Source organism: Daphnia magna, linkage group LG1 (genome assembly GCF_020631705.1).
Source record: "Daphnia magna isolate NIES linkage group LG1, ASM2063170v1.1, whole genome shotgun sequence".
NCBI classification, from domain to species: domain Eukaryota; kingdom Metazoa; phylum Arthropoda; class Branchiopoda; order Diplostraca; family Daphniidae; genus Daphnia; species Daphnia magna.
Window position 1 is genome coordinate 9,829,864 of NC_059182.1, and position 103,194 is coordinate 9,933,057.

A 103,194-nucleotide genomic window follows, 5' to 3' on the forward strand; every position below is an offset into this window, starting at 1 on the left:
AACGGCTGGGGGGAGGCTGGTCACACCTCTTTTTACCGTCCCACCGTCCACCGACGGAAACACAGGTGCAGCACGGGGTAAGTCGAGTATTAGTCAACTCCGACGGACAACTCAAGAATTATGCGTGCGCATTATTGCGGTGACACGATTGGGAGGCTGATACCAAACTTCGGACCAAGTCAACTCATTTACTACGTATTTTCTAAAGGTTTTCGGTTCAACTATTTGTGCCGAAAGGCCTGGGAATATATAGAAATGCTGTCCAACACAACAAAGGGCTTCGCATGATAAAATGGCGGCTACTGGTTGCGCTTTATTCACAGCGCATGCTGTAACTCACGGTATTGCATCAGGCAGGAAAGCTCATCCAGGATGCAGTGAATTCAGAAAAGAAGCCCACGCCTTTACCTTGATTTAAAATGCAAATGCAATAGATTTGATTCGATTCCAAAATGGCGATACAGCGATAAAATAGATGTCGACGAACACCATTTAAAGAGTACTGCGTGCATATTCACGAGCGAATGGAAAATGACACATTACCGAATGAATGGCGACATTGAGCGATTCAACATGCGCGAGGACGGTTTAAAAAATACCGACAATTGGTTCTGTCACCAACTTTCCTGCACCGCTCCTGTGGTATGGTTAGAAATTTACTTTCAATGACTAGTGACTAACATTCTTCCGCCTCCCCCTTGTTGACTTCCCCTCCACAGCCATATAGCTGTTTGACGGTATATAGTTGAGATTCCGAGACCCAGATGCTGCAAATTCCCGAGCTGCTCCCGTCTAAGTTGCCTAGCCAACTTTGCTGCGCTTCAACAAACCCACGGAATATACATCAACGCCATTCTTCAACATTACAGAGACACTTTTAAAGCAATAGTGCACAGTTACGTCGGGATCTTGGTCGCATAAAAAACGTAACAAATAAACGAGCACTTTAGCGTCATTTAGAATCCTATAAAACACATTCGAATGTATATACACAAACAGGCTCAGCGTCGGTTAACCAGTTTTCGGATCATTGAAGCGACGAGAGTGTGTGTGATAATAAAAAGGGAAAACAAAAATCATTCCTTCTTCTCAACTGGTTACAGTTTTTTTGTTTTGTATTTTTTAACTAACAGGAACCCATATAGGATACCACTTCCACTTTGAAGTAAAGAGTTTCAACATTTTTTAACATGAAGGAGTTTTACATACAAAAATTAAAAAGATAATTAGGCATAGTAAAATAGTCAATCGTTCTGTAATGCTCTCTAATAAGCTGCAAGGATGACTGAAACAACTAACTATCAATGTCCATTTTTATCGCCACGTTTATTCAACGAGGACTAGAAGAACGTGATGTTGGTTAATTCTTAGTGACGAAGCAACACGCTGGCACAATCGTTTGTCAAAGACTATGCTTTTCTACAGAACACCTTGAACGGCAGCTGACGCTGGTTTAAACGCAGACGTCAATGCCTAGAATAAGCCAGCTGGCTCGTTATTGATACGGCAGACGCAATAGCAAACGACACATTAATGGAAATATAAAAAGGCCGGCTTCGTCGTATTTCTTCACCGTCGACTCATTCTAGACGCTCACGATTGTTAACTCCTGGTCCAATAGAAAAAAAAAAAAAACACGAATAAAAAGAACAATCTGACCTGTAAGGTCTAAATGTGTATTATAGTATTATAACCAGCAAGTACAAACAGCGTGGAGAGGAGTACCACTACCGCCACTTTTACCTTGGAGTAATATTTCGTAAGAAAACAGAAAACCAACAAGACGATATTGAAGTGTGTATAAACGGTTGCTGGTTGCGTTTGGGCCAGGGAGGTTAAGAATAGAGAGCAATAATAATGGAGTTGTATCAGGAATGGCTAAAGCTAGATAAACTAATATCAACATCTAGACACAAGTAAACGGATTAATGAGAGACACATAGTTTAAAAAATGGACTATAAGAAAAGAGACTATGCTTATGAAAAAGATGAAACAGCCGACCAGAATTCTCAGCGATAGCAAAACCACGCCCAACTAGCTAAAATGTCCCAGTCGTTCTTGTTCTGTTATTGTTTGGTTTTTTTTGTTTGTTTTGTTTTTCGCTTTTTCTTTTGCATCTTCAGTTGAGTCGGTTCACGTAGCACATAATGATTCTCCGTATTTCGATGTAACGAACGTCATGCAGATGACCCAAAAGAAAGTCCTTCACGTAACTTATTACTGAATTTTTGTTTTCGATTATCACAACAAACAAAGGAGATAAAACTGAAACTTGTCAAAGTGCCGCTTCTTCCCTCCTCTTTGCAAACCCATTTTTTTTCCTCCTCCCAACCTAGCAATGACTTTTCTTTGGCAAAGGTATCCGACTAACCGACTTTTTCTCTTTCTGCCAATCATGGACAAGGAAGGTTTCCAATTGCTATGGAACATTTTCTTTCCTTTTCTTTTTTTTTTCCTAATTAGCAGGATTGTGCGTCCACAACCGGAGAGGAGGTCTAAGGCTAGCGTAAAGTAAATGCAGTTTCGGTATAAACAAAAGAAAAAGAAAAAAGGGGTGAAAAAAAAAATCTAACTGGCGCGCTCATCAATCAAAAAACGAAAGTTTGGAGATGGACGAACTTGTGAACAAGGAACCAACGAAAATGTATCAGGTCAAAGGGACTTCAGACGGTATCGAGTCACGGGAAATCTAACGCCTTGCAGTTCCAAAAAAAAAAAAAAAAAAAAAAAAAAAAAAAAGAGGGAAAAACATTGAAAAGAAAGAAAAAAAGAAAACGAAGCATCTGTTGTCCAGCCACGAGCAAATACAAAAGCCACAGGAACATGAACTGTACATGTAAAAATTGGGATAACTTAAACGGCAGACAGCACATGGAGAAACTGAAAAATGAAACCAAACAACGAAGGGGTTCACAAGCCAAGAGTGCTATCGGGAAGGGAAAGAAAAGGAAGAAAAAAAGGAAAAAAAAATTAATTGTGATGTTTGATTTTAGAAAATTCGTGGTCGGAAGCGTTATTGCACAAATTTGGAAACGGAATCGATACAAGGAGAAATACAACTAGATACGGTCGTAAGTAAGAAGTTGTCAAGCACTTATCGTAAGATGCCGCCGAAAGCGACATGTTCAAATAAAACAAATACTGTGATATCAGAAACATAAACAAAGTCAGAATCCTTTTATTTCTTTTTTTATCCACCTATTTTTCTTTTTTTTTTCCGCACCGGTAGACAAAGACAGCTTTCTGTTTGTTTTTCTTCCCTTTTGTAGAGTTAATTTCCGTCCATTAATGAATTTCCTTAGGCCTTCTTGAGTAATTGTCCAGCACGTTGATTGGCGACACCTATCCTGTTCTCATTGGATTCGCCCTGAAAATGATAGTGAAATTAGTAGGATCAATTTTAAACCAAGTGTTAGGGAAGTGCCTCTAGCCTACAAGATTTATCATCGCTGTTCTACAACAGCAATTTTCTCCCAAAAGGGGGGAACGCGACCCGCAAATCTAAGGTTATCGCATGGCAGTTCAATGATTGCATTTTCGAATATTACGCAGTAAATGGCTACAATATCTCTAAATCGTAGCTGTTCCGATTGCAAAGTCTGCAAAAGCGGCAAAATAAGCAGAAAAAAAAAACAAATTGAATAAACAAAAAAAAACAAACAAAAACAAAACAAAACGGTCAAAACTAGGAAAGAACCGCGGGTCATTTCTAAGGATTTAATATATGTGTCTTAACGTCCGTACTGCACATGTTCGTTTCGTCAATCGGGAGCTTATTTCAGCAACTTGCCAGCATGCTGGCTCGCTTCCGTGACACGAACGACGTTCGAAGTTCCCTGCACAAGATTATCGCCATACAATTTTACCACAAATTTAAATCTGCCATCATATGTATATAGGATATTTAGATATACATATATATAGAACCGTATGGGATAAACATTTAGCGCTATACCATACTTTTTTTTTTTCGCCTTTCTTGCGAAATTAATTTTTACCTTGGCGTTAATACGATCCAATTGTCTGTTTTGGTTTTCGATTTCGGAGCCCATATCGATGGCCATGTTGCGCAAATTTCCAATCATGGTGCTGACTTGGGTCATATTTTCTTCCATTTCACCTTCTCGGGCGTCTTTGCTGATCCTGTTCAAAGATAAACACAACCAGACAGAACGGGCATCAAGGAAAAACACTCAATTAGCAACAACTGTCAAAAGTATGCTAAAGCAAGTCCTTTCAGCAAGTCTGCGCCTTACTTGGCAATGTAACCGCCTGCTGGACCAATTCCGTTGCGGTCATCCATGACCCTAGTTGGCTGATTGTTGACTATTTTACCATCGTCGTTGCCTTTCCACGTTCCCTCATCTTCCTTGAATTGCGACGATCTGGAAACGAGGCAAAGAAAATGCCAAATCATTATTATGACGCTCACACCCGTTCACATTTGAATTCACCAATGCAAAAACATCCTTGTTAAGTAAACCCCTCTCCCGACCCTACTGCCTACAAACGAGAAATAATGGAAGGAAAAAAACGTATTGGCTAAAGCTCTCACTTGTTGCAGGGAAGGACACACAGCCCGCAGCACTTCTCCATGCCTGCCAGATTACTCTCGGCTTCTTTCATATCCGCATTAATTTGGTCCATACCCTCTTCAATGCGGTCCAGTTGTTCTGTATTTGTGTGTTAATTATAAAGCTTGGATTAACATAACAGTAATGATATTATAGCCGATAAGACTCAAGACATGTAGCCATGAACACACAACAAAAAGCGAAATTGTTCCAGTGCAAGAACTAAAATGGTAAGCATGCTAAAATTGTCTCAATATTCTTGAGGAAAGCTTGTGATTTCCAATTTAAAATGAGGGATGCAAATGTTAAATGAACGCATACAGCTCTCTTAAAGTATCTTAACATAAATTTTTTAAAAGGCTGCACGAGAGATAACCCATGCGCGATGATTAACCAAGCAGTGTCAAGCGATAACAAGCAAAAACCAATCGAAAACGAAATGGCCTGCTAACAAGATTTGGCCCTTCCCAGTGGGATTTGTGCATTAAAACAAGGGCAAATTGTTTAATTTTGTTAGAAAACAGTAAAGGACAAACTGAGAATGAACAAAAATCTTACCGCCTTGTCCGTGCAAATTTTCAAGAGTTTTGGCACCAACATCTTGGCTCTACGGGGGGGAAAAAAAATGGCAAAACAAAACTCAAAAAGCTATAGAATAAAACAAAAATTACGAGCAGAACTGAAATTATATGAAACAAATGATAAATGAAAAAAAAAAAAAAGATACAACTATAAAAAAAAAAAAAAAGATACAACTATAAAAAAAAAAAAAATCGACAATACGGCAAAATACTACATCTAGTAATCGGTACATCCCCGTCGGTGGAAAGAAACCCAAATCAAGTTGAGCTATCGTGATCGATAAATAAGACCAAAATTCATATAACAAAAAAATAATAAATGTAGTCAAAAGTAAAAAAAATGGTCTAGAACGAATCATTTTCTGACGGCTAACGGAACCAAGCAATGGCGATCTAATGCATCACCGTTTCGTCCCATTCATGGACTCTGCTAAAGATAACAATTTATTGGTGATTATTGTGGTCTTTGAGACCATGCCTTTTTTTATCCCAACCCAACAGGCAACCACGAGCATTCATCGTAACCACGAGTGATAGTTCCGTAAAGGAACAAAAGGAAGTTACTAGCAATAAATCCGTCGACGGCATTCATATGAAACTAAATGCGCCCAGTGAAGCAGAAATTCGCAAAAATGCGACAACATGCACGACAACGCTAATTCAAGCTGAAATGATACAGCTAGATAACAAGAATCAAACTGAAGGTTTTCTTTGAACGGAGGCTAACTGATTTTCGATATTGACATTGCAATAAAGACGCCAAACTTTAGCAGAAAAAAAAAAACAGAAATATTATTGCGCAGACATGTCTATGTACCTCCTTGGTCATCCAACGCCACAAGTGTCCGAATGCCGGCCTCTTTGCTCTACAAATACAAAGAATCAATGGCGACTCGTTGGCGTGACATACCGAAACAACGACATTAGAAATGAAACAAACAGTGTCAAGCCATCGGTGTTAGCTAGTACCATTGAAAAGTTAAATGCGTTGCAAGTTTTGCTGCTTCCTCTCAAACTTTTCTTTGCATTGTTAAGTTTTATCAGTTTACTTGAGAATTCGCATGATTGATTCGGGCGCTAACGGGACACAAAGCAGTGCAGAGATTTATGTATTTCTGAAATGATAACAGCAATACCTCTACGCTCAATGTTTGGTTCAAGTTTTAACGATGTTCGCGCTGTGCGAATACCAAATCAGAACAATGCAGACCCTGCGCCAGTATGCAAAAATCAATAGAGAGCACTAGGCCGTATGATTTGAACGTCTGCACTTTGCCCTTCTCTTCTTCACGAGCGAAAATTTAGTTTGGATGGCGCAAAACGATGCACCGTGGCTCCAAACTTGGTACTTTCCATGCGTGGGAGGATAACACCACAGGTGTCACACGGCTCTATTCTACACACGTTTTCTCCCACTAGTCACTCGCGAGGACTTCCGTTCATTGAGTGCCACACATCCGACAAACCAGGGAAACATCACTACCAGGTATTAAAACTACCCCCCCAACTTAAATTTCTCAACTTACCTCTTCGCACAGCAGCATCATCCGACGAGTGCTCTCCAACGACTTGAAAAATAAACAAAAACATTCATTGATTAATTGATTTTGTAGGCTAGCAAATTGCATAAACAAGGCTGATCTACATAACAAAAGCAGGTTGACAGACGATGGGTTCACTTTTTTGCAAATTTAAAGGCAACGATAGTTTACTTAACTTATTACGAAATACGTCATAGTCAACTCTTGAGTTGAAAACCACTTGTGAGCTACAGAAAATACTATGAGGATCAGCCCGGATGGATGAAAAAGAAGTGCGATTTCGATTCCTGTGAAACGTTCAACGAAGATAAAACACGATAGCCTCTAGATATAACCTTGCTATAGGTCAACCTGGTGTAAACCTTGTCGGTGAAGACACGCAGCTACTCTAATATAGTGCAAACGAAATTCCAAGTGACGGAATTAGTCACTAAACAAAAAAACGACCGATCTTCTGGGGGAAATTGAAAAATATAGCCTAGCTTTATGTAGGCTCTCTGAACAAAAGCCGCGATGTTATTCAGACGACGGGGAAAATGCATTGAGCAGTGAAAGAACGAGGACGAAAGGCAGGCGTAGGCGTCTGTACGCTACTGAGGAATGATGATAAATTCATGAGCGTAGATTAATAAAATAGAAGGGCGTTGGCCTCGGTAGTTGGCCAACAGTATAAGGCCACATTAGGGACACTTACGTGCACGGAAAACACGATGACGAAGGTACATGGAAGGATTCGACCTCATTGCGTGTTCAAGGTACAGACAATAAGACATGACATGGCTAGGGAAAGGGAAAGGGAAAAGGCCAACTATTAAATAAAATAATAATAAAAAAAAAAAAAAAAAATTGGTAACGCCGGTTCATCGAAGGAAAATGGGTAGCCGAACAAGACTAGTGACAATGACGAAACAGACCGACAGGCCAACAAGGCTCGGCGACATTCTGACGTTCTCGCCCAAGCGCATCTTTTGTCTCGCGCCGTTATCGCTGCTTATATCGGCGCCTTTGAAATAAGGCTGAAGGTTATTCCAACCATGCGAACAAGGCAGAAAGAAGAAAGGTGTTCTAAAAATGGAAGCGGAGGCGGCTACGGAGACAACCATGGCACACACAAAAAAAAAGTCCCAAAAACAAAACAAAACCAAAAAGCTAAAAAACACAAAAAACCAAAACAAAAAAAAATCTAAATCCATATGTTCTTTTATCTACAGCGAATGGACACAGCCAATTACGGATTGGCACGGGACTAGATATGTGCCTGATGCCTAATCGTTAACACCACTCAGCCTCCGAATCATCTTCACATCATTGACTGGCCTTTTTTCTTCGTCAACAATTTGTCATTTCTCTTCAAGTACGCAGTCGAAAATGGGTGAGAGCATCACTGGGGATTGCATGTTGTGCAAAGAGGCTGATGGTCATCACCATCAACGTACTACAATCAACCAAAAGCAAAACAAAAGAATCCCCGGGGCACGAGGCTGGCATGCCATTAGTAGCCACAGCCCATCCCGATTTTCATTGGTCATGAGGCACGAGGCTTGCTAAGCCTACCTCATACGCTGTGTCACATACAAGGGGGATTGGGTGCGCGGAAACGAGGTGTGAGATAAAGGGGTATCCATAATCACCTCGACGGTGACATCCTCGATGTCTTGCTGGAGCTGATTGGCAAACTGGCGAACGGGTGGGTTAGTCGGTGGGTTCTTGGGATCGGTGGATCCTTTGACAATCGAAGAGCCTTTGCTCTTGTTACCTGGTGCCGCTTCGACTCCCATGGTCGTATTGCAGGTCGCAAAGGCTTGGTGAAATGCACGTGTTTTCTGCTCTCGGTTTTCTAAGTGCCAGGCGGTCAGATTCCGGCGGTCCCCGATTTCCAGTAGACTCGGCTCAAACAAAACACAGCGCTAACAATCGCTTTGTTCTTGAATGACACTTTGAATCGGATGATCAATCGACGGTAACCTTATCCACAGTGAAGTATCAGTTGGTGTTGGCGTGCGTATCAGTGCCGCAATAGCGATGATGATGGTGAACGGCGACGGAAAGCTAGAACACACGTAAAGTCACTGGAGTCATCGTTTCCCTTGGTTACGCGATCCATACCTGTGGTGACGAAAAGAGGCACTTCCACACGACTATACTTGCAGTCGTCTAGACAATTCCGTCGGGTAAGCGACCCGCAGTTTTCTCTCTTTTGTTGTGGCTTGAGTTTGACGTCCTAGTCGCTGGTTAGAGTCCAACGTCCCAAACCAGAATTGATTTGCCGACGCCCTACCTCCTCTTTCTACACAATTTCGAGAAAGTCAAACTATTTTTGCTTATCTGTTTCCTTTTTATTAGATGTAGACTTTTTTTTTTTCTTTTCTTTTCTTGTTTTATTCTGTCGTACGAAGAAATAGTCGAGCCAACAGAGAGGCAGCCGAAAAGCCAAACAAGCCAATGGCATACGATGAAAACGTCAGTTGTGGAGAAACGTGTGACGCAAAGCACGCGACCAGACTATCAACCACTGGCCAAAAGTCCAATGGCGAAACGTTCCAACCGTTCGTGCTGAGAGTCTGTCGGGGTTTGACCCGGCGTTGCCTCTTCGACCAAGGATAGCGGTAATAACTATCGAAAGACGAACGTCACACGCAAAGATAAAGTTGTGAGAATAACAGTTGAATAGACTGGCCAACGGTCGGGGAAATACATCAGCGCGTCACACGATAGCCGAGAATAGAAGTAGGGAAGAGGGAAGGCTATACAGAACGGCAACTTGAGCAAGGTTCATAGCATCAACAATACGATTGTTGGGGAAAACGGAGAGTCGCACGTAATGCAAACAAAAGGCCAAAGCTCGGTAAGCAGGTTCGATAAACTAGTTATTAGAGGTTCCGGCCAGCAGACAGGCTTTTTGGCCAATATCGGTGCTGGTGAGAAACAATCCGAATAGAAAGCGACAAAGAAAGACGACAAATTGGCGACTTCTATCTCCGTCCGACAGGCGACCCGCGGCTAAAAGTTCAACTAGTATGACCAGACGGAGAGATTTCAGTCAATAGAGTAGAGAAGACAAGACTTCCGTCTTCCATTGGTCGAACGATGGTTTCTTCAGGTGAATGTTTCTATTATCGTCGTCTGCCGGCTCTTCTTTTTCTTTCTTTTTCGATTCTTTTTCTTTTCTGCCCCGAGGATTAGAACCAAACAGCAACGGCCGAGTTTCTAAGATTGATCCATCCGGTTTCTTGCGTTGCAGTCGTTCCAAATGTCTGCGCTTGTGACTGGGATAGGGAAAGGTAAATGAAGAAGGCGCAATCACCAAAGAAGAAAGAGGGATGATTGAGGCTATCACTCAACAATTTCAATCGACAAAGAGAATGATGCCACCTGATCGAAGACAAGGATGCACCCGAGGATAGACTAATGAAGAAGACACCGGGAAAGTGTTTGGAACAAAGGCCGTGCACAAAAATGTGACTGAGCACGTATGTCACGGTCGTCGAACTACGTGACACTTTGGACAGCTCGTCAACGAGCGAGTCACAAGCGGATGAGGAGGATGAGGAGGATGAGGAGGATGAGGAGGAGGATGAGGAGGAGGATGAGGAGGATGAGGAGGAGGAGAAGAAGAAGAAGACTTTCTCTACTAACTCCCACTTCCTCTTTTACCTTTGGACGATCGATACGCCTACAATGGCAGTATTCAAAACAAACAAGCAGTGAAACAACCGACAACTTAACAACGTCAAGTCACGACGTCGACGGTCGATTAGAATATCACGTTGGTGAGTAAGAAGCGAAAGCGCTTAAGAAACGTAACAGCGCATCTTCGCCTCGCTTCGTTTTGGTCTTCTTGTCTTTTCGTTTCGTTTCTCTTGACAAATCCAAGGAGAGACCAAGACGATGCAGCCCGTCCGAAACGAAACTGTGCCTTCTCTGGAACTTAGTCGGCTAGTACTTTTTCTCCGGGACTAAGGATGAGCGGATCGATTCAGGACGGCGGAAACAGGCTGCTCCGTAGCGGCGCACCTGTCCGATGACACCGCTAGTCCCTTTCGGTCGCCCTTGCAGGTAAATTGGTTGGCACGGGTCCTTCCTTTTCCCGTTTTTCTCGATCAAATCCTACTTCCAAAAACTGTTTTTAAGTAATTTTCTGCGCCCAGGACAATCAGTGAGGCCAACCTGGACAGTTTTGTCCGACTGTCAACAGGCTCGTTGAATTGCTACAGAGTTAGTCAATCTACCGAGACGGAATGACGGAATGGAGAAGGCGCAAGGTGTAATCGTCAACTGATGCAGCGCGTTTGCATCGAGTTGGGCCCGTTCACGCGCACACCTAATCCACAAACGTTAGGACGACGTAAAGGCGTTAAAGGACTGGCAGAAACAATTCAGTCGTCCAGGCACGAGCCTTTGATGAAAACGCAGGCAAAAGCGACACACAACGCGCCCGCGCGCATCCTGTCTCACGCAGTTATCGAATTTCGAACTATAGTCTGGCGCACTTACGCGCTTTATTTTCTCCTACAATTCAACGCGAACTACGCCGAACGGACTAGGCCGGCCTTTCCTTGCAGCCACATTTCAACATTTCACTTAGGCAATATCGTTGCTTTGCAATGGGCTCTTGGCATCAATCTTGCCACTCTAGACGCTGGCAAACTTTTACCAGGTATGGCGAAAACTGACTTTTCCGCAACAGCCGTACTCCTACACGGTTAAATATAACCCACGCTTGTCTACGCGCTTGGCTAACGTATGGAATAGAATGTCAGCGCACATTCACTTAAGTATAAGCGATCAATTTATATACTGGATATGGCAGGCGGTATCGACTCCTACGCGCATTCTGACGTATGGTTGTGACTTTCAATATCGGTAGCGAAATTGGACGCGCGCTTGCCTCTTGAATGTTGGTGACATTCAATGTCCGAGTGGAATCGTTGCCCCTTCTTTTAGTTGCCGGCGATTCAGTGACTTGTTTCTTCTTACACATTATGGTGCAATTGGATAGGGGGCATCGGCTAAAGTGAAACCACCGTCGTCTAACCAAGGAAAAACCAACTGACACTTTACCTCATCGGTGACTTGGTTGGATTTCATCTGCAACTCCTGCAGTTCCGTTTTGGGAGCACCATTTTCCGCTGCAGTTGCCATTTTTTTAACACCTTTTACGGTTAGTCACCTGTAACGAAACACAAAATTGTGAAGAGATTAGAATTTAAAAGAAGCCGACAACAACAACAAAAAAGGTAAACCAGATTTATTCTTATTCCCGACGCTGTGCGCTTTAAGGCATTGAGGCTATAGAGGTGTCCGACTCGAATTTTTCTCATCCGGCAACGCGTTTGTAAGTACCGAACATGGCTGCCATCCTGGTATTTATTGCTCGAACGTCTCTTTACATTTAGTTCCTCCTTCCGCCACCTTCCCCACGGTAGCCAAGCAAGCCGTCTATACTACAGCCCCAACCTCTCCTCTTCCTCTGTCTCTGGTTGACGGAGGTCGCAAATGATATCGTAAATTCATCAAAGCGGTCTGAGTCGGAGCGTTTCAATCCACCGGTCGGAATGATCGGTGATGCGCATGGGACCACGCGAACCGCGAAAGCTGCACGCAAGGATGGTTGCGGTTTAGCAGATGCTCTATGGTGAGCATACAGCAGACAATGACACGAAAACGATCTCTTTCATCTATCTTTTTTCTTTTCGTCTTTACGCAAAAATTAATTAACTGCACTTTGAATCAATGTGAGTTGCAACAATGCTTCATTTTAACGTACTGAAAAGATCTTCCAAGTAGCCAAGCATAAGTTCTTTTTCCTTTTTCTTTTCTGGATACGTAAAATGCAAAACATCGACAATACCCTGGTGTTGACGCCAGCTAGTCCTCGTGAGCTAGCTCACAGGCAAAGAAACAAAAACGTCGGCAAGAAAGGCAATTTAGTGAGAAATACGATATTGTGTTAAGTGACTATATAACGATTTTTCTACCATCCCAAGTTACGGACGCTCCGATGTCAGTCAAAGGCCACCTAGCGATAGCAACTGGCGTTTACTTGAAAAATCACATGTTACGCTGTGTAATGGCGCCGTTATCGATCTACAGGGGTACAGGACACTCTGAACAGCAGAATCTTCCTTAATCAGCAGTTTTCTTTTTTACCTTCAAGAGCTTCGATGTCTGAAAACATGTAGTAACAGGACTTGTCTTCGCAGTCGAATTGTACGGTTCAGTCAACACCTTAGTTATTTTTAGACCTCAGGTTAATCCTATCTTTTATTAATGGATGATTCCCGAATGGGAAAGATGACGGAAAATTCACGCGGGAACATTGGGGGTGCTATGCAGAAGCGTGCAATGTAGACTATATTGATTTTCATTGATCCCCCCTCCAGTTGATCGTTCTTTGGCATCATTGTGAGGCGTCTAAGCGAAGGTCGTCCCGCATCCATCCCAAGTCGCATTCTCCCCCATGGTGGTCTTTCCACGCCTTTTATCTGGCCGACAAATACACAGGCGCAACGCCGAACAACATTAGATCCAGTGCGTACATCGACAGTACCGGCTTCCCATCCAGCACCCTTACAACAACGCAAACTGGCGGCTAGCTTGCCAAATAGGGTTGTGAAGATGACGATGCCAAGTCGATGGATTGCCCCGATTGCGGTACACTGACACGTGTACAAACTTGGCCAGTCCATCCACCCAATTCCGATTAAAGAATCAGAAATCAAGGGAAAAGAACAAAAGTGTCAAATTACAGTGTATGGAAAATATATACATATACAGTATACGTATAAAACGAGCATATCCTGCCGAAAGGGAAATGGGTCGCTACAAAAAAAGAATTGAAATGGGCAGTGACATCAGTAGAAGCATGACATTGCACCTATTTAGCATTTTAAATCGTGACAGATTTGAGTTTATCTTGTAACTTAGCTAACCTGCTACTTATTGCACTTCTGATTGCGAACTAAATAAATGTACGGGCGGAATTTTCGTTATTGTTCTCCGGAAACATCAATGCTTAAGCGCATTTCAAGGACCACTAAATAATGGCTGTCACCAGCCAGCATTGTGTCATCGGTCGGTGCGGTTAACAACCCCGTTAAAAACTAACATTCCTGACACTGCCTTTTTTTCTTTTTTATTCGAGACAATGGTCGATTTCAGATTTGAGCAAGGAGAGAAGACGGTGCGAACTGAACGAAAATCACGCCACCATCTTTTGTATATTGTCCCCCCCCCCCTCTTACAATTGCTGAATGACGTGGTAGAAGCCATTTTGCCTGTTTTGACTAGGAAACCCAACTCAACTCACTCGAAGGTTTTCCAGGAGATCAAATCCCCGTTCATTTCGGGATTCTGTTTCACATAACAAGAAAAACTTCACATCTTGGCCTATTTGGCATCCCATTGGGTTTCTATTCGTCCTTTGTTTGACTGCAATCCAAATGCAAACTATGCTAATACAAGCGTGGTCTTATCACGCAGATGGGTGGGCGGCGAAAGGCAAGCACTGGAACCTACGATGAAGCAGCGAAACAGAGCTATGCATGGACTTAACAAAGAGATTGCAAAGGCAAGAAGAACCGCTCTAGATGGAAGGGGGGGAGGGGGTAGCGTAAGAACTCCTTAGTACCATGCGGATCAATAGCTGGGGGGGAGTGGGCAAGCTCTCGTATTACTGCTTCGTGTTGAATGTGTGTACTAAACCCACCGTAAGATCTGCTCACTTCTTGTTAGTCAACATAAACAAAGGGCAGTAAATTGTTTTTCTGGACAACAAGATGGATTAACAAGGTAAAGAGATAAGGAAATCATGACGTTTCAAATTGTGTGCAATCTTTTCGCTAATCAACAGTGTGTTACCTGACTACAGATTTTTATCAATAGACCATCGCGTTAACGAAAAAACGGAAAACACTACGACCAGACCAAGCTATACCAAGAGACGAGTCTGGGCGACCAGATATCAAGTTTAAGAATGACAATTATGTGTTGTGTTGCTGAAGATGGAATAATTTTGTCCATCCTAGGAGTATTACAGGGGTACTTGAATGATTAGTATTAGTAAACGTAGGCCTGGTGGACTGGCGTTCGTATTGCTGGGGACAACGTCAATTTTATTGAGTATTATATTTTCGATGGGACAAATAGGTGACAGGACATCAACTAAAACTTAATCAACCGATTCAATTTTGAATAAATACTGATATTGCCAGTAAGCCCATAAAATTTACACAAGTTGTCCGCCAGACAATGAGAGGGAGAAATTCGCCCTGCCCAATCTCTTGAGACAGGGAAAATATTTGGAGTAGAAACGAAAAATCCGTACGGCCGTCAATAATCACTGGTCTATATCGATCTATAGCATATATGATTAAAATTTAGTGATGTCCCTCCGTTGGCGTCATTTATCTTTTCCAAACACTTTCGGCAAGCGAATAAGGTGCGATTGACAATATAGTTTGGTCAATCTTACCTCACACAGTTGAGATGCGGTCAACTGAGGACAGACTGTTTTTATGCTAAACTTCCCAAATACCAGCCGGGAAATATGTCTTTTTCGTTAGAGCTGTACTGACAAAAACGCCAAGTAATCCGTGCATAATGGGAAAAAGTATCGTCGTCTACATAAAAAAAGTAAAATAAAAATACGGCCTCCGGTGCGACTGATTGCTACTGCGAACCTACCAGTTTACCCGTTGGTAAGCCTCGCATACAATCGTAATACCACTGTCTGCAAAATTTTTTTGCATCGCCACAATATCAGATATAATATTTCAACTCCTGGGTAGCAGCCAGAACAAATTTTTGAAGAAGAAATTTTTAAAGAAGGATGTGAAAGCCTATGGGAGGCGAAAAAGGCTACACATTTGATGATGGAAAAAGAACTGCGCAGAAAAAAGTGTATCTTCGATACTCATTGCCCACTTCTCTGCGTCACGATGTGATCCCTCTCACACGTAATCATCCGAACCCATTTCTACTGTCACGTTCCCTTTGCCCAAGCTCGTTTATTCCATCCGTTATAGTTCGATGCTGAAATGGAGTAACATGGAGAATAATGAACGCTAGTTGAAAAAATTTGTTTTTCGATTCGAATTGCTTATCGTTTCATTCTTCTACATTCATAAATGAAACAGCAATTTGAAAGAAAACGTGACTTAACGGATGCCAAAATTCTTCGGAAAGGAAATAGAGCTAACTTTGAACAAATGACATGAAGAACCACGATATAAAATATTCTGGTCCATGATTCATGTAAAAAGTATTCCATCAATGGCAATCAATGTGTACACCTACAATTATGAAACAACAGAACAAGGCACCAACTAGATTTACTGTTCCACGATCCCATCAACTGGCCATATTGATTAACAAGTAAATAAAAAAACCTGAAAGTTTGCCATAAAAACCCAAAGATGGTCTACAGTATTTACAACTCAAGTCATTTTTCTAGTTTTTAAGAAATGTTTGTTTCCGTAGCTTCAGAATGAAACAAATCTAATTAAGAACTGTAAGTTATTTAAAACTAAATACAAGATAAGGCAGGATAACTCTCTTGTTTAAATGTTCCTGCATGAAACAGAACCATCAACAGTATATTAGTGTAAGTCAAAAGTCAATTAGAAAAAGAGATACCAAACAGCTAAAAATTTTTGACAGAGAACTGTTATGAACCCTCATCCCTACTGCTGCTCTCGCTGATAGGTTACTGCAATCTGGGTAGGGTCTAACTTTGGAAATGACAACCTATGCCAGTTGTCTAGTAAGAGTGCATCTTGGTTTGATAAAACTAGAGTCAGAGAGAGCTGGTAAATCAGAACTTCTGATGCTTAACAGTATTAAAGTTTTGCTTTACCTAAACAAAGACAATGCAGGCAGTTGTTGTTACTATGACTACAAAACGTTTCCCTGCACAAAAACAGATGAATGCTAACCGCGTAAAAAAGCAAAACTTACCTGAATTTTGAATGAAATCTAAGACGAAGGTTTTCGGTGTTTTCGTTTTCACACAACTAAATACGATGGATACTTTAGAAGTGGCTACGACCGACCAGTACGTCACCGCCCAAGCAGACGTAATAATGAAGCTCCAAGGAGGATAAGCATAGGAGTGAGGGAACTATCGATTGAGTATACAGCGCCCCATGTTGCTCTTGGCGGTTAACAATAACAGCAGAAAGATAGGAAGCGAAGCGCTTCTTGGTAGTCGCTCGCCCCGTCGCCCGACACAGAGTGCATTCACATAGGGGCATATTGCTCCTGGAATTTATCTCCTTGAAACAACCGGAACCGTGTGGGCCGTGTACTGGGTGTAGACGTGTATTATAGTATAAACAAGTACCAATGAAATGTGAAAAACGGAGGAGTTTTTTTTCAAGTATTAGTTTTTTTTTACTTACAACGTAGAATAGTTTGAATTGGCGTTGATTCGGGAGTGTAAAACTTTTTGGCAAGTTGTACGAAATTCTAGAATTATGACTGATTCTCGAATCAAAAATTGATTCTTTTGTGATTTTTGGACTAAATAATCATGATTTTCTTTTGCCAAAACCACGTAATTCTTACTGAAAACTGTGATTTTCTGATTCTTTCTGAAAATAAAAAAATCTTTGACAAGTGTACGAGCTTCTTGCGAGTTTTACACCCCCTTCGTTGATTTCTTATGTCACTACTCGAAACTGGACGCCTCTCCCGAAAATGTTCAAAAAATGACAAAGCATTTAAGTAGATTTTTTTTCCAGTGATGTGTTGAATTAATACCTAATTCAAATCGGTTGGTTTGAGAATTGCGTATTTTTCTGTATAAAGAAATTTGGTTAGTTAGGTACGGTACTTACGGACTTACGGTGAGAGAACTCCTTATTTATTTCTGAAGTTCTCAAATTTCCTATTTGCAACATTTTCCTCAAATTGCATAGATTATTTTAACTAACAACATTCACTGGATGATTCGAAGGTACAGTATATTACTTACCTATCAGCAGCTGCACTCACAAAGTCGATCGAAACTATCAGCGGAAATCGTAAGAATCTATATATTCACAACCAACCATGAAACATTTTTTGCGCTTTTTTGCTTTTTCATTTCAAGGAGAAATAGCTCTAGAAGATTCCGAACTATTTACAGTAACAAGTAAGGTGAATATCCATTCCTTTTGTCACTTGAAAAATGTGCCCGCCATTTAAAAAACTCAAAAGATGAGGAGATGGGGAGAATCCTTCCCATCCTTCCATACCAAGTATCCATCCGATTTGGGTTCAGTCATCTAATATCCGCAAGTGCGGTACTCCATTTCACCATGTTATTCTGCATTCGATGATCGTTCGCCGTTATTAGAACAAAAACAGTACGCATCATAATTGACGTATGCACACTTGACAGCCAGTAGGAAAATTCCTGAATGACTTAGAATGCCAGCAGAGAAACACCTGCTTTTGATTTCTCTGTGGCTTGCCACCATGTACCATTCGTTTAGTGGCTTTCGTGTTGGATGGCGAATTTAGTGGCGAAAAAGTACTTTGTTACCGTTCTACAAATCCCTGTGTAGTGAAGACAAGATGTCGAAGACTAAAGCTTTCTGTTCGTTCAAGCTTTCCAGAATGTCAAAATATTTATTAAGACGCCACTCCTGGCATACAGCATGACGTATACCTGACAGGGAAATACGTTATTTTATTTTAAATATTACATCAGGTTGCCGACGTCATCCTTACAGCAGATATTTTAAAAAATTTACTTTCGTTGCCAATGCTCTTAGAAATGTGCGATGACGAAGATTCTAAATTTTTGCACAAAGGTAAGTTAACGACCCAATTTAATAAATCCCCCAGCGACTTTGATGAGGACGTGGCATATGCTGATCTTATTATCTGTCCAGCGTTGGTGTCCATAGTTTCGGAGAACACTAGAGTGCACTATAAACCTAAATGTTGATACCTTTTCAACAGTCTAAACGATAAAGATGTAACGGTGAAGTAAACGGCACAAAACATTTATTTACGAAATTTTGAAACAAATTTTAGCTAGACTTCTCCAAGATATCTCTAGAAGTATGTCGTGTTCGAGCTTTGACCACCTCCTGTAAATGTTTTGGTAACAGGGAGATAAATGGGTCGCCATGACCGACGTATTTAGCAATAGATTCCACGCAGCACCTTTACAAAGTTTTCCATTATGCTATTTCTACCCATTTTCCATATATTTACTAACCTGAGAAGAGTTTTAGGAGTGACAGACATCGACAACATGTTTTCAGCATAAACCTGTAAACAAGGGCCGTGATTAGGTAATAAGTGAAAGGAGAAAATAGTTTTATCCTATAATACCGTGCCATCTGGCTGGTAGCTGTGAATATTACTTCGAACTCCACCTATCACGATCCAATCGCTGTCGACCTTAACACTTTGATGCCATAATCGTTTATCGGACACCTTTAATGGTATTTCGGTCCAGTTATTTCGGTCTATATCGTACATCCAACAATCTCCTAAGAGAATACACTCAATTACATAGGTTATTGTAAAGCATAGTGGCTATAATTAAACCTATTTTTAAAATACAGTTTCAGCTGAAAATTCGCAATGCTTGTGGTCCTTATCTGAACAGTTTTCTACGATTTTGGCCAAACAATGTTTCGCTCCGGCAAATCGTCGTACTGCCGGGTTGCCAGCTAAACGATTTCTATTCTTCTGATGGAAGAAACGGGGTTACATTGTTTTGTTTTAAGTATTCCTATCCCTAACTTTCTTTTACGTAATTTCTAAGAAGATAAGATTAGTTGACAGCCCCTGGTAAAAAAATGAACGCCACAGGACCACATACAGCGCAACATTTTTGGACAGATTAAGAACGAGGACGAAAAAACAAAAAAACAAAAAAAGAGTTATATGTATAAGACAATCTAGTAATAGAAAGATATGAAGTATAACTATACCCAATACTTCTCCTTCTGCTGAAAGACCACCGTATAAAATAGCTTTAGATGACCCTACATAAGTGAAAGAATGCCACGATCGACCACAAGGGAAGAGCTTGCCTGGATTTAAACTAAAAGGCAGCTATTAGGCAGATTCGATCACCAAGAAGCAAAATAGTACTATTTACTTTTCGCTCCACGACATGGACTTCAAGTCAAGAACGTAAAGATCATTCAATCGTGTTCCCTGAAGTCTACCACCGAAGATATACACACGGGATTGGCATCGAAATCCAGCAAGAGCTGCACGTGGACTTGGAGGTAGCCCACTAGTTTCTGGCCATTCCCATCTGTTGCTATTAATGTTGTATGCAACCAACTGATTATTCCATCCTCTTCCCATATACCATTGATGACTTCTATCAGGAATATAATCATACTGATCAGCATTGCGATCGTCGTCAGCAGGTGTACCAAAGCCACCAAAAAAGAAAACTCTAAAACACAAGTTTGGTATCAGTAGCAAAATATAGTCAATACAAAATTTCAATTTACTTGTTGTTGTAAGCCCATCCAAACAGTTTATCACGATGTAAAGGTTTGCATCTTGTTGCATCAGGTTCTAACCTTGTCCATATCCATGTGAACAGATTGAGCTGATAAATGTTATTACTATTTCCTTCAAGATCAGGGTCTCCAAAATATCCTTTAAAATGCCTAAATTAAAATATTACCAAAAATGTTGAAATGAAATTCTCTCACCTCCATAAATATACAAAAGGTCCCCAACTACAACACCACAAGCACCAGAATTAGCAGGTGGTATGTGCCCCTTTGTTGTCTTTATTGTCCTAAATTTCTTCAATGAATAAGGAGAATAATTTGTAATAAAAAAACATTATGATCACCATCTTGCTACCATAGGGTCATACAACAAGATTTCACTGGGGTCATGATATTCCTGATCTAAGGTTTCTTGGTTAGGATTTTGCTGTAAAAAGGAAAACAGCCATGATTTATGGCACACTACAAATGAGTTAAATTACTCACCGTGTAACCACCCCATACAAGTAACACTTGCCCATTGTACCCTTGAACTTCCAGAGCTACATGACCAACTCTCAGCAACTTACGATCCACAATATCATACATTTCTCTTTTCTGTATTTCACAGAAATCCAATGCTAGACTGGCACAAACTTCTTAAATTGCTTTAAACTGCCTATGCTTGATCAGGATCATCATAATCAATTAAAAAAATTACTGGATTATAGATTCTCAACAATACACAGTATTACTAAAATCGCATACATACTTACCACTATCCACGTTTCCATATCAGTAAAAAATCGACTAGAATAGATCTACCTAAATGTGAGTGAGAGGTTTATACAAACAACGCACTTATTATAGTATTTATACACAGCGATCGCATATCACCCCGTATTTCACGAGCTATTCGATTCTGCTATTCTATGTTCGTCGATTTACGTTTTAACATGCGTAGATGAAATGAAACGAATTGGTTTTTCAGCACACGGACGATCCGTTTTGACCTTCCCGTAAACAGATATAGCGAAGTACACAGAAGGAGACTGTTGTACCCAACAATACACAATTTAACCGTTTGTCTTCCTTTTTCGTCTGCTGGTAGGGAATCGTGGGAAACATTTGCAACTAGATATCGACAACTAGATATCGATCATCGCGACGCAACATAGTCTTAACCCATGAACGGATTCATATCCAAGTATGTTATTCCATAGAAACGGATGCCGCGAGTGGTGACCAACGGTCAACGGATCCGTTTCCCTTCACTGATGGACAAGTAATCGCGCCACCTTTCCTCCGTACATGTGAGTATAATAGTGCGAAGGCGCTCAGATTTGAATCCATTCGCGGAAGTATAAAGTCATGTTTCCTTTTTTCAGAGTATGAATGTTGAATTTCCGTTCACGGACTGTATTTCAATTTTCAGTGTAAAATTTGTATTACAAGTATTACAATGTTTACAGGATTTGTTTCCGTTTACGGATTGTTTACCTTATTTATACACGTGCATAATTCTTAATTTTCATTGACCACTTAAAACCAATTAATTAATATTCATTGAATTGTTGTTTTCTCCAACAGTTGGTTTTCTTTTGGATTAAAATGCCTTTATCGGAAGAGCTTAAGGCAATAAAACAGATTTGCAGTACAACAGTTTTACGTGTATTAATTAATATTTCAGTTTTGCATGATTAGCAACAAGAAATTTGAAGAACTGAATGACTGAGCTGATAATTACTGAAATACTACCATTTAGTGTTATTTATTTAACATTGAATTAGAAATTATTAATAATCAATAATAGTTAAGTGTTTTACGTTTATTTTTCAATGGAAAAAGACGAAATTTGAACTGGCGCCAAAAAACGATGGCCGCCGTCGTGCTCTTTCACGATTGGTTCATCCATATTTGCTGATTTCTAATCTAAAACTATGTTTAATGACGTTTTTATAAGTAAAATCGTGTTCCTCGTGATGAGAGGATCACGAAAAGTATACTGTTTATTAGTTTAAGTGAAGCAAATTATCCGAACAGTGTACGAAAAGTTGGTGTGTATCTACGTCATCCCCCCTCCTCCCCCAAAGTTGGCAAAATTGAATAATTTTCCCTGAGAGATTTCCTTGGGAAAGATTGAAGGCTATCCCGTGGTTATGGGCCCCAAAATGTTTATTGTTTCCCCAGGGGTTCCAGCCGGGTTTTGATTGGTTGTCAATTGGGGGGAATTATCGCGTGTAAACTGGGGAACTTTTCGTTTTTATTTATTTTTTATTCGATTCGCCGTATTAAACTACGTGTCTTGGCAAATTTTCAAGTCTGTTGGTGTTTTTCTTTATTTTATATATTTATTTTTCGGTCGAAATTCAAATTTTTGTGGTTCCCGCCGGTTTGTGATTGGCTGCAAAATTGGGGGGAATTATCGCGTGTAAACTGGGGAACTTTTCGTTTTCATTTATTTCTTATTCGATTCGCCGTATTAAACTACGTGTCTGAGCAAAATTTCAAATCTGTTGGTGTTTGTGTTCATTTTATAACTTTTATTTTGTGTTTGACTGTTTGTTTACAAATATCGTAGGCGGCTGTCGTTTGTCATTTGCTCTGGATGCTGTCATGCAGAGAAATGTGACTTTTGGATTTCGGATAAATTTTTCTACTAATTCCACTATGATTTTATTTTCCTAGGTAAAATTCTATCATGGACTTCCTTTCGCTGGTTGCCTCAACTTGGCAACACACCAATGGTTCCGCCAACGCAGCCCCACATAAATCTCGAAGGCCGACACCCAGTGGCGTTTTTGTATCCAAACGAAAGGTGTCATCATTATGAATTTTATGGCAATCGATAGCTCTCACCAAGAGCTTTCGATTTCAGTAAAAAGAAAATAAAATATTAATATGGAAAGAAATCCTATCATGATGAAAAAATTTCTGTTTTATCGGCTAGACCGAGTTATGCTTTACAGCGAAAAAACGGAAATTTTTTCGTTGACCTCCACAAAAAACAGCCAATCGGTTTACTACTCAAGTAGATCCTTTTTAAGCGATAATTTAACAGAAATTGATACGTCTTGATGAGGGCTATCCATTTCTGTAAAATTTGTCTATTCCATATTTATATTTCTTCGGATAACGTTAAGTTATTAATACATATTATACGTAGTATATAGGATATATAGGATGTAAATATATAGGGAGATATATAATATATAGAACGTAATATATAGGAATAATACGTATTATATATTTTATAGTAATAATACATAGTAACACGTAAACTGTTTACGGATTAAATGTTAAATATGGTTGGCTAGATGGTGAAGTATTGAATCGTTAAAAGACCGGAAAAGAATCGATTCTTTGGATGGCCTATCCTTTAGCATTGGCGTATTTATCGTCTGCACGTTAAGACGCCGTCTCAGAGACCTTGTTGTCTCAGAGACGTTTCGGCTCTGCTGATAGTAGAACTCCAAGACAGTAGAACTCCAAAAACAGTAGAACTCCAAGACATTAGAACCCCACTTTTAAAAATATTTTAAAAAATTATTGGTAGATCCCACAGTAGAACTCGATGTACAATAGAGCAGTAAAACATCCTGCGTTGCGCGTTTTCCACAAATGCGAAAATCTCATCTGTGTCCAAGTTGGTCTGCTGCGGCTGCAGCTTCTTATGGAGAAACCATCTTCTTCGTGTTAAAAAATAAGTTTTCATTTATTTATTCCAACTTGGACACAAATGAGATTTTCGCATTTGTGGAGAACGTGCAACGTAGGATGTTTTACTGCTCTATAGAACTCCAAAGACATTAGATCCCCACTTTTTAAAAAATATTAAAAATTTTTTGATAAATCCGACAGTAGAACTCCATGTACGATAGAACTCGAAAGATATTAGAACCCCACAAAAAAAAATTAAAAATAACAAATAGCATGAGACAATAGAGCAAGTGACTGACGCGTACCCCCATTGTTTTACGAACGCACCTTGGTGTTTTAAGATTAGCTTTTGCGGCTAGAAGCCATGTTTGTTTCGAGATAAACATGACCGCCAGCCGCAATTTCTCTCTCAAAATAGTAAGGTGCGTTCGTAAAACAGTAGGGGGTACGCGTCATTCACTTGCTCTATAGAACTCTTCTGTCCGACAATAGCACTCCAATGCCCGACAACAGAACTCCAGCGATTGTTATAAAATATCAAATGCCCGACAGTAGAACTCTAACAACCGACATTAGAACTCTTTATGGTAAATTTTTTTTTCCCGGACGATAGAACTCCAATCATTTAAATATTGCATTATTTACCCGACAGTAGTACCCCGCCACCCGACAGTAGAACCCCATTATCCGACAGTAGAACCTCACAACCCGACTATAGAACGGTATGGCGACAGTAGAACTCCAAGACAGTAGAACTCCAAAAACAGTAGAACTCCAAGACATTAGAACCCCACTTTAAAAATATTTTTAAAAATTGTTGGTAAATCCGACAGTAGAACTCCATGTACAGTATCCTGCACAAAAATCCGAACACCGATTTAATTTTTTAAAGCCACCTATTGGCGGGGTAGCGGGTTTTTGTTTTTTTGTAAAGGGGGAGGGTAGACGGGGTGATGGACACGACAGGGCAGGGTTGGGTAAGTCTAGACCTAAAAAAATGCCTTAAGGTATTACGCTTTAAGGCAAGTTACAGGTCAGGACATTTTTGCAACCCCCAGGGTGGTGTGTTTTTTTTTACGACAGTTGGAAATTTAGGGCTTGGGCTTGGTAATGTTGCTTACCGAAACAATTTAGCTTATGTTCCAGCTGCCTGCGAATATTTACGTCGTTGTCAATGGCGTAGGTGTAGCGTTTCTGAATGTGATGCTGGAGATCGATGTTCGATTCCAGATGAGGTGATGAAATATTGTGGTTTGCTTACGAGAAATTCTCATTCATATATAAAACAAATTTTCATCGAGCAACATGTGTTTTTTTTAATTAAATATTGTCGCACGAGTTGTATTGGAACAAGAACAAACGAATACAACAAGTGATGACTTAAGTTCTAAACAAGGGTTTAACTCAAACAAAAGGGATAACCATTACCAAAAGTTGGGGAAGCGTCTGAAGAACTCTAGGGAAACCAGGGAACTCCTCCTACGGAGTCCAGCTCCGGGAGCTCACCCGATGGAGACTCATCTAACGCAGATTCGGGGCAGCGTTTTATACCGTCGCGCGAATTACTCCCCTTCCGGACTGCATATCTGCGTATCTTTCTTGGAGCGGACTTCTCCCGATAATTTCTTCACCACGATCGCAGCTTTGTCCAAGGAGCGGATGACTCATCTCTGCGAAGAGATAACCAATATCCCTTTTCACCCGCGACAGGTCCCCCTTCTTCAAGACAGGCGACCCGACTGTACTAATCTTCTGCGATCCACGAAGGTTGATGAGACTAAAAATCAGCTTGCGTCCTCTTGGCAAATAAGGGACTTTTACTCCTTCGTTTTTCTTCTTTCCGGTTGCGCTTACTTGTTTAAATGTTTCTTGTATTTCCCGGATAGTCTTAAGGATTTTCCTTTTTTTTTTTTTTTTTTTTTTTATTTAAACCTCCTGCCTTCGGCCACGGAAGAGGCGCTGCAATCGCATATCTTCCGACCGTTTGAGATTTACCATCCACTCGTTCGGGAGCCTTGTACACTTGAACCAGCTCCTGGCGGCGTCATCAAAATTTTTTTCAAAAATTTTTTTTTTTTTTTTTTCAATATCACCCCATCTGTTGTGGGTAGAATGTTATTCAAAGCGCTCCATCCATTGGTGCGCATCTTCTTCTGAATTTTTTCAGAAGATTGGCGGGCTAATAAATTTTCTGACAGCTTCCATAGCTTGTCTTTGCGGCTGCTCAATATGCCTTGATGGCACTATAAATTGTTGTCCCCCGACCGGAACAACTGGATTCATCGCCGCTCTCAAATCGACCTCGGTTTCTGGATCCGAGTATAAGCCTCTTGAAGTCTCGACTGATTCACCCTGACTGTCAGCTTCTTTGGTCAAATGGTCCTTTGGAATAGGACCTTCAAAATTTAGGGCTTCACCAACAAAGGAAGTTCCACTCTCCAACGATGAGGCTGGGATAGGTGAAGTTTCTACCGGAACGCTTGACAGTTCTCGAAGCGGATGTAATCGTCGGCTGGGGTCTCTTAGGCAACTAGGTAGACGTGGGTTTTTCTTCGTCGGCATCAGCTAACCACAACTGCAGCACGACTTCGTCACTTACTGGTAACGAGCTGCGTTCTTAACAATTGCCACTTAAAGCACGATTTCGTTACTTACGGGTAACGGACTGTATCTCCACCAATTGTCGCACGAGTTGTATTTGGAACAAAGAATAAACGAATACAACAAGTGATGACTTAAGTTCTAAACAAGGGTTCAACTCAAACAAAAGGGATAACCATTACCAAAAGTTGGAGAAGCGTCTGAAGAACTCTAGGGAAACCAGGGAACTCCTCCTACGGAGTCCAGCTCCGGGAGCTCACCCGATGGAGACTCATCTAACGCAGATTCGGGGCAGCGTTTTATACCGTCGCGCGAATTACTCCCCTTCCGGACTGCATATCTGCGTATCTTTCTTGGAGCGGACTTCTCCCGATAATTTCTTCACCACGATCGCAGCTTTGTCCAAGGAGCGGATGACTCATCTCTGCGAAGAGATAACCAATATCCCTTTTCACCCGCGACAATATCTTAAAAAATAATAATTCACTTAGTTCTAAACAAACTAATATTCCCAGCATATTCGAATGAAAATATTACAAAGATACGAAATATTTCGCAATTCCTTATCGGGAATCGAACACTGCATTATGTGTAAGGAAAAATGAGCTGCCTGTGCCCCCTGTAAAAGGGTGTCATCATACCCAGGGCCTAAGACAATGAAAATTGTAAACAATACCGTTAAACATTAAAATTTAGCTGTTTTCTAGAATTAAATACCCTTAATTTAATATTAAAATGTAGCTAGTTCATTTACCTTTAACACAAAATTATTGCTAGTATCCTTTGGTAAATTGGGAAGGTTTCACAAATTTTTTTTTGCGATCCCCTTTTTTCCCTATAAGGATTCCTTAGAGGAAAAACGGACTCGTAACAAACATGGCGAAATCCGCAAGAGTGCGTTCACAAATAGGGAGGGGGTACGCGTCAATCACTTGCTCTATAGAACTCTTCTGTCCGATAATAGCACTCCAATGCCCGACAACAGAACTCCAACGATTTTTATACAATATCAAATGCCCGACAGTAGAACTCTAGCAACCGACATTAGAACTCTATATGGTAAAAAAATAATAATTTCCGGAATATAGAACTCCAATCATTTAAATAATGCATTATTTACCCGACAGTAGTACCCCGCCACCCGACAGTAGAACTCCACCACCCGACAGTAGAACTAATATGATTAAAAAAATATATTTTTTTGTCCGACAATAGAACTCCAATAGACCATTTTCACGTTGCGAAAAGCAGTATTCATGTAGTCCGGCAACCCTGCAAGCCGCAATTTGTAGTCTTACTCAGCCTTGTTTAGGTGGATTTAACATAGGCTAACGACTTTGAGGACTGATTTTTCCCATTAATTTTGCTACCAGGAGCAAAATTATTATGGTACGTTGTACGTCAGGATATTGCCAACATTTCAAGTGCCAAATTTTCAAGAATTCGCTACAACTAGTACTTGAAATCGTCGTTACAGTGAAGGGCTATCAACATTTGAAACAATAACAAACAGTCAACAGCAAATGGTAACTTTAAAAAATGTGTAATTTTCTTATAAAACTTAAATTTCTTGGTATAATTAGGAATGTAAATGTCTTCTGAGGATGCAGAAGATCTTTTACATGATTCAGTTATTGAATTATTTGACTTATCTGATTATTCTTCAACTTTACCAAACGATGCTAAAGAAAGATATGTTGCTAAGCTTAATGAAGTACAGTGTGACTGTCCTTACGTATTCTTAAAATTATTCTTGAAAATTTGGCACTTGAAATGTTGGCAATATCCTGACGTACAACGTGCCACAATAATTTTGCTCCTGGTAGCAAAATTAATGGAAGAAATCAATCCTCAAAGTTGTTAGCCTATGTTAAATCCACCTAAACAAGGCTAAGTAAGACTACAAATGGCGGCTTGCAGGGCTGCCGGACTACATGAATACTGCTTTTCGCAACGTGAAAATGGTCTATACCTTAAATATGATATTTAATGCCCGACAATAGAACCCCAACACCCGACAGTAAAACTCCACTGAATATTTAAATAATTATTACGGCCGAAAGTAGAACTCAAAGACTTTATTTTTCATTTCAATAAAATTCATAAAAGTCGGGCTCGGCCCCGATCACATTCTAATCGGGTACACTGCTAACGTTCACCGTCAAGAATTTATCGAGGAAGTTTGCCGCGGGGATTTTTTTGTCGGTGTTAGAATCGGTGCTGCACCGATTGCACCGTCTTAGCCCAACTTGGTCTCCGCGAGAAGGGTCGAGACCGTCACCGCTACATCCCAGAGGGACTATTCCGGCCCTCTGATTGGCTCTCTCCCTCTCCTCACTCTATAGAGTTGGCTAACGTCCGAAGTTGCCAGTTCGATGAAATTGTGAAAAAAAAATTGGACACGAACTAGTAACAGTTCTTGCATGGCGGCTTACTTTTACTTAACAATTAAAACTAAAACTACAACGGGTGAAACTCCGTAAGCCGCCATGCAAGAACTGTTACTAGTTCGTGTCCAATTTGTTTTTTCACAATTTCATCGAACTGGCAACTTCGGACGTTAGCCAACTCTATAGCCCCTCCACCCCTTCTGCTTGTGGTGTGTTGCCTTGGCGTGTGTGGAGTAGTCTGCTGCTTCATTTGTCACAGCTAGATTATTTGTATAAAAAAAAAAAAATAACTAAATTTTATCATAAGAAGAATGAATTTAATCTGTTTTGATTGTTGCTGTAATGTATAACAACAACTAAAAGAATGTCTGTGAATTTGTTGTTATACATTATTACAACAATCAAAACACATTAAATACTTTCTTCTTATGATAAAAAAATCAATTATTTTTTATTTTATTTTTTTTTATACGAAAAATCTAGCTGTGTTTAAAGAAAAATTCTGAGCACTTGAAATTGACCCCAGCGCAAGCACCAATCATAAAAACGCCATTGGGTGTCGGCCTGCGAGATTTATGTGGGGCTCGCCATTTTTTATCTATAAACTGTTCAATTAAAGATATTATTAGGTAATTTTATCAAACAGAATATAAAGGATTATTACTTGGCGCAAATTTTGAATGTGTTCAAATTCTTCTCGGCCGTTTGAGAGGAGTGAATGAATGGCGGGGTAGTTTGATTGCTGTTGATAAAATCATCAAGTTTGGTCATTTTGAGCCTCATCTCTCTACACTTCAATTAATGGAATTCTTAGGTAATTATATCAAACAGAATTCGTTAAAGAATTTTATCGACTATGTATAGAAGGCTCGGCTTTGACAGCAGCTACCTTACGACTTCCGGTAAGCGATTTGACTGGAGGTGGGCGGTAGGGGGGCACCAGCTTGTTTGAATCAGCTGTAGGTCTGGGAACTATGGGTACCGAACGACAGGATAGTGTAGGACTGAGCAATTATGCGTTAGTGAGCGGAAGGGCAGTGGCTGAGTTACTGACGACGGATTAGTTTTGGCCATGAATTAGGTAAGGACAGCTTCTTTCTGAACAGCTTTGACATTCACTTTGTGATACTCTTTGTGACTGAGATTCAAACTCAGAGGACGACTACATTGATCACAGCGAATGATGAAGGATGGGGTTAAGAGGAGGATCTGAAATCGTTGTGTGCACTCTCAATTTCTGATTTCTACTTTTTCACTGCTTTTGGCTACCATTTGGTAGCGAAATGAAACATGCTACTTATTGGTAGAAACTGCTACCATTTGGACGGAAAACCGTCGATTTTTAAAAAGTAGGGTAAAGTAGATCCTCTACCATCTGCCTACCATTGACAAAAACGGAAAAAAAGAAAAGTCTTCGGTGGGGATCGAACACGGAAAGACATATTACTGATGTTCGCAGTCAAGCGCCTTAACCACTCAGCCATTTTAGCATGTTAAGATTTAAACATTTTCCTGACTATTTCGAGGATTCAGTTAAGAACTTAGAAAAAATTCTGACTGAAAACTAAAGTATGTTTACATTTAAGATATTTGAGGATTTGTTAATAATAAAATCCTACTTTTAATAATTATATATTAATTTTAAACTATAATTTCTATCTTTTTCATTTTTAATTGCTAATTTAACCCAAATATTTCAAAATAACAAAGGAAATGTTAATGTTCAATAACAAATTTAAAAAGCCAAAGTGGAAATAGTTGTATAAAATCAAATAAAAGATGACAAATTTAAAAAGGGGAAGTAAAATTAACCTGTAAGTCATCAGAAGAAAGTTTGTTTGCTTCCCAAGTTTTGTTTTGTTATATTCCAATGAAAAGTGCATATTTACTTGGGAATCGCCCCTCCATTTTTGCTGTGATTTTGCGTTTTCGTCTGCTAATTCTTACTTTATGGTAGACACGCATTTGTCTACCATATGGTAGGTCATCTTCCATTCGCCTACTAGCTAAAAGTAAACTAAATTTTCTACCATTTCTCTACCTTTTTCGTTCTACTATGCATGGTGGCCGAAAAGTAGGAAAAAGGTAGAAATCAAAAATTGAGAGTGTGGTTCGGAGTGTTTTCCCAATTTCTATAAAGCAAAAGCCGTTCCTTCCGACCGTTACGATTATGGCTGTAGGACAAGCATGCTTATTGGAGAAATTCTCGATAAAAATGTATAATAATAATATATAACAGTACCTGATATCTAAATATATGAGACATTGCAGGAACGTGACAGTATCTGGAATGAAATGGATTACATTGTGGTACAGATTAAGCTTCTCCGAAGCTTCATATCATGTTATTTCACTGGGTAGCACTGACAGCTTGTTTTTCGAGAAATCTATAAACACAAATTCAATAAACGTCAAGTAAGAGCGTACATTGAACAATTGACAATCAGCATGAAAGAATGACAGCAGAGCCAAACTGACGACAAATTCATAAAGAAACAAACTACTTGTAGCTCATTGCCAATTGTATGATGAATGTTGAGATAACAGTGTCAAAGGTAGTCACCAAAAATGCGATCTACTTACCACAGTTAAACGGTGTCATTTAGGGCCGCGGTATATCGTGTACGCGTACCGTGTACCGTGTACTGGTATATCGTGGAAAATGATCGTGGAATGGCTTGCTCCGCCCCCAAAGGGGAGGAGCCTAACCAACGTTTTCCACGAAGTACGCCTAGCAGACGACTGTCGTTGGATGGTATATCGTGTACTGGCAGCGTGTACTTATATATAGTATTTGTACATAGTAATATTTTAATATGCTTTTATTGTACATTGTTATTATATAAAAATTTTATCCTGTAACCTATAATAGATAACATATAAAGGATTACAAAATTTTAAATGATATATATTTGTAAGGAATATATATATATAGTAACGCTATATAGCAGTCCTATATAGCAGTTCTATATAGCAGTTATATATAGTACTTCTATATTGTAGTTCTATATAGTAGTTCTATATTGTAGTGCTATATAGCAGCACTATACAGTAGTATTATACAGTAGTACTATACAGTAGTACTATACAGTGAATAAATAAAGATTAGGAAACTAATATTATGTAAATACTATATACAAGTACTATATAATACTATATACCGTGCTATGTATAGTATTGTATATACCATTAACTATCTACACTATATATCATGTACATATTTAAAATATATTAATTATTATATAATGATACGTACAATGCTCCATATAGCACTGATGTCTATAGTACAATAAGTCTGAACAGGAGCATGTATAATGTTATATAGATATACATTATACAAGCACTATATAGCCAACACTATATATAAAATAACTATATACAAGTACTGTATGTGATTATTCTATATAATTCTATATTATAATAATTGTACTCTCGGGAAATATGTCGGGATTTTTACCGAGAAGAAACTCGGTAATCGACGTCCAGACTTCAATCTCGGTATTTTTTGCCGAGATTAAACTAGGAAAAAATTCAGAAAATTTTTCTCGGTGTTGCTTCATTGTACCGATTTTTATTATCGGTTTTTGCGCATGACTAAAGGGCAAACACACCCCCCTATTATTTCTAAGGTTAATTAGTCTGGCTGTCTGGTTCCCCCTTCCCCAAGTCTCGATTTCTCAAGGACAGTCTCTGTCTACATGTATGCATATGTCCTTCGTTATTATACAATACTGTGGTATGTCATAACGCTTAAAGACATTATGTTATTGTTACTAGATTAAATTAACGAAATTATCATTAGATGAAATTGATGTTATTGTTATTAGATACAATTAATTTAATTGTTACTACATAATGTTTATTTAACTGTTATTTGATATAATTAATTTAATTCAGTAAATATTTGTACGCATGTAAAGTATTATTTAAATGCTTCTCCCCTTTAATCAAGTATTATGTTTTTCATAATTATGAATCATAGAATAAAAAATGGCCGAAGGAGGTGAAATAGGAGAAAAAGTAGTTGTATTTTTTTTCCGAGTTTTATTCCGGCTTCAAAAGTTGTAGAATTTTCAATGAAAAATCGTTGACAACCAAAGATTTACATGTTTTCTTTTTTTTGTTGTTGGGTAAAGCCTCTTTTCCCTCCCATACTCCATCATATTTTGCAAAAAAATATACACCAGGTTGAGGTTGTCGGGAAAAATTAAATTGAATATATGATATACAGCAAACAAAATTGCAATAGATTCAGCAGCCGATGGAGTATTAATTTTGATTGGGATGAGATCCGTTTTTATGTAACGGCGATTTCCAATAACAATTAATCCGGGTTGGATCATTCCATCGGTCTCACACCGTTGCAAGGCTTCTGATAAATTTGTTCCAACCTGAGGTAAAAAAATGTCTTCTCACTTTTCAGTTAATTTTTATTTCAATTATTATACTTACCGGGAACCGACGAACAAGGATTTGGGAAATATTTTTCAGATTCGGAAGTGTAAACCCTTTCGAGGCCCTAGACGGGCGAGGTGGAAAAAGAATTGGAAGAGATGAAAATATTATAAGTGTCCTGTCGTTGGCCGTATCTAAAATCATATAAAAAAAATACTGTAAGTAAAAATATAAACAAATATAATATATAATATTTATATGTAGTATCTATATAGAGTATCTATCTATCTATATATATATAGTATCTATATAGAGTATCTATATATGTATAGATAGATATATATACATATTTGAAGTTTTGAAATTTTTACCAAGTCCGAGCAGTGAATTTTCATAAGAATCTACTAGATCCATGGTGAGCTCTGCAAACGGCTCCAAAGATTCTCCGTGTTTTTTCAATAGCTCCACTGCCAAAGATTTTTCAATTTTTTTCCACCTTTCGGTAAATTCCTCTGTTCGCCACCCTTCCACAAATTTCAGGTCACAATCAACCTGTAAAAATAGAAAGAACAACTTATAAATATTTTATATATTAACCCCAGGGATAGGCCCGATAATTATTATTTTGTTACCGCTCCCTTTAGTGATGTGAATCTGGGAAACCTTGTCAGAATGTCTGTCACGGTAGGTTTCTTCTCGAGGATCCATTTTCTACGGGATTCGAGCGTGCCAAAATGACACTGCATCATTTTTTCTTTATTTTCGGCGGTTACTTGGTTCTCGCGCATAAATCTTTCTTGGTCTTGTAAAGTAATGTCGAATTCATCTTCAAAATTTTCAGTTTGTCTGCATGCAGAAAAACATAAAAAAAATTAAAAAATGTATGCGCGCACTGTCAAAAATATTATTTTGAAATACGTACCTTTTATTGTAGCTCCTTACAACGGCCCCTTTGTTCTTATTATTGGATCTGCGATCCCTGACGTAATTTGATAAACGTCCTACGTTTGTATTTACATCATACCACGAAGAGTGAATGATGTTATCGGCAGTGCTTGATGCATCCTTTGCTATCGGAAAATGCGCTACAATCGACTTGGCAGCCATGTCAAATTCTGCTGGCTTTGGCATGCCATTCCTGTTAATAATTTTAATCAAATTAAATAACATTAAGATGAAATTTGAATAAAAAATCCTACTTACATTCCCTTATGTTTGTAGAGCCATTTACCGACTGCAATATTAATAGCAGAACGATCCTTTTTACTGAGCTCCGCGTCCTCGGCATCTAAGCGGCATACAAAGCATCAACGCGGCTTTTATCCCACCCGTTTTCACGAATTATGTCGCGAATCGGGTAATAATCCTAGTAATGAAAAAAAAAATAGTGTGAATAAAATGTTTGGGAATTTATAAAACTAAGGTACCTCTAAAGATATATCGATCCCAGTCTCAGCCGTTGATGGTTCTGGATCTAATTCGTTGCCCAAATCTGGTAGGCCTCTATGGTCATTGTAGCGTTCACGGCCTTCAAGGATAGTGACAGTGAATGTTAAAGGACCAGCAACGATACTCAGGCACACAAAAGTCGTCATCGCACACAACAGGAAATCCGTCGCTATGCAGCTCTAGGAGATCGACAGGTGCCAGGAATCTTTGAGAAACTAAAAAAAAAGTATTAAATATGGATTCGAACTTCAGACCTTTGCATTTGTCAGCCAGACACGCTTCCACTTAGCCAACGTTAGCACATTTGTGTAATATTTAAAAATAAAATGTACGTAAAAAATGGTATTGAATGAGTACTTACTTTTATTTTTCAAGTCAAGCAGCGTTTCTTCGTTGAATATACCAGTTTGTCCCGTACCTTTTATCATTATTTTACACAGAGGCATTGCGTATGTTTGATATTCACTTCACTGCTTTGTCACTGTTTACTTGTCTTGATTTTTTTTAATATTCACTATTTGCTCTTTAACAGACACTCTAGTTTGCTACCAAACTCAGTTTTGTGAGGAGAAATTAATAGGCCGCGGCAGACACCTACGCACAAATGAGCAATAGCGTGGAAAATTTGGGAATAATGATAGACCCACGGCTACTGCAGCTCCCGCCACCCCCAACCCCCACCAAAAAAGAGCTTTATTTAAAATAATGTTTTCTATATGGCAACGTTTACTCGAAAGGAGTAATTTTGCTATTGACTCTTACGACAGTAAAATGAACTAAACGTGTTTAATGGAGTATATTAAAATTAATGTGAGCCATAAAATGGATTTAAATTATTTTTCATACGGTTGTTTTTAAAAGAGGTGATATTTCAATCTGACGTAGTAATTATCGTCAGATATACTATAATAGAGGTCCAAAGGATGGTAATCAAAAAGTTCAGTGAAATCAATGCAAATAAGTTCATTAGTTGTTGGTCTTTTTACCTTAAATACGTGCAAGTGTGAATTAAAACCAACAGTTTCAAATTTTTGGACCAATATAACGCATTGCTTCTTTTCTCGAATAATAAATAGACTGTACTTCACCAAATTTTAATTCAAAATTTTCTTTACTAATAACGACTATATTTCCTACTGAATAAGTTACGCCATAATAATCAACGTGTTTTACAATGTCAACAGTCGTGGTTAATGGTATGGGGTCAATCCGCGCGGATTTGACAAATCCGATGCGCGACCAAAACTCGGATTTCGTTGAAATTTGGTAAGTGAATCAATAAATATGTTTAAAATTTATTGGCTAAAGGATTTTTTTTTGCGCAATTAGGGAAAAAGTTACAGCAAAATGAAAATCAGATTTTTTCATTTTGCCGTAACTTAGGATTTTTTCCGCGTTTTCATTTTTATTTATTTAAGACTAGTTTTTATTTCTCTATTTAATTTTAAATAAGTACGTCTTATTCAGTTTTTCACGCTCTTTTTAATGGTATTTTTTTGTTTCAAAATTTTTAAATTTAATTACGTTATTTAACTTTTAAATGTTCAGAGTGTGTCTTACAAAAGTAGACCAGAACAGATTCGCTTCTGAGATTTATTTGTAATTTTTGCACTAAAAAAAAAGAGGACATATCATAGTATATGCTCTATTTTTTTCGCTAGGTTTAAATTCTCCATAGTGCCGATTAAATTGTTTGAAATCTCCCTATTTTGATGTAAAATATTGGCTTCGGCAGCCATTTTCACTCATCCCTTTTCCCTGTCTCCCCTTTTTGACCAATCCGCCAAGACCGCCTGGGGTAGTCAAGGTCAAAAAGGGGAGACAGGGAAAAGGTTTGGCCTATTTTGCAATCAAGGGATTAGAATTTTTTTTTCTCAGTGTATGTGAGTTTATGCTTATTTTTTCCACACAAAACAGATGAAATGGCGGAGCACAAACTGATGTTGGTGGATCTTTTAATGGACGAGGAGACCGATATGGTCATTGTATCGGAGACATGGGCAGTGGACGATGATGAAATTTATTATCCCCCACATGAAGTAAAGGGAGCTAAGCTTCAAAAGTACTGCCGCCTTCACATGCAGCCAGATCCAACAAGTTGGAGACGGTATCCGTTCAGGCTCATCCGTATGTGCGGTAATATCTCACTATCTTTTTCCAAGTGTTTCAAGTGTCGATTCGATGTAACTAATTATTTTTTTTTATCACAGAGAATTGGGCTGTGGCAAAAAGCTACGAGGTTCGGCTCGCAAAGAACCCAGATTCAGAGCTGAATACGGATGCTGGAGGACCTCTTGGTCAAAGAAAGAGAAAGGTACCAGAGCGGTACAGCCCACCGCCAGCCTCTGGTATACCGCTGAAGAAGTCCGCAAATAACGTACTACAGCGCAGATTGAGCAAGACATGGTCCAACGAGTCAGATGACCCGCCTTACCCTAGTGTTGCTGATGCCTCGGAGAAGATTACTGTTACCGCATCATCAAACAAGCCAGTCCCTGAAAGTCAGGTCGATATGTTTGAAATTTTATCCGACGGTAATGCTGGACATTGTTCGTTTTGATTTGTATACTCACACAGCTAATTTATTTTTTCCCGTCCAGATTCTGGTAACAAAAGCCCGGTGCTTAATTCATCAAGCCAAGGTAAGGCGATGGTTCCTGTAAAGCAGACTTCAATGGCAGCTGATTGTGGTTCTTCGACGATCAAGTCGGTTGTAGGCAAGACCGTCACATCAAAGCCATCTACTACTTTAGAGAGCAAACTGCTCTTTACTTGTGTTCGCTCTTTTCCGGAGAAGAAAATGGCTCCTTTTATTTCTTCAAAGAAGGCTGGGCTTGTATCTTCTCCTGATGTGGCTTCAAAGAAAAGGGTTTATCCATTATCCAACCTTCAAATCGAGAATGGAAGTCACGGTAAATTTAAAATTGTCTAAATGTCATTATGACTCATGCGAAACTTTTAATATCATTCTACAGGTCTCAAGCGGACGACAACGCTTGTAAACGCTTCAAAGGGAAATAGCCTTAAGAATTCGAAAGAGTCCCGGAAATACGAAGATGCAGTCGTTGCGAGGTCCGTTTCTCCCATACGTCCGTTTCAACTTGCCATCAAGGAGAATGTTTCGTATAAGTCACCGGTGGCTGTAAATACGATGGTGAATAAGCAAAAGAGCATCAAATATCTCATCAAGAAACCAGAGACCGCAGTTACGAAATCTTTCAGCCTGCCCACTCCTGAACTTCGTCATAAGGATGTACTAAACTTAAACCACAGCGTCCGTAAGTTTGTTTAGACAATTTTTTTTAATTACTACAATGGTAAGGTAAACTATTTTGTAAAGGTGGAAAACCTACTGATGACAAGATTTCTGAAGTTACGCTGAGGAAAGTCATTAACATAGAGCGGATGATGCAAGAGTTCCTCGTTAATCAAGGCCCCATCCTCGCTTTCATTGAGAGAACAAATTCTGTGGTGACGGAAAGAGATTTATTCCCGTTTCCCGTCGACGATGAGAAAAATTTTGCCTTATTCTTAGTTCTTCTCGAAAGTCCGGAAGATGTTGCGAAACTCGTAAGTTTTTTTGTTTGTTTTTTTTCGATCTTCTGTTATAAATGTATTTCATTTTTAGATGACTGGCAGACTAAGTTCACTTGGAGGCAACAATCTTGACGATCGAATCTGCAACATATGGGCTGCAATTATTACCGACAAGTGGGGTATGTCCCTCTCCTGGGCCGGTCGTGACGCTAGCAAGTACGCAGTAAAAAACACAAAGCTGTTTCATTTCATTTACGGTAAAATTTTAAAATCCTTAGCGTTTTGGGTTTTCATTTAGTCATTTTTCAAACTTTAAAACAGATTTGGTCCGCTCAAGCATCTCTTATACGAATGTCGAACAGTTAGCAGTAGAAGAAACCTCGAAAAACTGGATCTACAAAGCTGGCCGGCGTTATCTAAGAGCTCAAGCAACAGCCGGAAAGCGGACTCGTCTGGACGACGAAGAGGACCCTCGCGAAGGAATGTCGTCTGCCGAAATTGGTGCAATCGATGGCTACTACGGGAAAGAGATGGACCTCGAGGACGGCAAACAAGAATCCCAGATTGGTTCCAACGAAGAGCAAAACGACTCCGAATCATCCCAATCTATTGGAAGCTAAGACGTCTCGTCATTTTCTTCATTTAATCAAGATTACGTTTTCTTTAACATTTAATACTTACATGCCTGTTCTTGTCATCAAATGTTGGTGTACCCGTGTCGTTCTCTATCTTATGATATTAATATATTTAATCAAGTTCTTTAAACAAGATTTCTCATTTTCCATGGATGGCATTTATTTATTTTGGATTCCGTAGATCATATTTAATTAAGGTTTATAAAAGAAAAAAGAAAAGTTTATTTTACGGCCAACGTCCGTTTTATGGGAATATTATTCTGGTCGTGACCAGGGAAGCTTATGGGCGGTAATATGGAATAAAAAGGGCACGACCAAGTCATTCCCACTGGTTGTGACCCGGAAAAAAAAAACGTGACCAGGTAGCAACCTGGTCACAACTTGTGCTAGCTGGGTATGGGATTTATAAACAAATTATGTTGAGTTATTGAATTCTTTATTTTGTAATCGGTGTTAAGAGAAGAAATGCATTGCCTTGATTTATTGATTTCGTCTAGTACAATGGACAAAGTAGGGGTATGATAGGCATTTTCAATTTGCTCTAATTTGTTGTGTATGTTGGCGAGTGTAGATTGCAGGTAATTATCAAAAATTGCAAGCACTTCAGTCACGCAATTAAATGTCACCGAGCTTTTACTAACTAAACACAGTATTAATTTCATAGCCTCATTGCTATAACACTTATCTGATTCAATGTCACTCGGATGCGGCATTTCTTGCATTTCATGGTCTCCATTATCCCCTTCGGGGACGTAGCCGTCAAGGTTATCGCAGTCATTAGCTACGGGAGCAATATTGCTATATTGTCTGCTATGCTTTTTATCCATATGTTTCACAAACGCATCCAAGGAAGAGTAAATAGAATGACATCTCTGTTGGCAACACCGTATTGGGAAAGACACTGGATAATCAAGCGTACGAATATGCATTCGCATATGTCTCCCAACATCTAAACGCGAACCAACTTCCACATTTTTCTTACACACGGGGCAGTTAAACATGATGATAAACAATAACTCTATTATAACTTAACTTGTAAACGTTAGAATGACGTGGGTAGCCAAGTATAACTGACTTATTGCCCATGTAGCCTACCCTTAACAAACATGCGACCACGAATTTTTTTGCAATCCAAGGCCGTGGTCTGGTGGTACTTATTCTTTTATTTCTTTGTTATGGATGCCACCCCCCCCCTTCCAAGGAAACTCATAAGCGTCTCTACCTCCAAACAAATCCCGAGATAACTTGTCGGATTTGACTCTTGGTTAAAGAAAACCACGACTGTGGTGGTTTTGGCGCTAAAAATTGCGGGAAATCCGAGAAATATGTCGGTAAAATTAGGAAAAAATATACCGAGATACAATCTCGAAATATTTTTCCGACATATTTCTTAGAGAGTATATACCTGTTACACATAATAATTATTGCTACATATAGCTAGTTATATATTTAGATGTAACAGTATAGTTTATAATGAAATAGTATTTCGTATTTATAGTACTTATATGTAGGTACTATATAGTACCTGTGTATAGTTCTTCTATACAATGCCTCTTTATAGGTATTATATAAGGAAAAGGATACTATATATAGGTATTATATATGACAATTCTACATAGAATAACTATATAGGTACACGATCGCTTTCCACGATATACCGTGGAAATCGATCCATTCCACGATAATAAGCTCCTCCCCTTCTGGGCGGGGCTAGCCATCCACGATCGTTTTCCACGAAATACTGCGGCCCTGTCATTTAGATTGTATTTATTAGCCACCACTAGGGGAATTCTCTTAAACGACGGCTACTTACACAAAGTTCACCACTAATTTGACCTTTTCCTAAAAGTTGTTCAAGATTGCGATTAATTAGACTCTGAAAGGGAAAACCTACGAAACGCTGATCGAATAGAATAACCGAAAAACCTGACAAAATCCACTTCTCTCCATGACAGCATAAAAAACAAATGACAAACGACAGCCGCCCTCATCGTTTCTAAACAAACACAAATTAAAAATTAACAAACCAACCTTTCATCACAAAAAATACCCTATTCCATACAGTTTTAAAAATTTCACCCAAAAACGAAAACCCGCGGCACAGGAGGGTCCCTAAATCCACCAACCTGCCACCAACCAATCAGAACCCGACTTTCACGACCAAAATTAGAATTTCGATCAAACAAAAAAAAATAATTAAAAAACAAACCTACATATTTAGAAACAACCCATTGGCACGAAGTTGAATACGGCGAATCAGATAAAAAATAAATTAAAACGAACAACTCCCCTGTTTACACGCGATAATTCTATCCAATTCGCAGCCAATCAAAACCCGGCTGGAACCCCTGGGGAAACAATAAACAGTTTGGGGCCCATAACCATGGCAAAGCCATCCATCTTTACCAAGGTAAATCACTCAGGGATTTTCTCTGTAAAACATTTGAGTGTAACAACTTTGGGGTATAGGGAAGCATTTTTTTAGTTCAAATAATTCAAAAACATGCACTATATTCTAATACAGTAAAGAAAAAAGCGTCGTTCGGCATAACAAAATTAATTTAGGGATGTTTTGAAGTATTTTATTTATATTTTTGGAAACGCCGGTATTAACATGGCGTTTATGGGGAGAAAAGTGGTGTACCTAATGATGTGAACGATACTTTAGCGCCCTGGGTGTAACTTCTACAATTTTTTTATGTTAAGATAACTTTTAGAGCACTTTCTCTTCTGATAGAGGAAAAAAGAAAAAAAAATTATCATTATCAGTAAAAAAAAAATCAAATTTTCCTAAGACCCGTAGCGCCATAAGAATGCACTAAAAAAACGGGTGTGTACCTAATCGTTTGGTGGGTACTGTATTTATACCTTTATTATATCATTTTAAATATTATAGATCAGGAATAAATTAAATATTAGTGTGTTTTCTTTACAACTATTGTGAATTGCCATCCACCGGCCATTGGGTTGGTGCGGGTCTGAGAAAAAAAATTCTAAAACCCGATTTTAAGAGAATCGGGAAAACTATATGTCGAAAAGTTTTAATAATTATAGGAATGGATAAATCTTGATAAGGTCTATCCAATTCTGCAAAAATATTGCTTAGGGTGTACTAATTAGGAAAGTAAACCGTTTCGCCATTTTTCGGGTAGGTCGATTAACGTGCAGACAATAAATATGCCAATGCTAAAGAATAGGGCCTTCCAAAGAATCGATTCTTTTCCGGTCTTTTAACGATTCAATACTTCACCATCTAGCCAACACTAGGGCTCGGCCCCGATCGCATTCTAATCGGGGACACCGCTAAGCTTCCCCGATGAAAATGAATCGGGGAAGTTCGGTGCGGGGATTTCTTTTTTCGGTGCGGAACGGTGCTATAATCGGTGCTGCACCGATAGTACCGCTTCATCCATAGGGGGTTAGTTTTACCAGTGACCTTGAGTTCTGATAGTCCAACAAGAATCACGTGACTAGGATTTTGTTCTTGTTGGCCGCAGGGCAACTGCTAATTTACATCACTATTCATTGATAATCGGGGAAGGCACCGATCACCGATATCACCGCACCGAGCACCGAAATCACTTCCCCGATTAAGATTATCCCCACACCGGATCGACTAAAAAGTTCCCCGATTGGCGCGGGGCCGAGCGCTAGCCAACACATACTTCACATTTAATCCGTAAACAGTTTACGTGTTACTACGTATTATTACTATAAAATATATAATACGTATTATTCATTTCCTATATATTACGTGCTATATATTATATATATCCCTATATATTTACATCCTATATATCCTATATAGGGCTGTTCGACATCCCTTTTCACATTTTATTTTATCGTGCAACGCAGCATTCGATGGCCGATTCTAACTGCTATGACTGTATTTTGTTATTGTGTGAAATAGGAATAAATCTAAAAGTTTCACTGAAAAAGTTAGTGTTTCGTTTCACGTTATTCATCGTTTTGTTTTTTGTGTTAGTGTAAAACCATGGTCCAATATTGGAGGTCTCCGAACTGTCGTCTGCTAGGCCTGTTAGGGGGTGTTCGTCTGCTATTTCCGCGGACAAATTTTGGTTGCATTCGCTAGGTGCGCTGACTACCCGGATCAGTCATAATGTAAAGAACCAAAACAATTTATTCTTTATTATTTTCCTTATTTTTTCCCTACCCTTTATTCTTACGTAACATTAATTTTCTATACGCCCCACTTTTCTATGTAATTTCTTCCTTAGACGTCTTACAGACTGATTTACCCTTCAAACGTTTCAACTTAATTTTCTCGTAGTTCGACCTTCACGAACCCCGTATAAAAACTTTTGTTCTATAGAAAATAGAGTGAGACGCTTTTCACAATTCAGTTCCTAAAGAGTTGTTCCCTAATTTTTTGTGCTACTGAAATATACTTTCCAAGAAACGACAATGAAAAAGTAATTTAAAATATTAATAGCTTACAATAGAGCAGTTTCCCGATAGGGATTCTATCAAAACTCGCATTTCCCAACCCCCTGATACAGGCACCCCTACCCTTCTACAACGACCGGTGGATCGACCGACACTTTTTCTGAGACTTTACCCCAGAGATGGCGCTGATGGCGCGGTGATTTCAGGGGTGTCTACACTAATCTTTCGTTCGTTTTTTTATTTTAGATGCTGTGCCGCTGAGATTGGTCTCCTTTTGTAGAGGAAATAACGCAGCAGCTCCCGGTCGAGTCCCCGTTTTTATCGGCTGAATGGCAAAGGAGTGCGGAGCAGTTTAGTCGGCCCATTCGAGTTGATTTCAGGGTCTCGTACGTATCTTTTATACGTTTTCTAATTTTAGATGCTGTGGCGCAAAACTTGACGTCATGTTTTAGAGGAGATAACGCGAAGATTAACGAAGGGGTCGTGTCAATTATCGGCTCAACGATAAAGGAACACGGAGCAATCTAAGAGCGACTCGAAGTTTTGGGAGATTTTTCTTCAGAGAGATGGCGCGTCGGTCATGAAGATAGGGAAAAATCAGGCCGCGAAGTTGTTTTCAAGGCGGGGCTTTGTGCGTCGCCTGGCAACGGACTGGTTTTTCCACAGGCCGTGTGAAGCTGTCAACATGGTCTCACTACATACGTATTAAGGTAACACCTATTGCACCTTACACAGCGTTGCCAAACTATATCAATTTTTCATTAATTTTATTTATTTATTTTTTTCCCCCTAATTTTTTCAACTTGAGGTCGGTCGTCGGGGCGAACCCTACCGTCTTTCATGCCGACACAGAAAGGTGGTAGCAGAGTCATAGAACCCTATGACTCTAGGGTTCTATGACTCTGGTTAGAGTAATAGAATACTATTACTAATTAATACTATTACGTAATAGTATTCTATTACTCTGCTCTGGGGGTAGGGTTCGCCCCGACGACACGAGAGCGATATTTTGAAATCGTGAATTTTGTGCCACTGGCGGGCTGAGTGTGTGCTTGTGTGCGTGTGTGCGTGTGTGGTGTTTGTTTACAAAAATACAAACGCAGCTACCTGTCGGTTTTAGATTGTTTCATTAGAAAACTCAGTGCCAAAGAGAATATGAACTCAAGTTAGTTACCATGGCAAGTGGAAACAGTGAAGATCCTGAAATTGGCTCGGATTATGGGCAGTATTGCTTGGAAGATATTCCTGCTGCTCAAGCAAATCGATTTGAATTTGGAAAAGGATATGATGTATCTTTTTTTCAAGATATCAGGGTATGTTTTCATAAATGATACTAATTTTCATTGTTTTCTCATTGTTGTTATAATCTTTCAGGAAAAATATCAAGGAAGAAAGAACAACAATCAAAGGAGAACTCAACATCCAACCTTGTTCAAGGCGCTCCAAGATATCCCACCCACCCAGCACTTTGGTTGGATTTCAAGAAGCGCAAAGGGACCTGCAGCTCGAGGTGTACTTCTATACATGATATAGTATGTATTCATTAATTTTTTAAATATTATCCTAATACTTCATAATTGTTCTAGAAAACAAAAACAGCTATAGAAGATGGCATGGATCATTTTACACTGTCAGCATCCAAAAACACAAAGGAGTGGTCTACTGATGTTGGTGGGTATGGAAACCTTGCCAATGAATTCATGCAAACTCCAGAGTGCCATGCTGTAGTAGATACATGGACTAGCATCGTAAGAAAACACCAATGTATGTAGCTCATTTATGTTCAGTGGTACAACCACCTACAACTGTTAAATGACTAATTATTAGTTGCTTCTTTTTCATGCTATAGTGGCGAGAGAAAAAATCCAGAATGGATTGCCCACCACAAGGAAAGCGAGATCCAACGCAAAAAAAACGCGTGGAAACAATGTATGGCAAATCTTTAGGTCGTTCGACTTCAATACGGACGGAGGCCGCAACTGCAATTGCCAGTCATCAAAATAATGGATTCGAAATGATCAGACGAAATTCTGAAGGTCATATTCGATGATTGATACGCTTCATTAAATGAATAATTTCTTTTTTTAGACTTAGATGGAGATGTGGCCCGATTTAGTACCTCTTCTCCTAATGAACATGATGTATTGCTAGAAAGTCGTGATGCTGGTCATCAACAAGTATTGCCTGATGTTCATGAAGGTATACTGGTTACTATTATTCAAATAAACCCAGTATATCTCAGTTTGTTTTTGTAAAAAAAATGGATCGCATCCAGAAACTTGGCCTAAAAGTTTTCAATCCGCTGAATCTGATATTCTTGATTCAGGTAGGCCTTATTTAGGCATGACATGCAAAAATTTAAGGTTTTGAGGAAGTTCTTTACATAATATATCAATTCTACGTTGTAGGGAGTGAGCAGTTTGTTTCAAATATTACTACGCGACCGATGGCAACTTGTGTAGCTATTGTAACGAAGCCATCTAAATATATATACCTTTGCAGATACCCACAATATGATCTATTTGCTTATGCTTATTTTATATTCACATTATATTCTTATTCACTATTACAAACGTATTTGCTAGTTGCTTCATGTGCAACCATGTTGACCTAGATAAAACTTCCGGGTTCTGACTCACGCGTGTGACGCACCTACGCGTCACGAACATCACGCCACATGCGAAGATGCGACGTTTCATGGTGAACCCACTTTCTGACAAGAGTCAGACAAGGATCAGCTTGCAAGACGTTCAGTCGCCTTTAGCTTGAATTGTCACTCTTGAACAGTAGACTTTTATCTTGATGTGTTAGCTTATTCATTTTAATCCATTAGTTATTCCTCCAACTTATTTTGTTCTTCTTTCCTCTCCGAGCATCGTGTGTATTCGAATTATCTTCTCAACACGTATTCTAAATACTATACGTGTCGGCAAGTAGTATTGTTTCCCGTTTTCTCCTATTATTCCCTCACGCTTGTACGCCCGCGCTACCACGGTAAGATCAAATTACTTTGTCTCGAATCTCACGCTCAGTTTCCCAATTGGACTCACGTCCATGTATCCCTACTCGTTTTGTAAACCTTTGGCCTCAGCTTAGTAATACATAATCATCATTGTGGGTAAATACGCCTCTGAGTTTATTTACACAACAAATTGTCTTAATTCGTAAAGCCATTCACCCGAGAGGGAGAATGCTTTACACTATCTATGGGTGTGATTCAACGAGACCGAATTTCAGTAGTCCAAGTGGTGAGCTAGTCGGATCAACTACCACCACAGTTCCAAATGCTTCAGGAAGCGATGGTTACGCTTCTGTTCGCGGCAATGTTCCACGAAATTAACCCGCTCCAATGCCGATGCCTACTTTATCATCGACCTCGTCTGATTCTATACCCAAATTCCTTCCGCTTCTGCCAAGCCTGGGAGATGCCCTCCAAGTGGCCGTGGTGTCACTGACGCAAAAGGACGCAATGGCTCGAAAATCCTTGGTAGTTCTGCGGAGCGCCCAATTGTGCACCCGTTAAGTGGTAATAGTCGTATAGGTACAGAAAATAATGCTAGCTCTCAGCAGGCAAAAAACATGTTTACTGTAGCCTACTGCTACCAGTCGACGTACTATGCCCTGAAACCTAATTCCAAGATTTCCAACCCACCAGAAGTAAGTTACAGATGTTAGAAGCCATTTTATGTTTGTTTGATTGACTGAGTTTATTCTTACAGTAGGCCCTATTACTTCATAACAAGAGGAACGCTTCCACCCCAGTACGCACAAACCATAGGACTTCCGGAAGCGCCTCGCATGGCTAAGTTTTAGAGACGGTTTTACTGCAAAGCATGTAACTTACCCGTTTGCTCACCAAAGTGTTCAAAGAATTTCTTTTACGGTGTGACATGATTTTAGTTTTTTCTTACCAATCAAGATTTCAAACCAATCCAACAGTTGCAAGCTGAAGCTGTTTATATGTGAATGTTGTACTTCTGTACTTTTTTTATAACTGCCAGAGCAAAGAAAAAGCTTTGTTTTAATGTAAACAAGACACTAAGCAAGTTTTAACGTCACCATTCTCTTGCCCTATGTTTACGCTGTCGTCCGTCCAGCGGCGAAGTAAAAGGTAGAAGACCACAATGCATTCAAGAAGATTTTATGTAAAGATACCGGCTGTCTGTTCATACAAATCGGAAGAAAATTAAACAAAGATAACACACTAAGCCCAGACAAGAAGAAAAAAAAGGTAGACGTAGTATTGTTTCAGTCAAAGTTTAAAAATCTAATAAAAAAATGAACTTACATCCAGTAAACTGGCGCTTGCTTTTGCGAAGGACTCGCCGGGCAGTGACGGGATTAATGATGAACATGTATTAAGGGTGATGACGAAGCCATGATAGATTTTAAACCAACCAGTACAACCAGAAAGAAAGGGAAATGACAATCGTTTGGTTGTTTTTATTGCGCACCACGTAGAAGATATTCAAGGCACAATTAGTCGACGATCAAGTAGAAGAGAAATGGGCTACGTCTAATCACAATGTTGGGAAGTTTACGAAACAAGTTTCGTTGGTCACGTTCAATTTCGTCCGGAAGGACGGTGTTGCATGCTAATAGTTAGTCCCTTTGACCCCCTTAGACCCCTTATGTTCTTCTCCTTCTTGTCAACTTAAGGACTGTTACTCAGTCGCTTGAATCGCTTGATTGTTGCTTTGCGCGTTCAGCGGCAAAAATAGCAGCAGTTGGTAGATCGGGGTTGCTGTGAGGCAGTTCTTTCCCTCAAATCACTCAATTTCTAAGCGACGACGAAAAAGAAAATAATTTAACGAACTTGTCCACTTTCTCGTTTCTCTATAGACGGGAGGGAAAGGGGGGGCGAATAAGACACGCACGAATAAGACACGCTGTCACCCACTGACAATGATCGCCTCTTCATACAGGCAAATTTTTTGGCTTACATGTTTCATTTCCTTCCTCAAGGAAACATTTTTTTTTAAAGCTCGCTTGGTGAAGTCTTCGCCTCCGTTTTTTGTCTTATTGGCTCTCACAGGGGTAGGGATAGAAATTCTGGCTACACCTCGGACACCTAATACCTGCTTAACGAGTTATATTTTGGCGACTTTGGGGTAAGCGGATTTTATTTGGGTAATAAAATATTGCGGGACTCGGGTTGCAATAAGAAACAAGCCCCTACTGGTTACTTCCGGAAAATTTGCGTGACAATTTGCAAAAACTAAAAAATGAGCTGTTTTATTCTAATAATTTCAAATACTTTTTCTTGAATGCGTTAAGACGATGGAGCTATTATTCCGTTTTTTTTTTCGTCATTATCAGTACAGGATGACCTTTCGAGCAATTAAGATACTTATTATAATTAAAAATCCGAATGGAGCTTCTTTCTTTTTTATTTGTTTGTTTCCCAAAGGTAATTTACTACCACTAGATGACGTTTAACTTGACACTAGTTCGTCCAGTTTGAACGTTTGTTAAACAAAGTGTTTGCCCATCGATATAACTAACTTGCTCTACTTGATTACTCACAGCCTCAGTCGTCAGTTTTTCCGGAAGAGCAAATGGTTTCCGGGTTTCTGTGTGGCGAATTGGCGTCCAGGCCGTACCCTATCGGGAACTTCCTGAACGGAGTGAGGGCCCCTAGTAAAACATCCTGCGTTGCGCGTTTTCCACAAATGCGAAAATCTCATTTGTGTCCAAGTTAGTTTGCTGCGGCTGCAGCGTCTTATGGAGAAACCATCTTCTTCACGTTAAAAATTTTTAATTAAAAGTTTTTATAACTATAATTTAGATTTCCCCCTTTTCTTCCTAGCAGTGGGTACCCTATTCATCTTTTCATTTCCCAATATTTTTTCTAGCTCCAGTTCTATCTACTTTATTTTTATTTTATTTTTGTTTGTAAGTTGCTCGTCTCTTTTAGCCGAAGAATTTCGTTTGCTGCCAGAAATTCGTCTGCTACAAGGGGATGAACAACAAACCATTCACAAACAATAGCTAAATAAAAATAAACCAGATAGAACTAGGGCTAGAAAAAAAATTGGGAAATGAAAAAATGAATAGGGTACCCACTGCTAGGAAGAAAAGGGGGAAAATCTTAATTATATTTATGAAAACTTATTTTTTAACATGAAGATGTTCGTTTCTTCATAAGACGCTGCAGCCGCAGCAGACCAACTTCGACACAAATGAGATTTTCGCATTTGTGGAGAACGTGCAACGTAGGATTTTTACTGCTCTATAACTAAAAACACAACAACTAGGTATAAAACTATTCAAAAATTATTTAACAAAATGTAGGTACTAAATTTAAATGAAAGAATTGCTTTCTTCATTATTTCAAGCCAAACGCCACCAAAATAAATCCTTTTTTTTTTTAAGCAACGCCATCTAAGGACGGGAAAAAGCCTAAATTGAATTGAATTTTATTTCCTGCGTAACTAACAAACCCAAAAATCGCACAAACATGATCTGCTTGGAATCGAGAACGCAATTATCTTTCAAAATTTCCGCGCAATCTTTGTTTTTTTCTCTGGGAATTTCCAGAGAAAGTGAGAAACCAAGGAACTAGGGCCCGGCCCCGATCAACTTTGATCGGGGCAGCCCGCGGGTCGTAAGAAAAAGAAGCGATTTTTTCGGGGCTGGGTTTTTGATTTGTAAACTCTGGGCGGGGCGAGGGCCGAGATTTGGCCAACCCGATCCGCCCCGGCGCTCCCTGCAAAATTTGACTAGACGAAAAATTTGTTCGGAATTTTTATATAAGCCAATCAAATTCATTCATCATTTTTGGGCTACCAGCCCTACCATCTACTGGGGAGTATTGAGTATATACATGCATTGTCATAGGTCAGACAGAGTTATTGAGTCAGATACTCGACATTCGACAATGAATTAGACGAAGCTATTAGCAAATGGCGACTAACTTGTCCAGTTGTCTCTCTCCTTCGTACGAGCAGAATTTGTTGAATAATGTCAAAGAATAAAAAGTCTAAGACTGCAGTAGGGTCTCAAAATAGAAGACCAAATATTCGATCGACTTCGGTGTTATCAGATACCAGTCTGGAATTACAACATCCGGTAACCGCGGACTGACAAAAGGAAACCATCGCAGTTTGACCAAAGTTTCATTGCTGATACACTCTCCGGATCTTCAAACAGCGTCGTCCATACAAAAGATGAATTGAGGGAATATGAGGCGGAAGAGCTTGAACCAAGCAACTGTGATCCTGATGGCATTCTACTGTATTGGGCACAGAGGTCACGCAAATGGCCACGTTTATCGTGCATGGCGAGGGACATCTTGACCATTCCCGCCACAAGCGCGTCCAGCGAAAGGGCGTTCAACGTGGAGAAAGATGTTTTCGGTATATCAAGAATGAGTCTCAGTCCTGAAACCGTAGAAGCTTTATTATGTCTGCGCTCATGGTACAGAGCAGGATTGCTAGCAGATGTGAATGTCGATGCATTTATTCGAGAAATCGAGAATGCGAGTGTTGATGACATTGATGATGAAGAACTAACTTACGCTCACATGCAGTGTAATTCGTTGTTCGTAGGTTGAAAAAAGCTTTGGTAATACAACTTCTCTCGTAGAACAAATCATAGTTTTAGTAAATGACGTGTTAAACCCTTGGTAAACCCGCGGGGCGAACCCAGGTCAGAGCGTGGGATGAACCCGCCGGTCAGCCCGCAAGAACCCGATCAAAATCGGGGCGCGAATCGCTTGCCCCAAGCCCCGGCAGGGGTGACAAATAAAAAGAGTAAACCCACCCCCATCACCAAAAAGTCGCCCCGATCAACGTGGGGCTGAGCCCTACAAGGAACCCGGAAAAGGCCACAGTTCACTGTTCAGAATGTTTTGATGGCAACAAAATGTCCTATTCAAAATTGGTATGGTTCGAAAGCTACAAAACATGGGTAGTAACAAACCCAGAAAGGCTTTTCCAGTTCGAAACAGCCGGTCGTTTCCTCTCATACTTAATTGCCGGTAAAGTTACTTTAGTTTACTGTTATTTTTAATTCAATAAAAATAATCCTCCCTATACTCTGAACAGGCCGTATAAAGACATCACCAGCAATTTCTGAGTTGCTGTACTCAGCTTCCAATATTATTAGTAATGCTTATCATATAACATAGGTTCAGTAACAGCATTATTGTTTAAATTTAGTATTTTTGAATGATCAAATAATATTGAGATCAACGCACCATAAAGAATTGGACCAGAAAACAGCAACAGTTGTGGGAAAAATGTAGAATCCTGTTTACTATATTGGAATACCTGCAAGTGTTTTTGGAGATTACAGCAACCAAAATTTGGGGTTCATATGGAAAATGGACTGCTGTAGCTATTGTTCAATTAATCAAGTACATACGTTTGACTGAATGGCACCGACTATTTTATTCTTAAAATATTTTTTTCCTTGAATATAGATTGTTATGGAGGGCTTTCATGTTGACCCAGCAAGCTGGGATAGCATCCTCACGAGCTATTCACCCCCTTAATAGGAAAAAGCTTAGACAGAATCAACTGTCAGAGTCAATATGTGGTATGGAAGAAAAAAAAAATCTTACTTTCACCCTGAAGTCTGGAAGGGTAATTCGGCAAGTGAATGGAGCACCCCAGATTCATAAACGGAACTGGAAACTCCCTAGTTCACAACCACCTCAAGGCCATGTTGTAAATAACAGGAAGCTTGAAGGTTACCCTTTGCTTGGAGAAGTAAGTCATTGCTTAAACTATTGAGGAATAACGGTCATTTCAGGTAAGTATAAATAAACAAATTTATGGTTTTCCATGTTTAGGTACTTTATACGTTGAAACCGCTTTGTCATCTCGTCGGAATGAGCCGCTTTGGAACAAAATCTTGGATTCCTACGTCAATAGCATTCGTTACAGATATTGCTAGTATAACGCTGTTGAACTCCAGTTCATTAAACTGTGAAGATGCAAGAGAAATTCGACGACGTCAGATTGCTCTACTAATGTATCTGTTACGGTCACCGATCTACGACCGCTTTAGTCGAACTGTCATTTTACAGATAATGACTTTTCTAAGAAAGATCCCTGTTGTCGGAATTTTGCCTCAACAATTTCTTCAGTACATGTTGTTCTGGCAAAATGTATACTGCTACACTTGGGACTAAATTATCTTCCCGCACACATTTTCTTTCAGGGTGGAGTTTAGATATTATGAATTGGATATGGATACTACAAATTTGGCGTTGTGATTTTGACGAAAAATATTTTTGTGATTTTTTTTCTGGGACACTGCAATAGAAGTTGTATGTTTATGTTTTGGCACATTTTTCTATTATTTCAATCCCGGTTGTCACTGCAAAGAATTATCGGTGAAAAAAATTTCTAAAACACGATTCGTCACCTACAGTATTCAAAAATTGTATCTGAAAACCAGCCACTTTATTTAGACTCATTACATGGTCTCTTATGGCAAGTAGTGGCTCATCATGTGGAATAAGTTGCGAAAGGAAATACATATATTCATTACCAAGAGTTTGGAAGCGGTAATGAACAAAATAACAAGCGATTTAGTTTTATTTTCAAATGTGTTCTCAAAACCGGTGAATGATAGACGTACCGGTCATTGCTTATCCGTATATCGGTTTGGCCCTTACTGTGCTATCTTTTATGTATTTTTTTTTAAGCATAAAATTTTTCATGAATGCCCGAAGTTAATACATATATGCCATATTGGCAAAATATGGGTTAGCTATATGCCGGATGCGGAATTTTTTAAAACACATCTTTATATATTGTTTATCGCGTATTAAACAAAGACATGCCGCTGTTTGCAAAAGGTAATGCTTTTTTATTTTGTGCAAAAAAAGTATAAAATGTTTTCTTCAAAATAACTTTTTCAAGTCTCTTAACTGTATCAACAATAAATTAAAACAAAGTTAAGGATTAGTATGCTATACCTATGCCTGATACGAGTTAAGCAATCAATAGAAAAGAATAATACAGGAATTTCACCCTTGACCCAGAAATTTCTATCTCATCATTACGTTTTCCACAAGCAAAGGCTAGTCTAACGTGTTAACAGACAAGAGATAAAGCATGCCATTCCCTAGGCGAATGGAATCATTTGCCATTCAGATAAGATTCCCACTGTTTCAATCTAAAATGTTTGTTTTTTTACTTTGTTTTCGTCTAAGGCGAGATGACACTCCTATATTCTTTGAATTTTTTTATGAGACGGACGGCGTAGATCGGATAAATGTATTTTTGGTGATCTGTATACTATGTACAGAATTGGGTTTTGTTCACTCACGGCGTAGGTTGTTCAACCTAGCCTGTAAATCAGCATCTGCATCGACTGTACCTCCAGCCGCTGCAGCTGCAGCTTGCGGACCCCCTTTAATGGTTACACCAGTTGTGGAAGCCAATGAACCGGAAGCGATCGGTAGACCAGTTAATTGATCAGTTAACTGAAGGCCAAGCTCATCCAATACTTGCGATACGACCGCGTCACTAACGGAATGCAAGAAACGTGAAAAAACGCCTAGTAATTTCTTTATCGTTTACACGTGGACAGTATTATTTTACCTTTCTTCTTCATCCGCCTCGTCGCCCATTGCATCATCAATAGCGTCACTCATCATTTCTTCTTTCATATCCATTATCTCAGATTGTTTCTCAAACTCTTGCATTATCTTTTGAATCTGAGGTAATTTGAGTTGTCTGAAAAAGATAAATGTAACTGAACTCTAGAAATTAAAAAAGAATAGCTCCTTCTTTTCTTACTTGTTCATGTTTTGCATTGCTTTTGTAACTCCTTTCATGGCTTCAGCCATGGCATTTTGTGACTTCAATGTTTGAATCTTTAACGAAACTGCCTGGATATTTGCCCTCATCAAGATGAATTTTTTAACATAACGTCCTTGTCCTCACCAAATCTAGCGCCATGATTTTCACAGCATCCTGTTGGAATTGAAGTACTGTTAACTGTGTACTGTGTTTAAAAGAATTAGCTATAGAATTAGCTATTATTTATAGGGCTATGCACATAATCTAAAGTCAAGAAAAGTTATGAAACAAAAATTCTTATTGTAGAAAATTTAAATGAAGCATTGCACCAACTATTTTACTAGTAAAATCTTCATGAAATGATTAAACTTATTTGTGGAACATACACTATACCATTTGATTATCTTTAGCCATTTTTTTTATATCAGCTATAATTTTTTTTTCCTGTTGTTCCATTTTCATTCTTTCCCGGTCTAAATCACGTATGGCTTTATTCAAGGATCTTTGATTTCGACGTAGCATTTCGTCAGGGGTAAGGCGTTTACCGAATAGCCACTCCATTTTTTAGATCTCACAGTTTCAACTTCCAACACAAATTCGTAAAACGGACCTCAGATGGTAAAGGAAAGCACAAAGTATGTAAGATGATGACCTCAAAACTGGAATAATATGTATGAAATATCAACACAACTGTTTTGTAGGTTTAGGTTTTTAGGTTGAGTAATTTCCTCCTAAATGACACTTCCTATCTATCGATTATGTTCTGTATTGCGATTAACAGGAAAATCCGAATAGATCCGAACAGTGTCTGAATCAACATCTGAGGCATTCAAGGTTTGCCAAAAACTTATCGTCTGTTTATTATTTGAATGCAATACTTGGCAAGTTAAAGAGGCTAGTTATATTTGTTCATATATAAAGTTCGTATTCGACCAGTAAAAACATGAATCCAGTATATGACGCATTGATTGTAGAAGCGACCCGTATCTACCAATGCTGCTGGTAATGGTTATTTTATATTATGTATATCAGTAACGAAGTCCTGCTGAGTTATTGACGATGACATTAAACTGACTGAAAGAGACCAATGCGGAAAGATGAGGGCACATTTGTGTCCCCATATGTCAAAACCCGTATGTCATCCACGTCAAGTAAAATCCGAAATGGAAATGGGGAAATCCTTTATAACACGGTTAGTTGGAAGTTCTACGCTCAGTTGTCACACTCAGTCGCCGCAGTTGGACAGGAAACTTTGAGTCACAGTTGCAGTGATAATGTATCGAGAAGTTATCATGATAAAAGGTCCTTGTTGTTATAATTTTACACCTCAAAGTTCAGCATTAAAAACTCTTCTAATATGGCATTTGTTCAATTAAGGACTTTTTTTGACTTGGTTATTGTTGGCGTCAGCCTTATCGGACCCTGGCGCAGAACCGTTTAATCCAAACTTCAATAGATTTCGACAAAAAATTCCGCGCATTGGCCGACGTGGGGATGGAATCATCGCCGAATATATGAATTCGGATTCTTTTCCTCATGAGGGAAGTCTATCCAATTTTTTTCTTAAGGCCTCAAAGGCGGTTCCCCGTCTGGGTAGACGCAAAGATGTTTCAACTGAGGTGTGTAAAAACTAGTTTGAAGGGCAACCTAAATTGCATGTTTTTACTTAATGTAAGACTCTCTAGTCGGGTCGCGCAACAATCGTCGACGAGCAGTACCCATTTAAAGATCGCCTGGGTCTTGGCCATGCATCCAACGAAGTTCCCATTGTTCACTATAAACAAGTTTTGTGGCCAAATTTCGATACTGGTAACTATTCTTTCTGAGTTATAAGTACGAGTAGTAGTAAAATAAAATTTGAAAATGCTGTAGTATTGTATGGTTTTTAAATACTAAGTTTCTCTAAATGTTAGATGAATTCACAAGCGGACCAAGTAAGGAACTAAATTATCCAGGTACACGGATAACGAACGACCTACAAGATAATTATATGCAGGAACTAATCCGTAGCTGGACGAATCAAAACGAGAATATCAACGAAAATTAAAGACTGAACACAAAATGTTTTTTGTTTTCTATTTTGTTTGTCTCGTTTTTCTTTGAAGGGGGGAAAGGGGGGTTGGAATATACATTAGTCCAATCGATGCCTTAGTTCTTTTTTTTTTACTACGTTCACAAGCAGTATCCATTAAATATGACAGTGATAAACGCAGTTAAAGAAAAAAGAAATAAAAATAATAAATGAAATAAAAATAACTAAAAAAAAAATAGTAATAAATGAATAAGAAAAAAAAAAAGGTGTATCTAATTTCACACTACAACAGTTCACCACAAGCAGAGATTATGATTTTTTCAGTTGGTTTTCCGGACTTTGTACCATATTTCTCCATCTTACGCAAAACATCTAGACCGGCAAGTAGCTGACCAAACACAACGTGCTTGTTATCCAACCTACGTTGACACAAAATGATAGTCAGAAACATGCACCAGTAATATAACAAGAAACAAATTACCATTCGGTTTTGTCAAATGTAAAAAAAACTGTGATCCATTTGAATTTGGTCCTGAATTTGCCATTGACAGTACACCTGGGCCGGTATGTTTGAGCACAAAATTTTCGTCTTCGAATTTCCCATTGCCACCGAAAATCGAGCGGCCCCCTGTGCCATCACCATTCGTAAAATCACCGCCTTGAGCCATCTTTTGAAAGTAAAAACTATGCAAATAAACAGAAATATTTGGGGGTATGAAGCATTCAACTTACAAATCCTGGAATAACTCGATGAAAGCTTGAGTTCATAAAACCATAACCTTTTTCATGGGTGCAGAGAGCCTTGAAATTTTCCACAGTTTTAGGGGCAACATCAGCCCGTAAAAGGATAATTATTCTTCCCAAATTTGTTTTTCCTGCTTTAAGATCCATATACACTTGAGGGTTACCACGGGGCTTTTTCAGAACTTCTTGCTTATTTTCTCCATCAGCAACAGAGGCTGTTCCATTGGTAATTTCTTTGTTGCTTTCTTCTAATGCACTTTTGTTTTCCTCTGTTTTTCCTGCATATTTTTGCAACCAGGAATCTTCAGACCAGACTGGTCTAGAATATCCTTCTTTTATTTTACGAGGTCTAGCAATGTTAACAGTGATAGTTTTTCCAAACAGTTCAGAATCATTCTAGATAAGAAAGTGTCATACAAAAATATGATATAAAAACTGATCAGAATACTTGAAGTGTTACCATGTTATCAATTGCAGCAGCAGCATCTTCAGCAAGTTCATACTCAATAAAAGAGAAACCACGGTGTTTTTCATGGTTCTCATAATCAGGAGGAATTTCTATATTAACAATTTCTCCGAAAGGGATAAAGGCAGCTCTAACCACTGATTCGTCAGCTTCATCTGGAAGACCGCCTAAATAAGTTTCAATTAGTATTGTATGCCGATGAATATTGGTTAGGACGTCTACTGATAAACTACTTTGCATAATTTGACCTTACCAACATAAATATTTCGTTTTGCATTATTAGCTGTCATGTTTTAAACACAAAAGTAACTAAATTGAAAACACGAGAATTCGTAATGAGGTAATGGGACTAGTGAATAAGACGACACAATAACACCTTGCGTCAATATCCGATTCAAAATCAACCAGGTTGGTCCAACATGGTCGCGCACGCCTAGACGAAGCCTATGGCAAAGCAAGGCCTACTTAATGGTTAAGGCCTGTAAACATGTATCTACTGCCATGAAGGCGACAGGTGTAGCCAGAATTCCTATCCCTGCCCCTGTGAGAGCCAATAAGACGAAAAAGGGAGGCGAAGACTTCGCCATCTGGCGTTCAGAATCAAACTCGTTGAAAAATAAATATTAAGGCATGAAATGAAAAAATAAACAAAAAATTAAGGGAAATTAGTTATGAAACGGATATATTTTTTACATGCATGACAATCAAATAAATATCATTCGTTCTATTTTCGAACCTGTCGAATGTACAGAAATCTTGTTTCAGCGTGTGTTCACGACTTAAACGGAAATAAAAAAGGTAGGGAACTGTTATTAAGGGTTGAGAATGGAATCAGGGAACGGTGTTAGAAGCTATTAGATGCACGGTAATTCCTCGATGCGCCTTAAATGTGCCGAGTGAAGTAACTGCAAAGCAAGGTCGTCCAAGGGAAAGGCAAATCCGTCCCTCAATCACAAGACGATATAACTCTCGCAATGACTGGAAAGATTTATCAAGTTGGCAATCAGATGAAGTAGGTGGCCGTGCGGAAGAAAAAACCCTGTCATTTATGAATTCCGATAAACAAAAACAAATTAAGACATGCAAATTTACTTCAATTGCTGAGAAGAGAGAGGGCACTACTCAATATTATTTCAAAACTTAAAATCTCATAAACAACATTACCCTTATTGTTTTTTACAGACTGTGGTGGCCTTTTCTATCCCACAGTTGAGTTTGTGTCAAGGCTGTGGACGGTGTATCTATTTGTAAAGGAGTGCCTTTGACAGATGTCAAGCTCGACTTTCATGTTGAAGGGCCTTGTTGAATTCCTTCTGCCCCATCTGGAGACATGTAACACTTTTCTCTGTGAAATCGCTCGTCCTGGTGAAAATAACAAAGCATTAATTGAAGTTATTTTGAGAAAATTTTTGAAACCAATTTTGTCTAACAAGAAAAAGTTGCGTTTAAGTTTAAATAAGAAGACCAGTACCTTTGGTCCAGCCAATAAGGAACGTAGGGCCAGAACACTGAAACAATAAATGAAACTCAAATTCTGCAGCATTTTCTATTTCTTAAATTTAAATAACAAAATGCTTACCATTATTTGGCTGAAGACGTCAAACGTTAGTCCCAACCCCCATTTTCTTTCTATCTTCCCATCCTTACGAGGTGGCATTTTTGAACGCCAGACGGCGAAGTCTTCGCCTCCTTTTTTCTTCTGATTGGCTCTTGACTGGGGAAAGGATAGGGAATTTTGCAAATCCTCTCGCCGTCATAGGGGAACATTCAAGTTTACAGGCCTTAACCATTAAGTAGGCCTTGGGCAAAGCTACGCCGTCACTTTTGGCCAATAGGGAGAGACACTTATCGTCCAGACGACGCCTATCGTCAGCTGACAGAATGGACGCTTACAGCTGTCAAAAATTTATGTTTATTGTTTTTGTTTTTTTTTTATTTGGTTTTAAAGTGAGTTGTATTTGTGTTTGTATTTTTAAAATCTATATATATGTTTAAAAAGAATAAACTTTTTAGTGAAAAAAAAATTTGCTGTATTTTATTTCTTTTAGAACTACGAAACAAATTTGACATTAGAACAGAAGTAAGAATATATTATTATTTGATAGGTAATATTAATGAATTTCTTACCAATTAACGAATTTTATTTAGGATTAGTGAAATGTATAAAATTTTTACAGTGTTACTCAGCCAAAGCTTTAAATTTGCATTCAGTGTGTTGGCTGCGTTTTCCATCCACGTTGGGAAGTACACTTTTTGATTAAGAAGGTAATCTATTGTGGCATTGTAAAAAAATTAACACACTTATCAAACAGGTAACTTATTTCACAAAATTTTAATGTTATAGCCCTGACATCACTCTTTTATTTTCCCTTTTCCAGGTATCGGAATCCCACTAGGTTGACCGGGGCAACAACCAGCAATTGAATAGTCAATTAGAAAGCAACCTTCTTAGCCTACCATCAATAACTAAGACTATACCATTAAAGCTAATTATGTATTTTTCAATTTACAAATGTAATTAAATAATGAAACAATCAAAACAATTTGTTCATGTCACTCTTCACTCATTGTATTTGCTTTATGTTGTTTATGAATAAAACACTTACTGCTTACTCTTTAAAATACATTGAGTTTTTTTTATGTACTTGGGTTCACATACATTCTTGGTAATTTAAAACGTTGGAATAATAATAAGTAAAAGTTAGAATTCAAATTTGAATTACGCGCGTTATCAAAATGGCCGCCGCAATGGATGCCGGGAAGGGGCCAAGTGGGGTACATTTTATTGTAATTTGCGGTTCTTAAACTATAGAAATCGAAGTAAAATATCATATTAAAACGTGCTAGAGATAATAATGAATATCAAAAATAAGTTTTATGTTTATTTTGGTATATATTAGTAACCAAACAACGTACCCAAAAAATTCTGTTTTTGGCCCTTCCCCCCGCTAAAATGTCATAAAATGAAATAATTAATTACGTTCTAAGTTTTCAGCGGATTTACATAAATTTTACGTCAATCGATAGGTATTTAAAAGGGCTATCTATTTGGCGAATTTCATGAAAAAATATTGAAATGGAAAAAAATTCCATTTGAAAGAAATTTTTTGCGTTTTGTCGCTTAGGTCCAATATTGCGCTTGATCGATTAAACGCAAAAAATTTGTTTCATTTGGAATTTTCTTCCATTTCAATATTTTTTTTCATTTGAACTAGTTTTTCTTCATACTGTCGTTTGTCTTTTTCATCAAGTCCCTGTGCATAGTCACTTAATTCACAGATTGTTATTATGGGCTCCCTTATCAGCCCGCCAGTTTCCTCTACAACATCCATTTGTCTGCTACAGAAAGTAAACACGTCTACAAAAAAATTAATAATAAATAAAGTACAGTCTATATCGAGGTCAATTAAAAATTACAAGATTACCTGATAACGAAGGAATTTCGTAATCCAATTATGAATGGAACGGAAGATAATTTCAATGGAAAAAATTAAAACTAAAACTACAACGGGCGAAACTCCGTAAGCCGCCATGCAAGAACTGTTACTAGTTCGTGCCCAATTTTTTTTTCACAATTTCATCGAACTGGCAACTTCGGACGTTAGCCAACTCTATAGGAGGTATTTGAGTTTACAGGCCTTAAGCATTAAGTAGGCCTTGGTTCAAACGGGGTGACGGGAAAACAAAAAAAGACTAAAACTCGGGCAATCCACTTGGGATTTTCGTCTGCTATGTGTTTTTTTTTTTTTTTTATTATTTATTTTGGGGGAAACGTGGTAAATTAAGAGAACTTATAATTATGATTATAATTATTACAGATGCGGAAGATCAGCGTTTTTCTCTTGAGTTTGCATTTTTTTAATTAAGAAGAGGAGCATGTTACGAACTTCTTGAAACAGAGCAGGAATATTGACTTATAAGAAGCCATGATCTTTTGAAATTCAACGGTGTAAATATTCTGATGGGTTCGCTTACAGGTTCCAGCCAGCTCGCGACGCCAGTTCCAGGGAGCGATGCAATCGTCGTAATTTTTTGATGCAGGTTGGTGCCTTTCTTGCCATCACACGTTAATTGGCTACAATTGCGAATTGCGAATAAACAAAAAAAGACAACTAGGAAATAAAAAGGGGAAAAAAAAGGAAGACGATAAGAACAAGATAAAAGTGGATCTAACTATATAGCCATCGATTGAAAAATTGTGATGGTTAACAAGAAATCATTTCTACTGGCTCCTGTTGCCGATCCCAATTAAGCGAATGATGACGAGTTTAATTAACCTTTAGGCCTATATGTCCCTCGCAGATTTCACGATTGCATAATTTCCTTTCAGTTTTGAAAATTCGCATCAGTGATCATTAGCAGAATATCAAATCGATTTATTTATGTTTTTCAATAGAGCAGTAAAACATCCTGCGTTGCGCGTTTTCCACAAATACGAAAATCTTATTTGTGTCCAAGTTGGTCTGCTGCGGCTGCAGCTCTTATGGAGAAACCATCTTCTTCACGATAAAAATTAAGGCCACTGGGTGTCCGCCTTCGAGATTTAGTTGGGCATACGTCAATGGCTGAACCGGGCTGAATGGTGAAGTGGCGCGCTATTGCGCAATTATTCAATTTAAAAAACAGCAACGGGATAGCCTAGTTTGAAACCAAGTACCGGTTAGGTTGATCAATAATAAAATAATAATATAAAAATAATAAATGGTCCGCGATGGCTAAAATAAGTAAAATAGTTGTAGTGCCAAAACGCTACGGTGGGTTAGGTTAGGTTAGGATCGCATGTCGTCGTTGCCTTTGCCACTAGATGGCACCACACGAATGACTGATTGTAAAAGCAGTTTTCACGGCTGACTTCATTGTTCTTAAAATGGTAATAAAACAAATGACAAACGACAGCCGCGTACGATATTTGTAAACAAACAGTCAAACACAAAAAAAAGTTATAAAATGAACACAAACACCAACAGATTTGAAATTCTGCTCAGACACGTAGTTTAATACGGCGAATCGAATAAGAAATAAATGAAAACGAAAAGTTCCCCAGTTTACACGCGATAATTCCCCCCAATTTTGCAACCAATCACAAACCGGCGGGAACCTAAAAAATTTGAATTTCGACCGAATAAATAAATATATAAAATGAAGAAAAACACCAACAGACTTGAAAATTTGGCCAGACACGTAGTTTAATACGGCGAATCGAATAAAAAATAAATAAAAACAAAAAGTTCCCCAGTTTACACGCGATAATTCCCTCCAATTGACAACCAATCAAAACCCGGCTGGAACCCCTGGGGAAACAATAAACATTTTGGGGCCCATAACCACGGGATAGCCTTCAATCTTTCCCAAGGAAAATCTCTCAGGGATTAAGTTTTAATAACTATAATTTAGATTTCCCCCTTTTCCTCCTAGCAGTGGGTACCCTATTCATGTTTTCCTTTCCCAATTTTTTTCTAGCCCAAGTTCTATCTACTTTATTTTTATTTTGTTTTTGTTTGTAAGTTGCTCGTCTCTTTTAGCCGAAAAATTTCGTTCAATTTGTCTGCTACAAGGGGATGAACAGCAAACCATTCACAAACAATAGCTAAATAAAAATAAACCAGATAGACCAAGATCGGATGCTGAGTTGCCAAGGCTGAATTCCGACCTGCGGTATTTGTCCTCTCGGGCCCTATAGGAGGGAAATGAATAGTAATATATTTAATTAAGTTGTAGTTAGTTAAATTACAAAATCTTTTGGAATCGTGTACTATACCTCTGTACTGATATAATACAAAAAATTTTATCTCCAAAAAAGCTGTTATTTTTCCAGGAAACTTTTTGAAAGGTACTTGTTTACAATGTACCGTAGCAGACGTAAAGTGATTGACTGTGACTAGTGACTGTAGTGTCAAACTGTTTTCGTTTTTTATGTCATGAGTAGTGTAGGGGCCGTTCACATACTACGTAGTGGGCTTAGGGGGGAGGGGGTCAGACAAATTACTTCAAAATACTACGGGGGGGGGGGAGCCCGGGGATTTGATACGTAGTAGAAACAAATTTTCAAAAATTTTCCAATTTAAAAAAAAAATTGTTTTTCCTTAGCTGGCAACGCTATCGTTGTTTATTTTTGGCGAAAGCTCCTGATGAGCAGTCGACTGTTATGGTATTTTGAAATTCGTTTGTAAGAATGCTTACTTTTTTAATACAGAAATAATTGAGTTTCGAAATATATATAGGCCTATATTTTTTAGGGGGGTCGAGCGAACTACTACGTAATTTCAAGGGGGGAGTCAGCCCGAACACTTCAATCTACTACAAGGGGGAGGGAGGGGTAAAAATCCGCCAAAATCCCACTACGTAGTATGTGAACGGCCCCGTAGTTTGTGATGTCGGTAATGAGTTATTTGACACAATTAGTCTTTTTAAGTTATCTGATTATGCTAAAGGACTTATTCATAAGGAAAAAGAAATTTACTTAGAAAAACGTCTGCTTCTTGTTCTACAGTTGTAATACGGGGAGGGGGGGGGGTGTTGTGGAAAGGTAAACAAGTATCTTTCAAAAAGTTTCCTGGAAAAATAACAGCTTTTTTGGAGATAAAATTTTTTGTATTATATCAGCACAGAGGTATAGTACACGATTCCAAAAGATTTTGTAATAAAACTAACTATAACTTAATTAAATATATTATTTTTCATTTCCCTCCTATAGGGCCCGAGAGGACAAATACCGCAGGTCGGAATTCAGCCTTGGCAACTCAGCATCCGATCTTGGTCTATAGAACTAGGGCTAGAAAAAATATTGGGAAATGAAAAAAATGAATAGGGTACCCACTGCTAGGAAGAAAAGGGGGAAAATCTTAATGATATTTATGAAAACTTATTTTTTAACATGAAGAAGTTGGTTTCTCCATAAGACGCTGCAGCCGCAGTAGACCAACTTCGACAAAAATTAGATTTTCACATTTGTGGAGAACGTGCAACGTAGGATGTTTTACTGCTCTATACCTCTTATATTTAATTGCATTTCTAATATGATTAAGCTATAAGAAAATGTATAGCTTTTAAGGTAAAAAGACTCTTAATTTGATCTACTGACTTTGTTTCTAGTGTGAAGGGCCTTGACATCTAAAATAAGTGTTGCATTTCAAAAAAGCATGATTTATTTAATATATAGCTACATCTACATCCTAGAATCGACGAAAGCGCAGTCCACAGCAAGCACCTTGGTGAAAATGATTAATAACACTTATATAGTGAGACAAATGGATAGCCATCCTTGTCATTGTATCTGGCGGGCCGGAGAACAAAATGTTTCTTTATTTTATTCTATGACATTCAGCCATTTGCTTGAGCGTTTTTGTTTTTGTTTTTTTTCAGATCTAACAAAATTTGGTGTTTGTGACTTTTTTCAAATATGAAGTAATAAAACAAAAATGTTGGACAAAGAAACAGGATCGGTTAAAAGAAACCCGGTCGATTTCTATATGTTACAGCCAACCTGTTTTATATATCCTTCAGCAAAGCGCGAATGATAATTAAAAAATAAGTAATAAAAAAAAACAAAAAAAAACAAAACATAGCAGACGAAAACCCCGAGTGCATTGCCCGAGTTTTAGTATTTTTTTGTTTACCCGTCACCCCGTTTGAACACACTAAAGCTCGGGGAAAATGGCAACCCAAGAGTCCATTCCCCGAGTTTTAGTCCCCCGACCCCCGAGCCCCGACCCCCGAGTTTTAGTTACGCCTGGTTGGTCACGCACAACTAGATGAAGCCTTTGGCAAAGCTGCACCGGTACTTTTTCTGTAGAGGCGAGTGATAGTTATCGGCTAGCTTACATCATTCAGTAGATGAAACTTATCGTCTAGCTGCCAGTTATCGCAGCCATTAATTTACGTTTATTGTTTTTGTTTGTTTCTTTTGATTTTGTTTTAATGTGAGTTGAATTTGTGTTTATATTTTTAAATTCTATATATGTGTTTAAAAAGAATAAACTTTTTCAGTGAAAAAAAATTTTACTGTATTTCATTTCTTTTAGAACCACGAAACAAATTTCAGACTTGCCGTGATCGAAATCAATTTTTGATCGCGATCAAACTCAAACTCAAAAAATGATCGATCGATCAACTCATTTCTGCGCTCAAAATTTCTTATTCCACGCCATCTACTGATAATTCGTGGAAATATGTTCCCATAATTTAACGGTCAGACCTATTGCCATACCGGTTCGACAGGGCAATAGCCATAGAGGGCTATTGCCCTGTCAGTGCTAAAAACCCCATCTAGCGACGGCTATTGCATTTTACATTACGTACATACATTTTTACTTTATCGTGACACTTGTGTAAAACCGCTAAAACTCTAACAAGTGATGTAGCAATTGGCATGTTATATTTCACTAATTGCTATTGATATTTCAGTAAGTATTTCTTTCTAATTGGTTTAATATGTTTGATGGATTGTTTAACTCAATGTTTGAATTTAGTCCCTGGTAGATGACCTCATTGTGACACTTTTTTGTCTAAGTGATATATACCAATGGGCATGCTAGAATGTCACTTTAACCGACTTTTAGATTTTGTATTTGAAACATCTCTTCACTTCGTTAGCTTTTGCGTGATTGGAAAAAAACGCACTCGGAATAAAGTTGGGACTTCAAATGCAAAAACCTAAAAGTCGGTTAAAAGTGAGTCATGTTCCTGGTCGTAGGTTACAACGCGTTTCAATCAATGTTATTCAAAAAGGTTATCCGAACCAAGTTCTCGGAAAAGCGGGTCTTCCCTAGCAATTCAAGTTTTCTGCTATCGAAAAACAATACAGTGTTGGAGATCTTTTCACGCTGATCATTTTTAATATTGGGTTTATGGTGTGCAAATGAGCGGGAGTGCCCGTAAAACGCGTTCAAAGTTTCGATTTTTACAGGCTGACGCGCTGCCTAAGCCGGCCAGAAAGGGGGTCGAGCGGGGGGGGGCTTGCGCGTACCCATGGCAGAGGGGCAGTGATGGGGGGGGTATACTTGAGCCACATCATATCTAAGGCCATGTTTTCCGTTTGTAGTTCCCTCGGCACCATGATTATCATGTCAACGGTGGTCTATTGGTCAGCAGCCCAAGCTGCCATTCCAAAGTACCGAGAATCAAATCCGACAAAAAAAAAATGTTTTAGAATGTTAAAATTTTTAAATCACAACAGTATCAAATACGATATCATGCGGAAATCAATGGAAGCACTCACAATAGAGTTGGGACGTTATTGCATTTAACTAAACTACAGAGAAATGCTACAGCATCATGAAAACACATTTAGTTTTTAGAAAAAAATTAAATGAAAAATATTATGTGATAACTTTACAATATGCAACATTATTACTAGTTTACAACCTACAAGGTCGTTAAGTCTACATAGCATTATTATTATTCTTCTCAAACTCAAGTGAAATGATATAACATCATTATTACAAAGAATATGTTTTATTTATTAATACAAAATTTATGAGTTGGTATGTATTCATATTCAGAAAGGCTACCAATAGCCGTCGCCAGATGGGGGTTTTAGCACTGACAGGGCAATAGCCCTCTATGGCTATTGCCCTCTATGGCTATTGCCCTGTCGAACCGGCATGGCAATAGATTTCACGTAATTTAACTCGCAATGTTTAACGTTTTTTCGTTTTACTGTACATGTTCGTTTTATTCACCGCTAGATGGCGTATGAAAAAAGAAAAAATGGCGATCAACTCATTTCAAAATGAGTTGATCGCTGATCAAACTAAAAAAATTGATCGATCGGCAAGTCTGACAAATTTGACATTAGAACAGAAGTAAGAATATATTATTATTTGATAGGTAATATTAATGAATTTCTTACCATTTAACGAATTTTATTTATGATTTGTGAAATGCATAAAGTTTTTACAGTGTTACTCAGCCAATGCTTTAAATTTGCATTCAGTGTGTTGCGTGCGTTCTCCATCCACGTTGGGAAGTACACTTTTTGATTAAGAAGGTAATCTATTGTGGCATTGTAAAAAAATTAACACACTTATCAAACAGGTAACTTATTTCAAAAAATTTTAATGTTATAGCCCTGACATCACTCTTTTATTTTCCCTTTTCCAGGTATCAGAATCCCACTAGGTTGACCAGGGCAACAACCAACAATTGAATAGTCAATTAGAAAGCAACCTTCTAAGCCTACCATCAATAACTAAGAATATACCATTAAAGCTAATTAGGTATTTTTCAATGTACAAATGTAATTAAATAATGAAATAATCAAAACAATTTGTTCGTGTCACTCTTCACTCATTGTATTTGCTTTATGTTGTTTATGAATAAAACACTTGCTGCTTACTCTTTAAAATACATTGAGTTTTTCTTTAAAATGTACTTGTGTTTACATACATTCTTGGTAATTTAAAACGTTGGAATAATAATAAGTAAAAGTTAGAATTCAAATTTGAATTACGCGCGTCAACAAAATGGCCGCCACGATGGATTCCGGGAAGGGGCCAAGGGGGGTACATTTTATTGCAATTTGCTGTTCTTAAACTATAAAAACGGAAGTAAAATATCAAAACGTGTTAGAGATAATAAAGAATCTCAAAAATAAATTTTCTGTTTATTTTGGTGTATATTAGTAACCAAACAACGTACCCAAAAATGTCTGTTTTTGGCCCTCCCCCCCCCTCCCTAAAATGTCATAAAATAAAATAATTAATTACGTTCTAAGTTTTCAGCGGATTTACATAAATTTTATGGCAATCGATAGATATTTAAAAGGGCTATCTATTTGGTGAATTTCATAAAATATTAAAAAGAAAAAAATTCTAAATGAAAAAAATTGTTTTCATTTAATCGATTGAAGCGCAGTATTGGACCTAAGCAACAAAACGCAAAAAATTTGTTTCATTTGGAATTTTTTTAGTAAATGGACCAATGTCTCCAACTGGACCAAGTTTGGTGCAGTTGGTGACACATACGTGAGGAAGTACGGCAAAAGTGATGCCGCCAGAAAGCGATTAATCACCAAGATAACTAAAACATTGGTAAGTATCTACACCATCATATAAATGTTATTTAGTTTACCATCCATTTATTCTTTACTGCAGCCAGAAGTGCTGTACAACTTGTTTGGTGTGGAGATCCTCGTTACAGTTTAGTCTCACTGTTTAAAGCAGAGATCATGGAGAACTCTTTCAACTGGGGTGAACATGAATATTTTTCTTGCAACTGAAAATGGAAAAAGATTCAGAAGACACCTGGAAAAACTTTCTTCGTGCTTCCCACGTAATGGTTATTTTAAGTTTACAACTATGTTATTGTCCATGTACTGTAGATGTATATGTAGTATTTTAATAACATTACAGTCTTCACAGGAATACATGTCCCTAATTGGACTACTGACTCACCTCTATTTCATGTGGGAACAGATGATCACCCTGCGTCATTTGAAGGTATAGGTTATAGGTCTACGTATTAAAGCAGACCTTTAGGAAATAAGTTAATTTATTTGTTGATTTTATATTTCAGAATCCTCTACATTCCTGGAAAGTATTCTAAGGGATGTTCAAGAAGAGTATCATTCACCGCCAAGTACAGCCATGATTCCGGAGCTGGCCAAAAGGAGCAGCGCAGTCGAATTCGTCTGCTAGAGAGGGGGAGGAGGGAAAATGTCGACTGCTGGGCTTTACGTGGAGTGAGCCATCTCCTTATCTCTGGGTGTAACCGTGAAATCGAAGATTTTCTTATACTCAATAAATACATCGGTGTAAACCGAGAAATCGAAGACTTGCGTGAAATGTAGAATGTCACATTGAAAATTAAAAAATCCCTCCATTTTTTCTCGATTGCCCCTGGATGACTGTGATTGGCGGACACTTTTCCAATGAATTCAATAATAAAAAGTCAATTTAAAATGGTTTAAAATAGATCACAAGATGCACCATGAAATGAGCATCATGAAAAGTTCAATGTTTTTATGAAATAGTTGCTATATAAGGTCGAACGAGAGTTTAAAAAATATGGTTTTTTACGTTTTCCCCTCCTCCAGAAATAGTTAAAATGAAATCAATGATGATGTTAGTCATGAAGACGATCCTGTGTTGGATAACGCATTCCCTGAACAGAGGTTGACTGCATTACATAAGTTTGAGCAACTGCAATAGAATATAGATTAAGTATTAGATTATGGGAAATGAAACATGTGCTTACCCAACTGAGATGAATTGCCATTGCTTGAGATATTACCCATAGGCTGGCAGGGAAAATCATACGAAGCAGGAGGTGGTGTATAACTTTGGTTATAAGAATTTGGATAATTCAAATTATGCTCCCAAAATGGTGGCATTCCCAAGTTGTAATATCCAGAATAATTTGGTTGTGGTTGTACGGTTTCTGAAAAATATTACACATGCAAGTAATATATAACAACAACAAAAATAAATTTGTTTCGAATTTTACCATGGTCTTGGGTTCCATAGGAATCATCGTCTTCTGAGGTTCGTGATGTTCTGCAACAAATGATGTTTCCTAAGCATATCACAAAGGTGTAAATAAGTGCATGATATTCAAATAACAAGTGGGAATTATGTTTACCGGTGTCCACAGTTTTCTTTGCTGGTATTTCAGTAACTGAAAGTCAAATGCGAATAAAGTATTAGTGACCACTGACCAGGCAAGTGTTTTTTTTTACCGTTGCTTGGATTTTTGTTGATCTGCAGACCTGCTGGTGGTTTTAAAATAGGTGTTGAAGATGATTGTGGTTTTCTTGACGTTATCGTAGGAGACTTCTTGGAATGCTTATTGGCCTTCACTACTGATTGTGGAGCGGGTTTAGAGAAAACTTCATTTTCACTTTCAAAGTCCGTTGTGGATTCCCCTGGCAGGGTAAGCTTCTTCTTCTTTCTTTCTCGTTGTCCTCTTCCTGTGTTGTTATTATCCAAGATGGACAAACCAGATTCTACCTGGGGAAGATTCAATCTAGCCTCCTCATATGTGCCTGCATGCAGCAATATAAAAAAAAAAACATATTGATACAATGTTCACAATAAAAAACAAGTAATTTAAAGTAAAATTCCTATTTACCAAATGTATCTATGATTTTGAAAGTATGGTGTCTGTCCCAATTTACAACATCTGGATGAGTACCACCTTTCAGGAGATGAATTTTGTGAGCCGCAGAATAAGAACTGTCTGGTAAAAAGAGTATATCATTCTCTATCCAATTTTCTGCAATTACGAATAGCCATTTTCCTTCATCAGGTAAAGTTTTAGGAATTTCTACAATTAAATGTGACATGACGCCAAGTAATCAGCCACTAGCAGAACAACGAGAAGCTTCGAATGACTTTTCAAAATGGCGAACTTGACATTTTTTCTGGCCACATGTAGAGGTGCCATTTACTAATATTTATAAGCAATTTGTTTGAAATTTGTAGCTAAAATATCATAGTAATCCTTTTTTTAATTCTTTAATTTTTAGAAATAATTATTCGATTTAACTCACAATGACCAGCATGTTTAAAACATTTTTATAAAAAATGTAGTATAATTGCAACGTTGTTACTAATGAATCGATTGAGATATCTTGACAGCTTTAGTCTACTGATTTGCTTGATCAGAAACCACGCGAACGAAGAATAATAAGTGAAGTAACATTTACGTCAATTTGATTTCTACACAAAAAGGATATTTCAAACCTATTGGATTGCTGAAGCTCGCCACCAAAGATTACCAAATAGTTACTGTTAGTAAGCACAGGGATACCAACTTTTGTGAAGTGCTTAATAAGTATATTGTGAGTATTCCATCCGTTCTTAACTTCTTACACAAATATAACATATTTACTTCATTATTGTTTTGATTACAGGCTGTTGCTGGTCAACTTTTAGAGAGCGGCTGCCAACTCACTATCTCTTATCAATGAGGTATAGGTAATCAGTACTTGCTATACCAACTCTTGTGAAGTATTCTCACAAGTTATTAAGTGTACTGTGAGTATTCCCTTCTTAACTAGTTTTAAGTATTTCTTCCATGATTTCCGATGTGTAATTGGTTTTTTTAAATCTTAGGTCATTGTTTTCACACATTTGCAATACGGACGGGAACAAAGGAATTCATCAGCAATTAAAAGGAAGCAGGGACAACACCAGCAGAACACGAGGATCACGACGACGTGGATCAAAGTGTATGGCCATCACATCCATCATCATCATCATCACAGCCATCAACCATCACACCATCCATCACTCTTCTAGCTGTTTCCAAGCTAACACTTCAGGATTTTTCGTACGGTACTGTCACGCCTTTTTGTAGTAGCGAAAGGTGAAAGATTTTGTGGGTCCAAGACAGAGAGCACGAAGAATTAGATTAGCAATCAGTAGACAATTAAATGAATATTGTGACGAAGTAACAAACAACGATCAGGAAATCGGACGGGATAATGTTCAGCCATTGAATTCCTTTGGAGTTCATTCATTAGAAAATGTAGATGCCCAGATAGAAGATATTGAGGTTCAAGATAATGAGGATCATAATTCCGATCGCGAGGCTGAACATTATTCCGATTGCAAGGTATTGGACAAAAGTTTTTCATCTGAACTTGATGATAGTACTTCCTCTGAGAACGTAATAATAGCTTGTGATTTAAGTGATTTTGAAGATGTATTCGATTTTAGTTTGGACGATTTTCAACAGGATGAAAGCGATGTAGACGTTGATTCAGTGGACGACGACGGTCAAGACAGAAATTGTGATTGGGATTATTACGAAGAAAATGAGGATATTAGTGAAAAGCAGCGTTAAGATCTATTTAAAGGTCGTCTTTCTCATTGGGCCGTAGTTACTAATGTTTCAAGGAGTATTGTCGACAAATTGTTGTCCATTTTAAGATCTGAACAACATTTTTCGTTTCTTCCTAAATCTTATAAAACTTTATTAGGAACTCCTCGTAAGGTTAGTACAATTCAAGTAAACCCTGGTCGTTACTATGGATTTAATGTATTGAAAGGAATTACGTCTTCTCTTGACAGTTTGAATGCACAATTTCAATCTCGAGAAGTTGTTCTTAAGATGTACGTTGGTTGCGATGGGTTACCCTCTAGTAAAAGCACGAACAGTCAATTTTGGCCTGTTCTAGGGCGATTGAAACTGAAAGGAGCAAAAGTATTTGATATCGGTTTTTATCAAGGCACTTCCAAACCTGAAAACGCTAATGAGTACTTGCATGATTTTTTAACTGAAATTTCAGAATTAATGGTGGAAGGCTTTCAGTACAATGGCAGTCTGATAAAAATTGAAATTGAAGCCTTTTGTTGTGACGCGCCAGCGCTCAGTTTTATTAAATGCGTCAAACCTTGTGGATCCTATTTTGGTTGCAGTAAATGCGAGACACAAGGGGAGTATGTACATAACGAAAGTGGAAGGGGAGGGAGGGTTACTTTGCCAGAAATCGACGCAATTCTCAGAACGGACGAATCTTTCCGTAGTCGTGAGCAACAAACGCATCACACGGGACTTTCTATTCTAGAAAATTTGCCGATAAATATGACGAATGATTTTCCCATTGATCCAATGCATCTGGTATATTTGGGTGCAATGCGTAAATTACTTCATATTTGGTACAATCAAAGGAGAAGCATGAAAGTTAGAATTTCAAAGCAGATAATTTCAGAAATTTCTGGGATTTTAGAAGATATTGCAAAATTAATTCCTGTTGAATTTAGCAGAAAAACAAGGTCTTTGGACGAAGTTTCTCGATTAAAAGCAACAGAATGTAGGTTAAAACTGCCTTATGTTTTACCTGTCATCTTAAAACACAGACTGCCAGAAGAAGTTTATAACCATTTCATGCTTCTCCACATAGTTATTAGAATTTTGTCATGCGATGAGAAGGTTAAGGAAGAAGATAACATCGAATACGCAAATAACCTTTTGATTCGTTTTGTTGAACAATCCCCTTCAATTTACGGGGATAAGTTTGTCAGCTACAATATTCATAATCTTATACATTTGGTAGACGAATGTAGAAGGTTAGGTCCAATGGAAACATTCAGCTGCTTCTCATTTGAGATCATCCGGGTAAATTGAAAAACTTGGTTCGTAGCAGTGCGTTGCCTCTTGAACAACTAGTGAATCGTGTTACTGAGTTGGGATGCAACACATCTGTTATTAGTGAAACCAATAGCACAAAAAATACCGGCTGTACAAAACTTATTTCAGAACACTTAAGTGGACCAGTGATTCTTGGTTTGACTGGGCTACAATTTGAAAAAGTATTATTTCGGGGTCTAAAATTAAGTCGCAAAAGCCCAAATAATTGCGTTGTAATACAAGGTGGAGCCACAATTATTATTGAGAATTTCATTGAAAAAAATAATGGGCATGTTTTTTTAATTGGGAGACGATTTTTGAATGGGGAGAATTTGTACGACTTAAATGGGTTGCATTCTACATCACTAGGCATTGAAGTTGTCAATACTCTTTCTAGAGTAATTGAAAGTTGGCCATTAAATCATGTGTTATTTAGGGCTATGAAATTTCCCGTTATTGCACCAATTGAAAGTTTCGGAACATTGACATTAATGAACTTTGATTTGCAATGAAATTACTTGACATCCTTCCAGGTAATTATATCATACTTTTTGATAAGATTGAAATAAATTAATTCTCATTTATTTTACAGAAAATATCTATGGGCATGGGGTAACTGCATCATAAATAAGACACAGCACAGCAGTCTTTAAATTTCTAATTTTGATTAAAATTATAAATTACAAAAGTTAACTTTCATTCAAATTGTAACCGTTTTTTTCATCAGCGTGTTAATAAACATTTTAAAATGATTTCATTTGCTATTATGTGTATATGTGATAGATAGGTGCGCGTTTGCTGGTACCATGCTATGCGCTTATAAATGCCCACAACTTGTCTTTTATAACATATCTTATAGATCTCTATGGGACAGCAGGAAATAAACAAGTTTTTGAGATATCTAACTATAGGCTTTTAGATATCTTAGTTAACACAATACACCAGTTAGACATGTTGATATCTATAAGATATCCCTAAGATGTCATGTTCTACTAGGGGAGAGTCGATCAGCCTAACTCACTAGCGAACTGAGTGGGGAATCTTTGAACCCCTTACTAAACATCCGCCGTTCCCTCCCAGCGACAGGGATAGGGCGATCGCGTACCTTTCCTATTATATATTGTCGCGGGGGGACAACAGCAGATGTGCTTATCTCTTCCTAGAGACGCTATAGTCGATGCTGTAGTTACGAATGTTAAAACTTTATTTGATGTCATATGACATTACTCCTTATTAAGTAGAAATTCCAGAATAGCCTCATAAAGTACAGTAAAATCGGATAACCCCATGGGGAGGGCGTAAATTCCAAGCTAGTATAAAACCCACTATTATTTTTCCTGTAGTGACTCTTCTTCCGCTAGACGTGTAGACGTTGGGTAAAGTTTAACTCTTTCATTTCTTGTATTTCTTGTATTCTTCTTTTGTTTCAAGTAAGTCAAGTGTGACAATATCGTGGAGAGATCATTAAGAAAAACGAAGTTGTTGGGTTTTTTCGAAGTTAGTGTCCACGATTGGTGAAAACCTAGTTTTGTTTTTAATTTATTAATCCTAGCTTCGTCAAGCTAGGAAGCTAGGAATACGAATTAGTTAGCTTGAGTATTGGAGGGTATCGGCAGCGGCCTAAAATGAAACTTGTGCAAGCTATGAAACCGTAGGCTTGCTGCTCAGCTTATGAGAATCAAGCAATTGGAAATTAAAAGAAGGTAGAATATAAAGGACTTAAAAAAATGATAAATGGTTGGTAAATGAAGAGTGATTATATTAACTGATGTGTTGATCTTGTTTATTGAGCTCTTCCTCCAGCAAGAATTAAAGTAGTGGACGTATCCCCTATGCTACCTCAGACCTTTTTTGGGGGGTAACACTGGGGGTAACAACAAGATGGGTATTTGATTGTTGTATTCTGCCGTTCTAGTTGACGCGTTGTTGCCGTTGAAACTTCTCCTACCGCAACGGATGGTGAAATAATTGTGAGAAACACTGAAACAAAATTTAAAAAACTAAAGTTAGAAGCATCATATGAAAGACAAAGAAAAGGAGCTGTCTCTAGCAAGGAGCGACTGGTAACAAAATCTCCCATAGTTGACCACCAAAGCAGGTCTTCTGATGCTCGAAGCGTAATCTTGGTTTGTTTTTGTAAATTGCTTTTCTTCCTTTCTCATTTCCGTTATTTAAAACACCTGAACGTCCCACAAAGTGTGCCTGGGTGTAGTTGATGGCCTAAATCACCAATTAAGGTTGCCTAAAATCTTGGCCATGTCATGCAACGTGGCAATTCTCTCTTTTTGCATCTTCCACTTTCTTCTACGTCAGGGGAAAAGTATTCGAAATTGGATTGATAATCAACCCTAAATACTCCATGAATTGCGAAGGGCTTTGTATAGATTTGTCTTGACAAAAAATAAATCCTAGATATGCCCAAATGAACTTTCTGAGCTGAACTGCTTCCTTCCTAGCTATTTGCAATGATCCGATCAGCATAGTGTAAGGACTCTTAAATGCAACTTAATTGTTTTAAACTTAAAGTTGTCTGGCTAAAGTTTCTGTGCCGTTTTTTTTCCTTCCCTTGACCTCGTTTTCCTCCCCCACTATCGATTTTATTGTTTTATCACCTTCTTCCGTTTGACCGGGGTGTCAATGTCTTCACTTTATCTCTTGACCTTGTTTCACACCAGTTCACATTCCTTCATGAAATGGTGGCTTGTGTTCTTACTGTTCTGGTGCCTTTTTTATTACCCACGCCAACTTTAGTGTCCCCAGACCGGGATGCAGTATAAAACCCACATCTCTTTCGCCCCCGTGCCAGTCCCATTTTAGCTAGCGTGCATAGTAGTTGTGCAGTGTACTCAGTGTTGCCACGAAAAGATTTTCTAAAGCCAAATAAGTTGCCAAATCGGGCAAAAAAAGCCACTTGAAATGTTTAAAAAAGCCACTTTTAAGCCACTTTCCCATAAATAAAAATAACTATTGAAGCTTGTAAGACCAGTATTTTTCGGGTATTCCTTGTTTTCCTGGTTAAGTTAGCCACTAGGCTTCAATTTGAGACATCAGAGATCAGACAGAGTATAGATAAAATCAGAGTCATAGAACCCTGGTTGGTTCACGACATGGGGGGAATCGTCTGTCGTTGTGGCTTATTTCAGAAATAGCAGCCAGAGACTCCAGCGGGTGTGTGATAAATGCACCAATCAGGAAACATGTTTGATAACTTCAACAGCCAATCACAACAGTGATAAGGGAGACGACGGAGCAGACGACACCAGAAAAATTGAAGCTTGAAAAGAAACACTGACAATGGCCGTTGAATAACTCAGTTTCTCTCGATAGATGACTCTGATTCTAGTTTCCACCACTGGGCCCCGCCCTCAAACCGTCGAAGTTTTAGACATACAGACCAACGAAACGCGGTATAGGGATTCCTCTCAGCGTGAACCAACCAGGGTTCTATGACTGGCTAAAACCAAAATAAGCCCATTTTGAAGCCAAATCATGGGGAAATTTCGGGAAAAGCCAGAAATAGCCAAAAAGCCAGAAAAAAACTAGAAAAGGCAATCGTCTAATTTTCAAACAAAAAAAGCTAAAATGGTTCCAGAAAGCCACACACACTGAGTGTACTTTAAATTTGTTGTACGAGGTGTTGGAAAAAAACTGTTTAGTACTCAACTTGATATTTCCATCCTTTCGCGAGTACCGTTTCACAGCGCCAGCCCCGTTTCCGTCAGCCGTGCCACAGCCGTCCCCGCGTAACTCTACCCAAACAATGCATCCAGAACTGTAAGTAATCCATAATCTGTCCTCCCTCTCTTGCTGATAACTGCTCTCTTCATATCCGGGCAGCCGACGTGACTGGCTGACGGATCCTAACAATATGACAGTGTACCACCCACACAGTCTGGCTAGAATCTCTCCTTGTTCTTACATGTACTAACAACATGTTTATGTATTTGTCGTCTCTCATTGCATGCAATTAAATCAGTCACGTAAGACGTGACTGATCGAATATTGCAATAGATCGTCCAAATAAATCACCGAGGGAATTCCTTTACGCCGTAGGAAGGCAACCACTACTCCAATTAATTTGGTAAGAACCCACGGGACTGAACTTTGACAAAGGGGCACAGAAACATATTCGCCCAGGGAACGCCCCCATCGAAAATGGAGAAATTTACGATGCCCTTGAAAAAAAGGGATTGTAAAGTAGGCGTTTTTCAATTAGTTTTGCCAACCATTCCCTTTCTCTAATTGTGTCTTTAAGTGTGTTGATCCCTTCCATCTTAGAATGGTTGTGAACAACGTGTTGGCTTAGCGCCTTCAAATTGATAATTGGAGGACATTTTCCTAGTTCCTGGGTTCCCTGAAAATCTGATGTTTTTCTTTGGAATAACAAATAAATTGCTAATATATTCCCCTTGTTATGATTTAACTTCAGTGAGGTCTTCTTTCTCTATAAAACTGGCTACTTTTTTGTCTCATAGGGAAGTCTGACAACCATTCATCACCACAAATGTTGGAATGCTTGACTGGGAAGAGACAGAAATAAGCCATTACCATCGGCCGCTGCTGAGATAGATGCCGTGGCTGGTCTCTGGAGTGGTGTAACGGGAACCTCGCTACTCTTTTCACTGGGTTGAATGTCCATGGTATTCATCGTCTGCCTCTGATCCACCAGTTCTCTGATTAATTGGGAGCCAAATAGATGCCTCCCACCGTCTACCATAAGAATCTTCTTGTTGTCAAGTAAGCTGGTGAATCCGGGATAAAGAGATGCATCATAACCATCAATCATATTTTGGAACGGGTGACACAAAGTTCCATTATTTCATGCATTATATTCAGTCAAACAAAATATTTTGGACTGTATGCGATAGCTCTACCGGATTTGAAAAAAAATGACTAGCCAAATTTTGCCCAGTATGTTGTCCATCAACTTCAATAATAACAATGATGTCCTCCTAATAATAGAAAAATATCAGACAACTAAAATCTAAGTAGTAAAAAGTTAAATACTTTCAAATTCCATTTCGAAAAAATCCAATGAATGGTTACGCCTAATAATTTTGCTTAATTATTAGGAGAGGTCCAAACGTCACAAGTGAAGTTCAGAACTGTGAAAAAATCGTTCAAAATTGCCATAGCAACATAATTCTTTATTTCGAGATACTTTTGGACGATATGATAGGATACCGCGTGTCCTAATATCTCTAACATTTAGCTAGAAACTTTTAATTAGCATAGAAAGCTTTGCGTAAATTAGATGAATTTAACCATGTCTAGTTTATATGGGTTCAAATGATGTCTTGTGGTAGTGTATCCACTTTTAAATTATTCATATATGGTAGCTTCTACACGCCTAGGGCGGGGCTACACCTGCGTAACCCATGCCAACTTTCCTTTTTTTTCCTGAAGCATAGGGGTGTCATCTTTATAGCTAGCTAAACGTTAGGGATGTTAAAATGGTGTCGGCTTTTTAACTCGAAAATGAATGGGCATATTAAATGAGGAAGAACAAGCGCAATTCAAAATTTAAAAAACAAAAACTCGAAGAAAAGCAGAAACAATTAAAAAGTTCGGAATATTGACAAAAAAATCAGAAAATAATCCCTGATAACAGTGGTGTTGCATTTAATTCAGCTGGCTGGTGATTCTAATCTAAAATCAAAATTGAAGATCAAGAACACCAACAGGGCCTTGGATAGAAAAAATACAACCTTTGTTATTGCCAGAAATAATTTGAATCGTAAGCACGGATCAGCAGCTCATGAAAACGGCAAGAAATATATCGTAGCATCTTAGCCCTGGAAAAATTAACTCTAACAACTGATTAAGGACGGATTTCAAGTGAAAAGATCACCAGTGTTCTTCCAATTACACCGAAAACGGAGAAGTAGCCATCAAGGAATAAGCCATGTGAACACCATTCCAGTAAGACTTATTCGTTTTCGGAACAACTTTCACAAAACTCATCCAGATCAGCGACTGTGCCAAAGAACTTTCCTGACCGCGAACGAGCTTACATATATATTGTAACCGCCAGAATTGTGTTACATTCCTCATGATGAGTTGCTATTGGGATCACGGCGGCAAATTTACAGGCTCCTATTTCTTTATGAAATATACTGGTTCTAATTTTATTGGAATTCTGACACACAAATTACTGACGTGTGCTCTACCTTGATGAAGTTTGTAAAGTAAAGCTTTCGCCGATATCGGCCACCAAGTAAGCGCTGATTACAGTGTCCCTGGCGGCCTTACATGTATTACAGATCAAATATAGTTGGTTTGAGGACGAGTCGAGCCCGACCTAGTTAGTTGCAAGTCAGATGGCAGTTCGTGATCCGCAACACTATATGATACCGGTCTTCCTTCTAGGGAGCCAGTCGAAACACTTTTTAACGCAAGTCCTCTGGAAATGAATACGGAAAAATGCCTTGCTGACGTTTTATTCGAAACGCCGTTTTACGTTGACTATAAGTCCATAAGAAGGGATACTTATATGGGGATCTAATCCTTTAATCCAGTCAGAAGTCATTATTGTAATACAGTACCCACCAACGGATTAAGAACAACCCCTTCGTTTTGCGTGCTTTCTTATGGCGCTACGTGTCTCACAAAAACTGGAATAAATTTTTTACGGCTAAAGATAGATTTTTTCTTCCTTTTTTCCCGATGAGGAGAGAAAATGATCTACAAAATATGTGGGCTTCACATTTTTGTAGGACTTACCCCCCCGTCCCTACACCCTCGTTCATAGATTAAGTACACGCGCATTTTCCTCCATAAGCGTAGTAATAAAACCGGCTTTTTCAAAAATAAAAAATTTATACTTAGATTAGTGCTGAAAAACTTTTTTTGAACCAAAAGATGTTGCGTCGTTTAATGAATAGAACCGTGAATAAGTAAAAAAAATAATTCAACTCCCTTTCCTATCCCTTGAAGTTTACTCCCTTCAAAAATTACGGGCGAAAATCCTAACTTCTCCTCCAGTCACTAGGGGTGCTGGCACGCGTGCCCCGCAATGTTCTGAAAAAAAAGCAAAAAATTCAATGGCGGGATGTTGAATGAACAAGCCAGACACGTCTTTGTTGAATCTTATTATTTACCGTCTAATGAATAAGTAGACCTTGGGAATCTCACCCATACCTTGATTTTTCATTCTTCGAAAATTGAAAAGTTTGATTGTATAAAGTTACTTTATTCTTATATTGTGCGTCGTGGCAGAACCAAGGCAGTGTCTCATGCAAGTAATTAATATGGGAAAGGGAAGTGATTTATCAGTGATAGAGAAAAGTACAATTGTAACAATGCAAGAGGGTGGTTCTTCCTATCAAGTAATTTCAAAGAGCGTCCGTTGAAGTATAACAGCTGTAAAAAATGTTTTGGATAGTTTTCAGAAAGAAAAAAAGTTGTCCCTGGTCGTCAAACAAAGTGCAAGAAAGAACTTAAACTGTTCCAAAAAACTGCTCGATATTTGTATTTGTTATAAAAAAGAAGTCGACGTAAATCTTTGCCTGTTTTGACTGAAAAAATAAATCTCGTGGTCGATGTACCTGTCTCTTTATCAACAGTTAGAAGATGTTTAGTGACTTACGGAATGAATGGCCGAGTGGCATGCAAGAAACCGTTGCTTCGTAAAGCGAACATTCAGAAACGTTTAAAATTTGCAAGAGAACACGTTAATTGGACGACTCGGCAATGGGATAAAGTTTTATTTACTGACAAAACAGAAGTGAAATTTTTGGAACACACAGGCGAACTTTTGCTCGACGAGCACCAGGGGCCGTATTCCGAACTTGGCTTGATATTCAAGGGAGATTGGATCCCAAGCTTGGATTGAGTAATCCTAATCCTGACCAAGCCAAGCAAAGTTTGAAGAGAGAATTCTAAACACGAATTTATTGTTGATTGAGTTGGATTTACATTTTTTCTTGACTTGTACAAGCTTGGGAGGAGGGTCTTATTTCGAGTTTTCGACCAATCACGGAACGCGTTTCACAAATTATTAGCAGACGAAACTACAACACCAAAAAAAGTCAACACAACAATTTTGGTCAGTTTGAAAAGTAGTGAGAAATGGCTAGCAAAAACAAAGGAAAAGCTCTTAAGAAATCAGTCAATAAACCGATAAGTGTTTGTGAAAGTTCAGTTTCATTGAAAAACAGAATTGAATGGACTACCCATGAAGAAAACTTAAACTAAACTTTATTTTATTGTCTATTCTGCATTTTAACAGCTGCCTTTTATTTGTTAGCACATTCTCCAAGGTGCCCACGATCATGCTGTAACAAGAGAAGGAAAAACTAAGGCATGGAATGAGATTCATGAGGCAATCAGCTTAGAGTTCCCCGATGGTGATCCAAAAAACTGTTCTCAAGTAAAGAAAAAATGGGACAATCTCAATAGAGAAGCAAGAGCTGAGATTGCCCAGTATAACTCATCGATATGTGGGACAGGTAGTTTATTATTCTATCAGCATATTACAATTTTACTTAACTTGAAACGTTAACCTAGGTGGAGGCCCTGAATATCAATTTCAGAAACCACTTCACAAAAAGATTTTTGAAGATGTCATAGGAGTAAATAATCCAGCAATAGCTAATGGAGGAATCGAAGTAAAACATAAAGCAGCTTTTCAATTTTCATCTATTAAAAATTTTTATTATAGGGAGGTGTAGAGAGTGAAACAGCTAGCAGTAGCTGCGTGGTTAAGGCAAGAAAGTTAACACCAACTCCAAATGTCGATGACATTGATGAAGATGAGAGCAGCAATCATAGCGTTATAACAAGCGATGGGATTGTAGATATTACGTAAGTAACACAAAGTAAATGTTGTTTTTACTGACTGAAAGCTAATGTTGTTTTAAACAGGGATGATGGGAACGTTCTTTCAATCACTCCGACTCCATCAATGCCTGACAAAATATTTATAACTGAAGGTGTTAGTTGCAACGGCCGCTCTACACCCAAAACTACACGATCAACAATGAGTGCGACGAAAAAGAAAATTTGTCAGTTAAGTGACGGAATAGGAAACAAACGACTGAAAAGGGAAAGATTTGTGTATTTAAACGTGTTGATGGAAAGTAGAGCTCGTTTAGGGGTTCCTGTAACTATGGAAGAAGTACCTGAAGACCTTTACGAAATAATGATGAATCTAAAAGAACATGTTTGATTGTTTGACTACTTCATGTACTTGACTTCTTGAATACATTTACATGTGTCGTCAGTGTCTTCCAAACATTTTTAGCAATTCTTCTTCTCTTTTCAAAGCCAGGCCTTCGAGCTCTAGCATCTTGTTGAGTGGAAGGTTCAGGCGCGTTGTTCCTAGGCCTCATGCATTCAAACAATTCGCCTTCTTCGATGTCATCATCAAAATCCGGTTGTTTTCTTGCTAAGGCAATATTGTTTAAAACAAAACGGGCCAATATAATTCCGAAACAGAGATGTTCTAGATTATTTCTCATCAAGCCAAAATGTTTATATGTTTTTCGTATAATACTTGCATGTACGTTGAGGTTGGACTCTTATCTCACCATGTAAACAATGAAATCTGCGTTTCACGGCTCCAAAAGCTCTTTCAATTTCACATCGAGTTCTTTTGTGAGACCGATTAAATTTTATCTGTGAAAAGAAATCATACAATTCATCATTAGATATCATAAGTAAACAGTGCACTCAAATAAACAATCTCTGAGCCATTATACTTCTTCATCGTTGGAAGGAGTGTTGAACGGCGTGATAAGGTATTGGATGCAACCATAACCGCTGTCACCCAAAAGAAATCCTTCACCAAATTCCCCCTGAACACATTGTAGCCCCAGCGCACTCGTTTTAAACATGGTTGAGTCATGTACACTGCCCGGGTTAGTGGCGTTTACACTAAGAAAGCGGCAATTAGCGTCACACACACCCTATTAAATAAAAGCCGTAAACTCTATATAATACATAAATAAACGTTCTATTGATGCATACTTGTACGTTTATGGAGTGGTATCCTTTTCTATTTACAAATGCATATTCATGTTGATGAGGTCGTTGAATTCTTATGTGTGTGCCATCAATACATCCAATAATACCAGAAATTCTTGCGATTTCGGCGAATTCTCTTTTCAACTGAACAATACGAAATGATGCGAAAGAGGTTTTTAATCAATAAAAGACTACATCACTTACTTGCAATAAATTTGGAGGAAAATGAATATGGTCATGAGCAATCATACACAATGCTTTTGATACGTCATGAATTGAACGGCAAACTGTAGCCTGACTATATTTCAAAACATTTCCAACCACAGTTTGGAATGTTCTGGTCCCATAAAACTGAAGGGCAATTAACACTTGATCAAAAGGAATAATTTTCCGTTTAGCTTTAGTAATTCTCACTTTACGAAAAGGTGTCAATAAATCTAGTTTCATCAACAGTAAAAATTATATGAATTTTACGTAGAAACCAATACATTAAGTGAATTACCTGTGCTGTACATGACGGATGGCTTATCAAACCGAAAGGTTTTTCTAGTTTTCTCATCGTCAAATAGCTCAAACATTTTTCTCCGTTGAGAATAAAATGTTCTAAGATTCCCAAGACGAATTTGCCGATAATTCTCATCTTCACTATGCGAAGAATTATCATCCGATTCCAAAAACCAAAGATCTTCTTCAAACTCGTCAATTAAATTGAAGTCATTCATAGTAAAAATTATGAATTGCACTTTCACTTTGCACTACAGTAAACAACACGCTAAACAAAAAGTTCGTCAGCTTATATGTGCCAAACAGGCTTTTGAAGGAAGATTAGGTGTGAAAAGGGAGCAAAGTGCTTCCTTGAAAATATTGATTGGAAGGACCAAGATTAGACCAATCATACTTTGGATTGAACCGAGATCTGTTCAGAATAGAGATTGAAGTATGCTTAGGACTGAACTACCAATCCTAAGCTGGATTGGGTTTCAAGCCAAGTTCGGAATACGGCCCCAGGTGAACGCTACAATAACGATTTTCTCGTTCCAACAGTCAAGTTTGGTGGAGGGTCTGTAATGTGTTGGGGAGCCATTTCTTCAAAGGGAGTACTCCCGTTGCACCGAACTGATGGCATAATGAAGAAGGAAACTTACCACCAAATTCTTATTCGCAAAGTATATTTTAGTATTTTACTTGTTACGATATAGTTGTTAAATATTCGAATTCTTAGGCAGTTCCTGGAGGTCTCAGCTTGCTTGGGGAAGGGTTTAATTTTCAGGAGGACAATGATCCCAAGCATTCGTCTAATCTTTGTCGCTCTTATTTAGATGGAAAACAGAAATTGGGTATTGATATATATATTTTTTTTATTGGTATACTAATTACGTTCTTTTAAAAAAGGTGTTCTTAAAAGGATGGTATGGCCACCACAAAGCCCCGATTTAAATCCTATAGAGCAAGTTAGGGATTTCGTGAAATCAAGATTAGAAGAACCAAATAAAATAACGAAGAAAACTATATGGACCGAACTGGAGAAGGCGTGGCGTCAAGTGCCATCTGAGTTTATCAAGAAATATATCAATACTATGAAAGATCGTTGCCAGGCCGTAATTTTAGCGAAGGGTGGCCACACCAGATATTAATCTTAACTATGTTTATTTATAAACTAACCGTTAAACCCAGAATTAATGAAATATTGATTTTTGTTAAATGATTGTCGTTTTTCATTCAACATCCCGCCATTGAACTCTTTGCTTTTTGTTCAGAACGTTGCGCGTGCGCCAGCGGCCCTAGTGACTGGAGGAGAAGTAAAGATTTTCGCCCCTAATTTTTGAAGGGAGTAAACTTCAAGGGATAGGAAAGGGAGCTGAAATTTTGGAATAGTTTGAAGAGTCGTGCTTTCACTGCTGCGTACTCTTGGGATCGGATGGGGTTGTCTAACTTGAATGTGTCGAATTCTTCAGCAGCCTCTCCGTAGAGTTTAGAGCGCATTAAGCGTAATTTCCTAGCTTCCTCGAAGTTGCCTAGATCGAGGGCTGAGTCCAGGTGAGCCGCCCAATCGTCGAAACGACCAGACCTCTGACGATCACAAAAGATTGTCACTGAACCAAAGGCTTGCATTGCCTGTTCCTGTTGTGCCCTCCTAATTTTGTCGTCTATGGCTACACTTGTGACGGAGGAGGGACAGCTGGTACTTGTGGTCCCTGGGTTTGGGGTGGAGGGCGGTTGTGTATTTAGCCAGTAAGGGTTTTGCTGCCCACTGGATGGCGGGTTGACTGGTGTCGAAGCTACGAAACCTGGGTGGGCAATGCTCTGAGAGTATTGTCCAGATGGGGCAAACGGGTTGGTGGGGGCGTGTTATAGCCCCACTGTGATACGGGTAATGGGGTGACCCCCTGTAGTGTTGAAGTCGGGTACGGGTTAGTAGTTCCTTGTAGGGTGTCTGCGGTTGCCGTTGGTTGGTTCTGCTCTGCTTGGGCAAGGGTTCTCGCGGTACTAACCGCTGTCTTCGTGTCGACGCCAGCTTCTAGGAGGCGGGTCAACTCTTTTTCGTACGTCTCAAAGAACGTGCTCGCCTGTACTTGAGACGGTTTGCTCGCACCCGCCCCATACATGGCGAGCACTGGCGTAAATGACACCTTTCTGTTTGACGGTGTCTTTATCGACGTAGGGCTCGGGGGGCCGGACACTGGTGTTGGATGTAAGGTGTGGTGTTGGGACATCGTTGGCGAGGTGATTGGTGAACTCGTCGATGTCGGAAGTATGAATTTATCTGTCTCTTGGCGGAAAGTGGGTTTCCCGGGTGTTTCCTCGATTGTATCGGGATCCGAGGTCGTCACGGAGCTGAACTCGGTTGGATAGGGTAACTTCGGGTCGGGTATGGCAAGGTCTGGGGTGGGTAGGTCGATAAGCCACTCCTCGGTGCTCTTTCTTGTGTCGGTTCTCAGCGGTGGGGTTGGGGCGTCAATAGATGGGGCGGAATCACTGCTGTCGTACGAACGAGGTAAAACTGGCGTGTACCCCGTCCGTAGGTTTAAAAATTCGAAAAGTCTGGCTGGAGTATCGAGGGAGGGGTAAAGTGCTAGAAGGAAAAGTAACGAGACCCTGGTGTGCTCGTCACTTAGGCGGAATCGGTCGTTAGCTTCCAGATGATGCTGGAGCTCGAAGATGAGCTCGTCTTCCGGAATATCGTTGATGTGGGAGTGCCAGTATTGGCTGTGGAAAGAGGTCCTTTTTTGGTTACTAGGTGTGAGGGACGGGTCTGCTTCGTGTAGGAGAGTGCTTGCCTGGCGTAACAGCTCTCTTCTCTCCTCCTCTGTGTCATTGTCTTTAAATAAGGACTGTGCGTGGTTTCGGAGAACGTTCGTTTGCTGGGCCAATTGTGTTTCCCTTCGGTCTGTGTTGTTGGGGATATCAAAATTTACTAGGGGGGCTGTTGGTTGGGGGTAAAGGTTTTTTGGTCGGGCGTCGGCCACTCGTCTTCGTTTGCGTGTTCCCGTACTTCCTGTGGTGTGAAATATCCTTCTCCTGACCCTTTGCTACCCTTACGGCTATCTACAAACTTCTCTAATTGTTCGTCGATGTATTTTTGGTTTGCTGCGGCTTGGTTTGGTCCTGGGCCGGTTCTGAATGATGGGAAGGATTGACGGAAGGACCTCCCCCAACGCTTAAGAAGCGAAATCTTCTTTCCCGCGCTGCTCTCGTCCTTAACCATTACTATTTTACAAGGATGTTATGCACGCGTTAATGAAGCTAAGTGGGTGAGGCGGTCTTTTCTCTCAATTTTGGGTCTGCGGGAGTCAATGGGAGTCGGCGTGACTTAGCGTGAATGCGTTGCGGAACGGTAGTAATGGGCTTAAAGGTCTCCTGGCTTGAGAGCACGCAAAAATCCTTCTTCGTGAATTTCTACTCCCGCGTGAGCGATCACGGTTACCAACTCTCCCTGGGTAGTCTATGCACAAGTTTGAGTGACGTAACAAAGATCAGAAAGAACGGTTTTTCTTTTTTTTTTAATTACAGTTCGGGAGTCGGCGTGAGTTAGCGTGACTTAGCGTGAGGGCATTGTGGAACAGTAATATCGGCTCAAATATCTTCTGGCTTCAAAATACCAATAAAATCCCTCTTCATGAATTCCTACTCCCGCGTGAGCAATCGCGGTTCATTGCACGGCAGCATAAGGGGGTGGTGTTTAAACCAAAAAAACGGGGGTTTCTGAATCTTAAATCCGTCGCTGGACGAACTTGACAAAAAGGGAGATGGCGTCCGTCAACCAAGTGGGACATCAATAAGCTAGGACGACCTACACGTTCAATTACGCAACGCAGAAAACTACCCGACGCATGTCCGTTCATTGAATGTGAATGCGACGCATAGTATCCGCCCAATGGAGCCTGAACGAGTGAATCATCTGTTTGTAGCGGCGCGAGGCGGTCAAAAAAAAAGAAGAAGGAGGTCACGGTTCGATTTCGCTGCCACCAGATGCAATATTTGATCAGCCACGTCTGACGTGACTGATTTAACTGCACACAATAAAACACAGACACGCACAGATATGGTTAATGCAAATAAGCGAAAGTATTCTGGCAGTCTGTCTTGGGTGGTAAACAAGTTATGGGGTTATGATCCGTCAGCCAGTCACGTCGGCTGCACGGATGTGAAATGAACAGATTGTAGGAAAGAAATGAAGGATACGTTGGAGTGGTACTTACGCTTGAATTGACTCCATTCCGATGCCAGGTGATTCGGTTTGAAGACGGCTTCACGGAGCGTATGGTAACGCTGGACGAAGAAAAGGACGTGCGTTGGTAGGGTGTGAACCGTTTATTCAACTCGTCTCCAACACTCACAAGTCGATTACACAGCTACAAGAGAACTAATACCGTCTCAACACTAACAAGTTGGTCACACAGCTACAAGAGAACTAATACACACACTAGCTAGGAGAAGACTCGCGAAAAGAAATCGTGTTTTGGGTTTTATACCACTAGTTGGCTTGGGGACGCTAAGGTTGGCGTGGGGTAATAAAAAAGAAAACATCAGCAACCAGTTCATGAAGGAATGTGAACTGGTGCGAAAAAAGGGAAGCAAGGTTGAGAGATAAGGTGGAGGCATTGACACCTTGGTCAGCGGAAGGGGGAAATAAACTAATAAAAGAGAAGAGAGGCGTAAAAAGGAGGTCAAGGGATTGAATAGAAATATGAGGTTGTACACACTTAAACTAAATGTAGTTAACTTAATTCTAATTAACGTCTTAACTCTAGCGGGAGTCCTTACAATGGGAGAGCGTGTATTTCACAGTGGGATCGTAGTGGATCCTCATGTGAATGTCACACGGGAGAGGTGTGATAATAGACGCTGGGGAAAGGAGCTGTAGACGAGCAGCAGAGGAGGCCGCCAAGAAGATTCAGACCCATTACTCGGGTTTGAGGGTGGCGACACCTCTAGCACGTTCTTCAACAAGGATTGCAGGCAGCAAACGGTTCTTGAGCTCGGTCAAAGGGCCGTTCAAGAGGCACTCCTGGAGAAGTGAGCAACCTCACTTTGGGACAGAAAGGTACGTGGTTGGCCAGGGAAGTGTCCCTACCGTGGGAGGTTCCAGATCCGTCACCATTCCAGTCTGATTCCGAGCAACAGGGAGAGGAATTCGAGGACGCACAGAGCTGCCAGGTTTCTCGGAATCCGGAAGCAGGGAGTGCTGTGACGGAAGGGGCGTACGAGCTGGTAGCTGCACGTAAGCAGCGCGAGGGGGCTCGTGAGGTAGGGAACGAGGGAGCGGTGAACACACCCACCGGAGCGGGTAACGAGAAGTGGCCGGAAGTGCGGATCATCGATCGTGATCGTGCACGCGTCAGGCAGAGTTCGACAACCGCCGCAAGTCGCTTATCCTGCAGGTGTCAGTCTCAAGGGTCCAGGAAAATATTGACGCACAGGACGTCTCAGTGGAAGCTAAGACGGTCGGTGGCGACCGGGTATCGCATTGGCAGCGGATGAAGTCGTACGACCCAAATTCGCTCGGAACGCATGGGTTGGTGACCGAAAACCGAGATATGCGGCAGGGGTCAGCGCAGGTGGAAGGGGCTGCCGACAGAAAACGCACAGTTAGCGTGGAAGCCGATACCACTGGGGTCATCAACCAATCGTCGGGTACCGACAGCGGACAGCCGTAGGATGCGAGGGGCGACAAGGAGTGAGGGGTGGACTTGGAAAGAAGACCGACCGCGCGAAGGCCTACGGCCTAGAGCGTTTAGTACTACGCAGGAAGTAGCAACGGTGAAACAGGGACGCGGTGGATTCAGCGTCGGAGGATCGCCAAGCCGACAGTCTCTGGAGGATGCTAAACTCGAGTGGGACCCGTTTTTTGGAAGACATGGCGGAACGCCTAATGTTCCATTACAAGGAGCCGGAAAAGTTCCGAGATACGTCAAAGGAAAACGCAATTGAGTGGATAGACCGTTTCGAAAGAATTGGTCGGCATAATCGTTGGTCCAATAACGATCTTGCAAGGGCTATTGATGTGTCTCTCGAGGGTGCTGCCTACAAATGGATTGTAGGCCTTGATGCGAGAAACACACGCCTGGAGCACCGGTAAGACTAGACTGTCAAAGTAGCCGAAACGGACGACGAGCCAACGCACTACAGAGAGGTGCGTGGGTTCAAGACGCTGTTCCTGAAGCAGTTAGTGGCGGTAAGTCTGAAGCCGCAGACGGAAAGGAAGCTGCGCATGCGGGTCCAAGTGAAGGAGGAAGACATCATGGAATACTACCATGATGTTATGGATATGTGTCGCATTGTTCTGCGTAACCTTTTCGTTTACCGTTTTCCTGTAGAGAGCGCAAGAAGCCTGCGGTCGGGGCCGTAGGCCTTGACAAGGTGCAATACCTACAGTGCCAGATTCAAGAACTGAGGGACGAGCTAGCCCGGGTAGGAGATCCTTCGAAAAGGAAAGAGAAGGAAGGGGGAAAAAGCGAAAGGAAAAAGAAGCAGAAAAAGAAAAATCTGATACGCTGTTTTAATTGCAATGAAGAAGGACACATTGCGAGAAGCTACCAGAAAGAAAAGAAAGAGAGGGCGACGAAACCTAAGAAACCCGAGGGGGAGGAGCCTAAGGTGGCCTGCGTGGTGATTGGCGGAGACCAGACTACGGGAATGACCAATGGTGATCGTCAGCCAACCGAAGAAATTTGGATTGGTACACGACCGATCGATAATTTTGTGTTTTTCCACGCAGTACGGAAACTTCATGCTGAAGGAGGGCTTGCTATACCTGAGAACAATCAGGTTCGGGAAAGAATTTGATCGGATTTGTGTGCCACCAAAACGTCGGAAGAAGGCATTGTCGTGGGTTCATGATGAACCCACGGCTGGGCACCTGGGGCAAACAAAGACTCTGGAGAGAGCTGGGCAGAGATTTTATTGGCCTAAAATGGACAAGACGGTTACCCGTTATGTCCAAAGCTGCAAGAGCTGCCAGACCCGGAAGCCGGATCAAGGGAAGAAGAAGAGGTTGATGGAGATAACGCAGGTGGGGGGACCCTTCGAGCGCATCGGCACTCATGTCCTTGGCCCGTTCCCGGGATCATGAAGCGGGAACACAAACATCTTTGTGGCGGTTGATTACCTTACGAAATGGGTAAAAGCCAGGGCCTACCCGGATGCTACGGACCGACAAATCGCTAAATTCTTCGTTGAGGACGTAGTGGTACGACATGGATTTCCACGGGAGTTCCCCTTCCAGGGGAAGGGTTTTACAGCTGGCGTCACCCTTGAAGTTTTGGCCCGGTTGCAACTGTCACATCGCATGAAAGTGCCTTGCCATCAACAAGCGAACGGCCTGGTTGAAAGACAGAACAAAACGCTAGCAACAATGTTAGCGATGTACGTGGATGAGAGCCACGAAGACTGGGATGAATTCCTCGAATTTTTGACATTTGCCTACAACACCGTGCGGCAAAAGAGTACCAACTACACACCTATCTTGATGATGTATGGAAGGGAAGCATGATTCCAGCGGATCTACTGACGGCGACGGGGCCAAGCCAGCCGAAGCTCGTCGGTGCAGAAGACCTAATAAAGGCGATCATGAAGCTTAGAGAAGACGTAAAGGACCGGCTGGCCATGGTAAAGCAACGTCAGAAGACGCAGAACGATGCCAGAGTCAGTGCAGCACCAGTATACGAACCCGGAGACCTAGTGTTAATCTTTCGCCCGCAGCGGAAGAAGGGGCTCGCGTAAAAATTTCTGCATCAATAGGGGAGAGCGGGGTCATACAGGACAAAAACTTTTTTTGGTCTGTAATTCAGTGTGTAACAATGTTATGCTAAAATAAAATAGATTAGTGTAAAGAGCGTTGTTTATATAACATTTGGGAATTTTTTCATCGCCATACGTTATATAGTTTACGAGTTATTAAATTTCGGAAAATAGGGGTAAAATTGTTGTTGTGGAAAAATGTGGAGGTAAAACTGGACAGAGCATGTCCAATACTAGACACGGTTAATTGCACTAAAAGTTTCTAGTTATTAATGTATAAAAAAATTTCCCTAAATACTTCATCAATACTATTGATTCAATAGAACGTCTATTTTAGCGTAGATTAAATTTCAAAAAATTTACGAATCAAGTTGGGGGGGGGGGGAGGACTGAAAAATTTCGATACCAGATGGAGAAGTGGGAGGGGCATCTTAGATAGTACGTGATCGATTCTTGATCGATTGTTAGTGAATCAAATTTTTATCAAGCATACAACACTTTTGGACCATGATTGGATCAACTTAGGCTCCTCCCATAAAAAATCGATTTCGTCCGATTGTACCCCCAAAACCGTGTTCAGTATCAACCCCAATGAGGGTCTATTTTTAATTAATTAACAATTCTTAAACCCTAAACCGTAAAAATTTTTTTATACCGGCTCTTTATAAGTAAATGAATTAACTAGCTTCTTTAACTATTATATTATTTTTTCACGAGTCATAGCGTGGGCAATATTGTAGCGTTCACGCACTATTCGTAAGAGAACTCTCGCCATCCGTTATAGCTGTAACGGATAGACAAACGACCGACGGAAGTGTCATTCGAGCGTCATCCGATTTCTGATACATCGGATTTGCCGACTGACTTCTTTCCCACGCCTGGAAGACTATAAATAGGACTGTAGTGTAGACCTTCGAGGCCAGTAGTTTAATAGAACAGTTATGTTTACTTTGTGTAGTGCTTGAGTGTTGAAGAGATTGAGAAATACACCAAACCCATCGGCGATAATTCGTTACATGGTGGAGATGCAGGGTATATCTTCCTGGTAAAATAAGGTAAGATCATTGGGCTTGATTCTGAGTTGTGAGGGGACGAAGTGAGAGAGTAAGAAACTAGGAGGCAGGTGCTGTTGAGAGGTCCTTGGAAGGTGTGACCAGCGGGTATTGGTACCTGAAATTGCTTGGGTATAGAACCACAGGCCTGACCGAGCTCCTTATTCATTTGAACGTCCACAACTCAAGTAAGAGAGTGGATCTTTTCTTATTTTATGCGGGTTAAAATAGGTCTACCGGGGGGTTTGTCCATCAGAATGGTCGGGTGTAGATGAGTACTGGTCCACTTCGGGAAAGTAAACGGTTAAGGGGGATTGAAGCGTCGCCCGAGGGCGAAGTAAGGGAACGTAGGGGGACCAACGTAACGGAGGCTCAACCGGAAGTTGCGACCAAAATTGTGTTAGTACTGGGACGCAAACCTCTCTAGCGATTAGTCACCTCGCCCCGAGCCTCGGAGCTGAACCAGGGAATCTGGTCGGGAGTTCGGGAGAGAGGGCGAATCTGGGTGCAATTATCGGAAGTTCTTGCTACAACGGAGGCCGAGAGACAGCGGTGTAGGGGAACGGACGGTTGTGGATCCAGACGACTCGGGAGAAGAGACGGGCGTAAGAGAGCGATCAGCTACCAATCCGCCCCTTCCAGGTAGTAGGGCCGAGAGTAGGCTTAACTTGGTGGAAGCGGGGATAGAGGGGGACTACTACACGGAGTCATTTCAGTGAGATTCCGGCAACCTAAGAGAGGACGCGGTAGGGGCTCAGGGCGACTCCCGAGGTGGAAGAGGGCACCGGACGGGAAGCCTATCTGTCATAATTGTGCCAAAGCGGGGCACATCACTCGTTTCTGTAGGGCGGAGAAGGGCTTAGACCAGAAAAGTGCGGCCCCGAAAGAAGATGGGAAGGGCGGTCAGCGGAGTGATCGTCGAGACGAGGGAGAGAACAGATGGAGAAACCATATGCGTAAGGAAGATGGAAAGGCCTGGCAGGCTAGGCGACGGGACTCCGAAGAAGATGACCGGAACACCGTTGGCATGGTGTCGGCCGACGAAGACGACTCAGGACAGGCGGCCGTACTGCTTATTGACTCTTCCCACCTGATAACCGAAGGGGTAGTGTGCCGCGGAATAAGGATCAAGGCCGTGATTGACACCGGAGCGGTGGTGTCGGTGGCGTCTCCAAGCTTGCAAGAGAAACTAGGAGCTCGTCGTATGGGATGGGACGGGCCGTCTGTAGCCATGGTAAACGGCCAGAAAGCTCCCCCACTAGGAGACCTCGAGCTAGAAATCGAGCATAAAGGAATGAAGCCCAGTGGGAAAGTAATTCTAATGGAAATGAGAGGGATCGAGAAACTGCTGAGCAACGATTTTTTGAGCCAGTTCGAGCGGCTCCAAATTTATTACGTCCCGAATGGCACTGAATTATTGCTGGGGGAGTTACACGTTAACGTAATCGACGAACAAGAGGCCGTGAAAGCCCCTAGATTGGTCACGAAGACGGGTAAAATTCTTCCGCCCAGAGCCATTGTTCCGGTGGAGATAGAGGCCACGACTCTCAAGGAGGCAACGTGGATGATTGAACCCTCGGAACATCTGGCTCCAGCCAAGGAGGTGACGGCGGGTAAAGTGCTGGTGTCTTCGGATCAGCCGTTAGGACAGGTGTTGATGGTAAACTTAACCAATCGCCGCGCCTATCTAAGGGAGGGGACCGTTTTGGGGCAGAAGGAGGCTGTGGAACCCTCCATTGTCGCCGTGGATTAAGGGGGAACGCCAGATTTGCTGGGCGACGATGTTGGGGGGGGGGACTCAGATGAGTCAATGAGCGGCTCAGATTCTGCGCCGAGAGTGACCTCTATTCCTCGTCAAGCTTTTCGGGCTCAAGTAGCATCAACGCTTCCCCTGCTGATGTGGAGAAGATCGTTGAGCTATTCGAGGAATTTGACACTAGTTGCTTTGAAGGAGGGAGAGCTGGGGGTGTGCAAGATTGCAGAGCATCATATAAATACTGGTACAGCCACACCGGTACATCAGTCTCCCTAGAAGAGTGCTTGGAAAAAGAGGGCTATTGGGCAGAAACAAGTGGACGAAATGCTGAGCCTAAGTTAGATTGAACGTTCAACAAGCCCGTAGGCATCACCTGTGGTCTTAGTGAAAAGGATGGAAGTTGGCGTTTTTGTGTCGACTATCGCCGCCTCAACGCCATATCAATAAAGGATGTTTTCCCGTTGCCGAGGTTCGAAGAGACGTTGTCTCGGATGGGGAACGCTAGCATCTTCTCGACGCTGGATCTAGATAGTGGGTACTGGCAAGCACCACTAAACGAAGAGGATAAGGTCAAGACGGCGTTTGTCACCCCCGACGGCCTTTATCAGTTTCTGGTTATGCCCTTCGGGTTGGCCTCCGCACCGGGGACGTTCCAACGCATGATGGATTTGGTTTTAACCGGTCTGAGATGGACGATTTGCCTCGTTTACCTGGACAACATCATCATCTACGCGTCTGATGCGGAGGAACACTTGGTGCGAGTGCGACAAGTGTTGACCGCCCTTCGGAAGGTCGGGTTTAAAATTAAGTTGGTGAAGTGTCAGTTTGGGGCCAGCGAAGTCAAGGCCTTGGGCCACGTCATTAGTGGGGATGGGGTTAGGCCTGACCCAGAAAAGATTAATGCGGTCGCAAATTTTCCTTCTCCGTCGACCCTCTGTAAGACGAGTGAACAGTTGAAGTGCGTACGTAGTTTGTGGGGTTTTGCTCCTATTATCTCCGGTTCATTCCTCAGTTTGCACACACAGCCAAAACCCTAACGGACATGTTTAAAAAGGGTGGTTGCTTCATGTGGGAAGAGTCGCAAGAAGTCAGCTTTGGGCTGATGAAGCAGGCTCTAGTGAGTGCGGCCACTTTGTCCTATCCTGATTTTACAAGGCCTTTTGAGATACACCCTGACGCCTGCGATTACGGTTTAGGAGCAGTGTTACTACAACGCGTAAACAACATCGAGAGGCCCCTGGCCTACGCGAGTCGCCTCTTGTCTCCAAGTGAGTCGAATTACTCGATCACGGAGAAAGAGTGTCTCGCTCTAGTTTGGGCCGTCAAGAAATTTCGGAGTTACATATTGGGAATGGATACTTTGGTGGTGACCGATCACCACGCTCTCTGTTGGCTTCTAACCAAGAAGGATCTAGCCGGACGTCTAGCTTGCTGGAGCCTACAGCTTCAGGAATTTCTGCTACGGATCATACACCGTAAGGGAAGGCTACGTACGGATGCAGATGCGTTTTCCCGCTATGCGGTTGACGCACCGCAGGAGTTCGACGAACAGCTGCATTGTCCTCCAGCTGCCTTCAGTGTTGACACTGAAAGTAAGAGTGAATTTCAGCAAGCGCAGGAAGTGGAGTGGGACCAGGTCTTCGCGGGGCTGGAGAAAGGAAGGAAATACAGCCAGTATCGCCTTAAGGACGGTCTGCTGTTCCAGGCCAAGGTCATTGACGACGGTCTCCTACTAAGGCTATGTGTGCCTCAATCCTTTAAGAACGAGATAATGCACTCTTGCCATCATAACATTACCACTGGCCACCTAGGTGTCATTCGTACTCTTGATAAAGTGAGGTGTAGATACTACTGGTGGGCCTTGGCCGAGGACGTGCGTGAATTTGTGTGGGCGTGTCGGGAGTGCCAGTCCTGAAAACCAGTCTACCAGCGACCAGCGGGGTTTATGGAAATTCAAAGGAGTGAACGTCCATTTGAGAGAAGAAGGATGGATATTCTGGGACCTTTTCCGCTGTCCAAGAGTGGGAATAAAAGTATTGTTGAAGCGGTGGATTACGTCACCAAGTGGGCGGAGACTCGAGCTCTACCTTCAGCAGATGCGTCGAAGGTGCAGATTTTTTGGTGAAATGTGTGCTGTTAAGACATGGAGCTCCACGCCAGCTGACGACCGACCAGGGGTGTTGCTTCACTGATGAGGTAACTCAAAAGGTGTTGCAGGTCCTGGAAAGGAACCATCGTACGAGAACGGCTTACCGTCCCCAGGCCAATGGTTTGGTTGAAAGGTTGAACCACACCCTAGCTGACATGCTGTCCATGTATGTCAGCTCCGACCATGAGGATTGGGGCGAGTCGTTACCTTTCGTAACGTTTGCTTACAACACCAGCCGAAATGAAAGCACGGGACGAACTCCATTCTATCTGGTGTACGGAAGAGAAGCTGTTCTCCCCATCGATGGCGCTCTGAATGTGGATCCGAATTTGGTACCTCCACCTGACCGGGATCCGTCCGAGTGGGCGGTGGAACGCCTTCAACAGGCCCGATTGGAAGTACAGACTCGCGTTGTTGCTGTGCAGCAGAAGCAGAAAAAAGTTTACGACGAGGGCTGGAGAGAGGCGACGACATATCTGCCTTGAGAAGAGGTACTCATCTACAAGCCTATCAGAAAGATAGGAAAATCTGAGAAGCTTTTACATCGTTGGTTATGACCGTACACGGTCATACGACAAACCACCCCTAGTAACTACGAGCTGCGGCTGGGCTTAACGGTTAAAACGGAAATCGTTCATGTTGAACGTATGAAACCGTTCGTCGATTGCGTAAGCATTCCGACGCCGGAACGAGAAGCTGCCGTTGGGAGCTCATCGGGAGTCCGCGGACCTAAAGTAAGAGGAGTGAACCGGAACTCTCCGGCTGACACTCCCTCTTCACGTGATGGGACGTCACATGCTACAGCCATCGCACCCAAAGGCGTCGGCATTCGACGCTCTACAAGAATACGGGCACCGAGAAAAACATTCTTATTGGCCTTTCCGTTGATGTTTTTACTTACCGTAATGTCAGGTCCGGGTCCGGTAGCTGCAAGCGAAATCCTCGCCTATCAAGGTGTGATCTTCAAGTCGGAAGGAGAATTAGCCTTCTCCGACTCAAACAACGATAAAATCGTTATACGAGTGGTTAGACATGCGAATGAACGCCATGTCCGATCACTACGACAGAACTAAGTCTCAGTTTAAAGAGGCATTGCAACAACATGTGAAAGAACGGGAACCAGAAGAATTGTTGAAGTTGCGATTCATCAACGCTGGAACGAACTAAAAACCGCCGTCGGTGTACAAGAGTCTAGAGGGAAACGTGGCCTAGTGGATGGAGGAGGTCGACTTCTTAACTGGGTTTTAGGGGTCTCTAACCAAGAAGATCTTGAACACGTGAACGGCCGGATCAACAAGCTTTTGACGGAGACAACATCCATTGTGCATACCCTGGAAGTTCATGCCTCTCTCATTAACGAGACGCTGTGGGAAACTAAGGCAAGTGGTGACGGCTTTTGCAATAATCGAATGAGAGGCCTGGAAAATGGACAACAAAATGGACGGGTTTATGAAAGAGATCGAAAGGCAATGGATTGCTACCACGAAAGTTGCAGATGCGTTCCGTCAAATCGGGTCCGCCATGGGATGGATCGAAGAGGTGATGGATAATTTTGACGTTGGATTGGCTGCTGTGGCTATGGAACGTCTACCAGCTACCCTTTTTCCACCGCTGCAAGTTCAAGCCGCCCTGACAGAAATTATATCTGTCGTGCCGTCAGGATGGTCCTTGAGTCCATCCATTCAGAAGGGCGATGTCTGGAAGGTGTACACTGAAGCTAAAGTAGTCGTGGCCGCGGTTAATAATAGTTTTAGAATTCTTATTCATTTACCTGTTTTTGAGTTTCCTTTTCGTTTTACACTCTATAGTAATCAGTTGTCCGCGTCCTATAGGCAATGCCAAGCAAGGGGCACAATTTTATCCTCTTCCCCTATTCCTAGCCGTAGCAACTGACAAACAAGCCTTTGTAGAGTTATCAGCAGACGATGCATTTCGTTGTTTAGTGTCACCGACTTTAATTTGTCCGATAAGTAGCGCCATTAATCGGAAACACAGGGAACCTGGGTGTGCAATGTCTTTGTTTGTAAAGGACGAGGCCCGTAGTCGCACCCAGTGAACGACTCATGTTTAACCTTGGCTTGGCCAACAAACTGTATATCTGGGCTATAGGAGGTGGGGTTATTCAACTACTGAAGATACAACCATAAAGATAACTTGCCCGCAAAGTCACGAAAAACACTTTAATTAGAAGAAAACCTTTTGATGTCTTTGAAGTTCCAATGTCGTGTACCGCACACACGGATAACTTGATTTTTCAAGCAAGCTTTAGGAAGTATGTCAAGTATGCACTGAACAACGCGTCACTGCCGTCGCACACTGAGCTTGAAAAGGTAGGGCAAGTTTTGAAAGCGCCCGAAGCTAGTGAGACTATACTAGAAAGGGAGGGGGGGCAAGAACCCAGAATAGCCAGCCGATACTGACGCACCGTGCGATGATTCAAGGTCGCGTAGCCCTCATGGGGGAACGTCTGCGTATTATTGGGGAAGAAGAGAAAGCTAGACGGGGCGCGAGGCCACCCGAAACAGTTCGGTACCCTTTCGAATTAATAGCAGTTATAGCGATTTTGTTCTTTGGTTTGGGAGCAATTCTATTCGTTCGTTTGCGCCAAACCGGGGCAACCATAAGAGCCTTGACTCAACGCATAGTCGAATTGGAAGGTTGGTTGACTATTCATGAGGCCGAGGTGCAAGAGCGTTTATAACTGTTACTCGACCCGTTGTATTTGTTTTGTTTTTTTCTCTCTCTCTCTCTCTCCTATTCTGTTGGCTGAAATTATTTTGGTGTTTCTTGTGTGCCTTGTCTCTCTCTTCTCAATAGCTATTTGTAGCAGTTATTTTTGTTTCATGCTTGTTTTATTGGTAATTTGGTTTTTTTTTTGCAAGGGAAGGGTTACTGGTCAAGTAACCCTTCTAGCATTCTGTTGTGAAATTTGTTTACATTGAATTTTGCATTCATTTGTTTTCATTTACTTTTGGCTGAAAATTGTTTCTTTGCATTGATTTTTGGCCGAAAATGGCTCGTGTCTCTTCTGTTTTCGGGTTTTTTTCCTTGTTCTTCGTCGTCATAGGGCGATCGGGACGAGTCGCAGGCTGAAGGGGGGGATGTAGTGTTCACGCAACATTCGTATGAGAACTCTCTTCATCCGTTATAGCTGTAACGGATAGACAAACGACCGACGGAAGTGTCATTCGAGCGTCATCCGATTTCTGATATATCGGATTTGCCGACTGACTCTTTCCCACGCCTGGAAGACTATAAATGGGATTGTAGTGTAGACCTTCGAGGCCAGTAGTTTAATAGAACAGTTATGTTTACTTTGTGTAGTGCTTGAGTGTTGAAGAGATTGAGAAATACACCGAACCCATCGGCGATAACTCGTTACAATATCAAAAAATGTGCTGTAAATAAATAAATAAAAATGCGATCTTATTTTGTTTCCTCAATAACTCATGTATTTTTAAATATTTCACGATGATTTTTTTGTCACAGATAGAAATTGACATTGATAACATCCTAGTATTTCCCTCCCCCCAGTTCATCATCATTAAGACCCGTAACTGCTACTGTCCTGTTCGGTACGTATCCTGTATGACCCCGCTCTCCCCTACGCTACCTACAAAGTGATCAGGCAGGGCATTAAGTTGAACTACGAACTTCGGAAACAAAGTGGGAAAAAAACTCTTGTGGTGCATGTGTCGCAACTGAAGAAGTTTGTTGTTGAATCGGACAAGTCGATAGCGACCAAGAAGATGAGAAGCTAAAGCATGCTGACACTGACTTGGATGTCGGGCGTGCCGACACCGACTCTGGTGTCGTGCGTGCCGACACCGGCTCGGAAGATGCACGAGCCGAAATTGAAAAGGGTATAGCGTGTGCCGAAAACGACACTGTGAGACGCCTAAAGCCGACACTGGGGTGACACCCGACACCAGCACGGCTGCTGCAGCTGTGATGCACTGGCCCTTGGAGCCAATTGCAGAAATGGGCAAAGGCCTACAAGAGGGAAAGGATTCCGCGGTCCCAGCAGCAACGAAACCACCGGCGGCTCGTCTGACCAGGAAAAAACGGGCACCCGGTTGGATGAAGAATATGCTGTTCTTCACATTAGTCTGTGTCGTAGGCCAAGGTTCAAGCAAATGAAATGAGAGAGAAATACGTCGCAACCGAAGGAGCGGTGTTTCATCCCAAAGGTACTTTGGCCCTGGGTGACTCGAAATGGGTAGTTATCTATGACGTGCCCACTAAGCGAGAGGAACAAGTAATAATACTTGTCAACGCTTGGGTAGACGATGTGTCGCGGACGTTTGACAAAGCAATCACGGGGAATTTCCATATGGAAGTCACCCCATTTTTGGAAGGTTCGGCACGTGACTTGGCGGAAATCAAGGCAAGAGTGGTGCGCCGGAGGCAGGAATTTCAGGAGTTAGAACGAGCTCTGAAAGGTGACGGAACCAGGCGGAAGCGCGGGCTGTTCGACGGAGGTTGCCAGCTGCTTAACTGGCTCTTCGGTACCGCTAATACAAAGGACCTAGAATCAGTGCACTCGAGGCTCGAATCATTTGACAAGAAAGGTCTAGAGGTGGTACACCTTCTCCAGAATCAGGCGACTCTGTTAAATATTACCATGGGGCAACTGGCGGAGTATGAATCCGAAATCAGTGCTCTCATGGCGGCGGCGGCGGGTCAGATGCGGCGAGAGCAGGCGCAGCTGAGGAAGGTCTTCAATGACAACTGGACCCACCTTGCGAGATATCTACTCTTTCTACAGAAGATTTACAGTGTGTTTCCTATGCCGGTAGCCACCAGCAAAGAGGAGTCGGTATCCCATTCGTACGCGGGATTGGCTCAATACCTGGGGGTATCGCCAGATCGGCGGCTGTTCATCGAGTTCAACGTGGACGAAGTCCGGAAATGCGCTCCATACATGGGCAGTGAGTGCCCATTTTTGAAGCTGAGTGACCGAAAAGGAAGGATGAAGAGCTGCGCAGCGGCTGTCTTTCTGCGGGAGCAGGAAGGAATCTAGAGGAACTGTCACCTAGACGGTAAGAAGTGGACCGACATTGACCTGTTCTACATCGGAGGAAGGAAGTGGGGTTACGCTGGTAAAGACAACGTAACCATAGTGCTCCAGTGCCCTGGGAAAAAAATCGGCGGAATTCGCATACCACAAGTGCTGCCAGCAGCGGGGGTCATAAAAATCCCACGGTTGTGTTCGGTAACCTCGGACGAATGGGTTCTGCAAGCGAGCTTCCGACAGATGATGCCAGTGAATGTAACGAGCGTCATCGACGAGGAAGCTGCAGGGATGCTGAGCAAGCCAATGGCACCGGTGGTCTTGCAATCGCAACCGGTGACAAAGAGCCCCATCATGGAGGAAGCACCAGCCGCCAGAAGAACGCCTACGCGTATAGACCTAGCGGGGACACGTTTACACCTGAGAGCGGTCGAACGACTACGACGCCAATGGGAAGAAGAGGAGAATGCCAAGCGTTATCCTTTTGAATGGTTGATCGGATGCCTGTTCCCGTTTCCACTATTGGTATACCTGTGGATCGAGTATCGGAGGCTGAGTAGTCACGTGGACACCCTACTGTTGGCTAATCTTATGGAGGTGCGAGAGTCAGGAAAAGAGGATCAAGGCCAGCCCGGCCCGAATGCAAGTCGCGTGAATATCGTCGTTTGACCCGGATTAGTTTTACCAAATGTTAAAGTATAAAACATGGGGGACTCTGTTTGTTATGTCTTCTGGGGTTTGTTATCCAGTTTAAACTAAAAACGGCTCTATTGACTGCGTTCCAACACCCTTGAGATACCTTTCCTTTTTCCATACCACAAACAACCTGTTCCGGCGAAGAGTTAGATTTATTAGTTTATTATTTGTAGAAGCGGCCACTAGAGGCCTATTTACGTGTTCGCTTTATGAACCTCTTTTGTTTTACCTTTACCTCCCCTCTGTTCTGTGTCTTTGTTCCCTAACCTGCGTAAGAAGACGCTAGAATGTTCAGTAGACCTTAAGTTTAGGACACAGTCGGTCTCTTGCATTGTTGTAGCTTACCCCGACGGACGTGCCGTCAGTATTCTCTACACACATAAGGTGTGCCCCAACTCTATTCCGCAGTACGTACAACACTGCCGTATTCGTTCCACACATAAGGTGTGACGCTATAGTCCTTACAACACTATAGCCAACTGTATCCTTAGCATCAATACACGTTTAGGATATCCTATCTCGAATCCGCTCAACCTTTTACTACTAAACTGAAGAGCTCCTGAACATTTTGGTCCTTCTAACCGGAGGTGGCATCAGTAAGCAACTAGAGCATCTGGTCTGACCCGAAGCTTATTAGAAGTTGAAGATTGCGAGATATCTCGATTAACCCAAGGTTAGTCATCGGATAATAAAGATACCACGTGGACTAGTCGACCGAACATCGTTTGTCAAGTTATCGTGTTCAGATCTCTACCTAGCCCAGGCAGCAGTCAAGATGGATGATCCAACCCTTTTTGCAGCAAACAATGCAGCAGCAAGAATTGCAGCGACGTCAAGGTCGCGTCCCACTAGTCCTTCTGTTTCTATAACAATCACGGACGCAGCAGCAGAAGCAGCAGTCCAAGCAGTCGTTTTTTATCTTGTCATCGAAGAAACCACATGATTAACACGCCTACGAACCACTACAAAACGTCAGATCACGAATACGTGTACGCAGTTTGCAACAGTCAACA

At 40.3% G+C, this 103,194-nt stretch overlaps 12 protein-coding genes and 3 long non-coding RNA genes across 20 annotated transcripts; 7 read left to right on the top strand and 8 right to left on the bottom strand.

Moving 5' to 3' along the window:
• Nucleotides 1-1,662: 1,662 nt before the first annotated feature.
• Nucleotides 1,663-16,805, bottom strand: LOC116930724 (synaptosomal-associated protein 25). Of its 5 annotated transcripts, none has more exons than XM_045168562.1 (8): nt 16,655-16,805; nt 11,759-11,867; nt 6,683-6,724; nt 5,134-5,182; nt 4,557-4,674; nt 4,258-4,386; nt 4,000-4,144; nt 1,663-3,368 (listed from the first exon to the last, which is right to left on the bottom strand). In XM_045168562.1, exons 2-8 carry the CDS (start codon nt 11,837-11,839, stop codon nt 3,300-3,302), a joined length of 633 nt encoding a protein of 210 aa, XP_045024497.1. In that variant the 5' UTR covers nt 11,840-11,867; nt 16,655-16,805; the 3' UTR covers nt 1,663-3,299. The 5 variants fall into 5 exon arrangements, with proteins under 5 accessions (XP_045024497.1, XP_045024498.1, XP_045024495.1 ...); XM_045168563.1 differs by lacking the exon at nt 5,134-5,182 and adding an exon at nt 5,974-6,022; XM_045168560.1 differs by lacking the exons at nt 11,759-11,867; nt 16,655-16,805 and adding exons at nt 3,746-3,837; nt 8,329-8,851.
• LOC123469488 lies at nt 9,026-11,750 on the bottom strand. The gene is made up of 2 exons (XR_006642743.1): nt 10,865-11,750; nt 9,026-10,804 (listed from the first exon to the last, which is right to left on the bottom strand). It is a non-coding gene; the product is annotated as an uncharacterized LOC123469488 (long non-coding RNA).
• Nucleotides 16,806-16,913: 108 nt separating the features above from the next.
• LOC116930733 lies at nt 16,914-20,168 on the top strand. The gene is made up of 2 exons (XR_004398542.2): nt 16,914-17,544; nt 17,617-20,168. It is a non-coding gene; the product is annotated as an uncharacterized LOC116930733 (long non-coding RNA).
• On the bottom strand, nt 18,675-21,269 carry LOC123469487 (kelch domain-containing protein 2-like). The gene is made up of 10 exons (XM_045168557.1): nt 20,934-21,269; nt 20,665-20,836; nt 20,523-20,605; nt 20,377-20,465; nt 20,170-20,320; nt 19,803-20,111; nt 19,633-19,745; nt 19,025-19,185; nt 18,909-18,961; nt 18,675-18,853 (listed from the first exon to the last, which is right to left on the bottom strand). The coding sequence occupies exons 2-10, from the start codon at nt 20,764-20,766 to the stop codon at nt 18,718-18,720; spliced, it is 1,197 nt and encodes a 398-aa protein (XP_045024492.1). The 5' UTR covers nt 20,767-20,836; nt 20,934-21,269; the 3' UTR covers nt 18,675-18,717.
• Nucleotides 21,270-30,637: 9,368 nt separating this feature from the next.
• Nucleotides 30,638-31,684, bottom strand: LOC123471173. The gene is made up of 3 exons (XR_006645353.1): nt 31,392-31,684; nt 31,051-31,195; nt 30,638-30,982 (listed from the first exon to the last, which is right to left on the bottom strand). It is a non-coding gene; the product is annotated as an uncharacterized LOC123471173 (long non-coding RNA).
• A 1,168-nt stretch (nt 31,685-32,852) lies between these two features.
• LOC123471428 lies at nt 32,853-34,141 on the bottom strand. Its single transcript, XM_045172694.1, has 6 exons — nt 34,126-34,141; nt 33,836-34,049; nt 33,575-33,755; nt 33,261-33,397; nt 32,915-33,199; nt 32,853-32,861 (listed from the first exon to the last, which is right to left on the bottom strand). Exons 2-6 carry the CDS (start codon nt 33,989-33,991, stop codon nt 32,853-32,855), a joined length of 768 nt encoding a protein of 255 aa, XP_045028629.1. The 5' UTR covers nt 33,992-34,049; nt 34,126-34,141.
• Nucleotides 34,142-36,516: 2,375 nt separating this feature from the next.
• LOC116933827 lies at nt 36,517-38,725 on the top strand. Its single transcript, XM_045168571.1, has 7 exons — nt 36,517-36,788; nt 36,863-37,186; nt 37,253-37,564; nt 37,628-37,930; nt 38,016-38,222; nt 38,281-38,446; nt 38,511-38,725. Exons 1-5 carry the CDS (start codon nt 36,575-36,577, stop codon nt 38,021-38,023), a joined length of 1,161 nt encoding a protein of 386 aa, XP_045024506.1. The 5' UTR covers nt 36,517-36,574; the 3' UTR covers nt 38,024-38,222; nt 38,281-38,446; nt 38,511-38,725.
• Nucleotides 38,726-43,916: 5,191 nt separating this feature from the next.
• Nucleotides 43,917-45,085, top strand: LOC123471430 (the record flags this gene model as incomplete). Its single annotated transcript, XM_045172756.1, has 4 exons — nt 43,917-44,544; nt 44,606-44,741; nt 44,818-44,995; nt 45,081-45,085. Coding segments are annotated over exons 1-4 (414 nt in total), but the record flags the coding sequence as incomplete, so codon positions are not given.
• A 5-nt stretch (nt 45,086-45,090) lies between these two features.
• LOC123469499 lies at nt 45,091-47,439 on the top strand. Its single transcript, XM_045168589.1, has 5 exons — nt 45,091-45,267; nt 45,320-45,430; nt 45,507-45,557; nt 45,640-46,888; nt 46,951-47,439. The coding sequence occupies exons 1-4, from the start codon at nt 45,102-45,104 to the stop codon at nt 45,843-45,845; spliced, it is 534 nt and encodes a 177-aa protein (XP_045024524.1). The 5' UTR covers nt 45,091-45,101; the 3' UTR covers nt 45,846-46,888; nt 46,951-47,439.
• A 3,593-nt stretch (nt 47,440-51,032) lies between these two features.
• Nucleotides 51,033-52,517, top strand: LOC116930665 (peroxisomal membrane protein PEX16). Its single transcript, XM_032938074.2, is given in 6 exon segments — nt 51,033-51,212; nt 51,280-51,339; nt 51,394-51,445; nt 51,447-51,590; nt 51,657-51,945; nt 52,029-52,517. Coding segments are annotated over 6 exon segments (1,002 nt in total). The 5' UTR covers nt 51,033-51,097; the 3' UTR covers nt 52,371-52,517.
• A 932-nt stretch (nt 52,518-53,449) lies between these two features.
• Nucleotides 53,450-54,749, bottom strand: LOC123469498 (charged multivesicular body protein 2a-like). The gene is given in 5 exon segments (XM_045168588.1): nt 53,450-53,715; nt 53,791-53,925; nt 53,989-54,122; nt 54,124-54,165; nt 54,385-54,749. Coding segments are annotated over 5 exon segments (687 nt in total). The 5' UTR covers nt 54,553-54,749; the 3' UTR covers nt 53,450-53,507.
• A 349-nt stretch (nt 54,750-55,098) lies between these two features.
• Nucleotides 55,099-56,135, top strand: LOC123469500. The gene is made up of 4 exons (XM_045168590.1): nt 55,099-55,293; nt 55,369-55,610; nt 55,677-55,800; nt 55,905-56,135. Exons 1-4 carry the CDS (start codon nt 55,266-55,268, stop codon nt 56,036-56,038), a joined length of 528 nt encoding a protein of 175 aa, XP_045024525.1. The 5' UTR covers nt 55,099-55,265; the 3' UTR covers nt 56,039-56,135.
• On the bottom strand, nt 56,054-57,736 carry LOC116930673 (peptidyl-prolyl cis-trans isomerase E). Its single transcript, XM_032938076.2, is given in 6 exon segments — nt 56,054-56,442; nt 56,505-56,526; nt 56,529-56,691; nt 56,756-57,163; nt 57,228-57,400; nt 57,487-57,736. Coding segments are annotated over 6 exon segments (939 nt in total). The 5' UTR covers nt 57,524-57,736; the 3' UTR covers nt 56,054-56,306.
• An 11,713-nt stretch (nt 57,737-69,449) lies between these two features.
• Nucleotides 69,450-70,674, bottom strand: LOC116919935. 2 transcript variants are annotated; one of them, XM_045174681.1, is made up of 4 exons: nt 70,302-70,674; nt 69,910-70,215; nt 69,813-69,848; nt 69,450-69,727 (listed from the first exon to the last, which is right to left on the bottom strand). In XM_045174681.1, the coding sequence occupies exons 1-4, from the start codon at nt 70,513-70,515 to the stop codon at nt 69,537-69,539; spliced, it is 747 nt and encodes a 248-aa protein (XP_045030616.1). In that variant the 5' UTR covers nt 70,516-70,674; the 3' UTR covers nt 69,450-69,536. The 2 variants fall into 2 exon arrangements, with proteins under 2 accessions (XP_045030616.1, XP_045030618.1); XM_045174683.1 differs by having other exon boundaries at nt 69,450-69,746; nt 70,302-70,629.
• A 631-nt stretch (nt 70,675-71,305) lies between these two features.
• Nucleotides 71,306-82,476, top strand: LOC116931694. The gene is made up of 5 exons (XM_045172816.1): nt 71,306-73,295; nt 81,556-81,757; nt 81,816-81,916; nt 81,970-82,112; nt 82,173-82,476. Exons 1-5 carry the CDS (start codon nt 72,288-72,290, stop codon nt 82,474-82,476), a joined length of 1,758 nt encoding a protein of 585 aa, XP_045028751.1. The 5' UTR covers nt 71,306-72,287.
• The last annotated feature ends 20,718 nt before the right edge of the window (nt 82,477-103,194 follow it).

Coding starts and splice junctions, on each gene's coding strand:
- LOC116930724 (XM_045168558.1), bottom strand. CDS start 8,475: ATGGGAGTCGAAGCGGCACCAGGTAACAAGAGCAAAGGCTCTTCGATT. Junction 6,725..8,328: donor TCGAGGATGTCACCGTCGAG/GTGATTATGGAT, acceptor TTATTTTTCAAG/TCGTTGGAGAGCACTCGTCG. Junction 4,387..4,556: donor TGTGTCCTTCCCTGCAACAA/GTGAGAGCTTTA, acceptor CCTCGTTTCCAG/ATCGTCGCAATTCAAGGAAG.
- LOC123469487 (XM_045168557.1), bottom strand. CDS start 20,766: ATGTATGATATTGTGGATCGTAAGTTGCTGAGAGTTGGTCATGTAGCT. Junction 20,606..20,664: donor TTGTATGGGGTGGTTACACG/GTGAGTAATTTA, acceptor TCCTTTTTACAG/CAAAATCCTAACCAAGAAAC. Junction 20,321..20,376: donor CCTTTTGTATATTTATGGAG/GTGAGAGAATTT, acceptor GGCATTTTAAAG/GATATTTTGGAGACCCTGAT.
- LOC123471428 (XM_045172694.1), bottom strand. CDS start 33,991: ATGCGCGAGAACCAAGTAACCGCCGAAAATAAAGAAAAAATGATGCAG. Junction 33,756..33,835: donor TCACATCACTAAAGGGAGCG/GTAACAAAATAA, acceptor CTATTTTTACAG/GTTGATTGTGACCTGAAATT. Junction 33,200..33,260: donor TCCTTGTTCGTCGGTTCCCG/GTAAGTATAATA, acceptor TTTTTACCTCAG/GTTGGAACAAATTTATCAGA.
- LOC116933827 (XM_045168571.1), top strand. CDS start 36,575: ATGGCGGAGCACAAACTGATGTTGGTGGATCTTTTAATGGACGAGGAG. Junction 36,789..36,862: donor CAGGCTCATCCGTATGTGCG/GTAATATCTCAC, acceptor TTTTTATCACAG/AGAATTGGGCTGTGGCAAAA. Junction 37,187..37,252: donor GTTTGAAATTTTATCCGACG/GTAATGCTGGAC, acceptor TTTCCCGTCCAG/ATTCTGGTAACAAAAGCCCG.
- LOC123469499 (XM_045168589.1), top strand. CDS start 45,102: ATGGATTGCCCACCACAAGGAAAGCGAGATCCAACGCAAAAAAAACGC. Junction 45,268..45,319: donor GATCAGACGAAATTCTGAAG/GTCATATTCGAT, acceptor TTCTTTTTTTAG/ACTTAGATGGAGATGTGGCC. Junction 45,431..45,506: donor ATTGCCTGATGTTCATGAAG/GTATACTGGTTA, acceptor GATCGCATCCAG/AAACTTGGCCTAAAAGTTTT.
- LOC123469500 (XM_045168590.1), top strand. CDS start 55,266: ATGTATCGAGAAGTTATCATGATAAAAG. Junction 55,294..55,368: donor AGAAGTTATCATGATAAAAG/GTCCTTGTTGTT, acceptor TGTTCAATTAAG/GACTTTTTTTGACTTGGTTA. Junction 55,801..55,904: donor GTGGCCAAATTTCGATACTG/GTAACTATTCTT, acceptor TCTAAATGTTAG/ATGAATTCACAAGCGGACCA.
- LOC116919935 (XM_045174681.1), bottom strand. CDS start 70,515: ATGTCACATTTAATTGTAGAAATTCCTAAAACTTTACCTGATGAAGGA. Junction 70,216..70,301: donor CAAAATCATAGATACATTTG/GTAAATAGGAAT, acceptor TGCTGCATGCAG/GCACATATGAGGAGGCTAGA. Junction 69,728..69,812: donor AAAGAAAACTGTGGACACCG/GTAAACATAATT, acceptor CATTTGTTGCAG/AACATCACGAACCTCAGAAG.
- LOC116931694 (XM_045172816.1), top strand. CDS start 72,288: ATGTACGTTGGTTGCGATGGGTTACCCTCTAGTAAAAGCACGAACAGT. Junction 81,758..81,815: donor CTCATCGATATGTGGGACAG/GTAGTTTATTAT, acceptor ACGTTAACCTAG/GTGGAGGCCCTGAATATCAA. Junction 82,113..82,172: donor GATGGGATTGTAGATATTAC/GTAAGTAACACA, acceptor TGTTTTAAACAG/GGATGATGGGAACGTTCTTT.